The sequence below is a fragment of the Panthera leo genome, chromosome C2, assembly GCF_018350215.1.
Source record: "Panthera leo isolate Ple1 chromosome C2, P.leo_Ple1_pat1.1, whole genome shotgun sequence".
Lineage (NCBI taxonomy): Eukaryota > Metazoa > Chordata > Mammalia > Carnivora > Felidae > Panthera > Panthera leo.
Window position 1 is genome coordinate 100,236,672 of NC_056687.1, and position 144,179 is coordinate 100,380,850.

The 144,179-nt window shown below is 32.9% G+C and overlaps 1 protein-coding gene across 1 annotated transcript; it reads left to right on the forward strand.

Moving 5' to 3' along the window:
• The first annotated feature begins 17,884 nt into the window (after positions 1-17,884).
• On the forward strand, positions 17,885-116,458 carry SI (sucrase-isomaltase). Its single transcript, XM_042955265.1, has 49 exons — positions 17,885-17,969; positions 19,153-19,306; positions 20,516-20,633; positions 21,905-22,041; positions 28,266-28,383; positions 28,685-28,794; positions 29,755-29,906; positions 31,520-31,691; positions 33,338-33,437; positions 34,402-34,514; positions 36,908-37,033; positions 37,611-37,742; positions 37,830-37,949; positions 39,694-39,807; positions 44,764-44,848; positions 45,594-45,711; positions 47,054-47,225; positions 51,071-51,187; positions 53,186-53,340; positions 54,203-54,287; positions 55,366-55,422; positions 59,412-59,536; positions 61,315-61,403; positions 64,329-64,378; positions 65,122-65,292; positions 67,542-67,697; positions 69,148-69,354; positions 71,440-71,594; positions 73,235-73,403; positions 74,894-74,990; positions 75,102-75,214; positions 75,533-75,658; positions 77,179-77,307; positions 78,042-78,152; positions 80,071-80,133; positions 84,841-84,957; positions 90,325-90,412; positions 91,354-91,492; positions 98,973-99,106; positions 100,763-100,797; positions 100,882-100,998; positions 103,849-103,997; positions 106,124-106,208; positions 106,293-106,349; positions 106,948-107,072; positions 109,025-109,113; positions 113,044-113,093; positions 113,343-113,510; positions 116,339-116,458. Exons 2-49 carry the CDS (start codon positions 19,301-19,303, stop codon positions 116,405-116,407), a joined length of 5,490 nt encoding a protein of 1,829 aa, XP_042811199.1. The 5' UTR covers positions 17,885-17,969; positions 19,153-19,300; the 3' UTR covers positions 116,408-116,458.
• Positions 116,459-144,179: the final 27,721 nt, after the last annotated feature.

Consider the following 144,179-nt stretch of genomic DNA (forward strand, 5'->3'; position numbering starts at 1 on the left):
CTTATCTAGTGAGACAGAAGACTCAGAAAGGCCAACTGTATATTGAAGGAGGAAAACAAAGAAGATTGACACTACTATCTTCAAGTCTTGCTATAAAGAAGTAGTAACCCAGACATGTGATAATGGTGAAAGAATGGATGAATCACCCAGAAATAGACCCACATAAATATAGTAGACTGGTCTTTCAAAAGGAGAAAAGGCGATACAATGGAGAAAAGAAAGTCTTTCACCTTATGATTTTGGAAAGCTGGACATTGAAATGCAAAAAATAAATCTAGACATAAACCTTACACCCTTGACAAAAATGTAAAACATGCAGATGCTTTTGTAACTGACTGGTTGGCTCAGTCGGTTAAGTGTCTGACTTGATTTTGTCTCAGGTCATGATTTCAGGGTTCATGAGACCAAGCCCCACATCAGGGTCCACACTGACAGTGCAAAACCTGCATCAGATTCTCTCACTCCCTTTCCCTCTGCCTCTCTCCCATAAGCACACTCATTTTCTCTTTCTCTCAAAATAAAGTTTTTTTGAAAAGTAATTTTAAAATATGTAAATGTAAAATGAAAGACTATAAAACTCTTAGAAGGTAACATATCAGAAATTATAGATGGCTTTTGGATAAATGATTATGGCAATGACTTTTCAAATACAACACCAAGGACATAATTTATAAAAGAAAAATTGACAAACTAGGCTTAAATAAAATTGAAAACTTACTCTCCAAAAGACAATGTCAAGAGAATAAGAAGACTACTCACAGACTGGGAGAAAATATTTTCAAAAGATGCACTGATAAATTACTCTTATTTAAGATATACAAAGAACACTTAAAACTCAACAATAAGAAAACAAACAACCTGATTAAAAAATTAGTCAAAAGACCATAATATGCACCTCAGCAAAGATGATATACAGATAGAAAATGGCCATATGAAAAGAGGCTCCACATGTCTCATAAGGGAAATGCAAATTAAAACAATGACACACCACTACACGCTCATGTAGAACAACATGAACTCTCATTTGTTCATGAGAACAACTCTCATAGTTGGTGGGAATGCAAAATGTTGCAGCTACTTTAGGAGGGAGTTTAGCAGCGTCTTATGAAAGTAAATATATTATTATGATATGATTCATACAATGCAATAGATTGAATACTTATGTCCATACAAAACCTGCACACATATTTATAGCAGTTTTATTCATAATTTTTAAAATTAGAAGTAAATAAGATATCCTTTAGTGGGTTAATGGATTAAAAAACTGTGGTTAGGCACCTATGTAGCTCAGTCAGTTAAGCATCTGACTTTGGCTAAGGTCATGATCTCCTGGTTTGTGAGTTTAAGCCCTGCAACTGGCTCTGCACTTACAGCTCAGATCCTTGGGATTCTATGTCTCCCTTTCTGTCTCTGCCCCTCTATCATTCGTGTTCAGTCTCTCTGTCACTCAAAAATAAAATAAACTTAAAAAAAAATTAAAAACCACTTTGGTACATCCAGGCAATGGAATATTATGCAAGGCTAAAAAGAAATTAGCTATCAAGGTTCCATGAAAAGACTTGAAAGAGCCTTAAATGCATATTACTAATTGAAAGAAGCCATTTAAAAAGGCTGCCTACTGGGGCGCCTGGGTGGCGCAGTCGGTTAAGCGTCCGACTTCAGCCAGGTCACGATCTCGCGGTCCGTGAGTTCGAGCCCCGCGTCAGGCTCTGGGCTGATGGCTCGGAGCCTGGAGCCTGCTTCCGATTCTGTGTCTCCCTCTCTCTCTGCCCCTCCCCCGTTCATGCTCTTTCTCTGTCCCAAAAATAAATAAAAAACGTTGAAAAAAAAAAATTAAAAAAAAAAGGCTGCCTACTGTATCATTCCAACTATATGATATTCTGGAAAAGGCGAAACCATGGAGACAGTAAAGATATCAGTGGTTGCCAGGGTTTGGTAGAAAGGAGGGATGAATAGGCAGAGCACAGAGGATTTTTAGGTCTGTGAACTACTCTGTATGCTACCACTCCTATAGTGGTAAATATTTATTCAAATCTATAGAATGTACAACACCAAATGGGAACCCTAATATAAAACATGACTCTGGGTATAAATGATGTGTCATTTAGGTTCATGAATTGTAACAAATGTACCATTCTGGTGGGGCATGTGAAAATGAGGGCAACAATGAATGGGGTGGTGGAGTTATACGGGAAATCTCTATACCTTCTGTGCAATTTTGCTGTGAACCTAAAACTGCTCTTAAAAAAGTATTAAAAAATTTTGCTAAAAGGAAATAACTGTTTATATTTGAGGTAAAAGACAAAGAAACATAATCTTGGGGTATGATGAACTACATTTGTGGTTTACTCAAAAACTATTTACATATAGGTGAAATTTCAATACACATACAATAATTATTTATATTGGGTTACTTTATATATTTTTTAAAATTTAAATTCTAGTTAACTCACAGTTTAGTTTTGGCATCTGGAATAGAACCCAGTGATTCATCTCTTACATATGACACTTCAGTGCTTATCCCAAAAAGTTCCCTCTATAATGCCCATCACCCATTGAACCCATCCCCTTACCTACCTCACCTACAGCATCCTTCAGTTTGTTCTCTTTGTTTAAGAGTCTCTTATAGTTTGCCCCCTCTCTGTTTTATTTCTTACTTTGGTTTACCTTTAATATTTAAAATGAGAATGAGAACTATCTGTTTAAAAACATTTAGCAAATTACATTTCACATATTGATTGTTCTAAAAAAGAAACAAATCATAAGCAAACAAACAAAATAGAAAGAGGTAGGGGACAACTGCCTTTAAAATTATTACACTTGATACTGGCACAAAAATAGACACACAGATCAATGGAACATAACAGAAAGCCCAGAAAAAAAAACCACAATTACGTGTCAATGAATCTACAACAAATGGGACAAGATAAACAATGGAGAAAGTCTCTTCGACAAATGGTGCTGGTAAAACTGGACAGCTACTTGCCAAATAATGAAACTAAACCACTTTTTTACAGCATACACAAATTCAAAATGTTTTACAGACCTAAATGTGAGGTCTAAAATCATAAAATTGCCAAGAGAAAGCATAGGCAGTAATATAACATTAGCCATAGAAACATATTTCTAACTATGTCTCCTTTCGCAAGGGAAACTAAAGGAAAACTAAACTCTTGGGACTACACCACAAAAGCTTTTGCACAGTGAAGGAAAACAACAAAAGAAAACAAAACTATCTACCAAATGAGAACATATATATGTAAATGATATATCCAATAGGGGGTTAATATTCAAAATATGAAAAGAACTCACACAACTCAACACTAAAAAACAAATAATCCAATTAAAAATGGGCAGAAGATATGAATAGACATTTCACCAAAGAAGACATATAGACAGCCAACAGACACAAGAAAAGACGCTCAACACCACCAATCATCAGAGAAATGCCATCATGAGATATAGTCTCACACCTGTTGGAACCACTAAAATCAAATACACAAGAAGTTAAGTGTTGGCAAGGATGTGAAGAAAAAAAAGGAACCTTCATGCACTGTTGCTGATACTGCAAGCTGATACAGCCACTTTTAAAAAGTGTGGAGGTTCCTTAAAATTTGAAAATAGGATTACCATAAGGTCCAGTATTCTACTATTAGGTATTTACCCAAAGAAAACAAAAACACTAATTCAAAAAGATATATGCATCCTATGTTTATTGCAACATTATATACAATACTTAAGATATGAAAACAACACGTGTCCATCAATAGATAAATGGATGAAGATGATATTACACACACACACACACACACACACACACAGATTATTACTTTAGCCATAAAAAAGAATGAACTCACCATTTGCAGCAACATGGATGAATCTAGAAGGTCTAATGCTAAGTGAAAGAAGTTGGTCAGAGAAACACAAATACCATGTGATTTCACCTATATGTGGAATTTAAGAAACAAAACAATAAAGAAAAGGAAGAGACAATTAAAAAAAAGAAGAATCTCAACTATAGAGAACAAACTAGTGGTTGCCAGAGGAGAGGTTGGTGAGGGAGTAAGTGAAAAAAGTGAAGGGGTTTAAGAATAAACTTATCATGTGAACAATGAGTGATGTATAGAATTATTGAATCATAATATTGTACACCTGAAACTAATATAACACTATGTTAATTATACTTGAATCAAAAACTAAATTAATAAAAAAAAATGAGTGTGAGCTGTATGAAAAAAATGGTTACACCTGAGTCATTGGGATGTTGGAGTTAAACATTATTTTGTTGTCTCTGTCTCTCACTAAGCTGTGCAAGGCAATGAATTGTCTTTTTATTGTTAAAATCCTTGTGCCTAGAATAGTGCATGATACAGAAAAATTACTGAATAATTGCCAAATAAATTTTTACAATTTAAATGCAAAATGTATTTTATGATAATTATTTTACAGAGAATGTCTTTAAGAAATATAAGGAGTTAAGAGATTAAATTTTTACAAATGTATTTATGATAAAAATATGCTTAATACATAAAATATTTTACCTGGCAAGTTAATTTTATTCATTTTCTCTATCGCATCACAAATTTATTGAATATTTGTTTCTAAGTTAGAGGAATAAAAGATAAAGTTAAATATACTTAAAATATATGTAGGGCTTAACTGTCATTAATAAGACAAGTTCTGAGAAAATTGTAAAGAAAGAAAAGTGTGATATAAACAGATTTTCTAGTACTTCTTTCTCTAATATATGCCTCTTCATAAGCAGATTCCATGGTTGAAATAAATATGATTCCATGTTGAGGAAAAACTCATTTGAGAAAATGCTTTAACTAACCTGACTGTCATGTACAGTTCCTCCAACTTAGTTACCTGAACTAAATTATCTGTTTTTAGTATTTGACTTTTTTAAAAAACAAAAGATATTTAGAGGAAGAAGGACCAAGATGACAGAGCAGCATGGAAGTTTTCTGCTTCTTTCATCCCTGAAATGCAGCTAAATCAGCATCACACCATTTTGCACACCTAGAAAATTGGTCTGAAGATTAACACAAGATGCATAACTTGAACTGGAGAACTCGGCAGGTACAAGGCAGGTACAAGGCTCGGAGAGGTGAACTGGGGGAGAGGGATGCTGCAGAGGGTAGAGAGCTGTGTTTGCTTGTGAAGAAAGGACAGAGACAGGAAGAAGAGTATAGGAAAAGCACTCCCTCTGAAAGCAGCTGGAGAGAAAAAACAAAGATTGGAAACATCAAGAGACTGACCAAGAAAGGGATAAAGGAGAGATTCCAATACCATTAGGACTCTATAAACAGGGGAGCACAGATAGTAGATGCAAAATCCTCAACAAGTTACTAGCCAATTGGATCCAACAATACATTAAAAGAATTATTCACCACGACCAAGTGGGATTTATACCTGGGATACAGGGCTGGTTCAATATACACAAATCAGTCAATGTAATACATCATTAATAAAGGACAAGAACCACATGATACTCTCAATAGATTCAGAGAAAGCATTTGACAAAAATACAGCATTCTTTTTGGATAAAAATCCAGAAGAAAGTAGGAAGATCATACCTCAAGATCATAAAAACCGTATATGAAAGACCCACTTCTAATATCATCCTCAGTGGGGAAAAACTGAGAGCTTTCCTCCTAAGGTCAGGAACATGACAGGGATGTTCAATACATAATATTGTAAGTCCTAGCCTCAGCAATCAGACAACATGAAGGAATAAAAGGCATCCAAATCGGCAAGGAGGAAGTCAAACTTTCACTCCTCACAGAGGACATGATACTGTATGTGGAAAACCTAAAAGATTTCACCAAAAAACTTTAGAACTGATCCATGATTTCAGCAAAGTCACAGGATATAAAATCAGTGCACAGAAATCGGTCTCATTTCTATACACCAATAATGAAGCAAGAGAAAGAGAAATCAAGGAATCGATCCCATTTACAATTGCACCAAAAAACATAAAATACCTAGGAATTCACCAAAGACATGAAAAATCTATACACTGAAAACAATAGAAAGCTTATGAAAGAAATTGAAGAAGACAGAAACAAATGGAAAAATATTCCATACTCATGGATTGGAAGAACAAATATTGTTAAAATGTCAATACCACCCAAAGCAATCTATATATTCAATGCAATACCTATCAAAATACCACCAGCATTCTTCACAGAGCTAGAACAAACAATCCTAAAATTTGTATGGAACCACAAAAAAACCCGAATAACCTGAGAAATCTTGAAAAGGAAAACCAAAGCTGAAGGCATCACAATGCAGACTTCAAGATGTATTACAAAGCCGTAATCATCAAGACAGTAAGGTACTGTTACAGAAACAGACACTTAGATCAATGTAACAGAATAGAGACCACAGAAATGGATTCAGAAATGTATGGCCAACTAATCTTTGACAAAGCAGTTAAGAATATCCAATGGAATAAAGACAGTCTCCTCGGCAAATGGTGTTGAGAAAACTAGATAGGGACATGCAGAAAAGTGAACCTGGACCACTTTCTTACACCACACACAAAAATAAACTCAAAATGGATGAAAGACCTAAATGTAAGACAGGAATCCATCAAAATCCTAGAGGAGAAATCAGACAAAAACCTCTTTGATCTTGCCTGCAGCAACTTCTTACTCAACACGTCTCCAGATGCAAGGGAAACAAAAGCAAAAAATGAACTATCGGCACCTCATCAAGTTAAAAAGCTCTGCACAATGAAATAAACAACCAGCAAAACTAAAAGGCAACCAACGGAATGGGAGAAGAGATTTACAAATCACATATCAGATAAAGGGTTAGTATTCAAAATCTATAAAGAACTTCTCAAACTTAACACCCAAAAAACAAATAATCCAGTGAAGAAATGGACAAAAGACATGAATAGACCCTTTTCAAAAGAAGACATCCAGATGGCTAACAAATATATGAAAAATTGCTTAATATCACTCATCATCAGGGATATACAAATCAAAACCACAATGAGATACCACCTCACAGCAATCAGAATGGCTAAAATTAACAACTCAGGCAACAACAGACGTTGGTGAGGATTCAGAGAAAGAGAATGTCTTTTGCATTGCTGATAGGAATGCAAACTGGTGCAGCCACTCCGGAAGACAGTATGGAAGTTCATCAAAAAATTAAAAATAGAACTACTCTATGACTCAGCAACTGCACTACTAGGTATTTATCCAAAGGATATAGGTGTGCTGTTTTGAAGGGGCACATGCACCCCAATGTTTATGGCAGCACTATCGACAGTAGCCAAAGTATGGAGAGCCCAAATGTCCATCAGTATATGAGTGGATAAAGAAGATGTGGCATACACACACACACACACACACACACACACACACACATTTAATATACACACACAATGGAGTATTACTCGTCAATCACAAAGAACAAAATCTTGCCTTTTGCAACAATGTGGATGGAACTAGAGGGTATTATGCTAAGTGAAATTAATCAAAGAAAGACAAATATCATATGATTTCACTCATATGTGAAATTTAAGATACAAAACAGATGAACATAAGGAAATGAAAGCATAAATGATATAAAAACAAGGAGGGGGCAAAATATAAAAGACTCTTAAATACAGAGAACAAGCTGAGGGTTGCTGGAAGGGTTACGGGTGGGGGATGGGTTAAATGGGCAAGGGGCATTAAGGAAGATTCTTGTTGGGATGGGCACTGTGTGTTATACATAGGGTATGGATCACTGGATTCTACTCTGGAAATCATTATTGCACTATATGCTAACTAACTTGGATGTAAATTTTAAAAAAAGAAAAAAGAAAATGTTTAATTTTAGGTTTTCTTTCTGTATCATTTTTGAGCACCTTCCATTTTTTATTAAAAAACCTATATAGTTCTCTCTGGCTGCTTGAAGCTTAGCCACCATTATGAACAACACAGTAACTATCCAGACCATGAAGTTCATGACCATCCGACTACTTCAGCAAAAACTAATGGTCATTGATATTCTTCATCCTGGAAAAGCAACAAAACCCAAGACAGAAGTTTCAAAAAATTAGCCAAAATGTACAAAACCACAGCAGATGTCTTCTTTGTGTTTAGATTCAGAAGTTTGGCATGATTTATGATTCTTGGGTTATGCAAAGAAAAATGAACCCAAACATAGACTTGCAAGACATGGACTGTATGAGAAGAAACAGACCTCAAGAAAACAGTGAAAGGAACAGTAGAACAGAGCAAAGAAAGTCAGGGGGACTGCAAACACTAGTGTTGGTGCTGGCAAAATATGAGCTGGTGATTGGACAAAAGAAGGAGTAAAGATTCTTTTATCTGTAGTCATTGTGCAGATTTTTCATGAAAGGATTAATGAACTAAGAACTTAAAAAAACACTTATGTAAATTTGCAGCCACAAAAATCAAACAATATAAAACAAAATAACAAAGCAATGACTTTGATTTTAAATAACTCTTCCATTTATGAGGAAAACTAGAGTTGATGGTGTTTGTCATATATTCTTATAAATAATTTTTAGTATCTTTTCATGAATAATCTAATTATCCAAATTTATTTTAAATTGTGATAATTACTTAATATGAAACTTGTTTAACTTAACTTCTATTTTTCTAGTTCTTTGGAACTTACTTCTATTTTTCTAGTTCTTTGGTTATGTGTTCTCTATTGAGTGTAAACCATTTAGATGAATAAAAAATTCACTCAGAATTTAGAGGACTCAAAATCTCTTTAGTTGATGACATGTGACCTTGTCTTCTAAATTGGAGTGTATAGCTAATAGATTATAATATCTCTGAAAAAAATGTAGTTGTATGTAAAAAAACTTGTTATTATAAAATCTCTAGGAGCAGATTATTCATTGGTGAATTCTACCAAACAGTTGCAGAAGAAGTAACACCAGTTCCAAATAAAAATTTCCAGAATAGGTAAGAGTAAGAAGCCCTTCCCATTTCATTTTATGAGTCCAGTTTACCCAGGTACAAAAATCAGGCAAATATATTAGAGGAAATTAAAAAAAAAACCAGCCAGTATCTTCATGAAAATAGACCCCAAAATCCTTAAGAAAATAGAAGCAAATGCAACCAACATTATTGAAAAAGATAATACATTATGACAATATAGGATTTATTCTGAAAGCACAAGACTTTTTTCTGTACTTATAAATCAGTGGAGGAAATTCACCAGTTTTACAAACCAAACAGGAAGAGTAATTTGGCCATCTCAATGAATGCTGAAAAAACTTTTAAGAAATTTCAATATCCATTTCAACAAACTAAGAGAAGAAAGTAATTTCTTCAATGTGATAAAGAGAATCTGTCAACAAACAAACAAACAAAACCCTACAAACATTATTCTTAATGGTGAAAGATTAAATATTTCCCTCTGATCAAGAACAATGCAAGGATGACTGCTCACATTGCTCCATTTAACATTTTACTGGAAGTTCTAGTAAGTGCAACAAGTCAAGGAAAAGGAATAGTAGACAAATGGATTGAAATTAAAGAATATAAATTTATCAATAAAAGATGACATACATGGTCATCTATGTAAAAATCACAATGATTCTACAAAATGGTATGGGAACTTACTATATAAGTTTAGCAAAATTATAGGATACAGGGTTGATATACAAAATTCAACCATTTTTCTATATTCTAACACTGAATATTTCAATTTGAAATAAGAAAATATCATTTAAACTAGCACCACCAAACAAAACCCTTATGTATAAATATTAAAATATGGACAATATCTGCATACTGAAAAATTCTGATGAAAGAAATCAAGGCCTAAGTAAATGGGAATATATACCATGTTTATGGTTTGAAAGACTCAATACTAATAACATATAAAATTTCCTTAAAGTGACTTACAGATTCAATGCAATCCCAAGTAAAATCCCAACGGGAATTTTAGGTGGAAGTCAAGAAACTTATTCTAAAACATACATGAGAAAAAGAGAACTAAAATTGACAAAGCAATTCTGAAAAAGAACAAAACTAGAAGACTCATCCTTCTGGATTACATGAATAATTGTGAAGCAATAGACGGTATGGTCTTTAAGAAAAGCTAGACATATAGATCACAGGAACAGAGTAGAGAGTCCAAAATGGACCCACACATGTATGAACAAAATTTCAACAAAGGTGAAAAGATATTTAATGGATAAAGGATAGTTTGTTTTTTAACAGTATTGCTGGGACAATTAGTTATTTACGTGCAAAAAAATTAAACTTTGCCGGAACTTCCACAGCATAAAAATTGAATCCACAAAGAATATAGTACTAAAATTATAAAACTTAAAAGCAGAAAATTTCTAGAAAATAGGAGAAAATATCTATGAGCTTGGATAGGCACGGATTTCCTACATATGACACCAAAAGAATGAACCAATTAATTTTTTTAATTTATTTTATTTCAAGAGAGAGTGAGAGAAAGAGAGAGTGCAAACAGAGGAGGGGCAGAGAGAGAAGAGAGAAACCCAGGAAGTTTCCATGCTGTCAGCGCAGACCCTGACAAGGGATTCAATCTCATGAACAGTGAGATCATGACCTGAACCAAAATCAAGAGTCAGATGCTTAACCATCTGAGCCATTCAGGCGCCTCCGAACTAAAAAACAAATAAACAAACAAATAAATAAATATTGATCTTTAAAAAATTGAAAACAACTGTTCTTCAAAAGACATTGTTAAGAGAATGAGTAACCAAGCCATAGAACATGGAAAAATATTTGCAAATTATGTGCATAATAAAATAATATATTTTAAACATGGAGTTCTGTGCAATTTTTACTGATTGTTCATTCTTAACAATGTGGAAATTCCCTCAGAAAGACTTAGATAGCAGGTTTCTAAGCTGGCTTCACTGTTCTTAGCTTATTTGCCAAAGAAATATGCCCTTAAATCTCTACTGAATATTTAGAAGTAGGTAAATCTCATAAGTGCTAAAGGAATGAGATTAATTTTAGACCAGCCTCTAGTCACTTTATTTTTATTTTTATTTTTCTCTACTATTATTTATAAAACTTCTTTTTCAGGAGTGTATACATTAAATAGCCACTCCAGAGAAATCATGATCTGTTTAAATTCATTAGTCTTTTTTTATTGGCTATTTCCAATATGTGAATGAGTTTTCTGTATTTTAAAACTAGTTTTTTCCAGGGCACTTGAGTGGCTTAGTTGGTTAAGCATCAGACTCTCTTAATTTCAGTTGAGGTCATGATCTCAGGATTTGAGAGTTCTAGTCCCACGCTGGCTCTGTACTGATGGCGTGGACCCTGCTTGGGAATTTCTCTCTCTCCCTCTCTCTCTGTCCCTTCCCCACTCTCTTTCTGTCAAAATAAATAAATAAACTTTAAAAAATGTAGTTTTTTCCCACAATAAATCTCCTAGAATCAAAATATGGAAATAGAGTAAATAAAATTACAGCATTAACAAGCTGAAAATTGTTTTTCAAGGGCTGTTTTCAGGAACTAGATAGTATTTTCATCGACGTTTGCAATATAATTTCAATGATATTTACAATATTTAGAATGATAATTATAAAGATTATTCTAAAATTAATTTTAATTAGTTCCATTTTATGTAACTTCATAGCACTGATAGTATTACAGGCAAAATATATTTTTACATATAATATGATTGAAATTTAATAGGTAACAGTCTATTCTGTCCATTTGTTTCAGTGATAATTAAATGATAGGTTTTAAAAATTAACTTATTAGGAGTTCTCTGAAAACTTATATTTGAAATGAAGCAGCTCCTTCCATATTTAAGTCCACAATTCACACTTCAAGAATGCAGATTTGAAAAAAAACATAAATTTTTCCTATAAAATAGCAAAGCATGAGTGAGACCCCTTTTCATTTTCCTTTCCATTTTACAACCACTTATAGTGATACTATTAGGGTTTTTAAGATTTTTATTATTATCTTAATAGTCCCAGAGGTTTATGCCATATATGTGTACCTGTAGTTTTCTGGTTTATGAAAATACTTGACAAGCTACATAATGGAAGTCTAGAGAAGGTAATAAATAATACACATAATCCAACTACCAACCTCTTGATCCAGAGTAGACACATTTAACATTTCATCATTAAAATTTATTATCAATAAGCAATGTCTGTTCTTACAATCTGTATTAGATGAGTATAAAATGCTTTAATTAAGAGAGTCAAATTATTCACTGGCTCAAGGAAGGTAGATTATTTGTCTCTAATTGTATAGCTCAGAGAAAGGTTAATGATCTAGAGTGAACAGATAGTTTTTGTTTGTTTGCTTCAAGTTTTTTATTTAAATTCTAGTTAGTTAACAGTAGTGCAATATTAGTTTCAGTAGAATTTAGTGATTCATCACTTACATATAACACCAAGTGCCCTCCCTTAATATACATCACCTATGTAGACCATCCCCCCACTCATATTCCCTCCAGCAACCTTCAGTTTGTTCTCTGTAGTTAAGAGTCTGTTTTATGGTTTCTCTGTTTTTCCCCTATGTTCACCTGTTTTGTTTCTTAAATTCCACATGAGTGGAATCATATGGTGTTTGTCTTTCTCTGACTGACTTATTTCACTTGGCATAATATATTATTTTTTAATGCTTATTTATTTTTGAGAGAGAGAGAGTGTGAGCAGGGAGGGGCGGGGGGCGGGGCGGGGACAGAGGATCTGAAGAGAGCTCTGGGCTGACCTCAGCAAGCCTGATACAGGTCTTGAATTCACTAACAGTGACATCATGACCTGAGCTGACGTTAGATGCTCAACCAACTGAGCCACCCAGGCACCCCATATGGTATATTCTGGCTCCTTCCACATCGTTGCAAACGGCAAGATTCTGTTTTTTTTTTTTTTTTATGGATGAGTAAATTCCATTGTGTGGAATGTGTGCATGTGTATACGTATGTATATATATGTATATATATGTATACATATGTGTGTATGTATATATACCATATCTTCTTTATCTATTCATCAGTCGGTGGGCATTAGGGCTCTTAATATAATTTGCTATTATTGATAATGCTGCTATAAATATTAGGGTACATGTGTCCTCTCAAATAAGTGTTTTTGTATCCTTTGGGTAAATACCTAGTAGTGCAGTTGCTGGATCATAGGATAGTTCTATTTTTAACTTTTTGAGGAACCTCTGTACTGTTTTCCAGAGTGCCTGGACCAGTTTGCATTTCCTCCAACAGTATAAGAGAGTTCCCTTTCTCCACATCTTCGCCAACATCTGTTGTCTCCTGAGTTGTTAATTTTAACCATTCTGACAAGTGTGAGGTTATCTTTTTGTGGTTTTGATTTGTGTTTCCTTGATGATAAGTAATGTTGGGCATCTTTTCATGTGTCTGTTAGCCATCTAGATGTCTTCTTTGGAAAAAATGTCTATTCATGTCTTCTGCCCATTTCTTAACTGGATTATTTGTTTTCTGGGTGTTGAGTTTGAGAAGTTTTTCATAGATTATGGATACTAACCCTTTATCAAATATCAAATTTCAGACCCATTTGCAAATATCTTCTTCCCTTCCATCAGTTGCCTTTTAGTTTTATTGATTGTATCCTTTGCTGTGCAGAAGCTTTTTATCTCTATGAAGTCCCAATAGTTCATTTTTGCTTTTGTTTCCCTTGTTTCTGGAGACGTGTCAGTAAGCAGTTGCTAAGGCCAACGTCAAAGAGGTTACTGCCTATGTTCTCCTCTGGGATTTTGTTGGTTTTCTGTCTCACATTTAAGTCTTTCATCCATTTTGAATTTACTTTTGTGTATGGTGTAAGAAAGTGATCCAGTTTCATTCTTCTGCATGTTACTGTCTAGTTTTCCCAACATCATTTGTTGAAGAGACTTCCCATTGGTTATTCTTTCCTGCTTTGTCAGAGATTAATTGACCATGTAATTGTGGGCTCATTTCTGGATTTTCTCTTCTGTTCTGTTGATCTATTTGTCTATTTTTGTGCTAGTATCATATTGTTGTGAGTACTATGGCTTTGTGTTATGACTTGAAGTCTGGAATTGTAATGCCTCCAGCCTTGCCTTGCTTTTTCAAGATTGCTTTGGTTATTTGAAGTATTTCGTGGTTCCATACAAATTTTAGGATTTCTTGTTCTACCTCTGAAAAATGCTGATGGTGTTTTGACAGGGACGAATTAAATGTGAAGATTAATTTGGGTAGTGTAGACATTTTAACAATATTTGTTCTTCTGGGAGCCTGGGTGGCTCAGTTGGTTAAGTGTCTGACTCTTGATTTTGGCTCAGGTCATATCTTATGGTTCATGAGATTGAGCCCTGTGTTGGTCACTGTGATGACAGTGTAGAGCCTGCCTTAGATTTCTCTCTCCCTCTCTCTCTGCCCCACCCCCACTTGTATGCATGCATGCATGTGCTTTCTCAGTTCCTCAAAATAAAGAAACCTAAACAATACATACATATATATATATATATATATATATATATATATATATATATGTGTGTGTGTGTGTGTGTGTGTGTGTGTGTGTGTGTGTGTGTGTATTTTTTCTTTCAATCCATGAGCTTGGAATGTCTTTCCATATCTTCGGGTCATCTTTAATTTCTTTCATCAGTGTTTTATTGTTTTCAGAGTATAGGTCTTTCAGCTTTTTGGTTACTTTTATTCCTAGGTATCTAATTGTTTTTGGTGCAATTGTAAATGGGATTATAAATTATATTAGTTTTAACCCAAAGTGTATGTTTGATATGCATGATTTAACCACCATATGTTGGAAATTCTGAAATGCACATTAGAAAGTCTAAACAGAACAGAGTCCATAAAGAGAGTAGTTGAACACTAATCTGTTCTGTTTAGTAAAAGTGTCAGTCATCAAGTATGGTTCCATTTCACTGTTGGTGTTTACAACTTTTTTTGCCTATTGCACCCCTAACTCAATTTTTGTTAATTTACTTAATGCAGTTTTAGAATTTTGTATAGTTTATATATTAATAAATAAAAAAAATTAAACTCACAATTACTTTTAGATAAAATTATGTTTTAAGTTAAAACACATTTTTCATTATTGTATATAATTTTATGTCTATAATTGAATACCTTTATATTATAGTTTTGTTTGAATTTACCTCCTAGCAATTCATGAACACATTACTCCCCTGGTGGTGAAGTTAATGAATGGAACCAGAGCTAGGGTGGGAGGAAGTATGGAACAATGGAAACAAAAGACACTGCTCAAGCAAAAGCGCCTGAGTGGATCAGTTGGCTAAGCAGCCACAACTCTCCTGGTTCCAGATTCAGAGTCTCTGTCTAGCCCTGTGCTGGCAACATTGAGCCTGCTTAGGACTCTGTCTCCCTCTTTCTTTGCCCCTCCCCCACTCACGCATGTGCTCTCGCATGCGCGCGCTCTCGCGCTCTCTCTCTCTCTCTCTCTCTCTCTCTCTCTCTCTCAAAAATAAATAAATAAACATTTAAAGAAACTGTTCAAGGCAAAGGCCAGCTCACAGCACCAGACATGGAAACCTGGATATGAAAGAGAAGGCATGAAAATTTCAAATCATAAACTTTTTAAATCGAGAGAACAAACAGTATTTCTTAAAATATATCTACACATAAAAGAAAATCTACAAAATATTAATTAAAACTTGACAGAATTAGTTTCAGTTCAAAGATGTGAGACACTGGAGTGTTTGATATTACTCTTAGAAGAGAAAAAAAACAAAGGGTAGAGAAATTGCTAATTAATTACTTTATTTTGAGCCAATCAGAAAATTTAAATTGCAGAGAAAACAACTAACCTGAATTTTAGGATTGATCCATATAGTTGCATGAATCAATATTCATAACTTCTATTCCTGAGTAGTATGCCAGGTATTGATGGGCACCTTAGTTGTTTCCAGGTTGGGGAAATTATAAAGCTTCTATAAACATTGATGTAGAAAATTTATAATCAATTTGTCTATATTTATTTCCTGAGATTTTTATTGATATTATATTGAATATGTAGATCTAGTTATGAAGAATAAACAGTTTAATAATTTTCAGTTTTCTAATCCATGAATACAGTTTATCTCTCCATTTATTTAGATCTTAAACTTCTTTTATCAACATTTTGTTGTTTTCAGAATAGTCTGCATATATTTGTTAGATTTATACCTAAATATTCATTTTTCATGCTATCATAAATTATCTATCTATCCATTTATATCTGTAAAGATATATGCTAGATATATATCTCTCTATATATTTCTCTTTATATATATTTTTTTAGATAAAGAAATCTAAAAACAAAAAAAATAAAAAATATATTTATATGTAATATATTAAGTTTCAGTTTCCAATTACTGTTACGTAGGAACATGATTGACTTTTGTACATTGACTTTATATTCTGTGACCTTGCTACACTCACATCCTGACTCTAATTCAGTATTTTGAATGACTTTTCCACATGCATAATTGTGTGCTATGTGAGTAGAGAGTAAATCACTCATAATTTCTATTACATTGGACTTCTGCCCACTGAGACAATCTAGAATGATTCTAATGTTATTTCCATATCACTGCTCTTTATATATTGGAAGTTCTCCTTTATATTCCCCCTAAGTCTTGACAGTAATCCATGTATTCACTTCTTTTACTCCTATTCAGATTGTCTCAAAAAACCAGTAACTGTACTTTGTGTGACCACATTATTTTAATATATATTCCTTTGAAAAGATAGTGCCAAGATCGTGTGCAGAACTCAGACACGAAGCACTTCAAATTGTAATCTCTGATAACAGAGCTGCAATAATGTTAATAGATTATGTTAGTGCATATAAATCTCACAATGACTCTTTGGGTAGATATTTTTATTACCTCTTTGTAAAGAGGTTTAGGCTTAAAAACATTAACAGATTTGCCCACAGTTTCTTAGGAATATGTAGTACAGCTGGCGTTTGGAACCAGGTCTCTTATATTAAATCCTTTGCTCCTGAACACTATACTAACTTAAACAAGTAATGTAATTGATACTATAATTTTACTGTATGAAATGTTGTTTACAATATAATTTTTGATAATTAAATTTGTGCTATAAATAAAAAATATAGATAAAATGTTGATTTTATTTCTGAATTACTTATTTATATATCTGTACTTTTACATTTTAGTCTTACAGATTAGCTCAGTCTTTCAACCTTAAAGTTAATAATGAGACACAGGAAATAACTTTTATTTAATCATTGCTTTTTATATTATCTTCTATTTTATATCTATTTTATTTATCTTCCATTAAATATTATCTTCTAGGGGCGCCTGGGTGGCGCAGTCGGTTAAGCGTCCGACTTCAGCCAGGTCATGATCTCGCGGTCCGTGAGTTCGAGCCCCGCGTCAGGCTCTGGGCTGATGGCTCGGAGCCTGGAGCCTGTTTCCGATTCTGTGTCTCCCTCTCTCTCTGCCCCTCCCCCGTTCATGCTCTGTCTCTCTCTGTCCCAAAAATAAAATAAAAAAAAAAAAAAATAAATAAATAAATAAATAAATAAATAAATATTATCTTCTAATTGTTAATTCCTGCAAATGTTTTCCAGATCTACCTTACCAATATGTTTCTACGTTTTAGTAATAGTTTAAATTTCACACAATTAGATAAGACAGTTATTCAAACAATATCTAAATAATGAAAGAAATAAAATTATGAAAAGAAAACAATATAAATAAACACTTTTATGTTCTTGGGCTAGTTCATAGCTTCAGGAATCAAAGACTATCTGAGGGCACAATTATTAATTAACTTAGATTCCTATACAGAATTATTTATGCAACTATTTCCAGGGTTAAGGTTTTTTTTTCGACGCATGTTGAAGTTTATTAAATACTGACAGCTGGTGAAGGTGCAATAAAACTTTATGAGTAGCTCAATATATATCTGAGCAGTTTCCTTGATCATAACTTTTGCAGCCTTACCCAGCTCTGGTACGGCATAGTGAACAGAACAGGCTATGAAATAAGGTACGTTTATGGATCATATTTCTTCATTACTTTCATGTTTCTAAGTAATTATGTATTCCTTTAATTCATGTTAGCAATATTCCTGTCTATTTGTACTTCTTTAAAAAAGAAAAGACAGCTTATTTTCATTTGCCATTTTAAATATATAGTCTTTGTACTAAAACAGGAGAAAACATTTTTAAATTTTTTTAAGATATGAGAATATTTTCTTTCCCCAGCTCTTCATTATAAGTGAATCAAAGCAAGTTTTGTTTAACTACTTCATATAGAAAAAAGTAAGAATCAAAACATATCTTAAAATATGTAGAAATATTCTAAGTATGACTAAATGTATTTTATTTAAGAAACTATGTATAGGTGGAGTAGAATGCTACAGTTAAAAAACATTTAATCTTTTCTAGCAAATCTTTTTTACAAAGTCATTAAACTACCATCTAGTAAAGTATTACTCATTTTTAAAATAAATTTACACAGAAAGGACATCAATATATAATTTCCCGAAAAGTGTTTTGCTTAAAATTGCTGTGATCCAAAATGTGATCAATGTAATTACCACCTACAGCACATGAACAATTTTAGTACTGATTGTTTATGAGTACTCACATGAGTAATTTAATTTTAATACATTAATTTTGTTCTGATTCTTCTAGATAAAAGAGGGTTTGCTTCATAACAATATGCATTTTTGTTTTTAGACTTTTCTTAACAAAAGAAAAGCACAATCCTTATTGGCTTCTTGATACCAAAGTAAGATATTACTTTGAGTGAGACAAACTTATCTGAAGTTAAACATTAAATGCAACTGTGTCCTTTCTCACATAACATTGAGCAGTTGGGTTTCATTTTCTCAACAACCTCCTATATCCTCTGTCACTTTGATTAAGTCTAGTTTACATTTGGGTTCTTTGAAGATTACAGATACAATAAACAGCTTACATATGTGTAATAGGAAATCATATATTAAAATTGAATGCTAATCTTTAAACATTCATTCATAAGGTGCAGTTTAAAAAATGAATTGTGCTTACTTGATGTCAGGCTCTGAACTACTTTCATGATTATTGCTAGTAAGAATAGAGCAACAATTAAGGAAATTGACATATATATAAAGAAGGGCAGTAGATATGCTATGTAATATGGTAAAATGGAAAAAAGGATGGATTAACTCTGCCTCTAAGAGTAGGAAAGAACTCACAAAGGACATGGCGTTTGAACTGGCATAAATTGGAAGTGACCTAGAAAAGCAGATATGGAAGGATTGAAGAAAGACTAAACAACATGTACTAAGAAGATATGTTATACAAAAAAGATGTTGCAGTGTTGGAGTTAAGATGAAGGTATAATTCTGAAAATATTTTGGAGGTAGAACCAAGAGGCCTTTTGAATGAATGAATGAAAGAAATTTTTAGGTTGGGGCAACTGGATATGAACTGATCTAGATAATTACAGAAGAGGCTAGGGTGAGAGGCCAAAAAGTTTTATTTTAAAATCAGCAATTTATAATCACTGTATTGCACAACTGAAACTAATATTATACTGTATGTTAAGTAACTAAAATTTAAATAAAATCTAAGAAAAATAATATATGCAATTTATTAAAGCATTTACCATGAAAATTCTAAAGTCCCACCTGGGTATATGCCATTGAATAAGATTTATATAAAAAATCATAGAATACAGAAAAGTCAGGGAAACTTGAAGACTAAGAGAGATGAGAGATGTATGGTCAAAACTAAACTAAACAAATAAAATTTAAGATAATCGCTGGAAAAAAAGCTCTTCCCAATCTACATTTAAGTATCCTCTGTATACTAACTGAAATGTATTATGTTATCAGAAAATAAGCACCTGTGTTTGATACAAGAGTTTAGTATATTTTATTTTCATTTTGAGGGAGGAACTTGGAGATCATGCAGTTCAAACCTTTTTTTAAATGACATCTCCCAAATATATACTGTATACATATATAATTTTTCACAATATTTTATATTTATATTCATATGTATATTCTTTCCAAATATATTTATATTCTTTTCCACAGTATTGTTATAAGAAAGCAGTATTGAAATTGAGATCCAATTGTATTAACTATGGTTAAAAATCATTTTGACTTTGAGAGACAATAACTTATTTTCTCTAAGCTTGAAGTTGCTAAGAAGCAAAATGTGGATAACATCATCTCCTTCCTAAAATTGTGAGAAGTAGGGAACACAGTGCAAGTGGTAGGTTTCTTTCACTTGAGAAAGGCCCTAAAATGAGAGAGCAAGGCACATCTGCTGAAAGATCTTTGCTTCGCTTTTCCACCATTTATGTTTCATCTTAGTTACCACAATAATGTGTATCACAAATTCACTCAGTTTATTAAAAATTGCAAGTGTAGTTTACATTTTTGCCAATATTTATTTAGATTATAAACAGAGCCGTCTGCAGCTCTGCTTGTGTTGTAGCTAAAAAAAGAGGAATGTATATACTTTAATGATAATGATGGTGGTGTACTGTAAGTACATATTTTACATTTTGAACATATATTTCTTTTCTTTCTTTAGATGGCAAGGAAGAAATTTTCTGGATTAGAAATCTCTCTGATTGTCCTTTTTGCTATAGTTACTATAATAGCTATTGCCCTAATTGCTGTTTTAGCAACTAGGACACCTGCTGTTGAAGGTAAGTAATGTTAAAAAATACTTACACCTTATAGTGAAGTTAAAGAAACTTTACTCCATATTAGTTATGGGTTTTTAAAAGTTATCTACATGAGATGAAATGTTAAGAAAGATCTCTGGGAAGTTACATAATTACTCCAGTTTTTTCTATCTATTACAGTTATTTTAGTTAAGAGCTGTTATAATTAAGGAATCTATCTGCTTTGACATTAATAACCTTCCCCACATTGTGTTGCTTGAGAAATAGTGAAGAGGCAAAGGGATCAAGGTGTTAATGGAAGGAGGAGGAATAATCATCTACTGTTTTTAGTGAGGTTCTTCTAATTAATGGAAATACCTAGGTTTTTGCTCTGGCCTTCAGATACTTGGAAAAGTGGGGGTGGGGGGGTGGAAAATCTATGGGACTTCCCTCTTTATTTTAGGCTCAGTATTGTTTTTTGTTTTTTGTTTTTGTTTTTTTAAAGGAGAGAGGATGTATAACAAAAAAAGGATAGAGGGAAGGTGAAACAAAGCTTGAAAAGTTTATCTATTTTTTTTCTGAATATTTCTATCCTCATTTAGAGTAAATGCATACTACTCCTATCCACCTCACCTGCTTTCCCTTTTTCATCATTCTCTCTAGACCAAATCAGGACTGGCAAGGATAATGTTACAAAGTATCTTGTAGTCTAACCATAGTTAATTTTCTACTGCTCTTAGTCGTTTGTTTTACTTTCTTCTAGTATACTGCAAACTCACTACTTTGTGAAGTAACCGATTTTGTTACCCATATCTGATTACTGGAAAGGTCTTATATAGAATTGGGATTTACTTTTCTTTGCTGTGCCCTGCTTTCTCTTCTGTTCACTCCAACGTGTTTTCTCCCTCTTACCTTTCTCTCTTCTGCAGTAATTCTTGTCTCTTTCTCTATTTCCTTCTCCCATCCATATTTCTCCATCTTCTTTCTTCATCTATAAAACACATTTTTTATAAATATGGTGGAATGTACATTTTGTTTCCTTTTGAATCTACCTCAAGACCTTCTGTGAAAATATTTTGGTTTTCTACAAAAACAGTCAGTAAGGCTCTGCACAATTTTTAAATACCATTTGGATATCTTCCTTTGGTAATCAGGACTTGAAAGTGTCAGTTTTTTATTAATGTAAAATTTATTTTTATTTTTATTATATATAAATTTAGTTGTTCTTACAATGTAAGGTAATTATTACCCCCACGATATGAAAATATTAATTTAATACAGTGTTTTATTTTATTGACCTCTCTATTTCCTAGCGATTAGTAATTCTACTTCAAGCCCACCTACCACTCGTACAACCACTGTGTTTCCTGGTTCAGGAAAGTGTCCAAGTGAGCTAAATGATCCTATCAATGAGAGAATAAATTGCATTCCAGATCAATTACCAACAAAGGTCTGCAACAAAAGACTTTAATGTTTTTTATAAATAGATATATATTATAGTAAGTATATTAAGATAATTGCTCAATATTGGATCAATACCATATTTTTAAAGATCTAGCCATCAATTGGGCTACATTTATCTTTTTCTTGTAGCTCTGTATAAAGAGATGAGAAATAACAGAAATTACTGAGCTTGCTTTCCTGTACTTCTATTCAATTTAAATTCACAACTTAATATTTTTCGTGCTTAACAACCTATTGTTAATTTTAAAAACCTTTATGAAATCTATTCTTGCAAATCTACTTCTTAAAAAAATTGTAACCTTTGAGAGTATAAGAGAGAGAGAGAGAGAGAGAATATGAGAGAAAATGAATGCTCCATAAAAGTATTTGTAATGATGGCATTAAGAATTGTCTGGAAATGGTGCCTGAGTGGCTCAGTCCATTAAGCATCTGACTGCTGCTCGGATCATGATCTCACAGTTTGTGAGTTCGAGCCAGGCATCGGGCTCTGTACTGACAGCTTGGAGCCTGGATCCTGCTTCTGATTCTGTGTTTTCCTCTCTCTGCCCTTCCCCCATTTGCTCTCTCTCTCTCTCTCTCTCTCTCTTTTGCTAGCTCTCAAAAATAAATAAACATTAAAAACAATTAAAAACAAGAATTGTCTGTGGAAAATAAAGTAATATGATATTTTGGAAAATTATTATTTTTTAATTATTTGGTAGTTTGGGAGAAGCCCAAATGGAGAAAATTAAGGGTAACTTAATGGATTCATGTAACCCTGAGTTGACTCTTCCTAGTGTTCATAACCTATGAGAATAAAGGTCAGTGAAGGTGTGTGTTTGTGTGTGAATGTGTGTGTGTTCACAATTTGCAATATCTATGTAATCTATAATACCCACATAATGTAAATATATATTAATTATATATTATATATTATTATATTATATATGTTAATGTAATATGCATATCTATAGTATATTATTTATCTATTATATGCATGTAATATGCAGATCTATAATATATATTATCTGTAATAGACATATCTGAATCTCACCTCTCTCACTCTTTTCATCACAAGCAGATTAAGTAAATGAACTATAAATTTTTCTATTAGCCTTAACCTATGCTACCTCATAGTTACCACATAATTTTTTAATATTTGCTATGAAAAGTAGCAAATGGATGAGATTTTTCTTAGGACAGTATTAGGAACATTTGTCTTTATAGTTTACCTAATGATAATAGAGCTGGATAAATAGTGTTTACTGTGACACACTAAGATAATTGGCCAGATATTCTCTTTAGGTGTATTCTTCTTAGGGAACAATTGAAGCTTAACATAGAATTCTATTAGGGACAATATGGGCTGCTAAGATCTTAAAGGGAAATGACATTAATTATTTTATTTTATTTATTTAGTTTGAAGGCTGTATTTACTTATAATTTATTATTTAATTATATGTTAAGTTTTTAGTTAAATTCTAGTTACTTAACACACAGTGTAATATTGGTTTCCGGAGTAGATTTTGCTGATTCATCACTTACATATAACATCCAGTGCTCCAGGGAAACAATATTTAAAAACTAATTGTTTAAGGTTTTGATGGCTACTATTAGTTTTTACTGTCAGCCTGTAAGGTTGCTAAAGAGTGTTTTCAATGTGAAACAAATTAAACTTATGAATTTAACAAATTTCAGCTAACAAGTATTTGTCATTTAAGAAAAGAAGGTGAACTTATTTTAACAGCAGCTATAATTCTACCCAGAATGTATTAATCAGCCTGGGCTTCTACAATAAAATGCCAGGCTGAGTGGCTTAAATAATAGACATTTACTTTCCCACTGTTCTGGAGACTAGAAGTCATGATGCTACCAGCGTTGGTTTCTAGCGAGACATCTCATCCTGCTTTGTAGACAGCTGGATTCTTGTATCTTCATTTGGTCTTTCCTTTGTGCATGCACAGAAGGAGAGAGAGAGTATATATGTGACCATGCTCTGGCATCTCTTCCTCTTTTTACGAGAGCACCAATCCTTTCAGATTAGCATCCCAGCTTTATGTCTTCATTTAACCTTAATTACCTCCTTGAAGGCCCTATCTCCAAATACAGTCATATAAGGGGTCAGGGATTAGGCTTCCTACCTAAGAATTGTTGGGGGACACAGCTCAGTCCATAAAACAATCAATTGCTGTAACTATAATAATAACAATATTATTACATGTAATTCTATATGTATACTAACACACATATAATAAAAATAAGAAAAAAACAAATTTATTGTATTTTTATCCACCAAAGTTTATGACTATTGATGGGTATTTAATGTGTTTTAATTTTTTGCTTTTTCCAATTAAGAAAAAAGAAAATTGAAGTTCACTTCTATGTGGAATTTGAGAAACAAAACAAATGAGCAAAGGGGGAAAAAAAGAGAGAGAGAGGCAAACCAAGAAACAGATTCTTAACTATAGAGAACAAACTGATGGTTACAAGAGGGGAGGTGTGTGTGTGGGGGGGCTTAAGTAGGTGATGGGGATTAAGGAGGGTGCTTGTGATAAGCCCCAGGTATTTTATGGAAGTGTGGACTATGTTGTACAGCTGAAACTAATACTCTGCGTTATGTTAACTAACTGGATTTTATTTATTTTTCTTCAAGTTTATTTGTTTTGAGAAGAGAGAGAGAGAGAGAGAGAATGAGCAGGGATGGAACAGAGAAGGGGAGAGAGAGAATCCCAAACAGGCTCCACACTGTCAGTGCAAAGCCAGTCATGTGGCTTAGTCCTATGAAACAGGAGATCATGACCTGAGCTGAAACCGAGAGTTGGACACTCAACTGACTGAGACACCCAGGCACCCCTGTCTATGCATAGAGTTCTTGAAGGGACTAAACATGTAATGCACTGAAAGCACTCAAATATTAGACATTATTATGAGCACCTGTTCCTTCCCAGCGGCTGTCCTAAGCAGCTAGCTCACTTAAACAGGAACAAGTCTTCATGGGATCATTCACTATTGTGTTCTTGCCTCATCTGTTCCTCCTGAGCAAAAAGAATGATACTGCAAATATCCAGTTACTTTCATGTCATTAACAATTCTGGAAGGGGTTCTTTAAAAAAAAAATTTAATGTTTATTTATTTTTGAGAGAGACAGAGCGTGCATGCAGGGGTGGGCGGGGGCGGGGCACAGAATCTGAAGCAGGCTCCAGGCTCTGAGCTGTCAGCACAGAGCCCAACTTGGGGCTCAAACTCATGAACCATGAGATTGTGACCTGAGCCGAAGTCGGACGCTTTAAGTGACTGAGCCACCCAGGCGCCTGGAAGGGGTTCTTTTAATTCAAGAGTTTACAAAGATATCAGAAGTGACTAATTGAGAATGACTGAGCTCACATCATAAAATTAATTATATATAGATTATTAAGCTTAACTGGAATTTAAATAAAAACAAGAAGTAGCTTTTTAAACACTATTACAATAATAGGGGAAAATGCCTGTAATCTTGAAAAATAGGCAGAATGACTAAACATAAATAATAATTATCAAAATCTCTAAAGATAAACAAAAATTATCCATATTTTAAAAACAATGAGGATTGGGGCGCCTGGGTGGCTCAGTCGGTTGAGTGTCCGACTTCAGCTCAGGTCATGATCTCACAGCTCATGAGTTCAAGCCCCACGTCGGGCTCTGTGTTGACAGCTCGGGGCCTGGAGCCTGCTTCGGATTCTGTGTCTCCCTCTCTCTCTGCCCCTAACACACTCACATTCTGTCTCTGTCTCTCTCAAAAATAAATAAACATTAGAAAAGTTTTTTTAAAACAATGAGGATATACAGTTTTGAACTAGTATTTTGCTGTGTATATGTAGTAGTATGAATGATATGTCCTCTACAAATTCATGTCTACTTGGAGCCTTATAATATGACTTTATTTGAGCCTAGTGGCTCAGTCAGTTAAGCATCCAACTCTTGATTTTGGCTCAGCTCATGATTTTGTGATTCATGGGATCAAGCCCTGCATCAGGCTCTTCATGGACAGCACATAGCCTGCTTGGGATTCTCTCTCTTCTCTCTCTCTGCCCCTCCTCCCACTCTCTGTCTCTGTCCCTCTCTTTCTCAAAATAAACATTACTTGGAAATAAGATCTTTGCAGATGTAATTATATGCTAAATGAAATCTTGCTATTTGGGTGGGTCCTAAATCCAATGAGTGGTGTCCCTTCAAGAGAAGGGGATGGCATACAGAGAACCACAGGGAAGAAGGCAGTGTGAAGATGGAAGTACAGATTTGAGTATGGTGTCTTCAAATCAAAAACTGCCGACTTTCCAGGAGCCATCAGAAGCTATGACTAGACAAGGAAGCAGTCTTTCCTAGAGCCTTGGACAGAGCATGGTTCTGCTAGCAACTTGAAGTAGGACTTCTAGATTCCAGAACTGTGAGAGAATAAATTTCTGTTCATTCAGACAATCCTATTAGAACAGCCCTAGGACCCAAATATAGTATGTTTGGAAGAACTTCATGTAACTCCATTTTACTATATTTTTTTTTTATTTTAGCAAAATGTGATTATAGTTTGCTTATTTATTTTTTCTTAACAGCTTTACACCTTCCCAAATCCGTTTCTCTATGTTTAGTTCTACCTCTCAGTTTTGTACCAACATTTAAAAAGCTTTTTGTAAAGATTACCGTAAATGACAATTTTTTGTGTGTAATTATCTCTTTCTATTGCTGGGAGTACTTCTATAAGTTCTATAACTAGAGGGAAAATTACCTGATCAGAAGTCACACATACTTTAGATTCTGATAGGTAATGAACCCCTAAAATATCAGGTCAAATTGTACTTCCATTTTCAATGTACATGTATGTATGTTTGTACTTGTGTGTGTGCATGTGTATGTGTATCTGAAGCCAGTTTAATTTGATGTTAAAGTAGGAGATAAGTTAATATGTCAGCCTCTGAAAGAGTAACTTTAAACTATTTTCAAGACAAATAGGCAAGAAAAAAAACCACACAGATGCTCAAATTATGAAAGTGTGTAACACTATTAAATTTAAATATTAAGTAGATTTTTAATTATACCAATGTTAACACACAGAATTACCATGTGCCTCAACTTTTTACATAAGCATATATAGTTTTTTCCACTTCACATAATCTTTCCATACAGATCATAAAACTACTCAAGAGCTCATTGTTTTGCTTTATTCTTTGGATATAATGGCTACAACTAGTTACAACCTGGCACATAAATTAGTTTAATTATTTACTTAAAATATTAAACTAACAAGTGGCTGGAAATAACTGCCTTAAACATGTTATGTAGGCTTGAATTCAGGGCCATGTCTTCATCTTTATACACTCACTTGTAGCTTGATACACAATTGATAGTCAAAAATATTTCAGTTCTTCTGTATTGACTATGTGACAACAGAATACATTATAATTACTCATAGGGCAGACTTTTAAAAAAACATAGGCTTAGTAGTAGTAGATCTTGGAATCTGGGATTGTGATACCTTCAGCTGTGTTCTTTCTCAAGATTACTTTGGCTACTTGGTGTCTTTTGTGGTACCATCCGAATTTTAGTATTATTTGTTCTGGTTCTGTGAAAGATGTTGTTGGTATTTTGATAGAGATTATATTGAAACTGTAGTTTGCTTTGAGCAGTATATTCAAATAAAAAAAATTAAAATCAAAGACATAAAGAAAAACATAAGTTTACAATAATGTGCACAGATATGTAAATTTGATAAATCACAACTCAGAGTATCAATTTCTGATACGGTGTAATTAATTCACATTATCAAATATTTATATTTCTGCTAAGTGAAAGGAACAAGAGAATAGATGATTTTGTTTAATTTTTTTAATGTTTACTTAGTTTTGAGAGAGAGAGACAGAGACAGAACATGATGAGCAGGGAAGGGGCAGAGAGAGAGGGAGACACAGAATCTGAAACAGGGTTCAGGCTCTGAGCTGTCAGCACAGAGCCCAACGCGGGGCTTGAACTTAGAACTGTGGGATCATGATCTGAGCTGAAATCTGATGCTTAACCAAGTGAGCCACCCAGGTGCCCTGAGAATACATGCTATTTTAACATACGGTATTCTTGAAGAAATAAGCTTGTTTTCCAGGCATTTAATTCAAACATTTATTGGAATGGATGTTTAAAAACTAGGTATTGACACATGATAACAGTACTAATCATATGATATGATTCCTTTTATAAATGTTTTAACAGGCAGTTTGCTCAATGAGAGGCTGCTGCTGGAAGCCATGGAATGACTCTCTTATTCCTTGGTGCTTCTTCGCAGATAATCATGGCTATAATGTTGAGAGAATGATAACAACAAGTACTGGTGAGAAATGTTGCATCATGGTGATCCAATATAATATATTTTAATTGGAAAACAAAAAATATATTTTAAATTTTTCTTTGGGAAAATATCTTAAATAGAATCGAGTGGGAAATTTGTATGCAAGAATGTTTAAATATGTTAGATCAAGGATTTCATTTTTGCAGGATTGTATCTTCCAAATAATAAAATAAGTCATTATTTGTAATAAAGGAAACATAATTATAAAAATATGAAAAATATTTAATAATTATTACTCTTTATAAATAAAATCACTCGCACCAACTTTTTTTCTTCCTTTAAGGGCTTGAAGCCAAATTAAGCAGGAAACCTTCACCTACGCTCTTTGGAAATGACATTACTAGTGTTCTTATCACAACTCAAAATCAGACACCCAATCGTTTCCGATTTAAGGTTTGTTTTTTGATATTTATAAAGAGGAATTAATCATAAAAGGAAGTTATGAGCACATTCTTCATCTTACCAAGACATTTTCTCTCTTAAGAAATACTTATTCCAAAGCAAAGGACTAATTGGACTAGTTACTTCAGTTCTCTGAGCCTGTTTACTGAAGTGTATCATAAGAATCGTTTCCCTGGCAATTCTTTTTGAAAAACTTCATAATACAGTCAATGTAAAATATTGGATACAGTGTCTTGAGAAGAGTAAACACTCAATAAACTTTAGCAGTTTTTATTACTTCAACCATAGACTATGATGAAGGATTAGTTTAAAATTTAATTTGAGAAACATGTTAATTGTGGTGTATACATGTGACTTATACTTACTAGTTCTTTTTACAGGTATCCCTTTTATTCATGATTTTAAAGAAACTAATTCCTATTATTTTGTAAGTGAGTAGTTTACTTGAATTTTGGATCTTTTGGATTTGGAAGTGAAAACAACACCATATTCTTTGTACGCTACTCTTTCAGCAACTTCACAAGAATTATTTTTTTTAACCAAATATAAAATTCTTCATGGGATTTCTAAGGAGATGAACACTAAAAAGCAATAAGAATAATTAAATTCACAAAGATACAGTATTCAAGAATCAATATTTAGTAATACTATCATTAATATATATTAATATATTAATATTATATAATTAATATATATTTTTATCAGCCAAAAATATTTTTATTATATGCGGTACTTTTATGACCAGTTCTGTATTCCTTAACAATGTATACAATTCTGTGCATAACCATACAACAACGTTAGAATTAAGTTTATGGCCAGATTAATAGTTCCTCTATTAAGTTACTAAATTTAATATTTTTTATTCAAAACTTGCATTTGATACTTAATTTGGAATTGGAAGTTGAAAAAATGGTTTTGAATCAAATGATGCTAATTGTTTAATCTTTACAGATAACTGATCCAAATAATAGAAGATATGAAGTTCCTCATCAGTTTGTAAAAGAATTTACTGGTACCACAGCTTCTAATACATTGTATGACGTGCAGGTTGTAGAAAATCCATTTAGCATCAAAGTTATTAGAAAAAGCAATAATAGAATTTTGTAAGTATCTTATTTTACATTTCTGTAAGGTTAAATAACCAGTCAATTGTATTCTGTTATAGAATTAGGAAAAGTTTAATTTTAAGGCATTTTCAGAAAGAATAAATTTCCTCCCAAAGAGGGTGGATGTGCATCCTTGTAAAGACTATAATGTAAAGCAGTTTTATTTCCTGTGGATAAAAGGTACAAAGGTGAATGAAAATGTACAAACTAGGGCCAATCAAAGATGAAGGTAAGGAGCATCACCGAAAAGCATTTTAGCTTTCCCTGTATTTTTGCATAGCTAGAACTCCTGTTTTGTCCTTTCCCATTGTTTATCATATTCTGTTGCCAATTTTTAGAATCAAATAGTTATTCAGAAAGGGGCTGATTCCCATAGTCATATTAAAGGACTTCATATATATATATGAAAAAATACATATGTATGAAATAATGTATATGAAAATGTATATACTTAATTAAATATTGCCTGAATGCTTTCATTATGAATGAATTTGGGGGATATTTGCGGCAAGGGATTTAGCAATTTTTAAGATATCTCGCATCTCTAAGAAGGTCAATTGAGCAGGGTGCCTGGGTGGCTCAGTTAAGCTCTGACTTTGCCTCAGGTCACCATCTTACAGTTCGTGAGTTCGAGCACCACGTCGAGCTCTCTGCTGTCAGTGCAGAGCCTGCTTTGGATCCTCTGTCTTCCTCTCTGTCTCTGCCCCTCACCCTCTCTCTCTCACACAAAAATAAAATAAACATTAAATTAAAAAGGTTAACTGAGCAATTGTCAAGATTAAATCTCAGCAGTTACTTTCCTTAAATATATTTTAATGATTTGCAATTGACATTATGTTAATTGTCACAAAAGTATTAAATGCATTTAACATTTCTTGTAGGATATATTTGATAAGAATCCAACATACAATCTTCTTAATTTTGGAAAAATTATTTTGAACTTAACTTTAATATATGTGTTAGAGGTGTGAAAGCTAGTATAGTACTATATTTTAAAATAGTGTCTCTGGGGGCGCCTGGGTGGCGCAGTCGGTTAAGCGTCCGACTTCAGCCAGGTCACGATCTCGCGGTCCGTGGGTTCGAGCCCCGCGTCGGGCTCCGGGCTGATGGCTCGGAGCCTGGAGCCTGTTTCTGATTCTGTGTCTCCCTCTCTCTCTGACCCTCCCCCGTTCATGCTCTGTCTCTCTCTGTCCCAAAAAAAATAAATAAAAAACGTTGAAAAAAAAAAATTAAAATAGTGTCTCTGAAGCAAGGCAGAACTGGGTTTGAAATCTGGCTTTGCTAGTTACCAGTTTGTCACCTTAGAACACAGGGCATAATTTTCCCAATTTGTATTATTTGTAGAATGGAACTGATACTGGTAGTTACACTTCAAGTTTGTGATGATTAAAGGAGAGGATGTATACGGAGAATCATATTGGTGGTGATGAAGCAAATTGTGTTGATAGAATCAACAAATTCTGTTTATGGTATAATTCATATATTCCTAAGAAGTGATCACAGCTAAAGATTGACATATTTAAAGTGAAATATTCAGCATGGTAACATAGATCCTTATTTGGTAGAACATTTTATTTGTTTCTAGATCATTTATTTATTTTATTGTACAGGTTTGACACCAGCATTGGTCCTTTGGTGTACTCTGACCAGTATTTACAGATTTCAACCAGACTTTCCAGTGAATATATTTATGGCATTGGGGAACATATTCATAAGAGATTTCGTCACGATTTAAACTGGAAAACATGGCCAATTTTTACCCGGGATCAACTTCCCGGTGACGTAAGGAACTCTTTTTTTTTTTTTTTTATGTAAATAAAATCATTATATTGGAGCAGGTGATAATGTTACCCTATTTGAAGCCATTATTTATTGTATGTCAGTGATACCTAATACAGGAGCTTGTTTACTTCAGGGGTGATGATTTGTAGTAGTCTCAAATTAACTCAAAAAGTAACCAACAGATTTTAGTTCAAATAGGTATATCTATTTTATGAATATTTTCTTTTGATTTGATTTTTGTATTCTGTCATTCCCTTTTCAATCATTCTTATGCTTAAACCAATACATGGCTAGTCATTGAGCTAGAATAATTCTAAACACTTACTGTGTTCTCTATCACTTTGTATGATATGGTGTCTGCCTATTTATTGGACATCATATTGTACATCTATGTCTGCATCTTCCCCTTCCATAACATATGATAATCTTATATAAGTTTATATATTTGCACAGAGGGTTGGTTCCCTTTTTAAATACTGCACCTTGAGGTTCCTTATCATTTGTACAATAAGTCACTGAGAGATAATTTGAACTTTAATCTCATAAGAACTTCTCCCAAACTCCCCCGTGCAGAATTAGTCTTTATTTCTAACCTTTTGTTCATATTTTAGTATGACAGTCACTACAGGTTAGTCTTTGTGTAAATATTTGTATATAGTTCTAAGATGAGATTCTTTAGAACAAAGACCATATCATTAAAAAATTATTTTTAGGGGTGCCTGGGTGGCTCAGTCATTTAAGCATTTGACTTTGGCTGAGGTCGTGATTTCATGGCTTGTGTGTTCAAGCCCCTCATCAGGCTCTGTGCTGATAGCTCAGAGCCTGGAGCCTGTTTCAGATTTTGTGTCTCCCTCTCTCTCTGCCCCTCACTCCCACCTCTCTCTCTCTCTCTCTCTCAACAATTAAATAAACATTAAAAAAAATTTAATATTTTTAATTGATTCATGGTTGCTTTGAGTCAATTGTTAGTGACTTTTAAAATGCCAGTGCTATTTCATTCCCAAAAATGAATAAATGGTGGTTGCTTTAAAGAGCCTCATTTGGTACAGAACTACTACTAATAAAGATTCTACCAGTCTGTTTTTATAGCATCACTATCTGTAATGAACACCTAATAAACACCAGGCTATTTTCCATTCATTCTTTTCTTGGAACCTCCATATCCTATCAGCCAGGAATTCTTTTTTCTTTTGCCTTATAAGTGTATTCCCAATTGTTCTCAGCTATTTCATGTACTCCTTGGTTTATAGCAAATGTAGTGGGGAAGTTCTATAAGGTTGGACGTCATCTTGGAATTCCCTGTCCTGCCTTGGACATAACATGGGCCATAATGAATAAAAGTGCCATTTTCTTAACATGAATGGCTAATTAAAACTCGATCAGATAAAACATAAAGGAAAGTTAAGTAATCTAGTCGTAGTATAATGAATATATTATGTTACATATTTTATATAATAACATATTAATAATCAAAATAGGTTAATTTTTTTGCCACAGTGTTTCATATGGTATGTATAGTAATTAGTATAGAAGTATGAGGAGTAAATTACAGAAACTAATTGGAATATATAAAGGCCATGTTAAATATATAATCTTTTTTACTTTAAATATACTTTAAAATTAATGTTCAAATTTTTGCCTTACAGAATAATAATAATTTATATGGTCATCAGACATTCTTCATGTGCATTGAAGATACTTCTGGAAAGTCATTTGGTGTTTTCTTAATGAACAGCAATGCAATGGGTAAGAGTAATTTATCTGGCAATATATTTAAATGAAATATAACTTGAAATGTTTGAACTGTTCTCTTTATTCCAATCATAGATAATGTATGTCAGAGTAAACTCTATTGGTAATGATTTAGTATATGAAATTATTACAAGCAGAGTTTGTAGTGAGTAAGACAATGGAATTTTACTTATAAGTGTGTCTATTTTGGGGAGAGTATACTATGTTATTATAGTCAGGCACTTTCTTCAGAGCTTTCACAGCAATAGTGAAACACATCCATGGAAAGGAATATTCCCATTCCCACAGCCTCACTTGTTAAGATAATTTAACATACCACTACAACCAAAAAAAAAAAAAAAAAAAAAAAGGGAAGTCTATATAATCTAGGGAGAGAAAGAAGAAGATTAATTTTTGAGTTTATCATAATTCAAGTAATGTAGAATGTTTTTTTTAAATGTTGTGAGTGTAATACCAATGTATAACATATGAATTAGTGATAATAAAAAGTTCCAAAATTCAACAGTGTCCCAGCGAGAACAGTATATTAAAATGGTTATCCAGGCAATTATTGTCTATGTAGAGAAAAAAAAATTCTGTAGTTTTTTCTTAAAAATTAATGTGAGAATATGATCTTTTAGAGAATCTTCAATTAACACAACTAATTGAAATGCAATTTCAGAAAACAAAATTTTGTTATAAAAGGACTGATTACCTGGCTATGCAGTTTCCAGGGAGAGATTCTGCCAACATCTATAGAAGGAAACAGCTGTGATTTCCTATCATAAACCTCATAGATGGTGGCGTTCTACTTTTCTTGTATATTCTTCCTATCTTTAGTATCTTATTTTACCTTAGTTATTTAAAAACAGTGCAAAAATGTATGGTTAATATGAAGTACTTAAAATAGACACTGCGGTTATTTTATCACTGTGTATATTTTTACTAGTTATATATGTTTCTCCAATTTAATTTGTAGAAATTTTCATCCAGCCTACTCCAATAGTAACTTACAGAGTTATTGGCGGAATTCTGGACTTTTACATCTTTCTAGGAGATACACCAGAACAAGTAGTTCAACAGTATCAAGAGGTATGTTTTATATCTATTTTAATAAATTAATTTCTACTATACTTTTCTTTCAACCATCATGTCTAATTTTATTTAAGATATCTGGGGCCTCTTAGCTAAATATATTTTTAAATCTTACCATTTTCAGGTATGAGTAGGTGGTTTTTGTTTTTGTCTTTCCTATACAATGATGACTATGTATATTTATATGTCTATATTTCTAATATCAAATTATTTATTGGTTCTAGGCAGCTGAGTTCAGAAGTAGGATTTTTTTGAAATGTTGCATATTGAATCTTTACTTATTCATGACCTACTTTGGTGGGATAAAGCCAAGGAAAGTATTTTCTATTCAAGGCTGAGGATACGCAAGGGTGTGTAGGTCATACACCCCTTTGATAAAAATCCTAGAGGCAAATGAGTTATAAGGAAGACTAGTAAAACTTGCTGTTAATGCTTAGTAGGTAAACTCCAGGAAAATTATCTCTGATGCTCAGGCTTAAAACAGAAGATTTTGAAACATAGTGTGAAGTCTTATGTCATCTGTCTAAGCAACTCTTGCTTCCCTATTAAATAATGTCTTCATGTACCTAAGTCTAAGGTGGGTCTTAGAGAGACAAGGAATCCAGGGGTACCCTGAGTCTACTTCTAAAATATAATTCTGTATTTCTTTTATATAATTCTTTTATATAATTGTTCTCCTGTGACTGTTGGTACATAATTCTTGGTGTTAGTATGGAAAAATAAATTATTTTTATTGGCCTAAGATTTACGGATTATGTCTATTTTTAAAATCTTGTTTTATTGATGTGTATTTTGATATACATTTCTCATTTGCTAAAATGATCTTTTTTTAATTTTTTTTTAATGTTTTATTTATTTTTGAGACAGTGAAAGACAGAGCATGAACAGGGGAGGGTCAGAGAGAGGGAGACACAGAATCTGAAACAGGCTCCAGGCTCTGAGCTGTCAGCACAGAGCCCGACGCGGGGCTCGAACTCACAGACTGCGAGATCATGACCTGAGCCGAAGTCGGCCGCTTAACCGACTGAGCCACCCAGGCGCCCCTAAAATGATCTTAAAGGAGAAGTAATTACTATCAAAAACTTGTCTTTAGTTAGGATCCAAATGTCTGATATGAGAGTAGGTAGAGTTTTACACAATTAAATAATTTACAGTGTCTAACAATTCCCAAATTGCTATTGATAAATATGAACTTCAGAAAAGGATACAAAATTTACAATCTATAATACTAAATTATAATTACAATGTTAGGCTGGCCTTTATACAACTTTGCATATGGTTACCACACCACCAAAACTGTGGATAGCACATTTTTTAAAAAGAATTTGACATTGGATTTGTGAAATACCAGCTAGGATTGTTGTCTGTTACATGCTGAGTACAGTCTGTGGTCAACAGGAATTGAGTCTGAGTTATGCATGGCGTATGAATGCAGCATACATTTAGTATAGTAGTGCACTTGCTTTAAATCATTTTATGGGCAGTCTTCCAAAGGCATGTATTTAAGCAATAAGATACAATAGTTGTGTAGAATGTAATATAGTTAATCAGTGCATTTAAATGAGGTACAAGCTATGTAGAGAGTAGGCAAAAGAAACTTTATTGTTTGAAGAAAAACAATTTTTTTTTCTGTATAAGCTAACACTCTTGAGGTCTCAATATGTTAAAATATAAAGCAATTCATTTGACTGGTGAATAGTTTTAAAAACAATGTTTCTGTATAAAGTGTAATATAAATAATATGTGAGCTAATATAACATATAATAATAATATTTTACATACTTTTATGAAAAATTATGTTACATGTGTATACTACACACACAAAGAAATTTCAATTATATGTCCAAATCTATAATGAAATGTAGTGAAACATAAGATGTTTGTGAAATGAGATGAAAAATGCTAACTTTTTCAATTTTTATACTATTTTATTTTTAAAATAAATTTAATGTTTAAATTGAATAGAATATTTAACCCAATATAAGTAACTTAAAAATTTTTACATTGTAGTTTTTATGCATATATGATAGAGAAATCATGGAATGTGTGTGTATGTGTATGCCTAAATTAAAAAAAATCATTATGCCAAAAAGGTTATTATACTATACTATACTATAACTTAACACTCAGTTTTAGTTAAAACAATTTACTATTACTTACACTTGGATTTCCACGTATTTCCAAAGTCATGTCCTCTTGTTGTGATGACACACTAATTTATAATAAAATTCTAACATAAAATCCAGAACGCATCTTAGAATGCAGGTAACACTTTGTTCAAAATATGTAATTTAAGTTAAATAAATATCAGAAATATTAGAATAATAAGCATATTAATAATAATTTCAGTGTTCTTTATTGAAATTAATCAAATATCCATTTACTTCAAGCTTGTTGGACGACCGGCAATGCCAGTATATTGGAGTCTTGGATTCCAGCTGAGTCGCTGGAATTATAAGTCACTTGATGTAGTGAAAGAAGTGGTAAAAAGAAATCGGGATGCTGGCATACCATTTGTAAGTGGGATGAAGGGTTTATGGGATTACACACCAAGTTAAATATTGTCACATAATAATAAATGTAATTGTCAGCATTACACATGATATTATACTATGTAATATAAATGTGGATTATTAAGATGTGTTTTAATGATAAAGTATATTTTAAATCTATACACAAGGCCAGGTCTACTTGAGATTTTAAGAACTATTTATTATTTATACTAGAATACATGTTTAACTGTGAACATCATATTCAGTTTTTTAAAATAGATTATTTTTTACTGCCTATATACTTTTTAATGTATTTTATGTAGCATATAGGCTTTGTTTTCTATACAATGATTTCTGTATATAAAATATAGTACTTATTCAGTGATCATCACTGAAAAAAATGTGAATAATCACTTAATGTTTTTGTATTTTAGAATTAGAAAAATTAGTTTATAACTATTTCATGGTTTTTAGTAAAATAAAAGAGATCTAAGTTCATTTACCTTTTAATCATTATATTTATAAAGCATTGGGCTTAAAGGTTGAAGTGATTAGAGTCCTTTCAGTACTATTTATTGAAATATACTCTACTAATTTTCAGGATACACAGGTCACTGATATTGACTACATGGAAGCAAAGAAAGACTTTACTTATGATAAAGTTGCATTTAAAGGCCTCCCTGAATTTGTTCAAGATTTGCACGACCATGGACAGAAATATGTCATCATCTTGGTAATGACATTATGTATTAATATGTTTTTAGTATTTACTTATTTGTAACTTAATATATTTTCTATAGTTTCTTCTTTCTATTATTAGGATCCCGCAATTTCCATAAATAAGCTAAGCAATGGAATGGCATATGCCACCTATGAGAGAGGAAATGCAAAACATGTGTGGGTAAATGATTCAGATGGGACTACAGCAATTATTGGCGAGGTAAATTATGATATTCATTAAAGTTGTGTTGCTTAGATTTTCTGTTGTGTAATGACAGTTTTCGTAAGTGTGTGTGTGTGTGTGTGTGTGTGTGTGTGTGTGTGTGTGTATTTACTTTCAAATATGGACTTGGTGTTTTAATTGTGTAAAGAAATTTTAGAGAGGAAATATTCCAAAATTTCTATCTCTAAAACCGTTTTAGTAAGAAGACATAGATTTCAATGCTATACACAATTAAAACAAAACTAACAAAATATAATTAGATTATAACAAAAATTCTGATATTTTGATGTAAAATAAATACTTCTATAAATTGAGTACTTTTCTACTGGATACTAAATTTTATGATTTGTATTTAATCCTCACAGTAAAATAATGAGATACATACCTATAATTAGAATTTTACTTTATAGGTGAAAAAAGTGAATTTGAGATAGGTATAGTAACTTCCCTAATATCACAGAGCTAATGAAGAACAGAGTTATGAAAATGACTAGTTCCCAAATGCATATTCTTAACCAGAACACATATTTTTTTGAAGACAACTTTCTAAGACATATCAAAAACTATAAAGTCTAGATACACTAACTTGGTAATTCCACTTCTGTAATTTAGTCAAAGGAAATAAAGTAAGAGATAATGTCAGTGTATAAAAAACATGTATTATAGCATTATTTACTGTAATGAAGATATACTAGCCATCACTTTTTATTGAATTCATCAATATCAAAATTTCTGGTGAAAGTCTTATTCAAATAATTATGAGCTCCATCAGAAACAAAAGCTGAATTTCTTCCCATAATTCCTATTAATATCTCACAGAATATACCTTGTTAAACCTACTCCATTTGCTGTGAACAGATTGGATAGCCAATAGTCATATTTTTGGATATAAAACAGTATTATTTTTTTCATTCATCTGAAACTGAATTTCTCTTGTCTGTCATTACTTTAAGTAATGAGCAGATAATTTGAAGAAGTATAAGAAGACAGCATAGTATGTGTAGTGTCTAATAGCCTGGACTCAGATATGTGATTGCTGTGTTTGGATTCCTTCTGTACCACTTATTAGCGGTGTAATCTTGAAAAATGTATTTAGTTTCTCTGTTTATCACTTCTTTCATCTGTAAAGTGGGTTTAATTATAATGACTAACTCATCTGTAAAGCAGTGATTAAAAAAATACCCATCTTCTGTAGTTCTAGTGAAGATTAAATGAGCTAGTAATTATAAAAATGCTCGGAACATTACCCAGCACAAAATAAATGTCATATTCTCATTTATTAAATAAATAATAAATACACAAGGAGTTTTTTTGCTTGAATTTCTTGGAAACAAATGCTTTTGGAAATTAAACCATGTACTTTTTTTTATTCAGACAATGAATACATTGTCTAGTTTTTATTTGTTTTTAACCTAACCCATTCGTATGCTAAGAAATAAATTTAGTTGCAAAATAGCAGTTTAATCCTATGTTCTTATATTTTTGCCTTCCTAAATGCCTTATGCTCTCTCTCTCTACTTTACTCTCATTATATGCATTTTATTTTATTTTTTAAAACATTTTAAAATAGGTCTAAGATTATTATACATATAGATGGTGCATGGATCACATAAACCTTAAGAAGTACAATATTATAACTTTAATGCTTTTTTACTATTCTTATCTACTCAATAACCTTGAGTTATCATTTATTTATTTTTCCTTTTATATATGTATATATATGAATGATCTATTCTTTCAGGTGTGGCCAGGATTAACAGTATACCCTGATTTTACTAATCCAAACTGCATAGATTGGTGGGCAGATGAATGCAGCATTTTCCATCAAGAAGTGAAATATGATGGACTTTGGATTGTAAGTAGCTATTTTAAATCACTAATTTTAGACAATTAGCATAGAATTATTTTTCTATAAATAATTATTGTTATTATAATAAATAAATAAAATATATAAAATAATTATAAAGTTGACAAGGTAAATTTTGTAATCATTTGAACATGAAATTTAAAAATTTTATAATATTTTTCTAGAATGTATAAATTCATACCTGTCATGTTCCTGGGTTAGAAAAGAATCTTAAGTAAAATTGCAAATTGCAAGTTTTCTTCTTCAGTGATACACTTTATAGAATAAATTCCATTTCTATCAGTAAGATGCCATATTTTTATGACTAAAAATTTATGTTTGAAAACAGCAAGATTTGGAGGTAAGTAGTGCAATTTTAAAAACTTTTATTATAGTCTACAGTATTCAAGCGATTGCAGCACTATGGATACATAATAACATATCACTAACCCTTAGAAACTCTCTTTTTTTAAAAACAAGCTTTTTTTAAAGAAAAGCATATTTATTTATTTTGCTAGAGACAGAGTGAGAGTGCATGTATGCATGTGCATGTGCATGCGAGTGGTGGAGGGGCAAAGAGAGAGGGAGAGAGAGGATCCAAGTAAGCTCTGCACCATCAGCACAGAGCCAGCCCTACGTGGGACTCAAACTCAGGAACCCTGAGATCATGACCTGAGTTGAAATCAACAGCTGGACGCTCAATCAACTGAGCCACCCAGGCACCCCTAGAAACTTTCTTTTTAGTAAATTATGGAGTAAAACAAATCAAAATTGAAATAGGTTAAATGTTTTATTTCAAGATAAACAACAACAGCAACAACCAAAATCCTAGATTATTGGTAAAGCTATTAAAGGGAAATGCTAATGTTTGAAAATTTCTTTGGATGAAGTTTTGTATCTGTAGCTATTGATTACTTATTTCTGGGTTTACCATATAGAATGATTTAGTGTCTTTTGTTATGGAAACTGCAACCATATTTGGTGAGTGAAACTACTTGGTGACCCCAGAATTCTATGTTCCAGGGGAAAAAAGAAGTCTAATAAACTTGAATACAGAGGAACATCAGAGATTTTGTTCAAAGTTATTACAACTGCACAAAATTTTAGAAGGAGATAATGGATGTCTTAGGGACATCCATGTCTTTGTTGAGTTACACAATAGCTCTACTTTCATGAAGTGCTCATTATTTATTCAGTGATTATTTAATCAATTACTTAGTTAAGTGTATATTTTGCACCATCAGTATATCAGGTATGTTGTGGAGAATACAAAGAGGAAAATTATGTTTTTAGCTGACAACATGGAACTGAGTTAGAGGTTAGCATACTCTTCAGGATTCTTAAGAATAGAATGAAAATGGAGAGGCTTTAGTTATTAGACACAAAATTAGTGAGGTCACAATAATACCTAGCAGGCTATAGAAATAACAAAAAAATTTGCACTCCATTCTTGGTTTTGTTTTTAATTCCAGCTCCAATTTCAGTTGTATTAGTTAAGTTAAAATGTTTGGGTTTTTGTTTCTGCTAATGAAATAATTTGAGTCCATTGGAGCACAGTTACAGTATAACTGATACTTTAGGAATAGTGAAAGAGAATCTGACTGTGCTGTAGAAAGAGAATACTTCATTTCCTATATCCATTGAACACAAATACAGTACCTGATTCAACTCCAAAGAGAGGGAGGGCAGGGAAGGGGAGGAGCATCTGAGAAAGGTGGAGTTGTTCTCCTCCTAATACATAAGCATTTGACAAAGCTTAAAAAACAAAACAAAACGCAATATAATCAGTATAATTTCAAAGCTCACTAAACATCACTGAATTAATTTATATGATGTATAAGCAATGGTTATTCTGCTTCCAGCTTTTACTTGAATAACTATCAAATCCTACTGATAAAAGTGTTTCCTTAATTCTTTCATTTTCTTCAGATTATTCTGATAGAATGAATGTACAATAAAACAAAGTATTCTTATTTAACTGAAAACATTTTATTTTTTTGTCAAATTTAAAATTAGTGTCATCATTTCCTAGATTTATAATTTAAATGCCAAGCTAATGTTTTTGAATTTTAATTTTAAATATTAAAATCACTCTGGAAAACAATATGAGCATAATTTTCATTGAAAAATAGATTTTTGTATATAGACATATAATATACTTGAATTATCTTTTTTGCAACATTCTTGAGATAATTTCCTAATACTTGAGAAATAACAGACTAATGCATTTGGTATAATAAAGACTGAAGCTGTAATTTCAAAATAAATGTACCCAGTCGGTATTTTTAAAATTCAAAGATCACTTCCACTTTCTCTGAACAAATATATATATTGTCGTGATCGTGTTGTTATTATGATTTCATTCTTAAAAATCTAATAAGCAGAATTTTTCCATAAAGAAGCTCAACAATTTAATACATAGTTCTAGGAAACTTAAAATTCAGTGACAAACTTAAAATTCAGTGAATTATTTTTAGAATTCTTTGAAAAATGGGGCTATTTTTATGTAGACTTAGTTTAAATATGAAGTGATGAAATTATGAAATACCAAGATTTTTTTAAAATGTTTTATTTTAAAAAGTTGCCAAACTTTTGTACACAATTTTCAATGGATTTTAAAGAAAAGAACTTTCAGAAACATCCCTAAAAATGGCATTGACAATTCCTAGGAATAATCATTACTCGATTTGGGATGGTTTGAATGATACTTGAATATCTGTAGGTATACTTATTACTATCAATTCACTGAGGCCTTTGCCTTGCGACTTCCACTGCTTTCAACCTGCTGATTGTAATATTAAAAATACTAATTGAGTTGATTTTTAAATGACACTAAATACATGTAGCATCATTTAAATAATTTATAGACATTAGAGAAAAATACTTTCAGAATTTTCAAAAGTGCAAATATACAAAATACATTAAAAGAGATATAAATAAATTCTATTACATTATGTGTAGTATGTTTAATTAATAACAAATCTTTCCAAGTAGGTAGGATATTTTAAAAATAAATTATCAAATAGCAAATATTGTGTTTATTGTAAAATATGGTTACAATCATGTAAAAGTGTCTTTTTTCCCTTTAATAGATGAATACATTTATCTTCTTGAGTACAGAGACTCCTTTCCCTTATATTGTGAACTGGTGAAATCAAACATTTGATTTACTCTTATTTACATGGTTGTATGATAAAATAATTAATTTTATCTTAATTTTTATTTAAATTCCAGTTAACATACAGTATAATATTAATGATTAAACAAATATTTTTGATCAATTTTTCATGTGAAATAAATTAATTTCTTTAAAAATTATGTTTATTCTTAAGTTACATAAATTATGTCTATTTTGAGCAAATGCTGGAAGAACTTGTGAATTTTATTTCAATTTGCAAGTACATAATTCTAATAAAATAACATAAATTTCATAGTTAAATGTTTTGCTTTGTATTTTCTCAAGAATAATTATACATATAAGATGCTAAATAGTTTAGAAAAAGTTAAAATTTAATAATGCAACTTGATTCCCAATTATGAATGTCAGCAGTTGAAATTGTTTTTAAATTTAATTTGGTTCATGGATTCATGAAGAAAAAGTGCTTAGGTTCATCTAAAATTATTGGCGGCCCAACTATAGTATCTCTTTGTATTAATTTTACTAGACATAGGAAAATCAAATTGAATATAACATTCCAGGTAATTTCAATAAAGTAACCCCAATACTGTAGAATAACTACATAATTTTTCTTCTTTGTGGCTATTAAGAAAATATTTGGAGCCTGGGTGGCTCGGTCGATTATGTGTCCAACTTCATCTAGGCTCATGATGTCATGACTCAGTTCCACTAGTTAGTTCAAGCCCCGTATCAGGCTCTGTGCTGACAGCTCAGAGCCTGGAGCCTGCTTCAGATTCTGTGTCCCCCTCTCTCTGCCCCTCTCCCACTCATGCTCTGTCTCTCTGTCTCTCTCTCTCTCAAAAAAAAACCATGAAATAAAATAAATATTAAAAACTTTTTTAAAGAGAAAATATTTGGGAAATGAAAACATTTACCTTTTAATGATGAAAAATTTATTTTGCAACTTTAATGTTTCACATTGATTCCATCTGGGCATGATGTGTATGGAAGAAGAAAAGAGTAATAAAGAAAATTTATTCCTTCTGAAGAAAAACAATATTAACAAGGGACTTGACCGAGTATGAAGTCTTTGTGAGAGCAGAGACTGCATATTATAGACATGTGGGAAATAAGCTTCAAAAATGTGTGGAAATCCTACAATGCAATTAACAGAGAAGGAAAAAGAAATAGATTATTTTTTGAGCATGTGTAGTGTGATATATAATTTTATATATATTATCTTTTTAGTTCAAAGCCTTTATTTTTTTAAAGTAATGGTCACAAACTAGTATGTGGCAAGATACTATCGCGGCTTACATTTACACGGCAAAAAATCTATAAACACATCCCCACAATTCTGCCTCCAAGAGATGTTTAGGTCACTCGTTCTTATAATGTGGTCCAGCTGCCCTAGGGTTCCCTGAGACTGTTCAAGGGGTTAAGTAAGGTCATAACTATTTTCATTTAATGCTAAAATGCTATTTACCTATTTCACTTTCACTCTCTCATGAGAGTGTAGGAATGAAGGGCTATACAAAACATGCTGTGCCTCGCGGCTGGCAGTGCACATCACAGAAACTAGATAAATGTCAGGTAAGATGAGCACACGATGGTGCATAAATGAATGTGCCAGAAGTGTGGCACAATGGTGGACTCACCTTGAGAAAATTGATACAACTACTTGGAAAAGACAGTTGCTTAATACTTATAATGTTATTAATATTTTATAGGTATAATTAAAACTAGGTAAGTTAAATACATTTTTGTTATATACAATCCCTGAATCCCATACAAGATACCTCTGTTATCACTTAAAATCTGCTGTTCTTCATTTTATATCCATTTAGGACATGAATGAAGTTTCCAGTTTTGTTCAAGGTTCAAAAAAAGGATGCAATGACAATAAACTGAATTATCCACCTTTTACTCCTGGTAAATCTTATTTGGTTATTTACTTACCATTAACTAAGAATAATTTTCCTGGTAAATTCTAGCATATATTTCTATATCACAAACCTTTATAAAATTTTGAGTTCCTGAAATCAATGCGTTTTGTCTGTTTTTGTGTTACTTTTGGGCTAAAATTTTTATGCTTAAGAAAAGAAGAATGATTTTAAATTTTGGGAAAGATTATTGATTTCTCTTTATTACTGATAAACTGCCCATGATCAAATAATTAATGAAAAGAAACACAATTTGTTTGAAATTATAATTTAAATGATCAACTTCTTTCCATGAGCCTTATGCAGTAATTTGTGCAGTTTTTAGAATGAACCTAATGGGAATAGTTACATGTCACATATTCTAAAAAATAAGTTTTTCACCATTAAAAGTGGGTAAAAAATACAACCAAAGAAAGATTTTCTCTTAGGGGAGAATAGACAGCAATAAGTACATCTGAAGATGACAGTAATTATTGCAACACCACATAAGCCTGTAAGTTGAAGCACAATAAAAAACCTGAAAAGCAGGGATTTGGATGGTTTGTAATTGTGTAACAGATGTACATATATAAAATTAAATTATATTTAAATAAACTAACCTAGAAAGCGTTAAAAGGGTATATATATTTGTGTGACGTATAATACAAATAGGTATATATATGTGTACTTAAGGATTATGAAGCTTAAAATGGAAACTCTCTCTTAAGAAACATTTCTTATATATTTTTTCTAAGATATTCTTGACAAACTCATGTATTCCAAAACAATTTGCATGGATGCTGTGCAGTACTGGGGGAAACAGTATGATGTTCACAGCCTCTATGGATACAGCATGGCTATAGCCACAGAGAAGTAAGTGCAGTTTCATTCAGAAACCTCTTTCATACTTATTGTCTAGAAATATGTTGTAATACACTAATATAGTTGGAAAAGAGCAAGAGTAAGAAGGCAAAGAAAGATAGTATTTTCATGGTGTCAGTACTTCTACTAATCTTCATGAATTTGGAACTTAGTTCATCAAGAACTATGTGGTGTATGTATTTAACTGTGGTCCTTTTTTAATTCATAGATTTAAAGTAAGCTTCAAAATTTTGATTCACTTTGCTATCTCTGAATATAATTATGTTCTAAGCAATTATGTTCTACACAATTGGCCTGAGAGAGTGGTGCTTCTAGAGTAGGTCTTTTTAAAATCAAGGGTTTCAATTAAAATGTAGTTTTCTATCTAGTATCTCACAAAGTAACTTTCTAATGCTGTGTGTACTTGGATGCAAAAAAATAACAAGTTACAAAACAAAGAAGGGGATAATCTTACCCTGATTGCCTATTCTTTCTCAAGTATTATATAAGAACCTACAATGCAATAGTCAATAAAACCCAGATCCTGACCTCAATAATTTTTTAATCTTTTTCAGAATTAAATAAATATGATTAAATTTAAAGACACACCTACATTTGTCTAGTCCCAAAACATACCATGGTATCTCAACTCTTATACATTATCTTCATAGAGTTTGGTTACTTCACTTTTTAAACTCAGTAGAGCATTTATATATTGAAGTGTATAAATAAATAAATTCTAGAAGGAAATAGCAACACTATAGTTCAGTGTTATAAAGATATTAATATAGAAAAACCACCTGAGAATACCATTATATCTTTTTACTAAGGTAGTCTGGATAAGTTTATATACTAAATCAAACTTTGTATCTTTCCTGAATATTTCCTATTTATAGAAAAAATTATCAGTAATACTCAGGTACCAAATAGACGTGAGATAAATAATGCTAGTAGTTGTGGATAGTAAACTTTTAGATACAAACAAAATAAAATGCCTCTCAAATATGTAACTTTCATCCCAACATTGCGTGCTAATATTTGAAAATACAGACATTAATATATCATTAGCATCATTGCATCTCAAAACTTAGTAGACAGTTCAAGTTCAGATTACTACATTTCAAGTTAAAAAAGGATTTCAGTGAGTTTAAACCATATATTTTAAAAACAAGTGTTGAGTGGGTACAAAAAGTATGTTTATTTAATTTCGTAAAGGAAATCAAAGTCTGATTTCCTTTCCCTGATTGGAATGTTTTTAAGTAAACATTGGTAGATAAATACAAAATTTGTACGAAAGGTCGATAAAAAGTTATTTAAAAATAAATCTGATTTATTCATTTGCTTTTACTTTTAGAGCCATAGAGAAAGTTTTCCCTAATAAGAGAAGCTTCATTCTCACCCGGTCAACTTTTGCTGGGTCTGGAAGCTATGCTGCACACTGGCTAGGGGACAACACTGCTTCATGGGAGCAAATGGAATGGTCTATCACAGGAATGCTAGAGTTCAATTTATTTGGAATGCCATTGGTAAGCAATTTCATACAGTGTCATTTATATTAGCTGTGCATGACTTTTAATTTTGTAATGTGATCTTAATAATCTTCAATAAAATGATTAAATGTATGTTACAGAAAAATCCAATCTTTATTCTTAGGGAATTTATGAAAGAAAAGAATATAGGTGGTATCTATAACATTCTAGCCATTAGAATGAGAAATGGGAATAAATAAAATCCAAGGAACTCAAAATAATACATGAAGCAAATATCAATATAAACAAAGCAAAGGAAAAGCTTTTATAAAGTAAATAAAGCCCCAGATAAGATGGTAGGGAAAAATCCAAATATAGTGGTAATAAAGACAAATGTCAGAAGTCTAAATATCTTTCAATACTAGATTGTCAGTTTAAGATAAAAACCAATAAAGCTGTTTCCTGTATTTAAAAGAAAAAAATAAGAGATAAAAAATAAAGGCAGAGATAAGTCTCAAATTTTAAAAGCAGAGAAAATCTGTTCCAGGCAACTCTGGATATATAGAATCTAATCAGTCTTTATATCAAATAAAAAATGTATGCAGTGTTGATAATTGAACATTAAAGAGAGCCACTACATAAAAAAATAATGTAAAATATGTTAGGAAATTATAGTGATTCATTTTTTCTTTCTTTCATATGCACAAAACAAAATGAAAACCTGAGAAACGTAAGAGAAGACCATGGGGGAGGGGAAGGAAAAAAAAAAAAGTTAGAGAGGGAGGGAGCCAAACCATAAGAGACTCTTAAAAACTGACAACAATCTGAGGGTTGATGGGCGGTGGTAGGGAGGGGTGGGTGGGTGATGGGTACTGAGGAGGGCACCTGTTGAGATGAGCACTGGGTGTTGTATGGAAACCAATTTGAGAATAAATTTCATATTAAAAAAAAACCCAACCAAATAACAACAAAAATCACACACGTGCGTGCGCGCGCGCGCGCGCACGCACACACACACACACACACACACACACTCAAGAGTCTTGACTTGGGAAATTAAAAAACGCATTTTAAAATGATTCATTAGTCAAAAAACAAACTGAATGGAAAAAGAGGGGGGGAATAAATCCTTAGAACTGAGTGCTAGCAATTATACTTAATATCAAAACTATAAGTTGTCAACTAAATTTGTTTTAGAGGAAAACTTACAGCCTTAACTGCTTAGATTAAAAACAAAGAAAGGCTGAATATTAATGAGTAAAGTGCATTAATTAAGAAAATGGAAAAAACAAAGTAGAATAAACCTAAAGAAAGAAGTAAGGAATGAAAATAAGAGAAGACATTAATGCAGGGAAGCAAAGTTTCTAGAGAAAAATTAATAATATGAAATTACAAAGATGACTTTGGAAATTTGAATAAAATAGATTTTTGGCAAATTTTGTCTAAAAAAGGTTGAAAGAAATAAGCAATGTTACAATGTATTTTAAGATAAAGTGTTAATTTATTATAGCAAGTAATTAATACACAGTTACCAGGAGTAAATATTAAAAGTAAATGTAGGATAGTTTTGAGAAAATTTTAAGTAGCTAAATTAAATACATGCCATGTTCATAGATAATAAAGCTTAATATATTAGAAATATACATTCTCCCCAAACTATTATCCAACATTAGTGATATTCCAATTTAAACTATAAAGTGAGTTTGGGGAATATAAAAGATTCTTTAAACTTCATGTGGGAGACAATACAATGTAAAGAAGTAGAAAAGAGCACAAGGATTCACCCTATCCAATAAAACAGTAATATAGCACAATTCTTGACTCTGTATATTCAAAGAGAATAATATGGCATAATATGGAATAGGCTCATGCATTAATGAAATGCATTAACTGATTGCACTATCACTATAAATCAGTGAGGAAAGTATCAAATATTCATATGTGAAGTATCATTTATTCATAATAAAATAAAATGGGTCCATGACTTACACTTCACACAAAAATCAATCCCAGATAGATTAAAGAGCTATGTATGAAAAGTAAGCTTTAGAGGCGCCTGGGTGGCTCAGTCGGTTAAGCGTCCGACCAGCTCAGGTCACGATCTCGCGGTTCGTGAGTTTGAGCCCCGCGTCGGGCTCTGGGCTGATGGCTCAGAGCCTGGAACCTGCTTCCAATTCTGTGCCTCCCTCTCTCTCTGACCCTCCCCCATTCATGCTCTGTCTCTCTCTGTCTCAAAAATAAATAAATGTTAAAAAAAAATTTTTTAAAAAGAAAAGTAAACTTTAAACATATTAGAAAAACATATGAGTAACTGTGATGTTGGGTTAGAGGTATAATTTCCTAAACAAATCACAGAAGGCACAAATAATAAAGAAATATAAATTTTACTGTAACAAAATAAAAACTTTTGTTCATTAAAAGACTATTTTAAAAGTTAAAATGGGGGCGCCTGGGTGGCTCAGTGGGTTAAGCGTCTGACTTCAGCTCAGGTCACGATCTCGCGGTCCGTGAGTTCGAGCCCCACGTCGGGCTCTGGGCTGATGGCTCAGAACCTGGAGCCTGTTTCCGATTCTGTGTCTCCCTCTCTCTCTGCCCCTCCCCCGTTCATGCTCTGTCTCTCTCTGTCCCAAAAATAAATAAACGTTAAAAAAAAATTTTTTTAAAAAGTTAAAATGACATGTTCAATTCATATAGTCAATAAATGACTAATACTCAATTTAAACTACCTACTGTAATTTGTAGAAGGTAAAACAATGGAAAAATTAGCAAAGGTTGTAAACAGGTAATTCTGTAGGAAGAGAAACCAATATGGACTCAGTAAGAATATGAAAAAGTTCCCAACTTCCATAGTAATCAGAGAAATACAAGTTAAAATTTTAGTGAGGTATACATATCATATATATAGGTGGCAAAAATTAAAAGTCGAAATATAACAGGAATTGACAAGAAATGGAACAAAGGAAATTTTCATGTACTGTGACTGTGCTTACTAATGGTTACAGCCGGTTTTGATTAAACAATGTGCATTTCCAATAAACCAGAGAAATAATCTTGAAAATATTTGTATATATAAACGTATATATAATACCATACAGTAAAGGTAAATATATGTGTGTGTGTGTGTGTGTGTGTGTATATATGTATATATATACATATATTTCCATAGAATATTACTCACAAAAAAGCCACAAATAAGTTTGATAGGAACATTTTTCATAGTCATGAGATCCCATATGATAGAAAACTAGAACCACATTAACGTAAGTGAATCTCACAACAATAGTACCTTGAGAAAAAAATGAAATGCAATGTCATTCGTACAGTCTGCCATTTATATAAAGTTAATAAACATGCAAAAAATACTATATTTTGTTTATGGATATTTACATACTATTTAGAAAAATAAAGAAATGGCTGTAAACATTTAAATAAATGTAAACATACTAAATTAAGGATAAGAGTTTTCCTGGAGGGTCCTTAAAGGAAGAGAAATGAAATTTTAATGGCTACATGTTAGACACCATTTTTTTTACTATTTTACTATTACAGTAATATATTATAAATGGAAAAAATCAGATCATGGGAGGGGAGTTTTGGATTAAGAAACAACACATTTTAATAATATAAATTCACACTATACATTAACAATGATTAGATCAAAGGAGAAAATAAATACATGAGACTAAATAAAGAGACAGTGAAAAAAAGTGTAAAATGATGCAATTAGAGGCAAATAAATAGCAAAAATGGAAAATAAAAAACTAAGTTAAGGAAGAATATATGAAGACAGTAAAATAAAGATTGTAAGTAATGCAGGTTAATCTGTTGAGGCATAAAATGTGATGCCCTAGGCAAATTTGAGACTCTTTACACTATGAATGATAGATATATTTGCTATTTAGGTTGGAGCGGACATCTGTGGATTTGTGGTTAATACCACAGAAGAGCTTTGCAGGAGGTGGATGCAACTTGGGGCCTTTTATCCATTTTCCAGGAACCATAATGGTGATATATATGAGGTAAATTCCTTTTCTTCTCCATGTTTTGAAATAAAACCTTATTCTAGTTTTAGCAATGTACTTAAATTTATATCTGTAGAAGAAAGGGGCTGAAAGTTTGTAGCATAATTTTTAAAGAGGAGTTAGAAGTTCCCTTCTCAAGGCCTATAAATATTTTGTGTATTTAAAAAATGGTCAAATAAAGGAATCGTGAAATGTAATGGGGTCACAACATAAATATCTTATTTAAGCATAAAGCATATACAAGGAAATTAGATCACTTTAACTTAAAATAACTTAATACTTAAAATTAAAGCCAAAGGGTTTTGAGTCTAGATTCTTGGATTCCAACAATGTAAATTCCAGGTAATTTTTCTTTCATAAAAAATACAAGGTAATATTAAGGATTTACAGTTTTTGTTTCATTAAAGAAACACAAAAAGTTCAAGACACTGTAAAAGTAGTTTGAGTCCAGAGTCTTTCCATAATAAGTAAAACTGGAATGACAGCTTGGGAAAAAATAAAACTAACACTTACCGTATGTATCTGAACTGGTGGGAGTTGATATATAAGGACATACTGAAGTACCAGCCCTGTGAATTCAGCATGCTCTGGGCTTTCAGAAACATATTTCTCAGAGAAACTGGGAAAATTAGGTGAGACCATTAAGTCAATTAAGTGCATGTTAAGAAATGATTCATTGTTTACACACTAGTTACACATAGGGCCTTAATTCTGTTTGGGAAGAGGGACAACCACTCAGAGCTCAGCCTGGAGGAAGGTATGACAGAACAAAAGTAAGAGGTATAAATTGGAGATTAGTCATTACCTAATCTACTGAGACATGCTTTCAAGAAATTTGTGCTCATGGGGAATACTGATATGAATTATATTACACTGTGTTAATTTCTGACCCCAAAAAGCAGTTGCTGAGACAGACATGATAGAGATTTATTAGTGAAAAACTTGTGAAGGATAAAGGGGAGGGAGAGGAGAAAATAGAGAGAGCCTTCACATCACAATTGGGGTCTGAATCTGGTGAAGATGAAGGCAAGGAAAGCGGGTTTTTAAAGAGAGTCACACACTGCAGCCCAATTCTAAGGAAGTTTCCACTCAGACCAGTGGTGAGTCCTCAATGCAAAGATGACCTTGGAAATGTCCTGTGTTTTCTATGAATGGGCCTGAATAGTACTCCCACCATGATCATTGATTAGCTGGGAGCAGCCGAAGGGAAATGTCTTCAGAGTAAACATGATGGTGAATCAAGGGAGGCAGCAGCTGGTGCCCTCAGTATAATTTTGCTACCCATAACAGGAGATCTAAGCAGGTTTGCTCATATCACTGCACCTAGACTAAGAGAGTCCACTGATCCAGCGTGGGCTTAGCAGGAAAGCTGTCCTTCAGGTTACAAGCTGTCCTTCAGCTACAAGAGCCGGCCAAGCTGCTCTGTTCCCTGTATCTCTGGGCCAGTAGACTACCTGGGCTTTTTTTCCTAATGGCAAGGACAAGGCACAAGGCAGTAAGTCCTCAGGCAAGCACATTTCAAGCCTTTACATGAATGGGTCGCATGTTACTAAAACTCCATTGGCCAAAGTATGTCACTTAGCTGAGCACAAAGTCAAGTGCACTTGATGGGAAATACACTCCATTTTATTGGTAGGGATTTCAGAGTTATACAGCAAAGGTTGGAGGTACAGGAAGCATGAAAATTGGAGCCAATAATGCAGTCTACCACAAATAATATAGGTGAAAATTCTTCGTTAAAATATTTTTTCATCTCTAATATATAAAAATGAAAAATGCCCAGTTTAAAATAAAGTTTAATTAAAACATATCCAAATAAAAATATAAAAACTAAAAATACTTATATACTTTGATGATGAAAGAGGAACAATTTCAAATTTTCATACACAAACTAAAATGTATATAATTTGCATTTCAAAAATAGCTTAAATGCTTCTCTTTAATTTTCATTCACATTTTAGCGTTTTTAATGTCAATTTCCTTTTTATTCCATAGCATCAGGATCCAGCATTTTTTGGACAGAATTCTCTTTTGGTTAATTCATCAAGGCACTATTTGAATATTCGCTATACCTTATTACCTTTCCTATATACTCTGTTTTACAAAGCCCATAAGTTTGGAGAAACAGTAGCACGGCCAGTTCTTCATGAGTGAGTACTACGTTCAAGAATTTTAATTTTTTCAAATTATATGAGACATATATTGAAAAATTAATGGAGATTAATCAAGATGTCAAATGGATTTCTGCTTTTTTTATATTCATATAAATCATTTGATGAACTGTGGAATAACATTAGTAAATAAATATGGTTAATTTAATTAATTGGACAAGATTAAGTTAGAAATGTGGGAATTAAATAGATCTTAAAAGAAAAAATATATAGAAAATATATTGGGTAAATTATATTAGCAGTATTAAATATGCAGTTATTGAAAACTTATTATGTATTGTCAAAATCATCTGAGTATATAGATCAAGAGTACAGTATAGTCACAGAGCAATGAATTGTGTTTGCCTTTGTATATTTTGAGCAAAGCAGGACCTTTCCTCAAGAAATGACTTTCGAATCCATATCAAAACACGAATTTTTTAACGAAAAATTTTAAAGGAAGAAAGTCGTGTATGAAAGATTTCTGGTACTTTACAAACCTATCTTAGAGGGGAAAATGAATTAAACAGAATAGTTGTTTATTACAGATAACAGATAACCTTATCATGTATGATAGATTTTTTTGAGCCCAGATGAACTAATTTCCTCCCACCTTCCCTCCTTTCTTCCCCCTCTCCCTTCCTTCCTTCCTTCCTTCCTTCCTTCTTGAGTGTCAGATGAACCATAAGGATATAAGAACCATAGATTCAAAATGACAGGTCAAACAAGTAAAAATTAAAGCTAATAATAATTCCCGGGAAAAGACTGAAATGATAAACCCAAGAAGGAATATGGATAAACCTATTTTTTTACCTTTATATTGTAAATATGGCATTATGTAGCAAATTGTCATTATTCTTAGGTTTTATGAGGATATGAATACCTGGACTGAGGACACTCAATTCTTATGGGGCCCCTCATTACTTATTACTCCAGTCTTGAAAGAGGTAAGTTTTACAACTCTAATACATTTATTGCTTTTAAAGGAAAACTTTATAACCAAATCCACACTAAATTATAAAAAACAAAAAACACAACTTGGTAATAAATGTTACTCAGTAGACTGATTCAACCTGATAAATGTTGAATTGAATTCTAAAATGTAGAAGAAATGCTAAAAATAATAAAAATGATAAGTAGATTTATGCTTTTCAAATATATAATGTGTAACTGTGGAAATAAAATTATATAAAATTAGTATTCTTCTTAAGAAGACAACTTTATGGAATCAAAATCAAATCCATAGCAATAACAATGAACTCTCATTTAACTATACATAGACGTTGAAATTTTGCTAACTTTTAGATAAAGAGGTTCTTGAAAGTCAGCTGATCATATGACCATATTGAAAATGTAGTGGAGTGAGATATTTGGTTTTATCTATCATTTAAAAGTCTATATGCCCATGGAAATATACAAAAATTAATGTGTACACATTTGCAATTACCATGGAGATTATGACAGTACAAATGCAAGTATGCATTGATTTTTTCAATTGCTACTTAAATAAATTTCAACTTTGCTTTTGGTGTGTTTTAAATTATTATATTATATGAAACTAATAAAAGAGTCTGTTGATTATTATTTATAACAAATATGGGAATGTAACAATACAAAGGAGGTTTTTTTCTTGACTATTAAAACCCAACTTAGGGGCACCTGGGTAGCTCAGTCGGTTAAGCGACCGACTTCAGCCCATGTCATGATTTCGCAGTTTGTGACTTTGAGCACCGCCTCTGTGCTGACAGCTCAGAGCCTGAGGCCTATGTCTGATTCTGTGTCTCTCCCTCTCTCTACCCCGCCCCTGCTCAACCTATGTCTGCCTTTCAATAATAAATACACCTTAAAAAATTTTTTTTTAAATAAAAAAAAATAAAACCCAACTTAATATTTGGTATAATACTTTTCTGATAAAAGTAAACAAATTAAAGTAAACAAATGAAAAAAATATAAATATTTGGTATAATACTTTTCTGATAAAAGTAAACAAATGAAAAACATATAAATTATCTTGTTTTATTTTAGGGAGCAGATACAGTGAGTGCATATATCCCTAATGCTACTTGGTATGATTATGAAACTGTAAGTAACTTTAATATAATAATAGACTCACAAGAATTATACTGCGAAACATCTGATGTGGAAACTTAATTCCAAACATATAGCCTATCTGTTGTCAGCATTTGTGTGATTCTTATAAAAAATGAATAATTTTGGATAATGGTACTATTTGTGCCGGTATACATGTTTTGTTGCACATGGGCAAGTATATGTTTGTTGCATGTGACTAATATAAAGTTATATTCTTTAGTATAAAATCTTATTTATTTTTATTTTATTTTTTAAATATGGAATTTATTGTCAAATTGGTTTCCATACAACACCCAGGGCTCATCCCAACAGGTGCCCTCCTCAATGGCCATCACCCACCCTCCCCACCCTCCCACCCCCCATCAACCTTCAGTTTATTCTCAGTTTTTAAGAGTCTTTTATGGTTTGGCTCTCTCCTTCTCTAACTTTTTTTTCCCTTCCCCTCCCCCATGGTCTTCTGTTAAGTTTCTCAGGATCCACATAAGAGTGAAAACATACGGTATCTGTCTTTCTCTGTATGACTTATTTCACTTAGCATAGCACTCTCCAGTTCCATCCACGTTGCTACAAAAGGCCATATTTCATTCTTTCTCATTGCCAAGTAGTATTCCATTGTGCATATAAACCACAATTTCTTTATCCATTCATCAGTTGATGGACATTTAGGCTCTTTCCATAATTCGGCTATTGTAGAAAGTGCTGCTATAAACATTAGGGTACAAGTGCCCCGATCCATCAGCACTCCTGTATCCCTTGAGTAAATTCCTAAGCAGTGCTATTGCTGGGTCATAAGATAGATCTATTTTTAATTTTTTAAGGAACCTCCACACTGTTTTCCAGAGTGGCTGCAACAGTTTGCATTCCCAACAGTGCAAGAAGGGTTCTCGTTTCTCCACATCCTCGCCAGCATCTATGGTCTCCTGCTTTGTTCATTTTAGCCACTCTGACTGGCATGAGGTGGTATCTCAGTGTGGTTTTGATTTGTATGTCCCTGATGAGGAGTGACATTGAGCATCTTTTCATGTGCCTATTGGCCATCTGGATGTCTTCTTTAGAGAAGTGTCTACTCACGTTTTCTGCCCATTTCTTCAATGCGTTATTTGTTTTTCATGTGTGGAGTTTGGTGAGTTCTTTACAGATTTTGGATACTAGCCCTTTGTCCGATATGTCATTTGCAAATATCTTTTCCCATTCCGTCGGTTGCCTTTTAGTTTTGTTGATTGTTTCCTTTGCAGTTCAGAAGCTTTTTATCTTCATGAGGTCCCAATAGTTCATCTTTGCTTTTAATTCCCTTGCCTTTGGAGATGCGTCAAGTAAGAAATTGCTGCGGCTGAGGTCAGAGAGGTTTTCTCCTCTAGGGTTTTGACGGTTTCCTGTCTCACATTCAGGTCCTTTATCCATTTTGAGTTTATTTTGGTGAATGGTGTAAGAAAGTGGTCTAGTGTCATTCTTTTGCATGTTGCATGTCTCCCAGCACCATTTGTTAAAGAGACTGTCTTTTTTCTATTGGATATTCTTTCCTGCTTTGTCAAATATTAGTTGGCCATACTTTTGTGGGTCCAATTCTGGAGTCTCTATTCTATTCCACTGGTCTGTGTGTCTGTTTTTGTGCCAATACCATGCTATCTTGATGATTACAGCTTTGTGGTAGAGCCTAAAGTCTGGGATTGTGATGCCTCCTGTTTTGGTCTTCTTCTTCAAAATTACTTTGGCTATTCAGGGTCTTTTGTGGTTCCATACAAATTTTAGGATTGCTTTTTCTAGCTTCAAGAGGAATGCTGGTGCAATTTTGATTGGGATTGCATTGAATGTGTAGATAGCTTTTGGTAGTATTGACATTTTCACAGTATTTATTCTTCCAATCTATAAGCATGGAATGTTTTTCCATTTCTTTGTATCTTCTTCAATTTCCTTCATAAGCTTTCTATAGTTTTCAGTATACAGATCTTTTACATCTTTGGTTAGGTTCATTCCTAGGTATTTGATGTTTCTTGGTGCATTTGCGAATGGGATCAGTTTCTTTGTCTTTCTGTTGCTTCATTATTAGTGTGTAGAATGCAACTGATTTCTGTACATTGATTTTGTATCCTGCGACTTTGCTGAATTCATGTATCAGTTCTAGAAGACTTTTGGTGGAGTCTGTCGGGTTTTCCATGTATAATATCATGTCATCTGCAAAAAGCGAAAGCTTGACTTCATCTTTGCCAATTTCGATGCCTTTGATTTTCTTTTGTTGTCTGATTGCTGATGCTAGAACTTCCAACAGTATGTTAAACAACAGCGGTGAGAGTGGACATCCCTGTTGTGTTCCTGATCTCAGGGGGAAAGCTCTCAGTTTTTCCCCATTGAGGATGATATTAGCTGTGGGCTTTTCATAAATGGCTTTTATGATGTTTAAGTATGTTCCTTCTATCCTGACCTTCTTGAGGGTTTTTATTAAGAAAGATGCTGAATTTTGTCAAATGATTTTTCTGCATCGATTGACAGGATCATATGGTTCTTCTTTTCTTTTATTAATGTGATGTATCGCATTGATTGATTTGCAAATGTTGAACCAGCCCTACAGGGATGAATCCCACGTGATCATGGTGAATCATTCTTTTTATATGTTATTTGCACACTGCCAGGCTTGCATGGGATCTGGCATATTAGCCCGGGTGGATCCGCAAGGTGCACAGGGGCGAGAGGGGCAGGCTTAGCTTGATTTGCGTGGGAGGTCCTCTGTGGGAGGGGCCTTGCAGCACCAGGAGGGAGGCAGACCCGTTGGAGGGATGGATCCACAAAAGCACAGAGTTGGGTGTTTGCACAGTGCAGGCAAGTTTGGTGCCGGGAACTGGTTCCCTTTGGAATTTTGGCTGGGGGATGGGAGGGGGAGATGGCGCTTGCCAGCGCCTTTGTTCCCGTGCCAAGCTGAGCTTTGTCTTCTGGGGCTCAACAACTCTCCCTCCCTGTGTCGTCTCACCCTCCCCAGTCTCTGAGAGCAGAGCTGTTGACTTTTAACATTCTAGATGTTAAGTCCCACCGGCTGTCAGAACTCACGGAGTCCCACCCCTCGGCTTTTGCAAGCCAGACTTCAGGCGCTCTGCCTTGCCTGGCGGAGTGCCCCTCCACCACCCAGTTCCTCCCGCCAGTCCGTGTAGCACGCACCGCCTTTCTGCCCTTCCTACCCTCTTCCATGGGCCTCTTGTCTACACTTGGCTCTGGAGAGTTCATTCTGCTAGTCTTCTGGTGGTTTTCTGGGTTATTTAGGCAGGTGTGGGTGGAATCTAAGTGGTCAGCAGGGTGAGGTGAGCCCAGCGTCCTCCTATGCTGCCATCTTCCCCCTGGAGTCTTACTTATTTTTAGTTTACAGAAATAAGTCAGGGGTAATTTTAGGAAGGAGTGGGGATTCATTTTAATACTTTTTCTATTTATATATTTATTTTAATGCCAGAGGAATTGAGTACTGAGCTAATCCTAAACATTTGTTTTTATAATGGTACATTCAAAAGTTCGGGAAAGATTTTCATTTCAACTTTGAAAAGGCAACATGGTAGCATTCATATTCAACCTATTTTTGTAATTGACTAAGACCTTTAAGAAGTATTTATTTTAAAAGGCATCATTTTGTATATCACTTACTTTTGCTAAGCAGACTCTTTATTTTTATAGAAACAATGATTTTTTAAAAGCTTTTTTAAACAAGAACAAACAATAAAAATAGGGCTAAGTAAGAGTACTAATTATCATAGAGGGGAAATGGATTTCTCTAAGTTGGGTTTTGGTTTTGGGGGGGAAAGTAGATTTATTTTTATCCTGCCTTGTTCAGTAAACTGAAAAAAAATTTTTTTCAAAGTTCAAAGTCAGCATATTAATATTCATTTAAATGACCTGAATTGCTCACAGTAAAAATTATTTCAATGTGTAAATTCAAATTATTGTGAAATGGGATTAAAATTTTTACAAATACTAAAAAAATCTTCCTAACTTCTAAATATTAGGGTGCAAAAAGGCCATGGAAAAAACAACGTGTTAATATGTACCTTCCAGGAGACAAAATAGGATTACATCTTAGAGGAGGTTATATTATCCCCATTCAACAACCTGCTGTAACTACAAATGCAAGGTAAAATGACAAATCATTAACTTAAATCTGAGATATAATTCAAGTTTTAATATTTCTATTTTATTAAGAATCAAAGATTAATGTTTCATTTTTTTCACCAGAATATTTATGTAGAGAGGGAATTCTTAAATATAATCATCATTTATAAAAAAAAATGCAAATTATATACATTATTACAAACTGCTTGACTTAAAGAATGAACATAGATTATAAATTTATTTCTTGTGCTAAAAATGTGCTGACATTCTCTATAGAATATGTATAATTAAAGTTCAGTCCTTATCTTAATAAAAATATGAGAACTTAAAGTAAATTATATAATTGTTAAAAAATCATACTTAGATTTTCAATATGTAAATGACACATGTTTTTCTTTCTGCTAAAATGTTTTACATTTAAATTGATAAATGAGGTGGAAAATTCTGTGTAGGGAAAGAACAAGACAGAAACTAAGTTGTTCATTAAGAATAAATTACAGAAATATTTAGGGAAAAAAGAAGAAACTTGAAAATTCTGGCTCAAAAGGGCACATAAGGTGTTATATTGAATCCACATATTTCCTCACATTTTGCAACATCACAAGAGATAGTCACTCTCTATTCCTTATCCTCCTGTGTTTTCTTCATAACCTTAAGAATATCTGGAGTCGTACAGGTAGTGTGTTCACTCCCCTAGACTGTAAACTCCATGAAGGCAGGGACTTGACTTTTTGCTGCTTTAGTCCCCAAACCAATAATAACATCTGACTCATAATCTGCTCCCTATTTTCGCTAAATATTTGCTGAAGGAACACATATATGAGTGAATGAATGTGTGCTAGTAATGTAATTATTTTGGCATTCTACAATTGATTATTTTCAGACTGTAACTGTTTCTTGAATGTGTTCTCCAACAAATTAGTTAAATTCTAGAGCTGTATTGAACAAGAGAAGCATACGCTTTGGTGAGTGTATGCAGGATGGAATATGTTGTATACAGAGCAGTTGCCTGGACTGCATAGGGGTACTATTTTAGGGGTACTATTTTAGGTTTAAAAACCTACAGTAATATATAACTAAGGAAAAAATTTTATTTATTTATTATGTCTCAGGATAGAATTAGCTTGATTTTTAAGGTTATTAGATATTCCACTGAGCATTAATTTTTTTTTTAATTTTTTAATGTTTATTTATTTTTGAGAGAGAGACAGAGTATGAACAGGGGAGGAGCAGAAAGATAGAGAGACACAGAATCAGAAGCAGGTTCCAGGCTCTGAGCTGTCAGCACAGAGCCAGACGTTGGGCTCAAACTCACGAACCATGAGATCATGACCTGAGCTGAAGCCTGACACTCAACCAACTGAGCCACCCAGGCGCTCTGCATTAAATTTTTTATATTGTACTTTTCATTTTTATGTATATAAGATGTAGCCCTGATAAATTGCAAGGTAGAGTTAATTGAGGTGTTGTAAATACATGTTAAATATATTCTGCATTCATAAGGTATATTTAATTTTTCTTGTTTGAATTGAAGTATCATTATACTGTTTCAATTTTGCTTGTGTCCTACTTAGCCTCCAAACAATTCCATATTATGTTTATTATATTTATTTTTATTTATAAATTATTTTCTTGTGGACAAATTATTAATAAGTATAGACATAAATTTTATTGATATCATTGTTCTCACATGAATGCAGTACTCCTACAAATCCATTAGGTTGAAATGGACTTATTTATAGGATATTACACTATTATAAATTTACTTTGAATAACAAATCTCCCAAACTTACTTAACAGCCGAAAGAACCCTCTAGGACTTATAGTTGCATTAGATGAAGATAACACAGCAAAAGGAGACTTTTTCTGGGATGATGGTGAAACTAAAAGTAAGTCTCAATGTGATATGCTTTTAAATGTTCATTCTGATGAGGGAACATTTGCCTTTATTGATATATGCATCTGTTTAAAAAATGTCACAAGCTTTATTTTTAATTCTTGTTTTTTATCTATTTTAGTCTATGAGGTTACTTTCTGAAATTTAACATTGTTCTTTAAATTATCAATATTAAATTACAATATTTAGTTTTGTCTATTAGTTCATTGTCAAGTTGTTTGACAAGTATAGATATCTTTCTCTATTAGATTATTAATTTTAATTAAAGTAGTTAATAAATTCACAGATATATAAATTGTATCATAGTTTCAACTCTCTTAAATGATTGTAATAGTTAAAACTAAAATTTTATTACTGTAAAAAAACAAACATTTAAAAGTTTAGTTAATTAATGTTAAATTATTTAAGGTAAGAATATTATCATATAAATGTTTCACAATTTAATTATTGTCTTTAATTTTATTTCATGAGCCCCAAACTTGAAAATTCAGTAATCTAAATGAATAAACAATGAGCCATTTTTTGCTAATATATAATTACACCATAGTAAAAATATCGGTTTAGTCAATTATAATTACCCTAATAAATGTGTTAACTTTCATATTATCTTCTTTCTTTTAATAGAAGGCTCTTAGGTATTTGTTATATATATATGTGTGTACAAAGAATTATAGTTTAGCTCCTATTTTAGCCCACTACTTCTCAGATGTATTAAATATCCCATATGTCTTTGTATGTGTGTGAAACATCCAAATATCTCTAACTTCAAGAAATAGTCTATGCATTGTTGTGCTCTCTTATAATTTGAAAATATGGAATCTATTAAAAAATTCATGTTCATTTTTAAGTCTTATCTATAAACATATAGATTACTGCAATATATCTGCTCCACCTACAGTCTTACCTGTCAGTTGATGGTAATTTCATCCCTACGAGATGCCAAAAAACTTTAGTTGACCGTTTTCTCTCACAACCTAGGAATCTCTCTTGGTTCTCCCTTGACCTAGTTCTCTCATCAGTTCCACCACTATCATTACTGTCTTTCATTTTAATTAGTGTAATACCTCCCTAACTGGTCTATGTCCATAGTTCTTCTCAAACTCCATGTACATTTTATTTACAATCCAGCAGATAGATTTTAAAATCATCTTTTAAAAGATGATTCAGTTAGGAACCATAGACTTTACCAAGACCTAGACCACTGACCGTGATCTGTACCTTTGCACATGTGTGCACACACACAAGCTCACACACACACACAGTTATCCCCTACTGCTCTTTATTTCTCATTCTATTTCTCATTCTACTTCAGCACACCAGCCTTCTTCCTCGGTTTCAAATACCTTAGGGTCTAAGCACACTAGGGTGAGCTCTGTCATGATAATAGGTTCCAAACATTTACTACGTAAAAGTTACTTAAGATTGGATTCCTGGGGCGCCTGGGTGACTCAGTTGGTTAAGCGTCTGACTTCAGCTCAGGTCATGATCTAACAGTCTGTGAGTTCAAGCCCAGCATCGGGTTCTGTGCTTGACAGCTCAGAGCCTGGAGCCTGCTTCAGAGTCTGTGTCTCCCTCTCTCTCTGCCCCTCCCCTGCTCATGCTCTGTCTTTCTCTGTCTCAAAAATAAATAAACATATAAAAAAAAGAGATTGGATTCCTGCTGAACTAAATTATTTGTGATCATCAATTAAAGAATGTTGTTGAGATCGTATCTGTATTGGTAGGATGTGGAGCTTGGTTTTAAGGCTATTCTTTTTTCTCAAATTATATAAATATACTCAAACATATTTCTTTCTACTCATGAAAATGTATGTTGATAATTTACTTTCATATAAGAAGATGGTTAAATATGGATATGTGATTTGGTCATCTAATATGGTATCTATATAGGTATGTGCTTCGAAAGTTAAAATCAGAATTTTCTAAATAATCAACTCGTAAATAAACGTGAAAACTGTGAAATGACCTTCAATTTATGATTTTATCTCATTAATTATGATAAATTTTAGGTAAATTAATGTTATTGAAAAAATATTATATATTCTTGAATTCCTTTGACCTTTTTTCACTTTATTTCTTTCAAATTATTTTAGCCATAATCTTCAGTTTCTCTGTTAAATAAAAATATTAATAAAAAGTTGTATCACATATATAGATAGTATAGAAAATCATTGTCTTGGGGTGCCTGGGTGGCTCAGTTGGTTGAGCATCCGACTCTGGCTCAGGTCATGATCTCAGGGTTTGTGAGTTCAACCCCACATCAGGCTCACTGCTGTCAGCATGGAGCCCTTTTTGGATCCTTTGTCCGCCACCCCCACCCCCGGCCTTTCCCCTGCTTGTGCTCTCTCTCGCTCTCTCTCACTCTCTCTCTCAAAAATAAATGAAACAAAAAAAAAAATTAAAAAAAAATAAAATCATTGTCTTGTTCCATTTTCCTCATTAAAGTTTAGTTCAGTCTTTAACATGTCTCCAGATTCACTTTATTTCCTCAAATAAAGAAAAAAGTTTAAGATACAGAATAAAATTATGGTGTGCCATGTCTTCCAAAGTAAGCTGAATGTTACATGGTTTATTTTACTAGCAATAGATAAAATATCGTTCAAAATAATGAATTTATTTTATGTACATTTTACTGTAAATTTTTCTTTCTCTTAATTTCCATAAATATCTTAGCCATCTTTGAAAAATTAAATGAGGCACATATGTATTCATTACATTTACTTACTTTAATAATAAACTACCAAGATTATTTTGTATAGAGGTGATTAAAAACCTTAATATGAAAAGATAATCTGTTTAATTTGCTTCATTAATAAACCATTTTTTTTAATTTCTTAATTGTTATACTGTAAAAATAGAGAATTTAACAATAGAGAATTACATTTTGATCTGATATCTTTATTTTTTCCCATTTCAGATACCATACAAAATGGCAGATACATTTTATATACATTTTCAGTTTCTAATGTAAGTATTTTCCTTGGATACACAGCTAAACATGTATCTTGTTAATGTCTGGGTTAGGCCTTTATCATGGAATTTTTTTTGAAAAGATGTTTACATTTACCTCCAAATTTCAATAGAAATAAATGAAATACATTGTTAAATTTTTAAATTTAAATCGTTAAACTATAAATACATTTTTACCTTAAATTTTAGTATTTATATGTAATGTGATGATGAAATTGATGCACAAGAAATCTTCAGACATCTTAAAGTTCTATGTCTGGTTTAAGCAACATGACCTAGAAAAATAATGTCAACATATTTGAAAAGGTTTTAATATACCAGTCACAGCAATAATTGTCATGGATTTTGAGTGAAGGTGAAAAATCTATGTACAAAGCTAAAATTTGAATATTTAATAGCAATTCTGTTTTAGATGTTGGTTTTCTTCTTACATTCTTTGTGGCTAAAGCTGTTATTCTTCATCAACATTACACCTAGAATGAGAAGAGACATATATTAATTGCATCATGGCTAATTTAGGTTATGTCTGAAAATAAATTTTATAGCATGTGTACAAAAAATGAAAAGAGTTATTAATGAGTGTATTTATATCTGCTACGTGGATGTGGAGAACTGAAGGGAATGGAGGGATAGAAGATTGGTTCTTTTCTCTGTTTCACACTTGTATACTTGTATTGTTATTTCAGGTTTGTATGCAGTGAACTTCTACTTAATTTACACTATTATATACTTCTTTTCAGAACAAATTAGATATGATATGCACACATTCATCATACCAGGAAGGAAACACATTAGCATTTGAGACTATAAAAATCCTTGGGTTGATAGATCCTGTTATACAAGTCACAGTGGTGGAAGATAATCAGCCAATGAAAGCTCACTACAATTTTACTTATACAGCTTCCAACCAGGTAAATTAAATGTTTAAAAATATTTGAGCTGTTACATATTCTCACCTTTAACATAACTTAGCCATTCAGTCTCTTGGTTTTGTGATTTTTTTTTCTTCACAACATTACTTTCTCTCTTTCCCTTTTGCTACCAGTATTCCATTTTAGATCATTCTAATTTATATTTAGATATCAACATTAAAGGGGCTCTTTGCTCTACTCTTTATTTCACTGTATCTTGGATATCACTTACGTATACTTTCATAATATTTTTTCACGCCATTTTCCTACCCTGAACTCTAACTTTCTAATCTGTTGCATACAGTAAAGGTTCTAAATGTTTTAGCTTTGCATTTAATACTCTTTAAGATATTGATTTATCTATAATAAATCACTCTCTATGCTTCTTCTTTCATGAATCCTCACTGTCCTTGATATATCTTGTAGCTTTTTCATCGAATTTTTGTTTACACTCTCCCCTTTAGGTGCAGTTGTAATTTTTGTCTGTCTTAAGATATATACTAGAGGGACACTAGCCTGGCTCAGTCAGTGGAGCATGTGACTCTGGATTTTGGAGTTGTAAGTTCGAGCCCCACATTGGATGTACATCTTAAGATGTATTCTAGACGGAGAAAGGGAGTCATAGGATGGGCTAAAATTCTAGCCCTGTAATCTTTGCATTTAAGCATATCAAATTAATCCCTTTTTATCACAGCTTCCTCATCTGTAAAATGTAGTATTTGAATCATAATGTTGCTTTGGGTAATCAAGTACTGCATTTAAAATGTAGGCCATAATAACTTAAAACATCAAAGTGATTTTATTGGTATTTGTTTTTCCACCATTCATATAAATCTTAAATTATTGGTAATATCAGCATAAATTCTAAATTATTTGAGATAAAGAACATTTTCTTAGAGTAATTTTTTTCCTACTCTGGCCCAGAGTTTCTCACTTGGCAATTTTCATAAAAATATGTACTTGTTAATTATTTTTATTTAGTAAATATACTATAATTTATATATCCCTAAAACCATAAAAATTAATTAATATAAATTAAATAATACAAGGCTATTGAGAACTTTAGGACTCTAGCAAAGATTATCAAAACTCATTTTATTTGGGGGCACCTGAGTGGCTCAGTCAGTTAAGCGTCTGACTTTGGCTCAGGTCATGATCTCCCGGTTTGTCGGTTCAAGTCCCCATCGGACTCTGTGCTGACAGCTCATATCCTGGAGCCTGCTTCTGATTCTGTGTCTCCTCTCTCTCTGCCCCTCCCCTGCTCATGCTCTGTCTCTCAAACATAAATAAACTTAAAAAAAATTTTTAATAATTTTATGTTTTTTGCGATCTCAGTTTATATCTGTGTCTATATTTATGCTTATGTAAGATTTGCACGGACTTAATAGATACACCTTCCTAATTCTGCTGTACTTAGATTGATCTTTATGTGAATTTTCATTCATGCATGTAGAGTTATGAGGGTAAGTTGATATCATAAAGTAAGCTATGCAGATGGAAGTCTGGGATAAATTTTTCCAATATTATTCTCAAGGTATACAGACAATAAAAAAATAACTTGCAATATCCTAACAATAGAAACAATTATGTATTATTATATGTATGTATGTATGTATGTAATTATTCTCTTTTTTTTTCTTTTTTGCATCATGTCATGTTATGTCCCATCTAACTCATCCATCAAATATGTAAGCAGTTACTCAAATTAGAGACAGAATTGAAGAAATAAATATTTCCCTCCTCTGACTCTGGGAGCCTCCATATCAACCTAAGTGGTTAACTTTTCCCACCCTTTTTCTTTCTTGAAGGAACTAACATTTATTTCATACCTAGTAATCCCCAGGAATTGTATTAGATGCTTTAAATTACATTTGCCATTCAGTTTGTATAGCAATCCCTTTAGTAGGGTCCATCATCCCCATTTTACAAAGGGAGGAAATTGAGGATAATACAGGATAGACAATTTTCCCCAAGACTCATAAGCCTTAAATGGCAGAATTGAGAATTGAATTCATTTAGCAATAATGCTTTTCATTAGTATTCTACCTCATAGTTCCTATTTTAAGTTTTCTAGCCCTTTCAATAGCACGACATGTTTTCTCCTTCTTTTCTTTTCCTTAAGGATTCTATTAAAAATATGAATGATTTAATTTAAAGAATTGCTGTGGTTGCTACATTTTATAAATGTTAAGTATTTTTAAATTGTCCAGTGCTCACAAATATTCTTTAATGTTTCTTTGTCTTCAAAGAGTCTCTTAATTTATAGTCTCAAGTTTAACCTGGGAAGAAACTTTACCGTTCAATGGAGTCAAAAATTCTCAGAAAATGAAAGGTTTACTTGTTATCCAGATGCAGACATTGCAACTAGAGAAAAGTGTGAAGAACGTGGCTGTTTATGGGAAACGGTACTAAGAATTTTAATTATGATTCATAACATGGCTTTTACATAAACATCTCAATGTAAACACTATGTATTATAATCTTAATTCTACAGCATATGAACTAAATTCATCTAGAGAGGCATTTGGAATTTGAAATTAGGACTTCTTATAGGCAATTTATTTTAATCTTAATTCTCCAAAGACATACTTTAGTAAATACGAGACTAAATGAATGTGTAAGTTGCTTTCCAGGCACTTTGGATAGTGTGCCTTGCTTTACTTAATAAAGTATGCCCATTTTACTTAATAAAATAGTACTCTATTTCTTGAACTCTTCTTAAGTGTTGGCTGTGGCTGACCAGCTTAATTGACTAAGATATTATGCCAGTAGGAGACAGGCTTTCAAAAGCATTGTCTCAAGTTATTAAAACTTCTCAAATTATTGGGTTGGTTGTAGCAGTTCCACTAGGGGTAATTTCTAGCCAGTTGTTTTGGTCATCCATTCAACCGAATGATGATTTGGTTAAACAAGACATGATTTATTTGTCTTTTACAAAAAAAGAGTCCCAGTCCTAATATACTGGCCTCCCAAGGTCATCAGTGTCTCATATTTATCATTTATTTTTTTATCCTCAAGACTGTATTATGTCTTCCGCCATCATGTATGCATTCCAAGGCCAAAGGAGGGAGGGCTAAGGATATCTTATTTTAATCAGCATATTCCCTTTTCTTTTAAGAGGGTCTTGGGGGTCATATACAATTTCCTCAAAAGAGATAGGGATGCAGATGGGCATGTTGCTTCTCCCAGATGTATAATAATATAATTAATAAGAAAGATGGGAGAATGGACTATTGTAAGGTAACTAGCCCATCATGCCACAATTTATCACTGTTTTTCTTAGGTCCTAGCTTCCACCCCTATATAACAGTAGTAGCTTTGATCTTTGGCCACAGTCCCTATTCAAATACTGGTCAGTATGTAATTGACCTGTACAAGGACCAGTCATGAAATATGGGATGGTACAGTTTCATTATAAGTAAAAGAAAAAAACCTTTAAGAACAGACCTTTCTGAGGGTTGTTGTAGAGCCATCTTACATACAAAAGACAATAGTCAATATGAAGATTGAGAACAAGCATGGAATAAAAATTTATGAGTAATATACTTAATTTTGCAAAGATCACAGAATCATTTTATTTTCTGTTGAAAAGCTATGACATTTGATCCTTTTTCCTCTACTGGGTCTATCTTTAGAGTCAAAATATAAATTATTCTATTTATCATTTAGTATATAGTATTTATTTGGGTCGCATAATAGATATTTTCTGCTGTGATTACAATTTAATTTTAGAATTAAATAATAAAATTTACAAATTACGCATCAGGTGATTAAACATATCTACCTTATTGTTTTGAAGAGTCTAATATTATAATGCTTATGATTTCTGGCAATTAACCTGTATTGTGTTTTTAGCCTACCTTTAGATCCCAAGCACCTAGCTGTTACTTTCCTAGACAACACAACCCTTATTTAGTCAGTACAACTCAATATTCATCAATGGGTATAACAGCTGACCTCCAGCTGAATACTGCAAGTGCTCGAATAAAGCTACCTTCTGAACCCATCCCAACACTTCGTGTGGAAGTGAAATATCACAAAAATGATATGCTGCAGTTTAAGGTATGTTTGATATAAACTATCCCAATGCAAGACTCATCTCTTAAGACAAGATATTCTAAATAGATGGATACTTGCATTTTTAATGTAATATTAAGGACTATTAATTGAGTTGTAGATGTTTTGATTTTATAAAAACAATTTCTTTTCCAATACAGCTTCTTATTTTTGCAAATTTGTGAATAATTAAACAAGTGGTGGTGACTTAAAAATTTCAAATTCTTGCTAAATACATATGTTACTTAGAATCAGATTATGACGATAGTCCCATTGGGATAAATAAAACAGAAAAAAAAAGAAACAAAACGGGATATTTACTATTTCCATTATTTTTAAACAGTGACCTGAATTTTCTGACCAATACAGTAAGACATTTAAAAAAAAAAGTCTTTCAACAGGTACACTTAGCAGTTTTGTTTTTTTTTTTTAATTGAAGTACAGCTGACACACAATGTTACATTTGTTTCAGGTGTATAAGATAGTGATTTGACAAATGCATACATTATGCTATGTTCACCATGAGTATAGCTACCATCTGTCACCATAGAACTTTATTACAGTACCATTGACTATGTTCCCTATGCTGCGCCTTTCATCCCTGTGATGTATTCATTCCGTAGCTGGAAGCCTGTATCTCCCACTCCTCTTCACCCACTTGCCCATGTCCCCATCCCTTCCCCTCTGGCAACTATCGGTTTGTTCTCATTACTTTTTGCTTAAGAGCGCCAAAGGAATCCATTAAGAAAACTATTAAAAATGACAAGAAAATCAAAAAGACTAGATGTAACTGTATCTCCCACTCCTCTTCACCCACTTGCCCATGTCCCCATCCCTTCCCCTCTGGCAACTATCGGTTTGTTCTCATTATTTTTTGCTTAAGAGCGCCAAAGGAATCCATTAAGAAAACTATTAAAAATGACAAGAAAATCAAAAAGACTAGATGTAAAATAATATCTCCAAAAAATGTTTTGGTGTATTCTGTTATTCACCATTTAGAAATTGAAATAAAGGCAAGTCCCAATGGCAAAATTGAATGAGAAAAACAATTAAAAAAAAAACACAAAGAATATATCAAAAATCATAGGAGTAAATTGACTTTATAAGAAAAAAACGTAAAAAGTATTGAGGTATTAAATAAATACATCAAAAAATAAACAAAAAATCCTAATTAAGACTATTTTTTAAATTAATTTTCTTTAAGTTCATCTGGAAAAATAAACATATAATAATGGCAATAGTTAAAACTCAAAAAAAGAGGAGATGATATAGAATTTGCAGAATTAAAACAGTATGAATTCGGAGCACCTGGGTGGCTCAGTTGGTTAAGTTTCTGACTCTTGATTTCATTTCAGGTCATGATCTCATGGTTTGTGATTTCAAACCCCATATTGGGCTCTGCGCTGACAGCATGGAGCCTGCTTGGGATTCTGTCTTCCTCTCTCTCTGCCCCACCCCTGCTTGCTCTCTATTTTTCTTTCAAACTTTAAAAAAATAAATGAATGAAATAAAAAATAAATGATTTTATTTTAACATAAAATAATATTAGAGTACACATTTTGGTTAGAATATTAATTAGCACACTAATTCTGGAAAACAGATATCAAAGACCTTACAAATTTTAGTAAAGTCTGTCTGATCTAACACTATCACTTCTAAGAAATCTACTGAGGAAATAAAGACATGAGTAAACAAACTACCATTACCATTCATTGCCCAATCAAACATGTGACCAAAAACATTGAAACAAATTCTGTGTCTAACCATGAAGTGGTAAATAATTTTGTGTAACCATATAAGAAAATATTTAACTCTAAAAATTTGTTTTTGAAAATTTCTCATAGTATGAAAAATGAATTATAAAACATTAAAAAATGATAAAATGCAATTCATAATTTGATCCCATTACATATATATATGTGTATATAGATTTCTGTATAGATATATGGGTCATGGATGCAGAATTAAGAATTATATAAATAAGAATTCTAATATCTTGTTTCAGCAATTATTTAAGTTATATAATGATTATTTGCATGGTATTTCAGCAATATGAGCAAAACATTTATTTTCATTATTTCTCTGCAATAGATTTATGATCCCCAAAATAAGAGATATGAAGTTCCAGTACCTTTAAACATTCCAGCCATGCCAACAAGTACTTATGAAAATAGACTTTATGATGCTGAAATCAAGGAAAATCCTTTTGGCATCCAGATTCGAAGGAGAAGCACAGGAAGAGTTATGTAAGTGATTGAATTATTTGACATGAGGAATATTTTGATTGTAGAATGGAGGGGGTAAGATTATTTTCACTGTGCTAGAGTAATATCACATTAAAAAATAGTTTCAGTTCTATTAAGTCACTTGCCCTGTTTCAATATCAAAAAACATTTTTTTAATGTTTATTTGGGGAAGGGGCAGAGAGAGAAAGGGAGACAGAGGATCCGAAGTGGGCTCCCACTGACAGCAGGGAGCCTGATGCTGGGCTCAGACTCCTGAACCATGAGATCATGACCTGAGCTGAAGTCAAAGTTGGATGCTTAACCCACTGAGTCACTCAGGCACCTGTTTTAACATTTTAAAACTAAATAATTATCACACTCGTGGGACTATCATTAAGATTTGGAAAATTTCATCTACATTTTGCATATGATTGATTTAATTATTATCACACTCATTCAACTAATCAGGTTGGAAACCAAAACCAAGGCTCCTCTTGGAAAGTATGAATGTTGTAAAATAAGTTAGGTGGAAATGTGTTATGTAAATATTTAATTAGAAATTAATTGAAATTGAAGTTTATTAGTTCTGGAATCTGACAGAGTTAATACTATCTCTGCCAGGTATTGATGAAAAGAAATTATGATACATACATCTCTCTATATTTATGAATAAATTATTTATGAATGAGTAATTATATGAATTAACAAGTTTATGTAAAAAACATTTTACTTTAGTAAAAATAAGAGGTTTGTAGACAAACCATAGTATACTAAAAGACAGTTTATGTAATTTTAGCCTGCCTGTCATTTTTTAGAAGATGTTGTCAGGAATTGTCAGGATGGATACAGATAATGAAAAAAAGTATGTCTGTACTGTTTTAAAAATTCTGTTGGTATGATAATATTTTTGTTTCAAAGGATAAGTGAAGTCATTTTGTAAAAAATTTCTGGTACAATGGCATTATTTGTTTTTATTTGGGAAACATTATTTTTAGTAAATACTTTTCCAAAATCATTAATATAGAAATTTAAATATGTCTCAAATTCTTTATAATTCTTATGTTTCTTTTTCCTGCCAACTTTTATCTCTTCCACCTTTATGCTTTTACAAATGACTAGAAAGATGATACATTCTCTTTGATACATTTCTTTTTAAACAATAATTTTTATAAATACAAAATGAAATTTTTCATCGTATTTGTATTTTGGATTTGTATTTTGGAGAAATTACGGAGAGCTTGGAATTAAAATACCCATCATGCCTTATAGTTTATTTTGATTTTGATTTCATTTTATTCTATATGTAGCAAAAATTTACAGAGGACTTTCAGTTTCTAAGACATATATTACTTCTGGGTCATATATTATTTATAACTTTATATTAATTTTATTTTAAAAAGAATTTATATCTAAAGATAAATGTATAATCATATTTTTCTTACAGTTTATTTTATTAATAATGCTGAAAAAATGAAACCTATGTTAGATATTTTTTAACCTAGTCAAAAGAAAAATGTATTGCGATAATTATTTTCATATTTGAGTACAATAAGGTATATAGAGAAAAATATTATTTGTTTTCATATCACATAAGAGTTACCATTATTATTTTTGATATTATTTTCGATATATTTATTGGATTTGAATTGTTTTCTTTTCAGTTGGGATTCTCACCTGCCTGGATTTGCTTTTAATAACCAGTTTATTCAAATATCTACTCGCCTGCCATCAGAATATATATATGGTTTTGGGGAAGTGGAACACAGAGCATTTAAGAGAGACCTGAACTGGCATACTTGGGGAATGTTCACAAGAGACCAACCCCCTGGTGTAGGTACCAGTATTTGACTACTCCATGAGGCAACTAAGACCATGGTTAGGACAGCCACTTCTCTGTAGGCCTAGACTCAGCATTAAAGTTATAACAAGGGGGCTGGAGATCTCTAGACCTGCTATAGAGATTTAAAATAAACAGACAAACAAGCCACAATCAAGTACAGGTGAAAGCACAGGATTGGATAGATACCATCACTGATTACAGTGAAAAGGGAGATTGTGACCCCATTCTTTACCTTCTTAATTGCATAGAAAGAATATTCAAACTCAGAATCCCCTGCCAGGTCTACTTTTACTCTAGCTTTTAGAAATAACTGACTAGGGTTCTCCTAGAATTTATTTATTTATTTATTTTTTTACTGCTTTGATATTGATTTAATGGTAACTTTTTACTTAATGATACCCAGCTATAGTTGTGTATGTTAGGGGGCCATACTACTAGTTACATCTTTAGAAAATGCTTTTATATGCTCATGTCACTTTTTGCTATGTTTTGTCTTATTAATGGAATACATTTCATGAATATTTCATGCATTGCACAATTAATATTAACTATAATTATTCTAAGCATATCATAAAAAACAATTTTAATAAAAATACTAGCTCATTTCTATTTTTCACGTATGATGTGAATCTAAAGCATGTATTCAATATGAGATTATAAATGTGTATACTATTGCAACTACTTTTTATTGTTAGGTGCTCAAATAATTTTTATTTGTATCATAATAGTTCAAGCTTAAGTTATGAAGGCTGTTTTTAATTTATATTGATTTGAAAGAATATGTTTTACAAAATATATTTCTTTAAAAACTATTCAACATTAGTATTGACATTAATAAGTTAATATAATCTTGATTCTCAATATATGAATTTACTTTCACATGCTAATTAATTAGTGGGATACATATGGGTCAAAGATGTCAGCTTGAATAGGGATCATCAACTTAAAAGTTTTGTGAGTTTTGATAAGTCATTTTATAACCCTGAGTATAGATTTTTTATTCAGGAAAGACCTAGGTAAAAATTAAAGTAAATGTTGTATACACTATTACATAAACAAGATATTATCATTTAAAATACTATCATATAATATTATATAAACTTAGATATCTTGTAATCATTTCTTAGAAATTTTATTTTTGAAAAAGAAGTGCCAATTTATAAATAAATTAAGACATATGACCTGTGGAAAGAAACCCAACTACACCAATACCAATTTTTTATATCAATTAATGTATTTGTGCATGTTACAAATTTATATATTCATTTGCATGCTCTGAAGCAGTACAGGTTTGAATAGTAAAGCAATTATTTTTCTAAAGGAGATATATTTATTTTAGTACGTATAGTTTTGTGTACAAAAAGGAACCTTTAAATTCTTATAAGCTCAATCTTATAATGAATTTAAATATTACCTTGACAAAATTCATATGCTATTGCTATTTAAGCACTATATATTATGTTTATTTTTCTTATTTTAGTATAAACTTAATTCCTATGGATTTCATCCATATTACATGGCTCTGGAAGATGAAGGCTATGCTCATGGAGTTCTCTTACTTAACAGCAATGGAATGGGTAAAACAATCATTTGTTGAATTTCTTACATTTTATGTGATTCTCTAATAATCTAATTAACATATATATATCCACACTTATATTTATGTAATTATATTTTTTGATTTTCAGATGTTACTTTTCAGCCAACTCCTGCTCTAACTTACCGCATAATTGGAGGAATCTTGGATTTCTATATGTTTTTGGGTCCAACTCCGGAAGTTGCAACAAAGCAATACCATGAAGTATGATTGTACATTTTTTTTAATGTTTATTTATTTTTGAGAGAGAGACAGATTGTGAGTGGGGAGAGGCAGAGAGAGAGGGAGACACCAAATCTGAAGCAAGCTCCAGGCTCTGAGCTGTCAGAACAGAGCTCTGTGCAGGGCTTGAACCCACGAACTGTCAGATCATGACCTGAGCGGAAGTTGGACACTTAACCAACTGAGCCACCCAGGCGCCCCAGTATGATTGTACATTTTGTAAAAACCACAAAGTTTTCTCTGTAATATATTGTAACTCTCTTAGTTCACAAATAACGTTGTTGTTTTTTTTCCCCAAAGGTAATTGGCCGACCAGTCATGCCACCTTACTGGGCTTTGGGATTTCAATTATGTCGTTATGGGTACAGAAATACTTCAGAGGTTCAGCAAGTATATAACGATATGGTGGCCGCTCAGATCCCTTATGTATGTATATCAGTTTTTACAATAATGTTAAATGTGTCATCTATAAAAGCAAACTGAAATAAATATGTATACTTTAAAATTATTTTAAGCATTTGGCAATAATAAATGCTTAGTTTTTCATAGTACCTAAAGAATTGGTCATGAGATTTTTATAAAATGTTTTTATTAGATTGATGAAGGAAAAGGGATAATAACATTCCTCCCCGCCCCCTTCTTTCTAGTTCCATGATTGTGAGTTGTACTAAACAAGTGACTGTGCACTTGGTTTTCTCTAATAAACTTTGGGTGCCATAAGTAATCAGGTGTATTCCCCATATTTTCTTTATATGAGAATAAGAGTTCACAGAAACCTACTTCATCAACTGATGTGACAAATTACAGAGAAGAAAGTGGAGATAAAACTGAGTGATTTTTGCCCTGCAATAGGTGATAGTTGTAATGTTGGAACTTAGAATTTGAACACTTGCAAAATATCCTCTTCCCTCAATATTCAGGAAACTAAATATTACTGAGTATCTAGAAATAATAGTCCCTGTGATTTTATTTTTTAGCAAGATTAAGGAATCCTAGGGGGTCCTTCTGGGAGCACTTCAACAGTGACATCTAGAATACTTGGTATATAAGAACTTAATCTAAGAAAAATGAAAAAAGTCTCATTATAAGACATTATGCAGTAGAATCAAGTATATGGCTTCTGAATACATTATTATGAGGAAATTTAATGTATAGGTAGATGATATAAAAATATGCACATGGAAATTTTTTTATAAAAAGGGAGCTTTTCCATTATTTTGTGTACTATATCAGCCATACTTTTTATAACACCTAGAAGAAGAAATTGAATTAATGACTAGTAACAGAAAATAATTGACAAATTTGTTATTTTAGGTCTAAAGTGAAGATATCACGATAGAATCCAAGCATTTATTAGTTTAAACATGTTTGTACATATGTATTTGCAAGCAGTGTTTTGTTTATTTATGCTTGGGCTATAATTCTAAAAATGATTTTGATAGGTAATAAAAGAATCCTATAATTCACGGATTTAATAAATAATTATTTCTTCTCCTTTGGCAATATTAAAATTATTTGAAATTATCCCCTATTTGCTTTATGCTTCCAGAAAGAGAACAATGCTTTTTTCTGTATATAATGCACAAAATTCCAAATTGCCACTTAACATAATTTCATAGCCTCATAAATCTTTTACTCTTGTGTCTATTTTCTTTGAAAATTACATAACTAAGGATATGGACCTGAAAGACTCTTTAGAAATCAAAGTTGTTAAATGAATTGTTAACAAAACAGAACATTTATATGAACTTATTCATGGAATATTTTGCACCTTTAATACAGTAGTTTTATTTGTTGAACATTGTGTTACTTGATTAATTCTCTTTAGTATTACATGAAAAGGCATTTAAACTTTCATATTGGTATTAGTTTTATAACTATGATAGAAAGTGATGCATTGATTCCTGTGATTCTTACTTCACTACCACTATCTTCATATGTTTTAGGATGTTCAATACACAGACATTGATTACATGGAAAGACAACTAGACTTTACAATTGATGAAAACTTCCATGATCTTCCTGAGTTTGTTGACAAAATAAGACAGGAGGGAATGAGATACATTATTATCCTGGTTAGTTTATATTTTATATTTTATCTGGGTCTTATTATCTTGATATTATTAAGATTTTTCTTCTAGAATGATGTTGTGGGGGGTGTTTCAAAATAGAAAGACAATTACTTTAAACTCTACTCCCACATCTAATATTTTCTTCCTTTAACACTTTTATTTACATGGGCTGCTACCAGGCTATCTTCACATTTTGGTATATCCTTAGAGATCTAAGACTGAATCTGGAAGTCAAAGGCAAGCTGTCTTCTAATAATCATTGAAGCTACAAACTGGCCTCAATTTATAGAAGCTATCACAAAGTTATGATGGATTTTCTATTTCTATACAATTCTAAAATCATTCTCTGGGATTGCTTCTTATGCTTGTCATGTTTAAAAATTTGGCTTCAAGTTAGTGATTCAGTGGGGAGAATATTTTATCAATATCTTACAGGAAGCAAGCTAGGCAGCCAGTAAACCCACTGGGAGGAATAAAAACAAAACAAAAAATGCTAGTAATATTTCTTGAAATCATAGCCAATACATTTTCAAAAGTCCTTAAAGTTTCCTTCTAAGGAATTTAGAGGACAGTCTAGCTGGAACACTGCAGTTTATACTGTCAGTCTGTTTGTCAGTCTATGTGAGAGCACAGTAAATGATAACGTAATCATGGAAAATTATGTCTCATAACAGTGACCCAAGTGGCTGTACTTATATTCCAGAGTTACCTGGTTTTGTATTTCATTTTAATATTAGGATCCAGCCATCTCGGGAAATGAAACAAAGCCTTACCCTGCATTTGACAGAGGACAGGAGAAAGATGTTTTTGTCAAATGGCCTAACACCAATGATATTTGTTGGGCAAAGGTATGGAATTGATATCTTGAAATAAAATAAGTATAAAACTGTTATTTCATTGAAAATTTCTATTGAGTAGAAAAAAACTGTTAAAGACTTATTCAGAAGGAGAGATATATAATACAGAAATGTAATGATTTAGTAGCTAATAATTAAAGTAATATGTACTCTAAGTTTGACCCAAATTATTAGAAACAGAGAGAATTTATATTGCTCATATATCTAAATACTATTTGTTTCCTCTTTATATTGTCTTTTATTGCATTTCTTAGAATGTCTTGTGTTTTATTATAAAATTATTAAGAAGATGGTTGTTCATTATTCTACACTGCAAGTCATTTAAATGTTTGTACTTCTTTCATTAATAAAAGAGGCAATGTTTTTAAAAGCTATACTTATATTCCTGACTTGACTAAGGAATATAATTTACTGTATTTCACTTAAGCAATAATATTCAGACCTGGGTATATTAATATATTATAGAAAAATCCTGATTTGACTTATATATAAAAGAGTAAACAAAAATCCATTCATCATAACTAAAATGAAAAAGAAAAATACAAACAAAATTCCATAATATGGGACATAATGAAATGCAGTATGGAATTCTTTTCTCTCTTGGACCAAAAATATCACATTAGTGAAAGAAGTGCTGAAATTCCAACATGGCCTGTAGATTTCTAGGTTTTGATAATTGTACAGAGGTTATAAATATGTTAACATTTGGAGAAACAAAGTAAGGATATAGAAAAACTCTAGGTATAACTTTTGCAGCTTTTCTGTAAGTCTGAAAATATTTCAAAATAATGAGATAAAATAGAAAAATCCTACGATAAACTTAATGAGAAGTCATAACATTTTAAGAAACATACGAGTATAGCAGATTAGCCATAGAAAAGGGTTTTTTCCTTCCTACCTTCTTCTCAGTTTATATGTCTATACATTTTCTCAGATTCCTATCTTCTGTTCCATTCCTTAAAAGAACTACTCACTATCAGTAACTAATCCCTTGTAGGTAATTAGTCCTTGGGGATTATCTATATTTTTTTTAAATGAAACTTTCTGAAAGAGAAAGAGAGCTTTCAGCATGATTAAATTTGGACTCTGTTTTGTGTGTTTGTGGTTGGGGTAGAGGAAGACATTGGTAGATGGTGAAGCAGGGATGGGGGTAAGGGTTTGGAAGGGGAGAGAGAGACGAGGATATAGTACTAACTGTGAAAACTAAGAAGATACTTGCCTCAACATGGCATTATCCATTAGTTCTTCAATTCCTTTTAAATAAAAATATATTTATATGTAACAGTGGAATAATTGTAGAAACAGTTTTAATATACATTAAATAATTTAGTATGTGCCTTTATATTATTTCTTGACTAGAACCCTTGGTTATATGCATTGTTTTTATTTAAAAAAATGTTTAATGTTTATTTTTGAGAGAGAGTGAGGGAGACAGAGTGTGAGGGGGGAGGGGCAAAGAGTGAGGGGGAGACACAGAATCCGAAGCAGGCTCCAGGCTCTGAGCTGTCAGCACAGATTCTGACGTGGGATTCAAACCCATGAACTGTGAGATCCTGACCTGAGCCAAAGTCGGATGCTTAACCTGCTGAGCCACCCAGGTGTCCCCCTTTTTTAAATGTTTTTTTTTGATGTTTCATATGCATTGTTTTTAAAACCACTACCTTTTACAAAGGTTGGTATTCTTTTTCCTATTTGCCATATTAAAGAGGAAATTAATATAGCAGTTAGGAATAGTTTGCAAATGATACATCTCCAAAACATAAACTGAAAAAACAATTAAAGGAATTACTGAATTGGGGAACTTGAGTATACAATATGCCTCCAGAATTCTATTATAATTTATTTACAGCATGGTCATACCATACTGAATTTATTTTGAACTATTTTCCCATTTCTTCCTTCTCTGTAGGTTTGGCCAGATTTGCCCAATGTAACAATAGACGAAAATCTAACTGAAGATGAAGCTGTTAATGTAAGTTTTACAATGGTTGAGTACATAAGTAAAAGCACTTGGATTTAATGATCAATTTGACCAATAATTCAATTTGAGTATTTTCTTTAAAAAAGAAGATTGATTGTTTTTAAATTCTCTATACAAGACCATATTTAAATCATATGGTAGTTCTATTTTTAATTTTTTGAGGAATCTCCATACTGTATTCCCTAGTGCCTGTACCACTTTGCATTCCTACCAATAGTGCGCAAGGATTCCAGTTTCTCCATATCCTTTCCCAAACTTGTTGTCTTTGTTTTTTGAATAATAGCCATCCTAACAGGTGTGAGGTGATATCTCATTATAGCTTTTACATTTCCTTGAGGATAAGTGAATTTGAGCATCTTTCCATCTACATGTTGGCCATTTGCATGTGTTCTTTAGAGGATTGTGTTTTCAAGCCTTTGCCCATTTTTTAAGAAGTTGCTTGGGTTACTTTTTTTTCTTTTCCTTTTTCTTTTCTTTTTTTTTTTCCTATTGAGTCATAGGATTTCTTATATACTTTGGAGATTCACACTTTATCTGATATATAGCATTTAAATATTTTCTCTCATTCTGAACGTTGCCTTTTCACTTTGTTGCTCCTTTGCTGTGCAAAAACTTTTTTGTTTGATGTATTCAGTGTTTACTTTTGCTTTTGTTGCCTGTATTTTTGACATCATATCCATAATATCTTTGCTATGGCCAATGTCATGAAACTTTTTCCCTTTGTTTTCTGCTAGAAGTTTCTCAGTTTCATGTGTTACATTTAAGTCTTTACTCCATTTTGTGCTGATTTTATAAGATAAGGGTCCAATTTCATTCTTTTGCGTATGTGTATATCCAGTTTTCCCAGCACCATTTGTTGAAGAGACTGTCCTTTCTTCACACTTTTGGCATTCTTGTCAGTGATCAGTTTATTATATATGTATGGATTGATTTCTATACTCTATTCTGTGCCATTAGCCCATGTGTCTATTGTGCTGGTATCATTCTATTTTAATTACTGTGGGTTTGGAGTATATTTTGAAATCAGGAAATGTGATGCCTCCAGTTTTGTTCTACTTTATCAAGATTATTTTGGCTATTCAGGGTATTTGTATTTCCAAATGAATTGTAGAATTTTTTTTTCTATTTCTATGGAAGATGTCATTGATATTTTGATATAGATTGCATTGAATCTATAGATTGCTTTGGGTAGTACAGACATTTTCACAATATTAATTCTTCCAATCCATGAACATGGGATTTATTTCTGTTTGTTTGTGTCTTCTTCAATATCTTTCACCAATGTGTTGTAGTTTTCAATTCACAAGTGTTCCACCTCCTTAGTTAATTTTATTCCTAAGTATTTTATTAGTTTTATTGTTGTTGTAAATTGGATTATTTTCCCAATTATCTTTTCTGATAGTTCATTGTTAGTGTATACAATGCAACTGATTTTTCCATGTTGATTTTACATCTGGCAACTTTATTTGTTTATTAGTTCTAACTGTGTGCGTGTGTGTATGTGTGTGTGTGCGCACACCTGTGTGAAAAACTCAGGTCTTTTTGAATGAGCATGATATTAGCTGGGTATGTTTAATATATGATCTTTATTATGTTGAGATATTTTATTCTATTCTTAGTTTTTTTAGAGTTTTTATCATGAAAGGGTGTTGAATTTTGCCAACTTTTTCTGCATTGTTTGTTCATGTGATTTTTTTATCCTCTTTGTGTTAATGTGGTATACCACATTAATTGATTTTCATATATTGAACTATCCTTACATAACTGGGATAAATTCCACTTTTTCAGGGTGTATCACTTTTTAAAATATACTGCTGCATATAGTTCTCTAGTATTTTATTAAGGATGTTTGCATCTGTATTCATGAGGGGTATTATTGTGTAGTTTTTCTTTTTATTGTGGCATATTTGACTTTTTTATGAGGCTATGTGGACCTTTTAAAATGAATTTGGAAGTATTCTCTCCACTTCAGTTTTTTGGGGATAAATTTGGAAGGATTGGCATTAATTCTTCCTTAAATGTTTGGTCCACTTCTCTAGTGTAGTCATTTGGTCCTGTACTCCTTTTTTTAGGAGGTTTTTTTTACTACTGATTCAATCTCCTTATAGGTAATTGGTCTTTTCAGATTTCTGTTTCATCATGATTCAGTTTTACTAGGTTGTAGGATTCTAGGAATTTATCCAATTTTTTCTATGTTATCCTGTTTGTTGCTGTGTTTCTATAGTATCAGTTATAATGTTTATCTTCCATATCTGATTTTACTTATTTGACTTTTCTCTCTTTTTTTTCTTAGTCTAGGTAACAGTTTGTCAATTTTGTATGTGCTGTCTACAAGAAACGTAGTTTAGATTTAAGGACACACATAGGCTGAAAGTGAAGGGATATGAAAAAAGATACTCTATATAAATGGCAACCAAAAGAGAGCAAGGGTGGCTATACTTATATCAGAAAAAAATAGACTTTAAGTCAAAAACTGTCACGGGATACCAAAAAGACAGTATTAGTTATAACAGGTTCAATTCATCAAGAAGATAGACAATTATAAATATATATGCACCCAACATCAGAGCAGATGACTATGTAAACCAACATTGACAGAACTGAAGGAAAAGTACACAGTAATACAATAATAGTAGGAGACTTTAATACTTCTCCTTCAATAATGGATAGAACAAGCAGACAGAAAATCAACAAAGAAACAGTGAGCTTAAACAACACTATATATAGACCATATGGACTTAACAGACACTTACGGAACCTTCTACCCAACTGTAGCAGAACATTCTATCCAGTAGCACATAGAATGTTGGCCAGGATATATCCCATGTTAAATTGCAAAACAAATCTTAACAAATTTAAAACTGTTGAAATCATAACAAGTTTGATTTTTGGCCACAGTGAAATGAAACTAAAATCAATATCAAAAGGAAAATTAGAAAATTCACAAATGTGTGCAAATTGAACAACACACTTCTGAATAATGAGTGGGTCAAAGAAGAAATCAAAAGAGAAATTAGAAAATATTTTGAGACAAACAAAAATGAATATCCAACACACTAAAACTTATGGGATGCAGCAAAAATAGTACTAAGAGAGATGTTTATAATGATAAACACCAACATTATAAAAGAAGGATATCAAATAAATAACCTAACTTTATACCTCCAGGAACTATGAAGAGAACAAATTAAGCCTAAAACTAGCAGAAGAAAAGAAATAATAAAAAATTAGAGCAGAAATAAATGAAATAAACCATATCAAGGCAACAGGAAAAAATCAGTGACACTAAGAGCAGTCAATATTTTAGGTAGGCTAAATTATAATCATTAAGTCATACAAGTTCATGTGTGAAAAATTAGAGGAGGATTCTTACTTTAAAACTTACCAGATTATTTCTAGAGTTGAGCCAAAGAATTACTAAACAATATTCTTGAGGAAAAAAATCAGAGTCTCAATTGCAGGTATTACCTTGGGTAATATTAGCAACAGTGGATAGGAAGGCATGGCTTCTATATATAGATTTAGGGGGTGGGAATCCCTTCAATTTACAATGGTTTATGTATAATCACTGGCATAATCTAACACAAAAAGTACAGAGAATCTTGGATCACATATAACCGATGAAATTTCTGGATGTAATTAATTATTTGCATTAAAAGAATGAAAGCAGCCACCTAAAAGAATAAAGCAAACAGAAAAATGAATAAATTGCGGAAAGAGCAAAATCGATCTTAAACAAAACATGACATTAATTTCTTACTTATTTTTCATTATACTCTAGGGACCTAACATAAAAAATATTTGTTGACTATAAACCTACTGAGCCTTCTTTCCTTATGAGTAAAAGTAATTATTGATCATAATGATATAATGAATTTCCCTTCAGTCCTAAAAGTATCTATGATATATATGTGTGTTTTATAAATCCCTATATTCCTTACCCTTTGCATTTTCTCTATGCACAGTGCCATCCCATGCCCTATGCATAGAGAAGACTATCCTGGCAGTTACTACATACTATTAAAGTGTGGCAGGAAAGCATGCAGGTGATGCCGTTTTTCAGGCAATTGGTTTACTTGCAGAAGGTCAGTCCTCAGCTAGCACAGACTTTGACCTTGGAATTTATATGGGTAGGCTGACAAGTAGGGAATGTTCTTGGTAGGGAAAGGAGTAAATCACCTCTTTTCTGGTTAGGTGGGAACGATTAGATGTGAGAGAGAAAGACAAACAGTTGGGGTAGTGAAGCTATATATTACTGGTCCTAGAAGGACAGAAATCTGGGTAAACAAAATTTTATCAGATAAACGGGCTAAACAAAAGCCTTTTTCTTACCTATCATGCTCCAAAAAAGTAAATATGCAGTATAGGGCTCTAAGGACACAAAGGAAAAAAAAATTTCCTAAAACTGTAAGAAGCACTGAAAATATATTTCTATGTTGTGAACTTTTTTTTTGACAGTTCATAAGGACCCCAGTGCTATTCCCTTCTCACTCCATGTATCTCTCTCTCTCACTTTTACTCTTTGTTGTTGGGGTGGTAGAGGGAAATAATATATGTTAATGTAATTAAAGTTAGGATCAGGTTGCCTTCATTATCATTTGTGCACAACTTGTGAATCGGACAGATAAATGTTGGACTTAGACACTCATGGTCTCTCTTTTGACTTCCTACATATAGGCCTGAATTTTGTTTTTACAGGTTTCCAGAGCTCATGTAGCTTTTCCAGATTTTTTCAGGAATTCCACAGCAGAGTGGTGGGCAAAGGAAATTATAGATTTCTACAATAACCAGATGAAGTTTGATGGCTTGTGGATTGTAAGTAAACTTTGAGCAATTTATATTTTAAGCTGTTGTTTTAATTTATTGTGTAGTGATTCAACAAAATTATTACTCAATTCTAATAACATCAGCAAAGCATTTTTTTATAAAAATCAGTCCATTCAGCCTGGGTGACTCAGTTGGTTAAGTGTCTGACTCTTGATTTTGACTCAAGGCATTATCTCACAGTTTGTGAATTCGAGCCCTGGGCCATGCTCTGTGCTGACAGCATGGAGTCTTCTTGGAATTCTCTCTTCCCTTCTGTCTCTGCCTTTCCTCTATGCTCTCTGTCTCTCCCTCTGTCTCTTTCTCTCTCCCTCCCTCTCTCTCAAAAATAAATAAACAAATAAACATTAAAAAAATAAAACTTTGGGCACCTGGGTGGCTCTGTTTAGTTAAATGTCTGACTCTTGGTTTCAGTTCAGGTCACGATCTTAGTTTGTGAGTTCAAGCCCCACATCAGGCTCCATGCTAATTGCATGGAGCCTCCTTGGGATTCTCTCTCTCCTTCTCTGCCCATCCATTGCTCGTGTTCTCTCTCTCTCTCTCTCTCTCTCTCTCTCTCTTTCAAGTAAAAAAATTAGCCCACTCATTTTTCCATAGAAAAGAAAATCCTTTCCATATGTAAAGGACAGTTAAAATACAGTGTTAACAGTTTACTTTATGTATATAGATGCTATTTCCTGAACATTTTTACTTACACCAATGAATCAAATAAACTCTTTCTAACTATTCACAAATGTTTATAAACATTTATTTTATTTTTATTCAGTGTAGTAATAAATCTCACACAACTGTCCGTCTTTGGTACAAAAAATCATAATCTCTTACAAATTTAGCAAAAATTATCTTTCAAACAATCTGCTAATTTTAGGTGTAAATTTAAAATGTTGAGGGGCGCCTGGGTGGCTCAGTCGGTTAAGCGTCCAGCTTCGGCTCAGGTCATGATCTCACAGTCTGTGAGTTTGAGCCCCGCGTCGGGCTCTGTGCTGACAGCGCAGAGCCTGGAGCCTGCTTCAGATTCTGTGTCTCCCTCTCTCTCTTCCCCTCCCCTGCTCATGCTCTGCCTCTCTCTGTCTCAAAAATAAATAAAAAAACATTAAAAAAAAATTAAAAAAAAAATAAAATGTTGATAGTAAGAGAGGAGGGAGGTAAGATGGAGTGGTAGGAGGATCCTAGACTTGCCTCATACCTTGAAAACAGCTAGATAAATATCAAACCATTCTGAATACCCAAGAAATCAATCTGAGGACTGACAGAGCAAACTGCACAAGTGGAGGTAGAGAAGTGGCCACATTATGGAAAGTAAGAGTTGCAAAGTCGTGGTTAGGGAGAGAAATGGATTATAGGTGTGGTGGAGAGGAGAGATTCCTGGTCATGGAGAAAGGCAAGAGAGAGAGGAGTGCACAGGGAATTGCACCAGGAAAACACTTCCCCTAAACCATTGACTAGAAAATGAGAGGGGCTAATTTTTATGAGTTTTTGCAACCATTGGGGCTCAATGATTGGAACTCTTGAGGTCCATGGCGTGGCTGGGATAGACCCCTGAGGGCCTTGCCCTACTCCTGGAGAGATGGCCGGTAGATAAGATGGTGTGATCTGAGAATTGCCTAAAATGCACTGGGAAAGACTGTTCCCTTTTTTATGAAGCACATTTGAGAAAGATGGCATTACTTATCTGGGAATAAAAGAACTGGTGGGCACTGTTTCTTTCTCCCACTCCTTAACATAGATTCAGACACCTTCTGAGGGCAACTGACCTGGATGCTAGCCGTTTAGTATGCTTTGTTCTAAATCCCATGATCCTACACTCTGGTGTGACTACCCTTCTGGGTCAAACCTGCATTAACCCCAGCATGGCGAGACCCTCCCCCTGAAGACCAGAACAGGTCCACACCACACCAGATCCCTAAAGTTTTAAAACTCAGCTGGTGTGGCTGGAATAGAGCCCCAAATGCACTACACTTCTCCAGGCAGGCAATCAACCAGACACAGACAGTGTGAAAAGAGCAACTGAAATATTCCTGGAATGCATGAGGGGAAATTATTTGCCCTTTTGAGAGGGCTTCCCTGACAGCAGCAAGCATGAACTCCCCTCTTCAAGGACAAAGTAGCTGGTGGCACCATTTCTCTACCTTTCCCCTCAAAATGAATTAACTTCAATATGCAGCACAGTGCCAACAGTGGCAAGCTATACCCCTTACACCAAATTCCACCCCCTCTACACTCTAATGGTACTGCTTTCCTAGGGCAAGTGCACCTAAGAACCAGTGCTTCAGGGCCCTCCTCAAGAAGACCAACACAAACCCCCACACGTATCATGTATCCTAGCCACTGAGTTCTGCAAATCTTCAGTTCTAGTGGAAATAGCATAAGGTTTCTTCTAACAAGCATATCAGAGCACAGCTAATTAAAACTCACCGTACTCTGGGCAAGGTCCAAACACTCCCCACTGCAGGCAAGAACTCTGCAGAGGGTTGACCTGAGGGATAGAGCAGCCATAACACAGCAGCAGAGGGCTACCAGAACACACTGGAGACACTTCAGGAAGTTCCAGGACCTGGACATTGTATAATCTCTTCTTCATAAAGCCATTACTCTCAGGAGCAAGAAATATAACAGGCTGTCCTACAAAGAAGAGAACAGAGATTTATGCAAAACGCCAAGAAGAAGGATCCATCCCAAAAGAAAGAACAAGAAAAAGACACAGCCAGGGATCTAAGCAAAACAGATATAAGTAATATGCCTGATCCAGAATTTGAAGCAACAATCATAAGTTGGGCTTGAGCATAGAAGACATCAGGGGTGCCCTCCCACAGAAATAACAGAGTTTAACATTAATCAGGCTGACATGAATAATACAATAAACAAGATTCAAAACCAACTGCATATAATGACTAAAAGGAAGAAACAGAGGAATGAATAAGTGATATAGATGATAGAATTATAGGAAAATAATGAAGCTGAACAAAAGAGGAAAAGAAAAATCTTGGATCATAAAAGTAAACTTAGGGAACTCAGTGACTCCATTAATCACATACCCTATAATAAATTTGTATTACAGGAATCTCAGAAGAAGGAGAGAGAGAAAAGGGGCACATTTATTTGAGACAGTATAGCTGATCTGGGGAAGGAAAAAGACTTATAAATTGAGGAGGCACAGAGAATTCCCATCAAAATCAACAAAAGCTGGCCAACTTCAGACACAATGTATTTACATTTACAAAATATAGAGATAAGAAAAAAAAAATACTAAAAGCAGCAAGACAAAAGAAGTCCCTAACTTAAAGGGAAGACAAATAAGGTTAGCAGATATCTCCACAGAAAATAGGCAGGTCAGAAGAGATTGGCATGATATATTTACTATACATAATGAAAAAAAATATGCAACCAAGAATATTCTATCCAGCAAGGCTATCATACAGAATAGAAGGAAAGAGAGAGTTTCCCAGGGAAAAACAAAAACTAAAGGAGTTGGTGACCACTAAACAAGCCCTTAAAGAAATATTAAAGGATACTGAATGGGAAAGAAAGACCAAAAGCACAAAGACTAAAGAGGAACAGAGAAATCTCCAGAAACAACAACTTTACAGGTAATGCAATGGCACTAAATTCATGTCTATCAATAATCACTCTGAATATAAATGGACTAACTACTCCAATGAAAAGACATAGGGTATCAGAATGGATACAAAACCAAGACCCATCTATATTGCTGCCTTCAAGAGGTTAATTTTAGACCTAAAAACACCTGAAGATTGAAAGCGAAGGGATGGAGAACCATCTAACATACTAATGGATGTCAAAAGAAAGCCAGAGTAACCATACTTACATTAGACAAACTAGATTTTAAAACAAAGACTGTAACAAGAGATGAAGAAGGGCACCATATCATAATAAAGTGGTCTATCCATCAAGAAAATCTAACAATTTTAAATATTTATGCCCCCATCTTGAAGTATCCTAATATATAAATCAATTAATAACAAACATGAGGAAACTCATTAATAACAATACAGTAATAGTAGGGGACTTTAATACCCCACTAACAACAATGGGAACAATGGCTTTTAATGACACACTGGACCAGATGAAGTTAACAGATACATTCAGAACTTTTCATCCTAAATCAGCAAAATACACATTCTTTTTGAGTATCCATGGAACATTCTCCAGAATAGATCACATAGTAGGTTACAAATCAGGCCTCAACGAGTACAAAATGATCGAGATTGTACCATGCATAATTTTAGACCACAACGCTAAGAAATCTGAAGTTAACCACAAGAAAAAATTTGGAAAGACCACAAGTACATGGAGGGTAAAGACCATCCAAATAAATAACGAATGGGTTAACCAGGAAGTTAAATAAGAAATTTTTAAAAAACATGGAAACAAATGAAAATGAAAACATGACAGTCCAAAACCTTTGGGGTGCAGCAAAAATGGTCATAAGAAGGAAGAATATAGCAATAAATGCCTACCTCAAGAAGCAAGAAAAATCATAAAAATGGCCTAACCTTACACCTAAAGGAACTAGAAAAAGAAGAACAAATGAAGCCTAAGGCCAGCAGAAGAAAAATAATAAAGACTAGAGCAGAAATAATATGCAAAACACCTCTATCACTGTACATAAAATTCCATCTAATTGAACATAGTGGGGAAAAGAGAGAGAAGAAAACAATGAAACATACTCTTAACTATGAGAACAAATGGAGAGTTGTTGAAGAGGAGTTTGGCTAGGGGATAGGTGATAGGTGATGAGTTATAGGAAGGGCACTGTTTGTGATGAGCACTGGGTGTCATATGTAAGTCATGAATCACTAAATTCTATACTTGAAACATGAATGAATGAATGAATGAATGAATGAATGAATGAACGAATAAATAAATAAATAAATAAATAAATAAATAAATAAATAAAAGTTTTCTGTATGTATAAACTATACTCTGTGGTTTTAAAGCCACAAACCATTGTTTTGTTTTGTTTTGTTTTGTTTTGTTTTGTTTTGTTTTGTTTTTCAAAAGCAACTGATAGAAGGCACTGGGGCAGGAGAGGAGAGGACGTGGGAGAATATACACTACTATAATTTTATGTCTAATAAACAATTCACTTTTTTATGTGTATTATATGTACAGAGAAGAGTAAGACATTTTATGTTTTACAAAGGAGTCATGAAATGTAAAAGAGAAACACTGAGCTAAACTAACTCTTTAATATTGAGATGTCTTATATTTTTGCTTTAGAACGGTAAATGTGCCATTACTCAAACATGCTGCTTTAATTTATTGGTTTTCTGAATTAGTTCCTTTAAGAATATATGCTCTACTTTATTTTTTGTTTACTTTTCTCTCTTTTTTTAGGATATGAATGAACCATCCAGTTTTGTACATGGAACAGTTACTAATCAATGCAGAAATAAAGAGTTAAATTATCCACCTTATGTCCCAGGTACAATTTTGTTGCTACACTTTTGATGTTATTGCTATTTATTAATCGGGTTTATATACTTTATGATGTAAGGAACTGGATTCACATTCCCAATTCACACTACCCATCTACACATTGACTCACATCACACCTCAACCCATTCCCAATACTATTTAACATTATTTTGAAAAGAAAAATCAAGAAACGTATTTTATTTATATGTACACATTCCTATGCATGTTTGAAATTGTTACTTTGATTTTCTTAAGAACCTTCCCAGATTGGAAAATTGTCAGTATTCCTCAAGATTAAAAAAAAACACTTTTAAAAGATTTATTTCTAAATTGTTGTTTATTAGGAAAAAATGAAACAATACTAACAGTACTTCTTTGGTTGTCCCTGACCCAGGAGAGAACGGTCCAGTTGCTCAGTATTCATCCTCATACTCTTATGTAGGCAGTAAACTTCGTAAACTTTTGATATCTAAAGTGATGGCAAAACTCTGAAAAAAATGCATCATTAGCTGAGAAAAAGTGTATCAAAGAATAATGTTGTTATTGTATTGCCTGGTTCTTAACCCCAGGGCTTCATGTTACTGAATGGATTTTTTATCAAAATCTATTTAATCAATATGTCTCATCTGAGTGCATAAAATATTGTAGGCATTTAGGAGTATGCTTATCTTTCAGGGTTTTATTAATTCATGTTAATTCATAATATTTGTGTTGCTGAATACAGTAAATTTTTTCACAGATTTTTCAGTTACAGGTATAAGTGCAGCTATAATTACAGATTATTTTTCACTTTAATTAGCAGAGACAAAGTGTACAAATGATTAAAAAACAATATTATTTTAAAACAATGGTTAATATTTTTGCCAAAAGAATATATAGCTATTATTTAGACATTCAAATATAGGGTAATTTATAATATATTAATATTTTCCCATTGGTTCTCCCCAGAAATCACAAAAAGAACAAATGGATTACATTTCAGAACTATGTGTATGGAAACTGAACAGATTCTTAGTGATGGATCATCCGTTTTGCATTATGATGTTCACAATCTATATGGATGGTCACAAATGAAACCTACCTATGAGTAAGTGGTGTTTATAATTATCTTTTTTGACTCTTTATTATCTTTTAGATTAATGTTCCCTACTTTCAGAGTTCTTCCCTGCTGACCTTTTCTGGTAGCAATTTCTTACCCAATGTTCTCTGTAACTTACTTGGTCCTTTATGACACTTAGAATTATTATGTGTCTCAGGGCACCTGGGTGGCTCAGTTGGTTGGGCATCAGATTTTGGCTCAGGTCATGATCTCCCAATTTGTGGGTTTGAGCCCCGCATTGGGCTCTGTGCTGACAGCTCAGAGCCTGGAGCCTGCTTCCGATTCTGTGTCTCCTCTCTCTCTGCCCCTCCCCTGCTCATGCTCAGGGGGCCTCTCTCTCTCTCAAAAATAAACATTAAAAGAAATTAAAAAAAAAGAATTATTATGTGTGTCTCTCTCTGTCTCTCTGTCTGTCTCTCTCTTTCTCTCTTCATCTGTATCATTTATCATTGCTTTAAATTTTCATCCTATTCCAAAAGGTATCCTAAACAATGTTATTTTGATCTTTCCTAGCTCATAGTGGCAGTGCCTAACAAATAATTGGTATGCAATAAATAGTTGTGAATGTATAAATGAGTAAATAATGTATAGTTTGATGTCATTAATTAAGGCATTAAAGATAGGGTAAATCATGGGGCACCTGGGTGGCTCAGTCGGTTGAACGTCCGACTTCTGCGCGGGTCATGAGCTCACAGTTGACGAGTTCAAGCCCGGTGTCGAGCTCTGCACTGACAGCTCAGAGCCTGGAGCCTGCGTCGGAGTCTGTGTCTCCCTCTCTCTCTGCCTCTCCCCTGCTCATGCTATGTCTCTTTCTGTCCCAAAAATAAAGATAAACATTAAAAATAAATAAATAAATAAATAAATAAATAAATAAATAAATAAATAAATAAGTTAGGGTAAATCAGTTAAGTCCAATATTAGCAAATTAGAATATGTATAAGTGAACTTTATTTAATGTCCACATTAAACAAACATTTATATGAGGCCGGTGATAATGGAACACAAACCATCCTTTGAATATCAAGTCTTTATTAGCACTGTCCAATAAGACTTTTTGTAATGATAGAAATGTTTTATAATTCTGAGTTGTCCAAAATGGTATATGCTAGCCATATAAGGCTGTTGAACAATATGGCTACTGTGACTCAGGAAAGGAATTTTAAGTTTTATTTAATTTTAATAAATTTAAATTTAAATTAGTCCCATGTGGCTAATGTGCACCATACTACACAGTGCAGTTCTAGGTCACTGGCTCTTAATTACACAGTATATCACCTGGAGATTTTTAATAAATGTATTGATTTAATTGGTTTGTACTACAGCCTAAGATCTGAATAAAAAAAATAATAACGATTATTTATTTTTGAGAGTGAGATAGACAGAACATGAGCAGGGGAGGGGCAGAGAGAGAGGGAGACACAGAATCTGAAGCATGCTCCAGGCTCTGAGCTGTCAACACAGAACCGGATGCAGGGCTCGAACTCACAAACCATGACCTGAGCTGAAGTCAGACACTCAACTGACTAAGACACCCAGGTGTCCCTTAAGATCTGAATTTTAAAGAATTTTCCCAGGTAGTACCAATGTGCATCTAGATTTGAAAAACACAGCTCTAGTATATAACTGTAGTTGGTAAAACACATTGAAAAGCATTTTGGAGTAAAGAGTATGAGTAATATTTCTTCACGTAGTGAAACATGCTTATCTTATTTGTAGCACCAAACTTTTTCAACCAGGTAGAGGTGAATTGTTTAAGATATTATTACATGAATGAACTACCACATATTTGTTCACCAAATTCCAATGTAGTGACACTAAAATCATGTAGAAAGACTAGGAAATGTCATTTTTAAGAGTAAACAAGTTGGTCTTTACAATGCTTTTTTAAAATTTTTTTTAATGCTTTTATTCATTTTTGGAGAGACAGAGAGAGAGACAGACTGTGAGTGGAGGAGAGGCAGAGAGAGAGGGAGACACAGAGTCCCAAGCAGACTCCAGGCTCTGAGCTGTCAGCACAGAGCCTGATGTGGGGCCTGAACTCATGAGCTGTGAAATCATGACCTGACCCAAAGTCAGACACTTAACTGACTGAGCCACCCAGGAGCCCCTACGATGCTTTTTTATTGGAACAAATGCTTCTTTAGATTAACCTTACTGGAACATAATTTTGGAACACATTTATCCTCACTTTTTAATCTTCAGCTGACCTCATTTTATCATAAAGTAAAGATATTAAAAAGAACAAAAATATTGAGAATTCACTGATAATCCTGTTGGCAAAACTTACACATTTTGAGATCAAACTATGTAGTTTAAAGGAAATTGAAAAAAAAATTATTCACTGAGGTAGTGAATTGAACTTGGGAACACGTTTTATGGTTCCTAACACACTGGAAGATGCTTAGTAAATTTAGAGACATGCAGGTAAATTTTTAAATAGTTGATATTCAAAGGTAATTAGGGATATTGAAAGTACATTTTACTCTTAAATAGCAAACATTATGAGGAAGAGATCAATACAATCTTCCAAAGAACATTTTGTGATTTAAAGACATTATACATTTCTTGGGCGCCTGGGTGGCTCAGTCGGTTGAGTGACCAACTTTGGCTCAGGCCATGATCTCGCAGTTTGTGAGTTCGAGCCCCGCATCGGGCTCTGTGCTGACAGCTCAGAGCCTGGAGCCTACTTCACATTCTATGTCTCCCCCTCTCTCTACCTCTCCCCTGCTCATGCTCTGTGTCTCTCTGTCTCTCGATAATAAATAAATGTTAAAAATAATTTAAAAAAAAAGACATTATACATTTCTTTAAAGTGTTAGTTCATAAAATTTTCAGTAAATGTTTCATTTGTTATTTAAATTAAGCAGATTAATAAATTTTAAATGTTGAGTTAAATAGCTCAGTTTACACATACCCATAGACTTTTCATATGTTTTAGATACTTTCTTAATATTTATTTTTTGCAGTAATATTAGAAAAAAAATATTGAACTCTCCTTCAGAAATTTTAGAGATTAAATATAGTCAAATTTTTAAAGACCTTGACAAATGTAAAAGGATGCTATAAGTAAATTATATTTACACTGAAGCAAAGGATGGATAGTAAAGACTTTTTATTTACCATTGGAGGAGAGTGAAAGGATTAAAACAATGCGTTTCTTTATGTTATCCAGACTGTAGCATTTTATTGTTTCCTTTTTTGATTCATTTTGTGTCTTTCAAAAATGGTACACATTTGACATTCAACTAGTTCTTGCTACTGTGCTCTTCACTAAACATGTCACAAACAAGCAAAGCAAGGAAAGAATACAATGAGGGGATTCAGAAACAGAAGATAAATAATCAGCTTGAGAAATTGTAAAGGGTCTTAGAGGAAGGACCTTGGCTACCAGTTGCAAATGAAAAGTTTCATATGTAAATGCCATACAAAAACTTTCAGTCTTCAATAGATCTCTCTTATTATTTAAAATTCAATCTTGCACTGAAACAAGCAAAGTCTATGCTTCAAATGTATAAATAAATACACTTTAAAAACTACCTCAAAGTGTGTGTTCGTATTTGAGAGAATTATTCAATGATTATATGACTATATATTTCATATTTTCAACTTCAATAAATACCTGGAATGATGTTAGAGATTACTACATTTTTTTTCATTAGAAAGGATACAGAAAAATCAAAATCTTCTGTCTCCTTTTGGAAATTCAGGTGGTGTTAAAGATACAATTTTTAAATAAATGCCACAGATTTTTGTAATCATAATTTAGAATGGAGTAAAAATCAATAATTGCAAGTTATTTTTTTAGGTATTTCTATAGACTGGGTTAAATGGCAAATTACAACATCATATTCTACTTCTTTCTATGTTTAATGTATCTAACTGGAAAAATAAAGGTGCTTTTTTGGGAGGATTATGTACTATAGGAAGTGGCTTCTTGTAAATTATTTTTTAACAAAAAATAAGGTTGGTAGATAAAAACAAACACAATATAGCTCGCCCTTCCAATAATTTTGACATTTTCTTGTTTACAACTGTAAGTTTCTGTTAATTAGCTATTAGTCATTGGAATAGATACTGGACATATGTCTCTTAGACATTAATTTCTGATTAATATGGCTGAGCTGAACATTGATGTAGCTGGTGTCAATGCTTATTTAAAAAATTGAGATCTGGGGCACCTGGGTGGCTCAGTAGTCTGAGCTCTTAATTTCAGCTTGGGTCACGATACCAGATCTCATGGTTCAAGCCCCAAGGCTCACTGACAGTGTGGAGCCTGCTTGGAAGTCTCTCTCTCTGCCCCTCCCTCACTCATGCAGGCTCTCTCCCTCTCAAAGTAAATAAATAAACTTTAAAAAAAAAATTGAGATCTGAATCCATAAAGCTATTTCCATGGTTTAGCCCTTCACATTATCTTCTCAATTACGGAAATTTCAAATTTAAATTTTATTATACACTCAAAAACAATGGAAATATTTCAGAAATGGGTACATTACTATTTCTAATGGATATTAAATATATAATACTGAATTATTTGCTTTCTAAAAAGTAATTCAATAAAATATCTTTAGTTTTCAATGAATTTGTTTAAATAAATATTGAGAAAAATACTCCTGCAATAACTTTATTTACTCTAAGCAACACTGGTCAATATTCTAAAATAATTTAATGCCACCCAGAGACAGAAGTATCTGGAGTATAGTTATCAATTGATTTCATCAGTAATTAAAACAATAGCCAATTGAATAATTTCAAATTATTATCTTTAGTACCCATGGTGAAAATAAATATATTCATTTTGAAGATTTAAAATATATTTAAAAGTTTCAATTTAATATTTTCCTTTCACATTATCCACTTTTGTAATATATATCATATATATTACATGTATATACAATGTATGTATGGATATATACATATATTGTATATAATATATATTAAAAATCATTTTTAAGAAGGCTTAATTATATATTCTATGCAATATAATATAATGTAATATAATATAATGTAATAATATAATATAAATACTAAAACTCATTTTTTAAGAAAGATTTTTTCCCAGTAACTTAAGATATATTTAGAAGTTTTTAAATCCTTTTCAAAAAAGTGCTCATGTAGGTGACTAAAAACATACAATAAAAATATTTCCATAACACAACATTGCAATCCTTTGTATTAGCTAAATTTTTCAAAATCAAGCGGTAACAAAGGACAAACTGTCCTACAGGTGAAAAGTGTTTTTTTTTAAATTGAGCTAAATTCATTATGACTAAACCATTTTTAAAATTAGAACATGTCAAAAATATTTGGAAAATATTTATAGTGATGGGATTTTAAATTATATATTTAGTGGCAGCAAGTATTTCCCAAAGTTTTGTTCTCAATTCATTGAAGGGTTACAGAGAAGATTCTTCTAATGTAAGAAGTTAACTCTTCCTTAGGAGAAAATTATTATAAAAATACCCAATGCAGAATTTTTCTCAGTCAGATATCTAATAAGGCATATGCTCAGTTATCGATTTAAAGCCTAAGTAAATAATTTTTGCAAAAGTAAGACATATAGCAGAAAAAAAGAAATTCTTTAAGAATATATATTTCTTGAATGTTAAAAATTGGGGACAGTTCTATCCCTTTAGATAATTTTTTTATTAGTTAAATGAAATCAATTTTGTTTTCAAATTAATTAAAATTAGAATATATATTTCACATATATTTTTAGATTGATCATATGATATTTTATTCTCTACATCAATAATCATTCATTTTTTTTAAGTTTATGTATTTTGAGAGAGAGAGAGAGAGAGAGAGATGGAGAAACCCAACCCAGGCAGTCTCCACATTGTCAGCACAGAGCCTGACACAGGGTTTAAACTCAAGAACCATGAGATCATGACCTGAGCCAAAATCAAGAGTCAGTTGCTTAACTGACTGAGCCACCCATGTGCCCCAGTAATCAGTCATTTCTTGTGAAATGTCAGCAAATATATGTAATGTATGTTAAATATATTAATGTACCTACATAGACTTGATCCTTTATATTTATTATAGAATATTAAGCACTGAAGATGATTTTCTTATTGATCTTTGTAAAGATGGACATACATACAAGTAGGAAATTTTAACTTAGCAAATACAATATGGTGTTTATTATTAACAGATAGTTCAATGTATCATATGTCCATTGAAAACACTTTCAGTTTTCTGTAACTTTGATTGGAGAAATTCATTAATCCAAAAACTTCTTGAGTTACTATTATATGCTAAGACTGTATTAGGTGTAAAAAGTACAAAGAAGATTAAGACATTATCTTTAACATCAGGAATTTCAGGGTCTCATTAAAGAAACTTTATATATGAAGCAATCAGTACAAACACTGTGATCCATGCTGTAATAAGAAAATGATTGGAAAGTCTGCCTAATTAGGTATTTGAAGAATTTTTTTCCTGAAATAGTTCTATTCATATGCAGTTGATTTCAAATAATATAAAAATAAACATTTTACTTCCAATTAATAGTGGAAAATTTTTCGGGGCATCTGGGTGACTCAGCTGGTTGAGCATCATACTCTTGATTTTTGCTCAGGTCATGATCCCAGGGTTGTAGGATCCAGTTCCTCATCAGGCTCCAGGCTGAACGTGGAATCTGCTTAAGATTCTCCTGCTCTCTCTCTCTGCTGCCTCTTCCTCACTCACTCTCTCTCAAAAAAATAATAGTAGAATTTTTTTTCTACCTTAGATGCTCTTATAGTATCACACACAGAGAGAGAGAAAGATGCATATAATGTAAAATAATACATTATTATATTATTTTTAGCACTAGAATATGTTTCAAAATGAATAGTAAATCATTAAAGTCACTGTTCCAAGACTGAGGAGGGGAGAGAACAAAAAGAAATATAATGTAATTTGTAAAATTCATTCTCTTGAGATATGGCTTGGATAGATTCTGTGCTTGAAATAAAACAACTACTTTTATTTTCACCACCCAAAATTTCACTCCCTTTAATCTACCCTCTAAAACAGGGAATACTATAGCAAAGATTCTCTGTTGAGTAATGTGGAGATTAAGTGTTGACAAGCTATAATTGAGAAGGGTTGGAGCAATCAATAGTTAGAGCGTATTCAAGAGAACATATTTAAGTAGAATTAAATGAATTCATTCAGAAAACTTAAGATATAATTAGTTACCTGATTTGATAACTTCAATAGTTGACTTAACTTGTATTCATTGAACAAATAAAGGCCACTTAGGCATGTCAGTCTGATAAATGTTGGAAGGGAAGAAAAATGTCCTTTATGTCTATGAGAATTTTATAGTATAATGAAAGAAGACTCACTTATAAATCTAGTTGTAATAAGAGATAACAAAGACACCATAAAAAACACATCTTTTTAATGAAGTGCTCATAAGTAGAAATATCTGAAAAATACCTCATGTAAGAACTCATAGATACTTCTCCATCTATATTAGTGCATTGCAGAAGACAACTGGCAAAAGAGGAATTGTCATTTCTCGTTCAACATACCCTACTGGTGGACAATGGGGAGGACACTGGCTTGGAGACAACTATGCACAGTGGGACAATCTGGACAAATCAATCATTGGTATGTGAGTCACCATCTTTATCATTACTCCTTTGCGTTTTCTGTTAAGTATTCACTTTTTCTGGTAATAGTTTATATACCTTATAAGTCCTTCTCAGAAACATGCTTTTCACATCATATTTTATGGCAAATAGCATCATGAAAATGTAGTGTGCCAGAAAGTAGGAGCTGGGATGCTTTCTAGAAACTAATGATATCCAAGTAGTTTATTTTGAGACAGTAATTTCATCCCTTTTCGTCTCAGTTCCCCAGGAAAAGGGCAGGAGCTGGGAAAATAACATGTGGAGCTAAGAATAGAAATGGGTCGAAATTCTAGATTCTAGGGAATAAGAATCACTCATAGATGCTAAAGAATGAAACATTTCTAACCAAATTTTGAAAGACCGTTTTGACAATTGTTAGGTAAATAAGATATTATCATTTTAAAGGGGAAATTGATACTTTTCATTTCAGATCTAGTCTTAAAAGTACTTTACTGTTTATATTAGGGTTCAAGGAAACAATGTTACGACTTTAAAAGAAGAGCTGGGATATCACATGAATCCTATTTTATTGAAGTGATCTCAGAGGATTGTATTTAATGAGGATAATTCTTATTTGTTTGTTTTTTTCCAAATAATGAGGCCTATGGTTAAATAATTACATAGATAGCCTTTATATTATATTATATTATATTATATTATATTATATTATATTATATTCCAAATCATCATCTACATAGCAACCAAACAGATCACTCCTGTACCTCTAGCTTATAGCTCTACTTTTCCTCCTTTCTGAACGAAATTACTAGCCTGACTGCTTTTTATTTATTTTTTAATGTGTTATGTTTATTTTTTAGACAAAGAGCATGAGTGGGGAAGGGACAGAGAGAGAGGAAGACACATAATCTGAAGCAGGCTCCAGGCTCTGAACTGTCAGCACAGAGCCCAACATGAGGCTTGAATTCACAGTGAGATCATGACCTGAGCCGAAGTTGGATGCTTAACTGACTGAGGCACCCAGGCACCCCAGTTTTAAAAACTGAAACCAAGGTGGTGCCTGGGTGGCTCAGTTGATTAAATGGTCAACTCTTGGTTCCAGCTCAGGTCGTGATCTCACAGGTCCCAAGTTTGAGCCTGACGTTGAGCTCTGCGCTGACAGTGCAGAGCCTGCTTGAGATTCTCTCCCTCCCTCTCTCTCTCTGTCCCTCCCGTTCTCATGGTCTCTCTCTCTCTCTCTCTCTCTCTCTCTCTCTCTCAAAATAAATAAATAAACAAACAAATAAACTTAAAAAAATAAAATTAATATTAAAAATGAAACTGCTTCCATAACTTCTTCCAAACTGAGACAGAAACACTGCCATTTTATTCTCATGCTATAATGTATTTATACCTATTTTGTGCTGTAAATATACCATCTTGAAAGTGACAAAGAAGCATAGTGTCTTATTTTTACATCATTAACATTATAGCATAGCATGAATATTTTAAGAGGAAATGATAGGTGTATTAAAAATCTGAAAAATGTTTCATTAGGTTAGAGGTTATTAGAAATGGAACATCTTAAAAAAAAAAAAAAAAAAAAAAAAGAAATGGAACATCTTAACAAATCAAATCATCAAATATCAAAATATATGATGTAGTACTTTCTAAATTTTTCCTGATTTTTTTTTAGGTATGATGGAATTTAGTCTCTTTGGAATCTCATATGTAAGTAACTGTATTTCTTTTATCTTCATAACTTATAAATTTTAAGAAAAAAACATTGAAATTAAATGTAACAATATATTTTAGACTGGTGCAGATATCTGTGGTTTCTTCAACAACTCAGAGTATGAGCTCTGTGCCCGCTGGATGCAACTTGGAGCATTTTACCCATACTCAAGAAATCACAACATTGCATTTACTAGGGTATGTAATGACTGCATGTGCTTTCATTCCTTTCCTCCTAACCTTAGAAGTTTTGAATAGAACTCCTCCTGCCTGGCTGATTTCTAGTGCTTGCTTTGAATGAACTTCTTTACATTTACTGAGGACATCGGAGCCCATCACTTTGAGAATTTTCTGTTTTGGGTTACTCTTCTTTCTACTTTAGGGTTAGAACTTGGTTAGCTGGCATACTTACTGCTGTTCTATATACTTTTAGAATAGCCAGGGAGGGGAAAAAAAAAACTGCTTCTGTATGTAACTTCTTCCAAACTGAGACAGAACAATAAAAAAAAATCAGCTTCAAAGTAAATTACAAGTGAAAACTCCTTGGAAATACTAGTATCAGTGCATGAAAATGAGCAGATTTAAAAGGCAAATGTTAAGACAATGAGTTAAAAATTTGAGAAAAAAAAAGGAAAAGGGAATTAAGAGCTAATTCTTGTGTGGTGGCACAATTCTGCACTTTACTAAATTGTCTGAAGGAAATGTTTGTATAAGAGGGGTGACAGTATTAAAAATTATGGAAAAGTATGAACAATTAAAGGCAATACCTAAGAGCTTAATTTTGTGATATTGACTTTAGTGAAGAAGTGTAGCGGAAAGATGAATTATCAAAAGTAACTCGTGGAAGACTTGTAGACAGAGCTGCTCTTTGAAGGATGGGTTCTAGCAGTAGTAACTGAATGGTGAATCTCATCAGGTGCTGTGAAATCTTTGTGTCCCTCCTGGGAAATTTTAGTTAGAATAGAGGAGATTTATTTTAGAAAATAAAAATCTATACAAGGATAGAAGGCAGTATGGGACCACATTTTGGAAGAATTTGAAAGTTGGGCAATAACAACATAACTTGATGAAATAGGAATATTTTAACAGGAAAACTTACTGTCAGTAATGCAATTTAGAAAGCTGTAATATTGGAAGAGTGGGATGAATCAAAAGCCTGGACAGGGATTTATTCAATAAGTATTTATTAGGAGGCCACTATTTAATATTTACAATGTCCCTGCTCTATGATTCATAAATTGTAGGCAGGATAGAGATAATAGGCAATTATGTGTGTGTGTATGTATATATGTATAATCAGGTATAAATAAATGCATATAAAGAAAAGATAGCGCAAGCTAAAGTGACAGCAAATTGGGGGATTCTGTTTTAGAAGGGGTACCTATGAAGGTCCCTCTTGAATAAAGTGACTTAAGCATTAGAGTGGAGACTTTAGTGGGGCACAAAAACCAAAAGCAATATAAGGATATGGGGGGCAGGGAGAATTTCACACAGAGGGAGTCAGTGAAAGACTCCAAGGTGGAATTTTGGAGATGAAATAGAGGAGGAGGAAAAGACTGAAGAAGTATTTCTCAATAAAAATCTGCAGAACAGAAAGCTCAACTTAAGTTTAATTTTGAGGTAGTACAATTAAATTTAGAATTCATGGTTTAGGGACATCTGGGTGGCTCAGTCGGTTAACCACCCGACTTCAGCTCAGGTCATGATCTCACCGCTTGCGAGTTTGAGCCCCATGTCGGGCTCTGTGCTGACAGCTCGGATCCTGGAGCCTGGAGCCTGCTTCAGATTCTGTGTCTCCAACTCACTCTCTGTCCCTCCCCCCCAACTAATGCTCTGTCTCACCTTCAAAAATAAATAAACATTAACTTTTTTTTTAATGTATAGTTTAGACTTAAATGCTTGTATATCAGCTTGTTAAAACTGAAATAACATCAGTTAAGTCAGCAAGCAACAGATAGGATCTTTGCGTCTTTCTTACTTGACTTTGGAACTTGTAAGGATAGAATCTTATAGCTTAATTCTTGGACCTTTTTACTTTCAAGGTTTTGCCTCTTCTGCCATTTTTACATATACAAACACCCAGTCATCATTCAAGCTTTCTAATCTAAAGCTCATTAATCTACATCAAGCTTACTGAAATCTAAAAAAGTTGGAATCTTCATAGATATGGCCAGCTCTTAAGGACCCTCTCTGTCTGCTGAAAAACATAAACATATTGCCCCCTAGAGTTATGTGGCAGCCTTGTTTGTTCCCCAGCACACATTAAAATATAAAATACTAATCGCCTTCACTATTATTTTTTGACCAGTAAGTGCAACAACATTTCTTAACAGGCTTTTAATCTTTCCAGTATCAACTTTAGTCTTTTTACCTGGAGTGTGTATTCCAGAGTATATCTGGGCATGTTGTTCTTCCTTATCCAGCATTAATTAGGTCCTTTCTTTCTGCTATCTTAATTCTTTAATATCATAACTTATCCATTTCTCAGGAGAACACATAATGTGGGGGTCACCATGATAGGATCTGGGTATCTCTGTTTATTCCAATCCACTTTTTAAAAATTTGTTAATGTTTATTTTTAAGAGAGAGAGAGAGAGAGAGACAGCACAAACCGGAGAGGAGCAGAGAGAGGAGACAGAGGATCCTAAGCAGGTTCTGTGCAGATGCAGATGCTTAACCCACTGAACCAGTCAGGCACCCCTGTTTCAACCCACTTTTATACAGCATTTCATTTATTTTCTAGTCTTTTCACCCTGATTATCATTATGTTGTCATCTATTCAAATTGAACTGTTCTTTACGTATGTTCACCTAAACTAAATCAAGCTATGGGTATAATTTGCATTTTTCTTATTGAAATAGTAATATTATGTTCTTTCTCCATCATATGATAGTAATATTATTGCGTAAGGTTTTTGGTAAGAAAGTATATAACACATGGCAATGAATGATTATTATTTTCTAGTTTTCATTCTCTAAATATGTATCTGAAAATTATGATTTAAACCAGGACAAATGCTTATGACTATTTCATTCTGCTTTGTTTCAGAGACAAGATCCTGCTTCCTGGAATGAAACTTTTTCTGAAATGTCAAAGAATATTCTAAATATTAGATACACTTTATTACCCTATTTCTATACACAGATGCATGAAATTCATGCTCATGGTGGCACTGTTATTCGACCCCTTCTGCATGAGTAAGTGCACATTTTATTTCCTGCCAAAAAGAAATGGGTTTCATTTAATGTACTCAATAATCTCTCATAGTATAGAATATTTGAAACTGGAAACTTTTTCATTGTTATTTTAGTATATATTTTCAGTTAATAAACATTTACATAAATAAGTCTATTGATAATCAGGATGTTATTAAAAATGAAACATTAATCAGTTATTAAAAAGTAATAATACTTAGAAATAACTACTGTACACCTAGAGTTAATTTAGATTTACATACTTATTGTATTGACTTTTAAAAATGGAGGCAAGTAATATTATCTTTATATCATGCTTTGATTAACTGAAGTTTAGAGCAATTAATTAAATCTACCATATATATATATATACCATATATATATATACCATATATATACCATATATATATTATATATACATATATATACCATATATATATACCATATATATATTATATATATATATATATACACACACCATATATATATATATATATAATATATATATATATATATATATGGTATATATATATACACCTTACTGAAGAAAACCATCTCACCTCATTTGGACGCGTATTATAGAATACCCTAGAACAGTTCTAACATTCTCCCTAGAAAATTGTTTTGGATTCACTTCTTCTTATATTTTTTAATGTTTATTTATTTTTGAGGAAGAGAGAAAGAGACAGAGGGTGAACAGGGGGAGGGGCAGAGAGAGGGAGACACAGAATCTAAAGCAGGCTCCAGGCTCTGAGCTGTCAGCACAGAGCCTGATGTAGGGCTCGAACTCCTGGACCATGAGATCATGACCTGAGCCAAAGTCATACGCTTAACCGACTGAGCCACCCAGGTGCCCTAGGATTCACTTCTTAAAGCTCAAATTGATATATGATTAAATCTTGAAATTCTATTCTATGGAGCATAGTTGCATAAATTTTAGCCTGTTCTATTTTTAAGGCGAATACAAGACAATTCTGATTGCTGATGTCACAAAAACAACACAATTAAAAGTAGTACAAAAAACCTTTGAAATAATCATACTTAACTTCTTATGTACCTTATATTACCAGAGTAATTGAGTGAGGTGATTTGTTAGATTGCACAACTGATAAATCAGTAAAAATATACGGCACATGTTTACTAAAATAAATAATAATACACAAGGTAAAATGACAAAATAATAAGTTGATCAGTATGCCTTCTGTTCTCAGAATAGGGTTTTAAAAAATAATAGGTATTCCTAGATTCATATCAGCCTCTAGTTACTTTATTAATTTATCTACCATAATCCATTCTTTATTTTTGATAAAATTTTATTAATATCTTGCCTCTCTTATTTCCAGACTTTCCCCTCTTGTGTTCTCCCTATTTACTTCCCAGCAGAGTCAAATTATCAGCTCTGGACTGAGTCCCCAACCAGAAACATTATTATTAACTATGCAGACTCTTGTCCTGTTGAGAACATCTGGGCTTTTGTTCCCATGGGAGGTTCATGGAGTAAATTCAGAATCCCATTTGGCATTAATCTCAGTTTATAGTACAACAAAGCAAGACAAAAACAAAAGAACAAACAAAAATGTGCAATTCCATTTCAATTAGAGAAAAAATGTGGTTATTTAATAGTGACTATTCTCAAACTATGAAAAAGAGATTCTGGTGTTTCCAACCATTTGTATCTGAAATTCAGAAATATATTAAGTTAAATGCACCATTCAGTCGAGCTTTAAGTAGGATAAGCAAAATCTTTTTGAATTACCAAATCAAGGTTCTTAGAGCACACCTGTTTAACAATTCTCATCCAGAGTACTTACAACTTTTGCTTCCTAGTTTGTTGATCTTTTATGAGGCACAGTTAATATTTGTACCTCTATGAGTTCTCTTCAGAGGTTTCTCATTCAGCTGGTCTTATAGACATTCTCTGCATTTTGAAGTAAATTTAGTTATAATCTAGATTTACTCATAAAATAGTGTGCTAATTACTGCACATTAAATCCTAACTGATAGAATTGTTTTTGATTTGTTTATAGTTTGGTTTTCATTTCAGTCCACACAAGTCTATACTGGAAAATGTGATTTGAATAATTATTTTATGATATTCAGATTTACTTATTTGTGAATATTTTGTCAAGGTTCTTTAATGACAAGCTAACCTGGGATATATTCAAGCAGTTCTTGTGGGGTCCAGCGTTTATGGTTACCCCTGTACTGCAACCTGTAAGTTCTATCATACATTTTTGTTCACAAAATAGTTTTGTATTTGGTTTATATGTTTTCAATGATTATATCTTTAAATTCCAGTATAGGGACACTGTAACAGGCTACGTCCCTGATGCTCGGTGGTTTGATTATCATACGGTAAGTAGTTAAGAATTCTAGGGCATTGACAAAATGGAAATGAGTAACAATTTGATCCAAGCCTTTTCTTTAGGGACATATTTGGTCTACTTTACATTTAAAAAGAGTAAGATAGTTCTTGCTAATTACAGCTGAATCAAATTAACACACAGTGAAAGAGAGTTAATTTATGCCCCATTGTTTGTTATGTAGACATTGATTTATTTTACTGTATAACCATAAAGAGTGCACATTATACACACAAAGTTCATTGCCCTTTATTGAATATATGAAATTATCATTAAAGGTGATGTAGTCTTTCCAAGAATAATGTATGTGAAAAGTCAGGAATAGCTTTTGTGACTTTTCAAAACCCACTCATTTTCTTCATGTGAGCATCACAAAAACAAATAGTGGTAAATTACTTTCAAAGCTATTAATAATTAAGAAGTACATGCTTTAAACAATATGATTTCCTGAATAAGTATTTGAGTTTTTATTAATTTATAAATTAAGTATATCATTTGATTTATAAAACGCAACCTCTCAAGCACCAATATTGCTGATGATTCCATTTCTTATTGCTTGTGTTCTTTCCTTCCAACCATCTCATTTCCAGGGCCAAGATATTGGTGTCAGAGGAAAATTTAATGAATTTGAAGCTCCTTTATATAAAATAAACCTTCATGTCCGTGGTGGTCACATTCTACCATGTCAAGAGCCTGGTTTAAACACATTTTATAGGTAAGTGAAGTGTTTACAGAGCTCAGATTAAATTTTGGATACGTCATGCCAGAATTGTCAAGAACTGGGAAGGGGTCTGAGATTTTACCCTACTTCAAAGCTTACAAATTACTTTGTAAGTTAGTCTGCCACAGTGTCATGAATTTTGGGTAGGACACAAAGGTCTGTTTTACTCAAGGCATAACAAGAGACACAAACTTCATGTTTGCTTTTTTCTTTGCCCCCAAAGTTCCATGGGGATGACATGGAGTGGCCTATGCTGAGGCAGGTGCTACACATGTAGGAGGTTTGTGCCACAGCTAAGGAACTCCAAACCTAGGCAATCTTTTTTTTTTTTTTAATTTTTTTTTAACGTTTATTTATTTTTGAGACAGAGAGAGACAGAGCATGAATGGGGGAGGGTCACAGAGAGAAGGAGACACAGAATCCGAAACAGGCTCCAGGCTCTGAGCTGTCAGCACAGAGCCCGACGCGGGGCTCGAACCCACGGACCGTGAGATCATGACCTGAGCCGAAGTCGGACGCTTAACCGACTGAGCCACCCAGGCGCCCCGGCAATCTTTTATAATGGGCTGCAAGCAAACATGTTCATTGTTTGCTTCCAAGGGAGACTTTACCTTTGTTATTATACTGGCCAGTAAATTTTTTTAAGTTTATTTATTTTGTGTGTGTGTGTGTGTGTGTGTGTGTGTGTGTGTGCACGTGCGTGTGTGTGTGTGTGAGAAACAGAGAGAGACAGAGAGAAAAAGAGAGAGAGAGAGAGAGAGAGAGAGAGAGAGAGGCACCCAACCAGATTCTGCGCTGTCAGCCCAGAACCCAGCGCAGGGCTTGATGTCACAAATGGTGAGATCTTGACCTGAACCAAAATGAGGAGTGGGACACTTAACCGACTGAGCCACGCAGGCGCCCTGGGCAGTAAAATTTCTTTAATTAATTTAAAAAGAACACTGCCCTATCTTCCAATACTGTTTGCTTTAAAAACATGCTTTTTTAATATTTTTCCTTTTTTTAATTTGAATTTTAGTTAACATACAATAAAATATATAGTTAACAATGTAACTCCATATATAGTTATAACAATATACCTATATATAATAATATATAAACAACTTAACAATATTAACTATAGTATTATATGTTAACTAACTAAAATTTAAATTATGTATATATTTGTATATAAATTCATGCTAAGACATGTTAACATCTTTACATGGAAAATATTAAGTTGCTGTAGAGATTTGAACGCTAGATATTTTGGATATTTTAGGGAATTTCCATGGCAGTACAACCTTCAACATTTGTGATTGGAAAAGGTAATTATACCTAAGTGTAACTGTCTGAGAAATCCTTCCTTAGCAATATGAAGCTATCAAATGAAATCACTTGTACAGTGAGCATGGAAGCAGATATTTAGTTCATAAATGGGCCTATGCAGGCACAAGCTTGGGAGGGATTGCCCATTTCAAGAATAGAACTTAAAATTTTCACACTACTCTTCACATTCTTGTTAATAATTTCCAATGATATTTCAGTGATTTATGTATGGAAATGTAAAGAAGGTTTAAATGATAATAAATAAAAATTGCTATTAATATAGTTTCATGTCTAATGGTCAGTGACAGGATTAGCAGAGAGAAAAATAAATAAATGTATCAATAAATTTAACATGGTTATAACTATTATAAGTGAGGCTCTTTTCAATTTGTTACAATAGATCAAAAGACATGCATGATATTTTCTATTAAATGTGAAGGATTTTATGGTTTATATCATTCCCAGTAACTCATCACAAAAGGAAAGTCCTTTAATTTTATTGGTCTAGAACAGTTTGTATTCCCCTTAGTTGATAATCATCTTTGTTTTCGTTTGGATACTTATGTGGTTGCCATATCATAACTAAACATATGCTACTGTATAAACATTGGTTAAAATTATGTCTTTTTTTTTTTTAGTCGACAAAACTACATGAAGCTCATTGTTGCCGCAGATGCTAATCAGATGGCACAGGGATCTCTGTTTTGGGATGATGGAGAGAGTATAGGTGAGTGTTCCATTTAGTTGAAAAATGTAATTGCTGACATACATATATGTCACATTAGTTTTATGTATCTACTACTATACTTTGGAGGCTGAATGAAAGCTAATAATATTATACAAAGCTGAAATCATTTAATAATTAGCTGAACCAACTTAAAAACTTAGTGTTATAAACATTAAAGACTTTTTTCTTATCCTAAATATAGTTGATCCCTATGGTAAATATCTGCATATCTAAGAGATGTGTGTGCACAGAGATTGTATATGGATCATCTTTTACTCCTGGAAGTTAGCCCGTGCCATTCATGATAGACATTCCATATGTATGATGTCTGCCCAGCTGAAAAGCCATGTTCCATGTGTACGTGGTGATGCATAAAGGATGCCACTAAAACATGACATAGTCTAGAAACAAAACTCGTTTGATTTTGTATTTCATGGCTATTTTTTTGTATTCAATATTTTTACATGAAAACTTTAAAGATTTAAACTTAGATCTATGTTTATGACTATTTCTTAAGACCAGACTGAACTGCCAAGCTTCCAACAATGTGTGTTTTGCTGACCATTATCCTCTGAATCACTTACAGTAGGTTATTAAAAATGCAAATTCTGAGGACCACTTAATTTCCATTAATTTGGGGAGAGGCCTGGTATCACCTTCAGGTGATGATTATGCTGTTAATTAAACACTCATTGTGGATTAGGTTTATTGACTGTCATTAATAATGCCAACTCTATTAGATGGGAGATCTGAATATTCACTTAACACAATCCACATAAAAACTAACATCTGGGTGAGCCGTTGTTCTCATGGAGCAGTTCATTGCAATCTAATTAAAGTATCTGTGGAAGAGAGATCTTTCAGTACTAGCAAAGACATTTATCTTGTATCTTTTTAGGTGAATCATAGTTAATATTTTTCAATATTAACAATAAGAATTATTTATTAGTAAATAAAGTACATCAGAAGATTAATATAAGAATCATATTGTAATAATCAAGACTCTTTAAAAAAACCTTTCCTAGTATTTTGTGATTTAAGGTGAAGAATCAACCACTATTAGTTAAAATCCTGTTTTTAGAGTCCTGACCTTTATTAACACAAAAACAGGGGTTGTACTGTTTGCAGCCTTTCTCACCTGGGTCCAGCAGGTTGTACTTTGAATTTGCCTACAGCTTCCCAGGGTTGTAAAGTTGAGTTGTGCATAATTTAAACCTTGTCTTGGAATCTTTGAATTTAACTATGTAACAAATTAAGTTAATTCCTTTGAACAGCAAAGGAGACAACATGCCCCTTAGAAATTTTTCTGTAGCTCTACTTACCAAACTAAGATATAGATGAAAGAAGTTGATATGACCTTTACTCTATTAAAGTTTCGTGGCAGATTTTTTTTATTACTGGAAAGTAACATAATTCAGATATTTATTTCTTGATCCCTCTATATAAACATACAAAATTATTTTGGCTAATTGTATTTAGCGTTTTTTGGTTATATTGCACAATCTCAGTATTTTTGTTATAATTAAGTACAAAGATTTCAGATAATCCCTTGACATTTCTTGAGTAAACAGCAACAATACACAACAGATGCTTAGAGTGTCCGGATTTAGTGGATCAGAATCTGCAAAGAAGTTTTGTCTCACAGCAAACTCATCAATCTAGTTGATAGACACTAATTTTTTTCCTCCTTTAAGTACATTCACATTTTATAATGTATTATTTTTTGCTGATATATATTTTTTACCTCAAAGAAAATCAAAGATAAAATACAGCATTTCCTCCTTTTCCATGGTTTTGCTTTCTGCCATTTTGGTTACCCACAGTCAACCGTGGCCCCGAAGCAAATGATCCTACTTCTGAAATGATCATTTCATCATGTAGGCATTTTTCATCTCACATTATCACAGCAAGGATGAATATAGCACAATAAGGCATTTTGAGAGTGAGAGAACACATTCACATAACTTTTATTATTACACCATATTGTTATAATTGTTCTATTTTTAGTTACTGTTCATCTATTACTGTTCTTAATTTATAAATTAAACTATATCAGAGGTGAGTCTTTTATAAAAAAAAAAAGCAGAGTGTATACAGGGTTTGGTACTGTCTGAGGTTTCTGACATCCACTGGGGGGGCATCTTAGAATGTACCCCCTACACATAAAGGGGGACTTTTGTAAACCTCTCTTGAAACTCGTGTATATTAAGTAAATTTTGACCATGCTAACTAATAAAGTTGTAGATTAGTAAAATCTTATTTTGTCCTACTTATCTTTTTTAAAAAATGTTTATTTATTTATTTTAATAGAGTGCACGTGAGGAAGGTGCACAGGGAGTGGGGAGAGAGTCCAAGCAGGCTCTTCACTGTCAATGCAGAGCTGGACAGGGGGCTCGATCTCACGAACTGTGAGATCATGACTTGAGCTGAACTCAAGAGTTGGATGCTTAAGTGACTGAGCCACCCAGCCACCCCTGCCCTACTTATCTTAATGAAATAGATGTATGTGTACTCTTGACTAACATCATATGTGGTATTTTTTTCTTATTTATGAAAAACAACAAAACTGCCCATATCTTCCTAATAGTTATCACTTCTGTGTTCTTTTACCTCATGGTTCTATAAACAATTGGTCTTAAAAACTTATGCTATATTTGTATAGTTAAAAGTTAAGACTAAAACTTTTGCCTCAGAATACATATCAAGTAAGCCATGCATACATTGGTACATATAGAAAAAATGTTTTAGGCAGAACATAATTTAATTTTAGTGTAGGAAAAATTAATTGCAAACTAATTTTCAGAGAATTATTTAATCTAATGCCGGCATTTATAAATTGGAAGAGGAAATTAAAATTTGTTACTTTTTCAATGTTTTTTTTAAGTTTATTTATTTATTTTGAGAGAGAGAGAAGGTACATGCACTCACATGTGCACCTGGGGGGAGGAGCAGAGACAGGAAGAGACAGGATCCCATGCAGGCTCCCATGCTGTCACTACAGAACCCAGAGTGGAGCTCAGACTCATAAACATGAGATCATGACCTGAGCCCAGGTCAAGAGTCAGATGCTTAACCTACAGAGCCACCCAGGCACCCCTCAATGTTATTTTGTTTCAGTCATGTATTTGTCTCCACTTTCGCCTTTCTGTCTTACCCATGCTTGTTTAGTTTTACCTCTAAACACAATCTTAGAATTCAGGGAAATCTAGACTTGTTTCCAGCTTTTGTTAATAATTAGTTCATTTACTTTCAGCCATTTATTTAACTTCTCTGGGACTCACATTCCTCTTCAACCATAAGAATAATAAAATAACTTATCTTAGAGCAATGTGATAAAGTACTTAAAGTTTGATGAATAGTACTTAATTTAAGCTGTAAAATTATTTTAAAAATTGATTTTAATATGGCAAGATTATATTTTGATGAACATGGATATAAACCCTGTTTTATTATTTGTATTTCAGTAGACCTATAATAGTCTCTAACAACTGAATATGTTTCTCAAATGACACTAGAATACGTTACCATCATATTCATTTTCCTTTATACATATTATTATGTTGTCAGTCATTGAAGTGGCCCATAAGTGTCCACCACTATCACCACCCAATTCTGTTAATTCTTTTACTTCTTTCACCCTCCCAGAGGTGTTTAAAGTGATTTTAGACCTGTCACCCTTTAGTGTTACCCTCCTACATACAGATACACACACTCCTGGCCTTCTGTAGCCCTCTCTGGTGAGACTCATCCTTCATATCTTAGTCCTTCTTGGACTATATTTGAAAAAGTTCAGTAAACTTAGAGAAAAATTTGATATGTGTTGATGGTATTTGATACCCTTTATACTGGGAAAGAGAAGCAAGATATACTAGTTTTTACTATTTTTCTTCTTTGGAAATATAAATATATTACCTTTTTTTCTCTCTACAGACACCTATGAAAGAGACTTATATTTCCTGGTACAGTTTAATTTGAACAAGGTATGTATTCATGCCAGATCATTTGTATGCAATTGTGTTAAATAACATTTGAAATTTTATGCCAGATTTTATATTTATTTATATTTTCATATTTCATATTTGTTGTATAATGTATCTCATTTCAAATATGTGAGTAAATAATTTGCTATACTATGAAATCCACTGTAGTTAACAGACATAGATTTTAAAAGATTTAATTGCTTTTGAAAATGAAGGGTTTATATTACTTCTTTTTCTGTGACTTTACAGAATACCTTGACAAGCACTATATTGAAAAATGGTTACATAAACAAAAATGAAATGAGGCTTGGATTCATCAACATATGGGGGAAAGGAAAGACTTCTGTTAATGAGGTTAATCTCATATATAATGGAAATAAAGAGTCAGTTAAATTTACTCAAGAGGCAAACAACGAGGTAAGTGACAAAGGAAAAGACACTTTTTAATAGAGTTTTTCAAAATGTCTATATGGATATCTTATATTTCCTATCCATCAAGAAGCATAATTATGGATACCTATGACCTTTGTTGTTTATTCATATTCATTAAACTTCCTGAACTATCACCATTATTATCATCCTTAGTAACACGTCATATGAATCAACCTAATGGAATGTATCTTACAATTCTCCTGATATAATCTAAGCAAGATAAATTTCCATTAAGCCTCTAAATCAGTTGTCCCTATATGGTAAAGTGCCTTAAAATTTAATTTTTTTTTTTCAAATATAAAATGTCTACATTTAAACATTTAATACATCTTAGATAAAATATATTTGGAAATCCTTGCAAGATGTGTCTGTTGGCACTCATGAATAATTTGACACACAGGTGTATGAGGATATGGTTCATATGTTAAATAAGGTATCAGGATTTTATGTTATAGTCCATTGTTGCCAGTAATTAGTTTTTTACATTGAACAAATAATTTTAAGTCTTTTTTTCTTTCAAGTTAAATAAGAATATGCAAGTGAACAATCTCTTAAGCTCCTTCCGATTTAAATTCTGGAATCTATGTTCTGAAAAGGTAGATTCCAAAGTGCATATATTCTAGAAAACAGCTAACTGTCATAAATGATCCAAGTATAAGGCTATGTCTGCACTGCTAAAACTGTGTGTGTGTGTGTGTGTGTGTGTGTGTGTGTGTGTGTGTGTGTATACCTTTTGTCTTTGTAGCTGTAAAAAAATAAGTAGCTGTGAATCAACCAGTCGCTTCAGGTGAACCTAATTTACAAAATAGCCAGTTACTTGACTGACTTCAACTTAAAAAAAAATAACAATCACGTCTTGGACCACAGTCCTAGGTCCTCATAGATTTTATAAACATGAGAGATGCACAGCACCTGAAAAATTGTTTCATCCAGTTGAAACTTAATACTTGTCTTGTTGTTACTACTGTTTTGTAGCCAAGTATTGTTTCCCCTTTAATACAGAACTATGTCTTAATTACTATTTTTGTATCAAAATAAGTTTATTTCTTTAAATTATATCGAGGTTGGGAAGTTAGAGTTTTGTATATTTAATGTCCTTCCTTGGTAATAAAAAAATTGATTAACACAATGCTCCACTCCCGTTTTTCTTCTTTTTAAAATTTTACTGGTTTATAAAATTGTATGGTAAAGCCATCACTGATTTAGTCCAGTGTTAATCATACGGTAGACCCAGAAACTGATTTCTACAAGAGGAAAACTAATTCTCCAAGAATACATAGTTAATAGTTATCAATCATAATTAGCAATCTGTGTTTTTGAACTGCCCAATATTCAATCAGAATAAAAAGGGTGATTTGCCATATATACTTTCTTACTCTTTATTTACTACTACATTGGTAAAAATAAAGTTCCTAACTTTTACTATAAAAAAAAAAAACTAAATACAATCAGGTGAACAATGTCAAACAAGATATTTTAACATATCAAATATCTTTTCAAGTTGATTTTGACTGAATATTTGGCATAAAAACACATCATTTGTAAAGAAAAATTCATTACACTACTTCTAGATCCATTCACAAGAAATATTACAACATTTCATTACCTCAGGGATTACAAAAGATTTTAACTACTAACAATTGAACAGTGCCTTCTAAACTCATTTAATTAAAACAAATATTAATGAGCACCTACTATTTCCAACCTTTCTACATATATGGGAAATCTAGAGAGTGGTCAATTTCTTTCTTTATCCTGGTTGCCCTTCTCCATGGGTGTGGGAATTATATGCAAAACATGATTTAATTGCTTTATCCATATTATTTAAAAAACATTTTCCTAGCAATAGTTACATTTTGTTGTCTTTTGTACAGCTATTAAAAGCTATCTGACGTACTTGTTGCTTTTCAGTTTTGGTAAAAAGGAACTAAGTTAGATTTTGGTGTAAGATGGTCAGTTTCAAATCTGGATAATTTATATTTTAAAAAATTATTTAGCTTTTACCTTTTAAATTCTTCTACTGCCCAGAATGTTGTGCTTTAGAAAAGAATATATTTTGTAAAGCCCCTATAAGAGTGCCTGGTATTCAGTAGGCAGTAAAGGAATGTTGATTCTCTTCCTCTTCTTTTGCATATTTGATAATTAAATCTAAACTTTCTGAGCTAAGGCACAGAAAGTCATGTGAGTGTATTGGAGAAAAAGCAATGGTAAGGTCTAATGAAATCATATCATAAAAACATTACACGTGATGAACTACAGCTGCTTAGACACCTCCATAATTAGTCCTACGTGGTCTAATTGAGATTCTGTCCAGTGAAAGAAAGTAACACAACAAAATTGAAATTATTGGCGATAAATTCAGCATCCTAAACCTTTAGGGATTGATGCAAAAGAAAACATATTTCTAATCTAATTTGTGTGTGTAGATGACTGGCTCATATTTGAGAGCAGGAAGCACAGAGATTTATCTAATGCAATTATAAATAATACCATGTTTCAGAATATGGAGAAAGAGTAAAGTAATAGAAATCAAGATGACTGGTTAATAGTTTTAGTTTTTCACAATCTTTTAACAACCATTCCACCTATCTGAGATTTATTTTTATTTGAATAATGAGTGGGTTGGGTGAGATTATTAGTGAAATAGTTGTGAGCTCTCTGGGATAAAAATTCATCAAAAAAAAAAAAAAAGAAACAAAGACTATCATGTTACTTAGAGAAAATTTATTTATGGAAATAGTCTTTGTTAAAAAAACAAAGGGACCCAACATTGTTCTGATTAAATAATAATTATCATTTTACTTTCTTTTTAGATATTAAATATTGATCTGACAGTAAATAATGTTATTCTTGATGAACCAATAGAAATCATCTGGTCATGAAGATCACCATCAATTCCAGTTGTCAAAAGGAAATTAACACCTGGATTTAAGATTCACTGTACTTACAGTTTTTTTCTCTTTGTTGGTTTCTTATATTGTATAAAATACGATTTTAATAAAGTCTATCTAAAGTTATTCCATAGGGTACATTGTAATGTGTTCTAAATCCAGTTTTTTAACATATTTAGTAAGATTTAAGTAATTCTAGTTACCTTGCTAAATATCAGCCAAAACCATAAACTAGTTACTAAATATATATGTGCATAACTAAGATATAATTAAAATAAGTGATTATTTAAATGACATCTTTGTGTAATTGTATACAATATTTTCTCCAATGTTTAGTAAATTTAAGTCAGGTAACAACAGTTGTCATCATATTTAATTATTTCTTAGTATGTACATTTAATTAGGACACAGAAAATAAAATGTACATAGGTATAAAAAATATACATTTCTCTTCATTTTCCAAAAGAAAATTGTTTTAGGTTGCTGTGACAAATTATCATGGACTGAGTGGCTTAAGCAATAAACATTTATTTCTCATTGTACTGGTGGCTGAGAAGTCTGATGAAGTTGCCATAAGATTTGGTGTCTAGTGAGGACCCTCTTTCTGGTTTGCAGATGGCCATCTTCTCCTTGTATCCTCACATGGCCAAGAGCAGAAAGGACACCAGCTCTCTGGTGTCTCTTAGAAGGCATTAACCCCATTCATGAGGGCTCCATCCTCATGGCCTAAGTACTTCTTAAAGGTGCTACTCCAAATGCCATCATTTTGGAGATTGGGGGTTCAACCAATGAATTTGGGAGGGACACAACCATTCAGTCTATAACAGAAACCCAAATTTCTGTTTTAGCTTTGTTTTTTCTTTAAAATTTTCTTTTAATGTTTATTTATTTTTGAGACAGAGTGTGAGCGGAGGAGGGGCAGAGAGAGAGGGAGACACAGAATCCGAAGCAGGCTCCAGGCTCTAAGTTGCCAGCGCAGAGCCCAACACAGGGCTTGAACTCACAAACTGTGAGATCATGACCTGAGCTGAAGTCAGACGCTTAACTGACTGAGCCACCCAGGTACCCCAGGTTTGCTTTTTATACAGGAAAAAAAAATATTAAAGTTTTTTCTATTTAGTTAGTTGAATAAACCATTCTAACTCATTTATGTGATTTGCAAGGCTCTAAATCATGGTCTAAAATAGTATTCATTGGTATTTTTTAACACTTGGGTTTCTTTGAATTTACTTAATCAAGTAATATCTGTAACTTGATACAATTCTTTTCTAACTAAAAATTAAAACATTATTAAAGTAGAATATTTAAGACAATTAATAACTCAGAATACAAGGACTTGGGAAACAATAAGGATAATAATTATTATTATCAAAAAGACAATAAATAACAAGTGTTGATGAGGATGCAGAGAAAGGAGAACACTTGTGCTTTGTTGGTGGGAATGTAATTGGTGTAGTCACTATGGAAAACAGTATAGAGGTTCTGCAAAAACTGAAAACAGAACTATCACAAGATACAGGAATTCTACTTCTGGGTATTTATTTGAAGAATACAAAAATATTAACTCAAGATGTATGCACTCCATGTTCATTGCAATACTGTTTACAATAGCCAAGATATGGAAACAATCTAAGCATCAATTGATAGATGAACGGGTAAAGAAATTGTGGTATATACACACAACAGAATATTATTCAGCCATTAAAATGAATGAAATCTTGTTTGTGATTTGTGGCAACCAACATGGTTGGCCTTTGAGGACATTATACTAAGTAAAATATGTCATATAGAGAAAGACAAATACCATATAGTTTCTCTTATATGTAGACATTACAAACAAAATACAAGTTCATAGATAACAGTGAACAGATTGTTGCCAGAGGTGGGGGAGGGATAGAGGGGAAGATGAAAGAAATGAGAGAAGAAGGTCAAAAGGTAAAAGAAAAGAAAAGAAAACAGAAAAGAGGAAAGAGGAAAGGGAAGGGAAGGCAAGGGAAGGAAAGGAAAAAATGCTAGAGTATTGTTATAATGGAATATTTAAGACAATTCATACCTCTGAATACAAGAACTGGGGGAAAATGATAATGACAATTATGGCAATAATAATGATAACAACAATAAAAATAAGTTTACTTCTAAGAAACGTTATAGCAGTTAAGGAGAATTTATAAATAGATTATAAATTATAAAATCAGGTGCTGGCAAATAATCCACAATCACTACAGATGGGATTATAAATGAGCATAGCCATCTTTAAATGGCAATCATGCAGTATTCAGTAAAATTAAGTTTGTGTATCCACTTTGACCCAGAGTTCCACTCTTGAGATGCTTTTATAGAGGTGTGCAAAGAGGTATATACAAGCATATTTGCTGTTTGTTGCTGAAAAAGAAAAAAATAATCGTGGACTGCTCTCAGCTAGGAGTTGGTTTGGCTCTAAGAATTAAGCCATGATGTTTTTCTATTGAAAATAAATACTTTCACAGACATCTAACCACAGTGGAACAAGTCAAAAACAAGACTACTCAGAATCATTTTTGAGGACAGGAAACAATAAAAACACTCTCCAAATCACAAAAATACCAAATATCTGCTTCTATGGACTAACAGGAGTGATCTGTTATTTTTTATCAATTGCAGCTGTAGTCCTATTCCATTCTTTCCATCTCCTAGAAAAAAAAAAAATTGCCAATTTAAAGGCATCACTTTTGACCATGGTAGCAAAGAAGTGGAGATAGTGTCTGTCCTAAAAGAACTTTTAATGACAATAGTCTTTACAGATCTTAAGTCACTTGGTAAGAAGAAATTTTGGTCCTATGATGAAATCAGTAAAAACATGTTAGCTTTAAATATAAAGTTAACTTGTGTTGTGACTATTACTCCAGAAATTGTATTTAGTTCTCAATGTCATATTTCATATATGATTGTGTGAAGGCTTCCAGATACGTATTTGAAGAGGGAATGAGAAGTTACTTGTAGTTGTTCACATAAAAATGAGAATCCTATGCTTGTCTTTCCTAAGCAACCTGAGGCCATCTACGCCTCTGTTCAGTACCACTGCCATTTCACCTTATAATGTCTTCCACAGACATTAACTTCTTCTTGTCTGGGCAAGGAAGAACTGATTTACTCTGGGGAACTTCAGCCTGTCAAAATAATTTTTCCCACATTAGTTTTCTATTGCTTTGTAACAAATTATCACAAATCTACCAGTTTAAAAGAATCCAATTTTATTATTTCACAGTTTCCAATGGTCAGGATGTGGCTCATGGCTAGGCTGGCTCCTCTACTCAGAGTCTCACAGGCTGAAATCAAGAGGTTGGCTTGGTTATGTTCTTTGTCATCCTGAGGCTATATTGGGGAAGAATTTACTTCCAAGCTCACTTAGCTTCTTGGCAAATTCATTTTCTTGCATCAGTAGGACTGACAACCTGCTTTCTGGGCGGTGGCCAGCTATAGGCTGCCCTCAGCTTCCTGATACTACCCTCACCTCCTAGTAGCCACCCATAGTTCCTTACCATGTATATGCTTCCTTAACATTGCCACTTACTTAGTGCAGCAAGAAAAATCTCTGGAGCATGTCTGCTGATAAGGTGGAGTCTTGTATAACAAAGCATAATCACCGGAATTATATCTCATCAACTTGCTATATTCCATTGACTTAGAGTTATTGACAGGCCCTGTCCACCCTTAAGGGGAGAATATTACACAAAGGTGTGAATTCCAAGAGATGATGCTTATGGGAGTCATCTTAAATTCTGCCTGCTACACTCTTAAACTTATCCATATGCCAATCAGAATACTATCAAACTTATAGAAATAAGGATTCACCAAAGATTCTAAAAACCATACACCAAAGAAAAGTATGTGTTTACCCAACAAAATATTATAAGCACTCTAAGGATCAATTAGCAAGTATTTACTGAGTACCAAATACACATAAAGATATATAAGACATCATGTTGGCATTTGGAATCAAATTTCAGGTGGAGACAGGAAATTAATATTTACTGGCAATCAGTTTCTTATTCCTTAAAAGCCAGCATATATTATCAACACTGAAAAAAAAAAGTATTCAAAATGGGTATTATGCAATTAAAAACTGTTTCACTGAGGGGTGCCTCGGTGGCTCAAATGGTTAAGCGTCCAACTTCAGCTCAGGTCATGATCTTGAGGTTCACAAATTCGAGCCCCACGTTGGACTCTGTGCTGACAGCTTAGAACCTGGAGCCTGCTTAGGATTCTGTCTCCCTCTCTCTCTCTGCCCCTCCCTCACTAGTACTCTTTCTCAATCTCAAAAATAAAAATATTTTTTTAAAAATGCTAAAAAATAAACTGTTTCACTGAATATATAATATGTTCAAATTATGATGCTTTATCTACTTAATATAACTTTTCTTGCTTTTTGCCTGTGAGAGAGCATACAAAATACAGAATAGTATGGACTAATTGTTTAGAAATGCAGCCCCCCTAAGGAGCCATAACATCTGTGCAAAGCCTTCTCTGGATAGATAAAGAGAAAGATATAGCAAGCTGAATCTTCTACCCCATTTTCATTTCATCCATATGAGCTCCAGTTTATGTGCCTTATCCATTTGGCTACCCAATGAACGTAAAATTGAGAGTCAAACAGATGAGTTTAAATTTGGCTTCCAACATTTAATGGTGTCACGTGTAGTGGCTAGTATCTGCTGCATAATCTTGGTGAACATCATTCATTGTTCATAAGTAGTGACTAATGGCTGTGTTTCAAAGCACACAAGTTATCTTATAAAGTAGAAAATGCATGGCATTCACCATCTTCCCTAGTGATTCACAAAATCAATCTTGCAAATCTGATTTAACGGCTAAAAAGATTAATTTGGTGATGATTACATGAAGGAGACTTACTTTGTAGTAATCCAAAATAAAATGACCCATATGTTAAAAAGCCTTATATTTTATATTTCAAATCCCTCTCCAGTCTATTATTTCCCCTCTAGATTTTTGTTCAGGTCCACATCATTTCTTATCTGATACATAGTCTGATACATAATCTGATATTTATCTCTTCTTTCTTCCACTCTCCTCCAATTTTTCCCAATTAACACACAATACAGAAAAAAAAATCTAAACTACAAATATTTCATTTTATTGAGCACACTTCTCCAGTGATTCCCTTCAAATAAAATCTAAATTCTAACCATTATACACAAGATCCTAACTGAAAGTTTAAAAAAAAAACCCAAAACATAAAGTTCTACAAACAAACATGACAAAATTAAATATTTTGGAAAGAAATACCTTATTTTATTTTTTTAAATGTTTATTTTATTTTTGAAAGAGAGAGAGAGAGAGACACAGAGTGCAAGCAGGGGAGGGGCAGAGAGGGAGACGCAGAATCAGAAGCAGGCTCCAGGCTCCGAGTTGTCAGCACAGAGTCCGACAAGGGGCTTGAAGCCATGAACCATGAGATCATGACCTGAGCTAAAGTCGGATGCCCAACTGACTGAGCCACCCAGGCACCCCCAAGAAATGCCTTATTTTAGATAAAGATATTTAATTTTAACTTAATCTCTCACACTCATTGTTTTTCTTCCTCCCTCACTACTTAGAATGCTGCTTCTTTTTTGCCTTATTCTCTTAGCAAATTCCCATTATCATGTTATAGTTAAGTTTCACTGCCAAATTAATGGGCATGGTTTCCTTTTTTTTTTTTAAGTTTATTTATTCTGAGAGAGACAGACAGACAGAGAAAGCACAAGCAGGGGAGGGACAGACAGGGAGAGAGAGAATCCCAACTAGGCTCCACACTGATAGTGCATAGCCCAATGTGGGACTCAAACTCATGAAACATGAGATCACGATCTGAGCCAAGATCAAGAGTCAGACACTTAACTGAGCCACCGAGGCACCCCAATGGACATGATTTTTTAACTCCTTGAAGCAAAGAACTTCCTCCATATTTCCATAGAACTGACTGTATTACATTAACTTGAAATTGAAATTGACTATATCTTTCAACTAGATTATGGGCTTTTGAGGCCAAAGAACAGGGATTGCCTCTCATCTTCCTCTGTCTGACTCAATACACAGTAGTAGATGCTAATAAATATGTTGAATAAATACAAAAAAAAAGAGAATGAAGGTAAATTTTTTTTAAATCTCTTAATGGTTTAATGGTAGAGAAGCTAAATCATCTATTAAGGCTTTTTCCTGTGGCCAGAATCAGAAGAGAATAAAATATAGAGGATGAAATATGAGTTCTTACTTTTTTCTGGATCCAGAAAATTGCCAGCAAAAAAGACAAAGGTTTGAGAGAAAAATAAAAAGAGCAATCTTGTACCATTTTCCCAACTTCAGTATCATAAAAACCCAGAGTGGAGAAAAGGATATTTATTCTATGAGGTGAGAAAAAAAGAATGAAAAATTTCTGACTCCATACCCACTGGGAATTTTGGGAGGAAACTGATTTTCAGCATGGGTCCAACATGAGGGATGGGAAGCTATAGATTTGCAAAGCAAAAATCCAGCTTGAACTCCTAGGATTCTTTTAGTCCCATTGTGCCCAGTGACACAATTGAAGGGAAACACAATCCCCCAGACTTCTAGGTAGAGATTTCAGTACCAAGAGCCAATGGAAGGAGTCATATTGGTGAGAAGGCAAAAACACAAAGCAGATTCCTATGTCCACAAAAGCTGAGGGCTCTCCAGGACCTGAAACATATGGAAAAAAATGTATATATCAGCACACAAGCTATTCTGTCCTTGAATAACCACTATTTGCTTTGCCTAGGGGAGAGAATAAAGAGCAATTCATAATAAACCTCTTATTTTCTCAGATGAAATTTGTGTATTTCTATTAAAGTTTATTTATTTATTTTGAGACAGAGAGAGAGAGATCAGGGGAGAGGCAGAGAGGAGAGAGAGAATCCCAAGCAGGCTCTGTGCTGTCAGAGCAAAGCTTGTTGAGGGGCTCAAACACACAAACTGTGAGATCATGACCTGAGCCGAGATCAAGAGTCAGATGCTTAACTGACTGAGCCACCCAGCCGTCCCAAATTTGTGTATTTCTTACAGTATACATAGGAGATTATAATCATGAGTAATGCTACTATAATAAAGACATACAGATTTTTGTACAAGACATATATTTTCATACTTTTAGATATTCACCTAGGAATGGAAGTGCCAAGTCATACAGTAATTTCATGTTTAGCATTTTGAGAAACTTCAAAGCTTTTCCAAAGCGGTTGCACCATTTTATATTCCTACCAGCAGTATATGAGGGTTTCAATTTCTTCCTATCCTCACTAATACTTGATATTGTGTGTCTTTTTGATTATAGTCATCCTAAGGTATGTGAAGTAGTATCTTACTGTGGTTTTAATTTATATCTAAAATGAAAAATGATGTTGAGCATCTTTTCATGTATTATTGGCCATTTTGTATATCTTTGGAGAAAGTCTTTATGACTTATGTGAGTGTGTGCATACATGTGCATGAAGGTATATGAAGTATTAAAGCCAGTGAAGAATAAAAAAATTGCCCCACTAATAAGTGGACAACTGATTTTTTATTTAGGTGAAAGAGCAGTTCATAAAAAAATGACAATCTTCTTAACAAATTGTTCTGGAAAAATTGCCAAATATATGAAAAATGTAATTCTTGGATCATATTTAAAAATTAACTCAAAGTGTTTTATACACCTACATATAAAACCTAAAACCTATAAAGTGTCTAAAAGAAAACACAGGAGAAAATTCTGTCACCTTGTATTAGCTGAATATTTGTTGATATGACATCAAAAGCATAATACACCATAGAAAAAAAAACCTGTAAAATTTGTTTTTATGAAGAAATAAAAACTTCTGTTCTGTACAAGGTACTGTATAGAGAATGCAAAGACAAGATACAGACTGAGAGAGAATATTTAGAAATTATATATCTGTAAAGAACTTTTATCCAAATATGTATAAGGTACTCCAAAAACATAATAATAATAAAATAAACATGCCAAATAAAAAATGGGCAAAACACTTCAGCAATGTTTCACCGAAGAGTGTCTACAGATGACAAAGAAGCACCTGAAAAGATGCCCAATATCATTAGCCATTAGGGCAATGCAATTAAAACCACAATGAGATACCACAGCACACTTATTAGAATGACTAAAATAAAATTTAAAACGGATGATATCAAATGCAGACAAGAATGAAGAACAACTGCACCTCTTAAACATGCCTGTTGAGAAGACAAAATGGTATAGCCGCTGTGGAGAGTGGTGTGGAGTTCTTAACAAGTTAAATGTTCACATCTCCTGTGATCTGGAAATCTTACTCTTATCTATTTACCCAAGTCAAATTGAGACTTGTGTCCACAAACAAAACCTATATGCAAATGTTACAGTGGCTTTGTTCCTAATTACCAAAGTCTGGAAAACACTCAATTATAGTTCAACTAGGGGATAAATAAATTATGTATACCGCAAAAAGAAATGAATGACTGAGACTTGTAAAATCATGGAATAAACTCTACTGCATTATACGAAGTATAGGAACTAGAACAAAATCATATTATTTGAAATTCTGGAAAAGCAAAACTGAGACAAAGGACAGACCACAGTTGTCGAGGGCATGCAGTGGGAGAAGGGGTTGACTATAAAGAGACACAGAATTATTTGGGGACAATGAAATTTTTCTATACCTTTCTATACATTTATTTGGTGACAGTCACATTGAGGTATATATATATATATATATATATATATATATATATATATATATCTCAAAAGTTGCAAACTGCACACTTAAAAGGGTAAATTTTATCATAAAAGTTAAAGGGGCCATATATAAAAGTAAATATACAATATGAATCCAAGTATATAAAGATCAAAAACCAGGCAAAACTAATGATAGTCATAGAAGCCATGAGAGTGGTAACCTTTGTGGTGGTAGTAACCAGAGGGGCATAAATGTGGTTTCTGGGTGTTGCTAATGTTCTTTTTTCTTGATCAGGTTTTAGGTCCAAAGGTGAATTACTTTTGTGGAAATTCATTTAGTTGTACATTCAACTTTTTATTTGTGTGTACTTTTATATATACATGTCAATAGTTTACTTTAAAAATTGAAGGACTTGGGGTGCCTGAGTGGCTCATTCAGTTAAGCATCTGACTCTTGATTTCAGCTCAGGTCGTGATCTCATGTTTCATGGGTTCAAGCCCTGCATTGTGCTCCATGCTAAGAGCATGGAGCCAGCTTGGGAGTCTCTCTCTCCCTGTCTCTGCCCCTCCCCTGCTCATGCTCTCACTCTCTCAAAATGAATAAATGAAGCTTACAATAATTAAAAAATAAAAATTGAAGGCCTTAACAGACAAGGTAATTTGAAATATGTTGGATGATTTTTATTTAGTTCCTATATTTTATTCCTTGGAGAAGTCTCGGTCTTATGTGAGAAAGGCTTGATCCATAATTCTACACAATCAGAACTCTTATATCTAGGAGGATTATTTTACAGCAATAACCATAGAATATAGGTATATATACAATAAAACATGCAATAAAATCCTGACAGAGCTTCTTTTCATAAATTAATTTTTCCAAATTTGTTGATATTTTATGTTAATAGTCTTCTGCTGACCTCTTTCATAATTCTCTCTCCTGATGATCTTATTCACTCTTTTTGTTTTAGTATCCTATCAATGAGATCAACTATCATGTCTGTGTCTGTCACACATTTGTTTGCTCAGTTTCAAACTCAAGTTTCAACCTGCCCCCGGGGTGTGTGTGTGTGTATAAAATGCAGTTTTATATAGTAATATAGTCATATGGCTTAAAAATCAAAAAGCACATAACTTGTGAAATTACTCTCAAATACCCAGCACTAACTACTCATTTACCCTCCAAGCAGTGTATTATCTTCTTTCATAAACCACTGTGGATATTAAATATATACAGAAGCACAATTTTTTATATACTCTCTTGCTACCTCCACCACCTTTTAAATCAAGTGGTCAGACTGGTAGGTACTTTGTTATTAAACCTGGGCAACTAAAATCTTAACACATAACATATGTAACTCACACAATGAATATCAGAAAGATATTTACAGGGCACAGAGCACATACATTCCCACATTTGTCCACAAAAGTTCCCCTTCCTAACTTTCTTTTGTAGAATGGGTCACAGTTCTGTACTCAGATATTTGAAAACCTTGACATCATGTTTTAATTGTTTACAGTCTCTTCCACCTCATCCTTCCAGCCTTGTCTATTTTTTTTTGCACCACAATATTTGCCAATTTTGTCCCTTCTTTTCTTTGCACTATCATCTAATTAAGATCCTCATAATCTCAAGTCAATATTATTAAAATACTTCTGTAGTAGCCTGTCTGCCTTCAATCTCTCCATCCTATAATCTACCACGGACACCAATTCAGAAAAATTGTTCCCAAACTTCACTTTTATGATTACTGTTTCCTTCTCAGCATGCTTGGAAGGTTTTCCATTTTTTCCGCAACAGAATTAAAGTCTAATATTGTTAACCTATTCTGAAAGATTTTCTGCAATCCAAGGAGAAGCTATGGTTTAGTAAATTAAGGACATTTGCTGTGAGGTCAGAACTCTTGTTTCTGCATTGCTATTGCACAATACTAGATGTATAATCAGGGGCTATATTAATAGTTAAAACATTTACTTTGTGTGAGATACTTTATACACCATAATTTTTCTCCATTAACGTTTAATAGGTATGTCATATCATCATCCTCATTTTATAAATGAGGAAAGTAAGGAATAGAGTTAAATAACTTGCCCAAGGTCATATATCTATTAATAAAATAGATAAAATTTTATAGATAAAATCCATCTGACTCTAGATACCACACTCTTTACCAATACATTGTATAGTATTGCTTAAGCTTACCAATTTTCATTTTCCTCTGCTTACTCATGACTTCTATGTTCCAACTTCTTTCTATATTTCTTGGTTTCAATGCCAAAGAAAAAAATGGTGCAGCTAAAGTTCCGTTCATTCACTGCTAAGTGAAAAATTACCCCCAACAGCTTGTGATTTAAAAAAAAAATTAGTATCTTTCATGATTTTATGAGCTTGTATTAAATGTCATGTAGTGCATCAGATGTAGGTTGGGATTGAGCCCTTTGAAGGCTTGATTGCCTAGAAATCCAAGATGACAGCCTCACTTATATTTGGTGTCTCATTGTTCATCCTCATGGCCTCTCTTTATAGTTGAGTTGCTTGGATTTCTTATTTGAAAGCTCAGAGGTCAAAGAGGCAAGAAGTGATAGAATAGTAAAAACACTCACAGACCAGATTCAGGGAGGTGAAGAAATATACTCTCTCCATCAAGGAGTGCCAAATTGGTAAGCTCCCAGATCTGTGAGTTTTATATTGTTTCCTTCAGCTTCTCCTTTCTGTTGTTGGCCTCACTGCTGGCATTGAAAATCTTCATTGCCTTCTCACTATTAATTTTATTGGGATTTGTATTAGGAGAAATTATATAGGACATTATTACACATATAAAGCAAGATTCCATTATTAGCAAATTATTTTGTACTCTATTTAACAATCAATCATCTCCCTAAATAATTTGAGGGTATAAACATCAGAATGACACAGACAAAAAGTAAACAAGGCAATAATGTAGAAATTCAATCTGAGCTATGTAAATATTGTGCACAGTTTTTCCCTCTGATTTTCTCTTACACACAAAATGAAATTAAGTCATATCTAATGTATTTTCCTCTGATTACTATGTCATTCAAATGGCAAATTTTCATTTCACATCAATAGAAGTAGTATATGGTAGGTTGATCAATTAGGAAAAAATATACGGGATTTTTAATTAAGTAAAACAGGATAAATGGTTTTAGTTTATTTGCTTGCATAGATTTCAGACAGTTATGCTAGATGAGGAGTTTTCCAAGAATAAGGGAGGGGCAAACTAATCGGTGTCAGACTCTCTGCAGGGAACAAATATGTTTAACTTAGTCTATGTGAAGTTAATGTTTTTATCTACATCAAAGATGTGAGGGCAGATGCACACTGCACTGAGGACTCTCCCTCTGAGTTCTTTTGGTTCAACTAGGTGGGAAATATTGAGACTCACCTTTTGAGCAGATGACAAATTGCAGAGGAGATTAAGGTGCATATTTGGGTCATTTCAAATTTTTAAATTTCAAGCTTTTATTTAAATTTTAGTTAGCATATATGATAGAATTGGTTTCAGGTGTAGAATTTAGTGATTCATCACTTAAGTATAACACCCAATGCTCATCACAAGTGCCTTCCTTAATACCCAACACCCATTTAGCCCATGGATGCATGTATCAAATTAATATTACTAATTATTAAATTATTCTGATTAAGATTTATAATTTAATAATTATTAATATTATTTGCCTATATATGTTCTATTTTTCAATTTACAACTCTTAATTTCAGGGATTGAATGACATGATGAGCTAATCAATCAATCAATCCTTTCGTAATCTCTCTTGAGAGCACATATAGTATCTTACGGTTACTGAATACTATGGTTTGTAGTTGCTTATTGATATGTTTTCTTTTATTTTTATATCCTCTAAAATATATCTTTTGTTTTCTCTCAAAATTTAAATATATTTTCTCCTTCTATTTTCTTTTAATGAAATTGTCCGTTCTATTCCAAGTCCTTTAAAGTTTGAAAAATTGTTTGAAATGAGTCCTTTAATGAAATTAGTTTCCTTTAGCCTCTTGTTTATTTTTATAGTTTTTTTGTCATATTCTTAGGTATTCCAATGATTCTGGAAATTCTCTAATGGCTGGATACAGCTTTGACCCTTTTTAAACTTCGCATATCATGTAGGACCTGAAATTATCAGCCTTTTCAGTCAAATAATTATTTCCTTAATCACTCAAGCTTTCACATTTTATTCTTGATTTATATTCCTGCCAAATGCCTGGTAAAGCTTTTCCTTCTATGACATATTAATACTATTCTATGTTCTTTAATGTCACTTCAGTAAATATTCTAAGGCTCTTTGATGTAACTTTTTTGATTACTATGGATATGTACATTGGTTTACTTTAGATATGAATATTAACAGTAGGTAGTAACTATTAACATTTTACTTTAAAAATGAGACTGCAATAAAGTAGGTTAATTGGAAAAGAAAACACATATTACTGTACTTTCTCCATTATCACTGACCTTTTCTTGCTTATTATCAACAAGTATTTGATTTCTTATTAGTAAGTTTGAAAAAATATAGCTCATCTTTGTGAAATTCATACTTGAAATGCATAAATATAATATAATACGCAAAAAATCACAATCATAATATATGATAGTTATTTGGAAAAATACTTTTCTAGAAATAGAATAAGATTAAATTACCATATTTTTACTCTTAAATTACCTCTGATATATTTAGTTAAAATGTTAATATTATTATCAACATATAGAGTTATAATAAAGCAAATCTTCAGAATATCAAAATAAAGTTGTCTCTAAAATTAACATGCAGTATCTTACAGAGAATATTGTAAACTAAACTTAGAAACATTCCACATCCCCTAAAGGCTCAGTATATTCACAGATCTTCGCTTCACCTCCTAATTCTTTTCTGAGTCTTAACACATTCCAGCTTCACAGTCATCCATCAGGTGCCCAGATCTTCACGTTCTCCTCCACATATTCTCCCAACACCTTTTGTTGACCTGAGTCGAAGCCTGGCTGATCCCTGATGACACCATTTCTCTGGCTGTTTATTATTTCAAACTCCAGCAACCTCCAACTCTAAGCCAGATCCTACCAGTGGCTACACATCTGTGTATTCAACTCCCTCTTTTTCAGCAGCAACCTGGACATCTCACACACATCTCGAATGCAAACTTTTCAAAAGTAAACTCATAATCCCCTTGCAAAATTCCCCAACTCCACGTTAATTGCCAAACTAGCTCTTCATCTACTTCTTATTTAAGAATATGACCCCACCACTCATCCAGTAGTCATGCCAAATTTTGGGCCATCTTTGACAGTGGCTTCCTTTTTATATCTCAGATCTAATGTGTCAACAAATCCTACTCATTCTAGTTCCTAACTCTTTCTTGACAACGTCTCCTGCTCTTCATCTCTCCTGCTACAGTCATAGTACAGGCCATTGTTAAGGTTCATTCGGAACACCCCAACAGCTCACTAACTACTCCACCTTCTTCAATTTCCTCAATTCCTGCCCTCTCTGTGTCTATTCTCTTTGTGGAAGTCAAAGTGATTTTTTTTTTTTATTTTATTAACTTTGAGAGAGAGAGAGACAGAGAGAGAGGGAGGCAGAGACAGAGAAACAGAGAGACAGAGAGAATCCCAAGCAGGCTCCATGCTGTCAGCTCCATGCTCATGAACCATGAAATCATGACTGAGCTGAAATCAAGAGTGGGATGGTCAACTGACTGAGCCATCCAGGCACCCCTCAAAGTGATTTTAAATAAAAACAGAAATATAGTTATATCACCACCATGCTTACCTATCATTAAGTTCCCTTTACTCTTAAGGTAGAAATAAAGCCCTAACATAAGCCCAGGGATCTTTCTGGTTTGGTATCAATTTAGTTCTTCATACTTTCCTTGAGTCAAGCACTCTTTCACTCTTTCTGCTCCAATTATACTCACCTTCTTTGTGTTCCTAGGAATTCCAAGCTTCTTCCCACTTGAGACATTTGAACATACTCTTCCCTTTGGACGTACCTTGTTCTCCAGGTAATAGCACATCTAGTTCCCTCACTTCCTTCAGGTCTTTGCCAAGCATCAGCTTCTCAGTGAGTTTGTGCTTGACCATATCCCCGCACTCCTATCCCTCTTTCATAGTGCATCTTTACTGCTAATTACCATAAAACATACTATATATGTTATTTATGTATCAGTGTACTGTCCTCCTTCAACTCAGAATGTGAGCTCTTTGAGAGCAGGTCTTTCTTCTTTGCTCATCGCTTTATCCCTAACTCCTAGAAGATTGCCTGCCAGTGAGTAGACACTCAATAAATGTTTCTCGAGGAACTAACAAATCTTATTTAACTCGAATTCCTGATGATATTTGAAGTTTGTATTTTTACCTCTGTTTTTAAGATGAGGGAGCTGACTGCTAGCATCAGACACTAAGAAAGAGGCAGAACAGAGATTAGGATCTCAGCTGTTTGGCCAGTAAATATTCTGGTTGATGCCCTCATATGCACTTGCATGAATCAGGAAAATAAAGTGTTCCTTTTCACAAAATGGTTACAATTTTACGTGGGCATCCCTGGGGCACTCCATTTCTCTATTGCTATCTCATAAAGAAACAGATATCAGTATTATTTACCTTGGCATTGATGGGTTTCTGCCTGTAATTAGTCATGTGTGTGGTAAAATTTAGCTGACCTGAGGAGCATTCTCACCCCTGAAACATTGAAATACAGGAAATATTTGCATTTGACACAGTGAAAATATGGATGCTTCCTTTTTCAGTTCAACACATCCTAATAGGTGTAAATTGGCTTAAAATGGGATTCAGACATGTGTTTTATCTCTTCAAATATTGTGAACTTTTAAAATAGACTTTTCCTTAACAGGAACACAATTTGCCTTGCCAAGAATTATGTTATGAAATGAAAACTTTGGAAACTGCACGCTACATTCCATATTTATAATAGCGGAATCCCCACAAACCATTGTCACAGTTACGTTCACAAGAACTACCACAGCAAATACATTATTTCTTTGGAAAAACTTACTATATTTTCCCAAACACAAGATCACAAAAGTTAGATAGTTATCCATTTAAAATTGGTGATTTCAAACCTTAATCTTTGGTCTATTTTAATACCCAAATGTGATAAACAGAAGAATGTCCCCCTCAAAACGTCCATATCCTAAACCCCAAACCTATGAATATGTTAAGTTACATAGCAAAGGATAATTAAGGTTGCTGAAGAAATTAAGGTTTCTAATCAACCGACCTTGAGATGGGAGGATTGTCCTGGATTATCTGAGTAATCCTGATATAATCAGATGGGTTCAAATAAATGGAAGAGGGAGGCAGAAAAGAGTCATCGTTACAATGATGTGATTGGCCATTTTTGGCTTTGAAGATGGAAGGGGAGCTCAAGACAAAAAATATATGAAAATTTTGGAAGATGATAAACGTAAGAAAACTTACTTTCACCTGGAGCCTCCAGGAAGAGCAAAGCTCTGCCAACACCTTGATTTCAGCTAGTAAGGCTCATTTCAGACTTCTGACCTCCAGAACTGTAAGATAATACATTTGTGTCATTTTAATACTCCAAGTTTAAATCTGTAATATTTTGTTTCAGCAGCTACAAAAAACTAATACACTGATATTTAAGGTATAACCTCAAATGGCGCTCAGAACTGTAGTTTTCATATACAACTTTTGATTCATAACCTTTGAATCTGTAAGCAATATTTTAGAGTAGAAATGCTATTAGTGTATACATCTAGAGTTAAGTCTATAATTCTGAATCAGTAAGATGTCTGATCCCTGCAGGCAGAATCCCACATGTATTCTCTGAAGATATAGATACACCAGCCCATAGCTGTCATCGTAAATAATGACTTCTCCTCTGGATTCTGTATCAAATACAAACTTCTCTAAGAAGAATTCTTTGACAATAAAGTGTGTGAGACACCTAGTACCCCTGTGGTGACTTTTTAGTAAGACAGGCATGCTATTGAATATCAATAGGCATTGGTGGGAATATTAGCTGTATGTAATTATTTTCATCTGTAAAAAGGGTATAATAATAATATCTACTTTGTATACTTGCATGGATTAAAGACAATGATTCTTGGAAATAATTTCAAGAAAACATACACAGAAACAACTTAATATAGTTTAGCCGTTCTTGTCTTAATTTCAGAAGAAAATATTAAAATAATAATACATGCAAGAGTCAGGTGGGCATGGATTTAAATTCCGATTATTGTATCAGTTACTAGTTTTAGACATTTGCTAAATTATTTATTCCTCTAACATTTTCTTTCTTCAGCTATAAGATGTAGACCCACTCACCTATGAGATAACACACGGCTGGCATGTTAAGTGATCAATATATTGAAGTCAATGTTATTAATAATTGTTATCACAAGTACAAATTTAAATTGAATACATATCTTCTGGTTAGACCAATTAATTTATTTTGTCCTTCAATAAATGAAAGCTGAATAGAAATATATTAAATGTAAAACAGGGTTTGATATTACATTTTAAGTCCAGCTTTATCTTGAGAAGAGATGTCAAAAGTGATAATTCGTGAAGAACTTTTTCTCCCTATCCCCATTTCAGTTAAAAACTATTGTGTATTGAACTCAGTTGACTTGAAACTTGGGCTTCTACTGTATTTAGTGAATGACAAAAGCATTCAAATCATCTTTAGAATTGCCTTTCTAATATGAAAAGCTATTAAAAAGGGCTTTATGTTATTTTTAATTGTTATTTAAGTAAATACACTGCATTGCCATTTTTTTAAAAAATTAAGCAAAGCAGAAAATTATGGAGAAAAAATTTCAAGTCACCCAAATCACACCACCCAGAAGTGACTCTTATTTACATTTGATGACCATCATTTTAGAAATCTCAATTTTTATATGTACAGAGAGATACCAAAACCCATTTTCTATAGAATATTTAATTTTCACTGTTGGTGCTGCAGCATAAAAATTCCAATAGCTATGATATCCTTCTTTCTGTTCTTTATACACATTTTATAACTAGTACTATCTTAGAAAAATGTATAGACTTATAATGAAAGAAGTTACCACACTACAATGTTATTAGAAATTATCATTTTAAAATATTCTCTTTAGATGTCATTAGAAAGGTGTTAGAAAAGATAACATTGTATTCTTTTACTTCTATAAAATTTTCAAAAACTCTCTTTCCCTTTAACTTTGAATTTACCCTTTAATGACCATTAGACTACAATTTCCCTAACACATGTTATGTATGTGTGTGTGTGTGTGTGTGTGTGTGTGTGTGTTATTTTCAGAGAAGGGCTCTTAAAATTCTTATCTTTATTAAAAAACAAAGCTTTGTAAGCCCATTGTCAGGGTCAAATTTCCAAATTTTGTACATAAAAACTATCAATGAAATCTGTAGGTGACGCCCTTCAGCCCCACATTAAGATTATTGATGGAGCAGACACATGTGTAGAAGAGGGAAACTGCATAGAATTTTTGATGTTGTGTAGTGAGCTAGGCTCAATTCCCAGATAAATGCCTCCTTTCCACATATAAGACTTCCGAAATGTGAATGTTTGAATTTGTTCCACTGCAAAGTTGCAAATTACCATGTCATAAACTTTCCCAGTCATTCATGAATTGTCCAAACCAAGAATGCAAATGAAAGGTTTTACGGCATTCATTACAGATATTTATATTTGCACTTCTGGCATGATTTCAAGAAGTTGCTTTGAATTATTTAAAGAAAGCTATAACTCTGACTTTTCAGACTGCTTGAGAAAAATAAATTCACTCTTGGTGACTTGATAAAAATCATTCTCCTGAGTTTGCAACTCTGCTGGGCAGGTTCTGGTTCTTGGCTAGTTCAAGGCAGCATTAACTTGTAGCTACACATACTGATTTCTCTGAATCACCATAGGCAAAGTGGCCAACTTTCTTCTTACTAGAGATCTCAAAAATGTGCGTTTAAACTTGAAGAATATGAGCCATCAGATAAATTTATTATTGTGCTTGAGAATAAAGTCTGCTCGCCCTGAGATTAATAATATCTGGATGTCTTGAATTTTTATAAACCATTTTGACATAGTTGCTCTACATTTTACTTTGCAGAAATGAGAATTTCAGTGGTGTGGAGAATTGCAGAACACAGATGTTCAGCTGCCAGGAGTTGAGCATCAAAAGGAACAGTAGCAGTGGAGAAGGGCTGGCTCAGCAAATGCCTATGTGATTTTCTTGTGGGTTTTGATAAGGGGGAAGATGGTAGTACCATTAACCAAGATACTGAGATGATGAAGTCAGAAAATGGGGAAATTCCAGAATATAGAGGAGGAGTTGCTGGGCAGATAAGTCAACAGTAATTTGTTTAAAATTACCCACTTTTGTTTTTTGGGTTTTTTGATGTGCAAGGAAGGAGAGCATCCAGTAGAAAGTGATTATGTATCTTGTCCAAAGTCCGTCAGCTAAAGAAAGTGAAGTTAAAAATTAAAACTCACGTTTTTTCTGGCCCCAAAATCAGTATCTTACCCCATATACTGGTTAAATAAAATCATGTATGTAAATGAAATAATCATTGAAAGGCATGTAACATAAGGAAACAATGAGATTAAGGTGGAACTCTGGAAAAGATCAACATTTAATATTTGGGAAAGTAAAAGAATCTTTTGAAGATCATTTAGAATTAGTCTGGATGATATTAAAAACCAGACAGAGTGATCTCTTGAAATCACAGAGAGCAAACAATCTCAAGCTGAAATGAGAAAAAGTCATTAGACAGGTCAGGAAACAAGAACACAAAATATTTTATCCAACTTCAATAATGAAATGGAATAGTGTGAAAAAAAATAAAAAAGTGAACTGAGAACTAAAAATTGCAGTCTAGAACTAACTTCTCTGTGCCTCAACATTTTCATACCCCAAATGAGTAGTGTGTAGGCAAAAACACTGATCATCCTTACCAAATTTGTAATAGTCCAGGAAGAATTCAAGGCATGGCTTTAGGGAAGGGAGAAATTTTATATTTAATTTTGTTAAGGAATAGGAGAACTGCTAAATTCTATGACTAACTACCTTACCTTTTTTTTTGTTTTGTTTTTTGTTTTTTGTTTTTTTTTACTACCTTACCTTTAAATTAGAGCTATTTTATAGCCAATCCCAGATTGTTAACACCTTCTTTTAGTTTGGGTAGTCAATTTATTTCAATATAAATATACCATTTGCACTGTAATGCTCACTTATCCCAATAACAACAACAACAAAAAAGGAAAAGTTAAAGAAATTCTAATGAACAAGGAAAAATAACTGAAATTTCTAGAGATAGACCCCATTTTATTTTTTGCCTGCTTAGGTGATTTCTTTCCTCTGGTTATTATGTTAAGAATATTTGATCCCATGAGGTTTGATTTTGTACTTATTACATGATAAATGCTTACTAGAAATCGATATAGGTCAGATATGTTTATAATAAAATTTCAATACTCTTGAGTGAACTGCCATGTTAGCAAACACTGAGTAATAATTAGATTACTCATTCATATTGTAAAATGAGAATCAAAATGGTTTTCCCGTAGGGGGTGATATTTCAGTATCTCTCATGTTTGAGTAGGGGAAGATTTAACAGTAAAAATAACTTATAATCATTGCATTTATTGTTTCTTAAGTGTAATAAAATCTTATACGGAGCTGAATTAGATATATATGGTCTATTTCTTAAAATAGTTACGGCCCCAAATATCTTTTTCCTATGTTTCATTCTGTACTAAAATGTAATTTTCTCAATTTTTGATTCTAAAATATAAGAATAATTGTCTAACCTAAGATATCTATAGATAAACAATGGTCAATCATAATACTTGCGTTAGGACGTGATCGTAGGAAAAAATAGAAAGATTCTATACATAAATTTATTTATGAAAATTAAAACTTTTTATTAGCATATGAAATGTAGTATGAAATCCTGAAATATTAAAACCTATATAAATTAGTTTACACAGAAATTTTCAAAGTTGTATGTCCATCAAATCTGTTTTCCATAATATCTTTCAACATACAGTGGAATTATTGATACAAATAATGTAATTAGTAGAGTGTGAGTATAGCCCCCTTATTAAAATTTATTTAGGGGCGCCTGGGTGGCTCAGTCAGTTGAGCATCTGACTTTGGCTCAGGTCACGATCTCACGGTTTGTGAGTTCGAGCCCTGTATCCGGCTCTGTGCTGTCAGCTCGGAGCCTGGAACCTGCTTCAGATTCTGTCTCTCCCTCTCTCTCTGGCCTTTCCCCTCTCGACCTCTGTCTCTCTTTCTCTCTCAAAAATAAACATTAACACTTTTTAAAAAAAATAAATAAAATTTATTTATACTCACTAGATGTTGGTTATACCATACCAATTTTGGGGGAGGCAACGTAACCCATTTTCTGAAATTCCTATTTTTATTTCCTAGATTACTTGAATCATTTTCATAGCAAAGTTGATCAGCCTTATAATTAAAATTTCCTATAAGATACAATTACATCATGATTCAGAGTGTCATTTGCTAAACTAATCATAAACATATTTTAGTAAAAAAATATTACTATATTCCAATTTTACAAATAGAAAGCTAAGACTTCTCATTTCAGAGTATATTGGCAAACTATTAGAATTCTTTGAATTAACAGCAATGTTTTTCATTGCCACTGAATACTAGACAATGTTTTCCATCTGTTACTCAAATGATTCTCTGGCATACAAAGACAGTAATTTTGTTCTGATTCTTTGCACACAGTTAAGGGAATCTGTTGCAATATGATATATATGAAGAGTCATATGCACTGGGAAGGTGTGTATATTCCTCAGTATTGCTTCTTTATTCAACAAGAGAAAAAATGGATTTTATACAATTCAATATTTTTTAAACTTCCAGATTTCAGAGAGGTATGAGTATACTATCTTATACCTATGATGTGTATTTATTTCCAGGATATTTTAACAAATTTATTTCCTTTCTCTCTCCTTTCCCCTCTATCTTACTTGTAAGGAGCACATCTCTATAGCAGTATCCCTTAGAAGACACATTAGGAAACCTAGTATCCATCATTTCCAATTATGTTATCCTTACTTTTTTTAAACTTAGATGTTTTAAGTTAATTTTTTTCTTTACTTAGTAAAATACATTTTTTAAAAATTTTTAATGTTTATTTTTGAGACAGAGACAGAGACAGAAACAAAGCACAAGCGGGGAAGGGGCAGAGAGAGCTGGAGACGTAGAATCCAAAGCAGGCTCCAGGCTTTGAGCTGTCAGCACAGAGCCCAACCTGGGGCTTGACTTCATGAACTGTGAGATCATGACCTGAACCAAAGTTGGATGCTTAACCTACTGAGCCACCCAGGCACCCTAGTAAAATATTTATTAACATCAGATCATATGGGTTTAGTCATAGCAAACTGAAATGTTATTTTGGATTCTGGAAAGAAAGATGTGAGTTGACAAATATAACTGTTCTTGAAAACAGAATACATAAGGGTTTTAATTTAATTCAACTATTTAGTTTAATTTAATCTTCTATAATGTGATAACACTGTTTACAAAGACTGAATTCCAATTTTTATGTTTTGTAGTCATGCAAAATTATGTGTTGTTTTATATTCAGAAAGCAAGTGTGTGTGTGTGTGTGTGTGTATACATGTGTGTTTGCGTGTGTATGCTCATATATGAGCTTAGGTGCTACTGAAATTACTTATAGATAAACTATGTTGAAGGTCTGCCTTGCAGTCTACATAGAATGTCTGTGAAAGTATACAAGACTAGTTTTCCTTTTACATTGTTTACATATTACGACTAGCAGATAAAACTAGTGAAGAGTTTACAAACTGGTTATAAATACCTTGGATTTGGCTTTATTCCTCCCTAGATCCCCAACCCCTCAAACCCTAAGGCATAATATACTAATAACCCAAAGCCCCTGAGAAAGAAATAATATCGAATTTCTTTCCATGCAGTCTAAATTATGATAATAAGGAACCATATCATTGAGTACACTTACCAATAAAATGGATTTTGAATTTATCTTGAAATGATAATTCCCGGGGGCGCCTGGGTGGCTCAATCAATCAGTTAAGCATCTCTTGATTTCAGCTCAGGTCATGATCTCACAGTTGTTAGACTGAGCCCTGCGTCTAGCAGTGCACTGAGCATGGAGCCTGCTTAAGATTCTCTATCTCTCTTTCCCTCTGCTCCTCCTCTGTTTATGTGTGCACATGCAAGCAAACTCTCTCTCTCAAAAAAAAAAAAAAAAAAAAAAATCACTAACTTACCGATAAACATTTACAAATTCTATTCTTCCTCATTTTCTAAATCTCACTTTCAAATCTAAAATAGTTGTTTGAAGAAAAAAATCCTTCTTGTTAGTGATGGTCCTAAAATGTCAATACTCAAAAATATTTACACATAGCATGAAAAAAGATGTATAATACTCTCAGGTATATTGAATTGTTTATTTACCAATATAACAGAAAACAGGAAGATTGACATAGAGTCAGATAATTATTTGGTAAGTAAGAGAGAGCCAAAACTGAGTATTCTGGAAGAAAATGAAGAAACAATTTAAAGAGGATTTTGAAGTTTTAGAATCGTATGTATAAAAACTGAATTATAAACCAGTAGTGAACATAGACTAAAATGAGTTCAGAATGAACAGTAAATGGCACATGGGAACTCAATAAACAGCAAATGAATGAGCCAATTAACATATCATGGTAACTTCTCATTATTTTAGCAAAAGAAAATAAAGATTAGAAAGATGCTTGCAAGAAAGAACCAAATATAGAAACCTCCAATCTTAATTATTGATTTATATGAAAAGAAAGAAAAATATACAGCAGAAAAAAAAGAGATTGTGGATAGTCATTCAGAAAGCAATGTGGGGGTGCTTGGGTGGCCCAGTAGATTAAACGTCTGACTCTTGACTTTCGCTCAGGTCATGATCTCATGGTTCATGAGATCAACCCTGCTTCGGGCTCTGGGCTAATGGTGTGGAGCCTGCTTGGAATTCTCTCTCTCCCTCTCTGTCCCTTCCCCATGCATGTGTGGTCTCTCTCTCTCTCAAAATAAATAAATATTAAAAAAGAAAACTATATAAAAATAATACATTTTAATGTCAATTTACAAATAAAGATAAATTGAGTTGGTAGCATAAAACTGAGATTGGGGATAAAGTTGAGAGCATTAAAATATTAGGAAGATATTTTTACAAAGGAACTCTATGCATGTTGATAAAATATAATGTGTAGTACTCCAAAAATAGGACATTAAGGATAATATAGGGGCACCATATACTAAATTTCAAATAAGAAATGACACTTTTAGAATTTTCCAGACAAGAGGGGGTTTCTCACTCAAAGTTGTGATAAAGAAGAGATTGTGAAGATGTCAGTCATCATGATGGCAAGCCAAAGCCGGGTAGAAATTGAAGTTAGAAAATGGCACAAAGCCATGTAGTAAAGAGAAATGTCCAATTGAGCCTGTTTTTAGGGACCATAAAATTTACACAATTGTTGAACATATAATACCATTCCTAAGAATTAATCATGAGACTATGAAGCAAATGCATTTTAACTAATAGTTATCCATGTTAAAAAATAGTAATATCTAAGATTTTTAGAGCTTAAAAGACAAAAACTCCAAAATGTTATGTGTACAATTAAAACTCATTTATTTGAATAAAGTCCAGAATGAAACAGAAATATACAAACTATTTTGAGTTGAAGTACATTTTGAAAGTCTAAGTGTTTATGTTGTGTGTTTTATGTTAAATAATAATGCATATTATAATAAAACTTGAGCAAAGGGCAATAAAAAGTAGGGCATCTATAGTTGTTTCATCCAGACATAACCACAGAACTTTTAATATTATTTTTATTTTAATCACACTGTAGGTGGGTGACAGGTTTTTTTTTTTTTCTTTCCTTTACATCTTGTACACAGTCACTAGAAACATCCTGTTGTGTTCTGTTTTATTTACAATATAATAATTATTTTTCATTGTGATTAACATTTTGATATTTAGTTTAATCATTCCTCTCTTGGGGTGCTAGTGTGGCTTAGTCGGTTAAGCAACAGCTCTTGGCTTGGCTCAGGTCATGCTCTTGCAGGTTCGTAGGATCCAGTGTTGAGCTCTGCCCTGACAGAGCAGAGCCTTCTTGGGATTCTCTTCCTCCCTCTTTCTCTGCCCTTCCAACCCTCCCATCTCTCTCTCTCAAAATAAGTAGACTTGAATCATTCTTCTCTTAATCACAATTTAAGTTGTACGCATTGATTTGTTCCTATACATGTCGTAACACATCGTATTTTATCCTGAAATAGCAAGCTGGTCTATCAGGAATCTTGCCACAAATATGTTTTGTTCCCTAACCCTTGTCTAAAAAAAAGTAGATGAGCACTGAAGAGACGGAGAACATGGAAAATGGTGAGGTGTCTATCTCCTATCTTTGCTTCAGAACCTAGATCTGATTCCTGGGAGGAACTACCAGGAGAATGTGACATTTGAACCAAGAAGTGAATAACAGGAAAGTGGCAAACGCAACTCCTTCAGGATAACCTGTAACAGTATGTGCAGGAGCCCTGAGAAAAGACCCAGCATATGGTGCTTGAGAACCAGAAAGGCCAGAGTGTCTGATGAGCAATGAGTGGGGAGGAAATACTAAGAAGTATGCAGAAAAGGTGAGCATAGGCCATTTCAGGTAAGGTATTTGGGTTGCAGAAACAAGAATATATTTGTTCTAAGGGAATGATATGATTCATATTTAAAACAGTAAGACTATGTTTTAGACATTTGAAAAAAGGTACACAATGCTAATTTTTTTTTAATGAGAGTTAAAGCAGACTCACTTAAAAATTATAAAAATAACCCAAGTCATGTACAGATGTGGGAAGGAAATCTACTTCTTCCTTAAAAGGAGCATATAAATTGGTGAGGTTTTTTTGTCTAATAATTCATTTATTAGCATCGTCCACAAATTCAACTCAATAGGAAAAAAATAACTATTTTTCATGCCTGTTTAAAATTCATCATTGAACACAAAATGTTTCTTAGCCTTAGCATTAGCTAATACCTGAGCAGTCTGTAAAATTTCTTTCTTTTTTGGCGGCAGCGCCTGCAGCCAACAGAAGGGAGCAGGTACTATGCCCGTCCTAAACTCTGCGCACGCGCAGTGGGTGCGGCCCATGACACCATGGCCACCTATGCTAGTCCAGCCCCTTTCCTAAAATTTCTTATTTTAATTAAAATGATAAAGAAGTAGAAATTCCTGTGTAAAGTAACACAAAGAAAATTAACATGAGTACAAAGTAGTTTAATCTGCTTAAAAGAATTGAAAGAGTCTACAGAGTTTCGAGGGAGTTCATGACACATTTCCCCCCCTTATTTTTGTGGTAAAAATATGTGGATATCTAATAAACAGTATAGTAAAAGAATATGAAGAATAATTAGTCATATTGTCAAAGTTATTAAGTGATATATCTATAAAATTCAAAAGTTTAATTCAAAAAGAGTAGCCACAGTAATAGTAGACCTGGGTATGAAAGCAGATTCCTGGTTGAACAGATGTTTGTAGCACCATAGTTTGGGGATGCAAGAGGTTAAAGGGTTGGAAAGTATAGAAAAGACGATATTAAAACTGTTGAATCACTATATTGTACACCTGAAAGTAATGTAACAGTGTATGAAAACTAATATTCTATTTTTTTTAAGTGGGGGTCGTTAGGGTGTGACGTAATCCAACATGACTGGTGTTCTTATCAAAAAAGGAATTCTGCCACAGACACAGGCATTTACATTGTAAGACTATGGGAAGACACATTGGGAGAAGGTGATTTGAAGATGAAGGCAGAGGTTAGAGTGATGCATCTACAAGCCAAGGAGTGACAAAGATTGCCAGCAAATGACCAGCAGCTAGGAGAGATGCGAGGAATAGAGATTTTCCCTCATAAAGAATAGCCTCCAGAACTGTGAGGCAACATGTTTTTGTTGTTATAAGCTACTTAGTTTGCAGTAGTTTGCTGCGATAGACCTAAGAAACTAATATAATAACATATTTTAAGAGGAAGTGGGTGGGCACTGTGACATTTATCACTAACAACTTATTTTAATGCCCTTATCACTCTTTCCATGTCTGAATTCACTGCTTAGATCATAACCTTTGATTACATTTTTGATTATTTTGGAGATACGATCTCGGAATCAGTGGCTTTTAGTAGTTGCCATAAATCATAGAAGATAATGTAAGTAAACAGCATTTAATTATAATCTGTTTCTCAATTATTGTCTAGATGTTTTATTCAGTTATCAAAAAAGTATTTCAAGGGGCTACTGTGTTCAGCATTGTACTAAAGCTTGGAATGGTGAAATATTCCCACTTTTTAATGTAGAAATGATGAGGCAGAGGACAATATCTGAATGCTTATATTTATGGGATGGCTAGCCATACCAGTAACAAGAGTTTCACTTTCCACTCAAGGAATCTCACATTATCCTCAATAACTACTTATAATGTACCAGAAATTCATCTCAGTGGAGTATACTGCATCCATTTATTCCACTTTTTTTTTTTTTTTTAATTTCCTGGTAGGCAGCAGTTAATGAATTTAAAGTTTCTTGAAAGCAGATCAGAAATATACAGTTTCTGAATTGGATCATATTTATATCTTTGAGTATTTATAATTTCCCATAGTTTTGTACCCCACTTTTTTTGTTTATTTAACATTTGTTATGCCAGTGAAAAGCCAAAAAAGGAATCATGTACATTTGGTTACAGGACTTTGGATGGCAGCAGACTGTTGAAGAACAGAAAACTGGGAGGCAAATACTAAAATGAAGAGAAGTTGCCACTAAAGACATGTCAAGTAAGTAGTTGCTATGACTTAGGTCAAAAAGGTTGCTGTCTGTTTTCTCCTGTAGAATTTTGATGGATTTCTGTCTCACATTTAGGTCTTTCATCTATTTTGAATGTCTTTTTTGTGTAAGGTGTAAGAAAGTGGTCCAGTTTCATTCTTCTGTGTGTCACTGGTCAGTTCTTTTAGCA

Excerpts from the sequence above, each read along its gene's own strand:
- SI (XM_042955265.1), top strand. Across the intron at positions 106,209-106,292 it reads TTACCCCTGTACTGCAACCT|TATAGGGACACTGTAACAGG; the intron begins GTAAGTTCTATC and ends TTTAAATTCCAG. Across the intron at positions 106,350-106,947 it reads GGTGGTTTGATTATCATACG|GGCCAAGATATTGGTGTCAG; the intron begins GTAAGTAGTTAA and ends TCTCATTTCCAG.